At 41.8% G+C, this 132,602-nt stretch overlaps 2 protein-coding genes across 5 annotated transcripts; both read left to right on the top strand.

Moving 5' to 3' along the window:
- The first annotated feature begins 30,668 nt into the window (after positions 1-30,668).
- C9orf72 (C9orf72-SMCR8 complex subunit) lies at positions 30,669-45,995 on the top strand. 2 transcript variants are annotated; one of them, XM_010400124.3, is made up of 11 exons: positions 30,669-30,750; positions 32,170-32,655; positions 35,652-35,711; positions 36,625-36,720; positions 37,355-37,419; positions 38,247-38,319; positions 41,240-41,356; positions 42,091-42,326; positions 42,819-42,876; positions 43,366-43,475; positions 43,558-45,995. In XM_010400124.3, exons 2-11 carry the CDS (start codon positions 32,212-32,214, stop codon positions 43,742-43,744), a joined length of 1,446 nt encoding a protein of 481 aa, XP_010398426.1. In that variant the 5' UTR covers positions 30,669-30,750; positions 32,170-32,211; the 3' UTR covers positions 43,745-45,995. The 2 variants fall into 2 exon arrangements, with proteins under 2 accessions (XP_010398426.1, XP_010398428.1); XM_010400126.4 differs by lacking the exon at positions 30,669-30,750 and adding an exon at positions 30,848-32,024 and having other exon boundaries at positions 43,558-43,744.
- A 23,824-nt stretch (positions 45,996-69,819) lies between these two features.
- Positions 69,820-107,633, top strand: LOC104689824 (MOB kinase activator 3B). 3 transcript variants are annotated; one of them, XM_039567753.1, is made up of 3 exons: positions 69,820-69,969; positions 104,537-105,139; positions 106,243-107,633. In XM_039567753.1, the coding sequence occupies exons 2-3, from the start codon at positions 104,728-104,730 to the stop codon at positions 106,398-106,400; spliced, it is 570 nt and encodes a 189-aa protein (XP_039423687.1). In that variant the 5' UTR covers positions 69,820-69,969; positions 104,537-104,727; the 3' UTR covers positions 106,401-107,633. The 3 variants fall into 3 exon arrangements, with proteins under 3 accessions (XP_039423687.1, XP_039423688.1, XP_039423686.1); XM_039567754.1 differs by lacking the exon at positions 69,820-69,969 and adding an exon at positions 70,066-70,392; XM_039567752.1 differs by lacking the exon at positions 69,820-69,969 and adding an exon at positions 102,162-102,431.
- Positions 107,634-132,602: the final 24,969 nt, after the last annotated feature.

Here is a 132,602-nt window from a genome sequence, read left to right as displayed (position 1 = left end):
CAGCATCCCATTTCCCTACCTCTAGACAACAGAGTTGCTACTGAATGTGTTCCTCCTCCAGCCAGAGCACAACACAGACCTTCCTTGCCATGTACCCATGCAATTGGGACAGGCCCACAGCAGAGGAAACACATTGTCCCAGGCTTCTGATGGCCTTGGACTGCTTGCTGCTAACTCCATAAGACCAAAAACGTCAAAAAACTGTCCACAGTTTCTTATCTCTTCCTAGAGAAATTACCTACTTGACTGTTGGACATTCAATCACTGAAATTTAAATTGTGTATTAGAGATGTTTTTTCCCCTTCCAATATGTTATGTTCAGAGATGAGATAATTCAGGGTTCTGAATATATAATCTCTGGGGAAATTCTTGAAGGCTTTTATAGCATTTTATTCAACCATTGATTTTTAAAGAGCTGGTTATCCTCAACAGATTGTTGCTAAAGTCAAATAAGAGGTCACTTGGTCTGTTCAGCCTGGAGGAGACTGAAGAGAAACCTCACTTCAGTTACAACTTCCTCTTGAGGGGAAGAGGAGGGGCAGGCACTGATCTCTTCTCTGTGGTGAGCAGTGACAGCACCCCAGGGAATGGCCTGAAGCTGTGTCAGGGGCGGTTTAGGTTGGATATTAGGAAATGGTTCTTCACCCAGAGGGTAGCTGGGCACTGGAAACAGGCTCCCCAGGGAAGCGGTCACAGCACTGAGCATGACAGAGCTTGAGAAGCATTTGGACAATGCTCTCAACTACATGCTGTGACTCCTGGGGACATCCTGTGCAGGGCCAGGAGTTGGACTCGGTGATCTGTGTGGGTTCCTTCCAACTCAGAATATTCTATGAGTCTATGTCAAGAAGCTATGGTGACTTAAAGGAAACTAAAATCTGCAAAGCACAGTGTTTCCAAAGAAACTCTATTTAATAAGGTTCTTATTAAGGCTCTTTCTCTTCACTCTGTTCTAAAGTCTTGCAGAAATATATGTTGTGTGCTGTAAAAAGGTGTTTCCCAGAGTGAACATTTCACATTTATTTGGCGCTGATGAATAATCTCCCAAAATTGCCTGACTACTTTGCAGCCAAGGATCATATACGTGTGCATGTACGCATTTGTACATTTGCATGTACTTATGCAAGGCTGCAAGATCGCTGCATGTGTTTGATGTCTTAGCACTCAGCATGTGTGCAGCTTCATAATTTATAAGCTTCGTATAAATTTTCTAACCCCTAAACAATCATTCCAGATCAGTGCAGAGATGGGGTGTTTGGTTCATCTAGATTCTTTAAACACATATTTAGTGCCCTTAATATTGCTAGTGTAAGTTTTAGTTAAGCCTGGACATTTTAGAGCTATTACATGACAGGGCATTATACATCAGGAAAATGGAGAAAAGCAGTTACGTGGATTTTTATTGCTCTGTAGGTGCAGGCTCAGGTATTTGTACTTCGTTGATGCAGTTTTTGGGGAAGACGATTTAGCTTTCAACAGTGACCCCTTCTGGTGCGCGCAGGGAGAGTCTCCATGCGTCACAGACTGCCCCGATACCATCATTTCTAATATAAAATACTTTGCTTGTAAAAATTATTACTTTTCAGTCGTCTTTTTGAGGAGCATAAGTAGAAAAAAAGAATCTGCCATAAAGGCCTCTTTTCCTTTCTGACCCTGTGTTATTAAGACATCTCCGAGCACTCTTGATTTTTTTTTTTTAACATGAAATGTCATTTAACAAAGATCAATGCCTCTTAGCAGAGCTGCATTACTTAGAGAACAGGAATCAATGTTCAGTCCGGTGCTAAACATAGAAAAGACTATAAGTAGGGGTCTCAGGCAATAACACCTGTCAAACAACTAATTTTCTTTCTGAGGGTGAAATACTGGAATTTTCATTCTTGCAAATCCATTCCTCCCTTCCTCTCTTTTGTTTCTTTCTTTCTGAAGAGCCCTAATGCCATTTCAGATTCGCCTTTCAAGACCCTTTGACTGTAATAATTGGTGCTGTAGAGCTTTTAGTCTCTTCTGTGGCTCTGAAACAGTCTTCATCTATTTATCAGGCAGGGGCCTGTACTTTTTATTCAGAAGGGTTATAATCCCAGTACTGCAATGAAGTTTCAAATACATATAATATACAACATAGTCACAAATAAAAATATTGAGCAGATTCATACTTGCTGCAGTCTTCATTTTTGCAGACTGCTAGCTTGTCCACTAGGCATGCCACCATTTCATTTCACTTGATAAGCCTCTAAAATTTATGCCTTTCTATATGAAAAAATTGTTGTTTCTTCTGGACTGGCACAAGAAATTCTGTCACATTCCTCTGTGAAGTGACAATATTTCCTCATCAGTACAGCTTTGCTTCCTCGGTGTTCTTCTAGCATTTTGTTCCATTTTTTTCTAGTTTGAGTGGGGGTTTTTTGGCAAGGGGTGGAGGGGCTGATCTAATTAGATGTGGTTCCACTGAGAACACTTTACAGCTTGTGATATTGTAGAGCTTCTTTTTAGTTCTACACGCTGCAATACACTTGTAAAATCATAAAACCTACCAGGAGCTGCAATCAATTTAGTTATTCCCCTGCCCTGAAGCTGAAGCAGCACCACCACAGTCACTACAGCCAGGTAGACATCCAACTTGCTTCCACAGACCTATAGGGAAGAGCCCCCCACCCCCAAGATGGTTTCTTCTGGGGCTTGGATAACACCATTAACTACTCCTGATTTCCAAGCAGATTCTCCCTTACTGTTATTTAACACTGCTACGCTGTCAGTTTACCCTTCATGGATGAAGAAGAGAGGCATCTACCTTTTAAGTGACTTGGGTTCATGTGTCTCATATGACTGTAGTTCCCTCATAGTCATCACTGCATCTCAAGCTTGATCTCTGGGAATCACAACCAGGGAAACACCCCTGGTTGGGAGACAGAGAGCCAGCCAGCAAAGCACATGTGAGACACATGAGCAATCCAGTAGAGGGATGGGTGGAACTGCTACCTCCTGTCAGCTGAGGTGAGTTGGTTGTTACAGAAAGAGCTGTGACAGTGTTTCCCTAGAAAGAGTCATCCTCCATTTCACATGAAGGATGAATGTTTGTCACCCTCCTTGAACTCTGCTTCTTTCATATTTTGGTCTCTGTTTCTCCGAAGTTGTATGTTTTCCCACTTTCCTGTTGTGGATATCAGAGCCTGTCTCTGAGGTCTACAAGGTTGCTCTTTGCTGACAGCTATGAGCAAAGGCTAGAAGCCCAGACAAGTGATTTCAGTGGAAGCTGAAAGGTATTGCAGCTTTTTGGGAGGCCAGGATGGGCCAGGAAGCAATGAGCAGTGAGGACAAGCTGGATGGGATACACCTTTTAACTGAGGCAGGGGAGAAAGATGCTAATGGGGAACACTGTGTAAGGCCTGTAACAGAAGGTGTTGCCATGGCTGAGACTAAGATGAGACCGGAGAACTGGGAGAGCTATGGCTGGGCCAGAAAAACCTGAAATGATGCTCCATGAGACAAGTGATGGGACTAGATGGGACAGAAGGGAAAGGCAGAGCTGTTGATACTCCTCACTGAAACCCTCAGACTGGCTTGCTGTAAACTGTTGTAAACTGGCTGCTCATGGCTTACTGATTACCTTCACCGTGCAAAAGAGAGTATGAAGATGAGGATTACTTGTTCTCTGTTTCTCAGCTACTGCAGGATTAGCTTTTACCCAGACTCTTTCTTTCAGGATCTAATTCCTCTGCTGGGAAAGAGGAAGAGCAGCATCTCCTGAGGATCCTGTTAAAAACATTCAGTTGCTTCCAAAGACTATTACACGGCTTACTCATGCATGATAGAACCTAACAGCCTCTTTGCCATCCACTGAAGTTTATTTCATGACAAAAAACATGTGGGATGGATGGTCTTTACCATATTTAATACTGGTAAATCCCCTGATGCATATTCTTTTTAATATCAGTAGGCCATGTAACTCTGCCACAATACTCCCAAATTGGAAGTATGCGGAGGTTTGGAAAGGATAGCAATGCTCCTTGTAGCATTATTGATGATGTTTATAGTACCTCCAGAGCACCAAGAGCACTGTTTCAAAGTGTCCTTTCCTGGTTTTAAGGTCCAATGGCTTCTAGGGTTCAGATCTCATTATTTTTCATTGCTTTCTTTCAAAAGGGCAGTCGAACAATTTATTAAAAAAATAAATAAATCAATAAGGCAGAAGAACAGTTTGAATACAATCAAAAAATACAAAATAAAAATTACTTGTAATATTTTTCCTGGGTTTTATTGCTAGCTATGTGAAGATTTCCTTGCTCTGCCTGCTTATCAAAGTCACTGCATTAGACTATGGAGCATAAAAATTTTTAATGGAAAGCCCCTAAAGAACAATCACTGCCAGAGCATTTTTGTACTGAATTATACTCACAAGAAAAAATATAAAAATGGGTGAACCCATACATGAAAATTTGGATCCAGAGTTAGCTTTCCACATCTTTTTCTTCAGGTTGTCTGACAGTGAATAATTTTTAATCAAAGATACACAAAAATTAAAAACCAAACAGCATTAATACCATACAGATTTTTTTTTTCACTCTTACATTTCAGTGCCCCTGATTCTGCAGTACACAGAACACAGAGGACACAGGTACCCAGATGACCACAGCATCTGGAAGGTCAAGGTGATCTACAAATGTGAAAAAAATGCTTCTTAAAAGTACAGACTACAAAATTTCCAGTGCCCAGTTCCAGAAACACTCAACTAAATGAGGGCTGAAACACAGGTGACATGATAAAAATGTATTTCACCAGCACTCTGACACTCTTCCCAGTACAAAGTAAGCACTTATGCAGTGAGTAAGTGCAGAGGTGTTTCCACTTACATGAACCCTTCCAAAGGAGCCTCATGTTTAAGACATTACAAGTTAAGATCTTTTCTCCCCTTTTTCAAGTTTTTGCTCTGTTATCAGATGTATTATAGTTCTTGCTCTTTGATTCCTTTTTCGGCATCACTCTGCATCAGAACACAGTGAACCTGTCAATAATCTTTCTAGTTGGCTGACCAGTCAGTGGCAGCCAGCAATTTCACAAATGAATCTGTTTAATCAAGGTACCTAAGGTGAAGAAGGTACTTACAGAGCTTTGCAGGAGAGGGAGGCTGACTTGTCACAGCTGTATTATTCTTAAATTGATAAGAGCAGAGTAACTTGAGTCAAGGAGGAAAATCATTGAACAATAAGTCACTGAAGTACTTTGCTGAATCAGGTTTTAAGTGTGTACTCAGACACAGTGGAAATTGTCCATCAACTGAAGTTTGGGCGGAATGGAAAACTTTTCAAAGTTTGTTACATTCTTAACTGATCTCATGAAGAGCCATTTGCTGATTCAGTGCTTAAGACCTGGTCTCCAAGCTGCCATGCTCCCTACATTCCCACATAAATATTTTTTATCCATGTTTAAAGCATTCGGGGTCAGTTTTTTTCCCTCAACAAAAGGTATCTGGCAACATTACTAATATTTTTCCAGCCTTAATAGTGTAGTTGTCGGTGTTGTTGCATGTCGTAGCATGTTTCTTTCTTATGACCTGTATGCAGTCTTCTGAACATTCTGAAAAGCCCTCTCTCCCCACACCTGCCTGGCATTAACACTCCAGAGTGCACACAACCATGGGTCCCTGAGGCGTTGCATGTGCACCCTGACACTGCTCCACCAAGCCTCCAGCTCCACTCCCATCACCTTGTGCAGCCTGGCAGGGTACACAGTACAAACTGATAGCATAGCAGCCATTCCATGGAGATGATTTCAGATTTAATTGGATGTGTATGTAAGACTGAACCCACCTGCCTCCCTGTATAAAACCAAGAAGTCTTGGATAGAACTATGCCAGAAGTTGTAAAGAGAAACCATGCTGCTCTTTGAGAAATACTGTGACCCTCTGTCACATGGAGCCCTTCAGAGGAGGGCTGTTCCTTCCAAAAAGTCTGAAAGAGTGTTACTAAATCCATTATTTCAGAAGCCATCGTTTTCTTGCACTATTTGTTCCATGCATTTTTCATCTTCATAGCTCTCCCTTGCACTTTTATAACTTGTACTAACACCTTCTAAGCCTGGTGATGGAGAACTAACTTTATGCCACAGAACTAATAAGCTCAGCTTGTCTCAACTGCCAAAAAAATGGCTTCAAAAAAAGGATGTGGTTTTCTCTGAATATAACATAGAAAACAGTAGGGAAGGATAAGGACTATTTAACTAATGGATGATAATGCAAATTACTGTGACAGTCTGTTTGCAGACTTAGGGAAAATCATCCTGATAGATCCCAGAAATTCCTTCCCTTTTGGAAGGATTTCTTTGTCAGCATGGTGTAACAAATCATCCCCCCTCCTTTTGTTTCTTTTTCTCAAATGGAAGATTACAGTACTCTACACAGTTTTGTAGCAGGTGGGCAATGCAGCAAATGAACAACTGCAGAATTAAGAGAATGATTAAGTCATTTTGCAAATCAGATGTGTAGATCTTTTCAGCCCATGAAATTTTGTAACACACTTATGTCACCAGTGCTTATTATCCCATTGCTGTTGTGCCCCTTGGAAGCCATACTGCCCTTGTGCTTCATACCAAAATCTTAGTATGACAGAGAGCTACAGGCCAGGTAACCCAGAGGGAAATAAATTTCAGAATAACTCACAGATAGAAGACAACAGCTGTTTATGATGGCTGTCATTGCCCCCCTGCAGTATAGGATGGAGCTTGGTTTGCAGAGAGACTGAATCAAGCTGAGTGCTGTCTGCAGTGGCCCTGATGGTCCACCTTTCCCTGGTGAAGCTTGCTCATTTGTCATTCTGCCAGCTCAGTTCCCCTTTTTCATATGGTATTCCAGGATGGGCATCACATTCCTCCCCCAAACTTTACAGTATTTAGAAAATACTGTGTTACTCATATAACTGCCCATTAACCACTATCACTGTCAAACAATCAAAACCTTCTGAGTACTTTTTAAATCACTCAGTTACAGTAGGATTGAAGAGAGAAAGTGCTTCATTTACATCTGAACTGAGCAGCCACCCTCACATAAATGGTGCCATACACCAGGAACTCCAGTTCTAGCTGACATCTGATGCCACCAAGCCCTCCTTTGGGCAACAGGGTGGCTTGGCCAGGACCATGCTGGAACAGAGCCAAGGGCAGTTCCTAGATCTCTGCAGGGCACCATAGCATATTCACTGCTTTCTGTGGTCATGATGAGGGTGGCTCCTGGGCTTACCACCCAGGATGTTACACAGAAACAGCCAACATTAAGAACACAACCATAGATTTACCTACATATCGACAATATGAGTCTCAGAGGAGAGAAAAGGCACCCTCCTGTTAAGCAAGAACAGTAAGTGCTGAAAAATTAAACCACTTCACTGCTAAGTCAGAATAGTCCTTTAAACAAATAAAATCTACCTTCTCCATTAATGTTTAATTGTTGTACAAGAATTTGTCTTCTTTTTGTATTGTTTCTGTGCAAAAGTCCCCTGTCTTTACTTGTTTGCTGATTTTTGCTACAGATGATATACTAATACCGAATTTACATATAGATTAAATACTACCTTGAAGCTTATTTACCCCTTGATGAGGAAAACCAGCAGAACACCATCTGGATACATAGGTTCCATTAAGACTGTTTGGGGGTTCAGTTTTGCTTGGTCGGTATCACAAACTGGACTTTGGAAAAGTGATGTTTTCATATCTGTTCAGGTACAAAGCACTATTTCAGATACCAGCCAACAGTTGTTAGTACTTTAGAGTTTAAAAACTGTGAGCCTTGTTGTGGCTGTTATAAATAAAGTATGTAATTTGTGCTATTATGTATAAAACTGGAATGTAATCAGACCCTACAGAGACCGAGTTTCAAAATCCCTTCACCAGCCTGGCTGAGAGGAAAAATTTCACAACACTAAAAGTATTTCTTTCACAATAAGTGAGGATTCCACCTAGGTGGGGTTGGATCTTATCACCAGGACATTTGTACCATGACGACTTGATCACCACACTCTGATATCTACATCACATCTGATAAGGAATCTGGACATTCTGGAAATAAAAATAACTGTTCCAGGAACCAGAGATGGCCCATCCATCAGCAGAGATGACCCACTCATCACCCAGGATGGACAATTCATCAGACCCAGGAAAGGCTTTGTGCAGCCCAACTCCGGGACAAGAAAACTTCATGAATACGAGAAGAATAGAATTAATTCAGACTCTGCCCAAAAAACTGTATAAGAAGGGACCAGCCAAAGCAGCATTCGCGAACTTGGGAGGTCTGGTGCGATAGAGATCAGATCTATGAGTGTTCACCCAGCTCCGACCCCGGGCTCGGAGCTGCTTTTCTCCATCGTGGCTTTTGAAACCGATATTTCGGTCGCATAATAAATGTCATTTCTTTATAAATTTTGATTGGGCAATTTTGTTTATCATATGGTTATCAAAAATAACTCAGTTTGTTCTTAATTAATGCCTCATTAGCTTCAGCATGTATTATGAAACCTTCCCTCTCCCAATTCCAGACTGAGAAAGGGGTTGATCAATAGTTAACTCATGTAAGCATGAGTTAACTATTAAGAGACAGCAAATGTTAATCACGAAACCTGAGAAGCAGGATTTGCCTTAATCTTGTCAAGATAAGATTTTCTGTTGAAAACCAGCACAGAAACCACTGAATCATCCAATAAAGGACTGCATATGCTCCAGAAAGGTAGAAAGTGCACTGTGAGGAAGACTACTGATCTTCATCAGAAAGACCCCCGAGGAAGAAGAGGAGCCTTCCTCAACCTGACCACCAGGGCACACAGCGCATGTGTGGCACGTATGCTAATGATGTTCATGACTTCTGAGAAGTAATTTGTATAACCACCCCTATCCCAAGGAATGTGATGAATATTCATAAATTTAACCCATAATACTGGGCTGTATGGACAGCTGTGCGTGTGTATTAGGAGGAGTGATATCCCACACACCTGGCACCAAATAAAGCAAATACCCGCTTCTCTGACTCTGTCTCTGAAGTGTCTCTTGGCCTGGTTTGGGGTGATTCAAGCCACTGTTAGCCGAATGTGTGTTCAGATCTGGCAGCATGAAAACAGCCCACCCTGCCTCCCTCTTTCTCTTCCTCAGCTGTGCCTCCCAACACTAAATTAAAAAAAAATCCCTTTTCCATTAGTTTCTTAAGGAAATTATTAAACTTTTATGTATTGATTTACAGACATCTTCACATCTTCTGCCATACTTTAGACTTCATTCTTACAGAAAATTATATATCTTTTATCAACTCTGACTGCTTTTTTCAGCTTAACAAGAATAATAAAGGGAACAATTGCTGAGAATGAAAGCGGAATATATGGTGTTCCTAAGCCTACTAATTTTCTTTATGCTCCATGTATTATTGGAACTTTGTAATCAGCTGAAATGTGTCTTCACTGATGTTTTTTTCTGTCTTTTCTTAGAAAAAGATGATGCGTATTTTCCCTTTCTGAAGAATGTTCCAAGCAGAGCATGGACTGCCCTTGTAAATGCATTTCAGGTTGTCAGTGTGCTGTCATACATGGCTCTGATGGAAAGGTGAGCTTGAGGCCCTGACTGGGGCACGTGGCAGCAACCTACTCCTGACAAGGGCCAGCCCTGCCATCCCCAAGCACCAGCACCCTCATCACTCGCTGGCTGATATTAGTGACATTAAGAGATTGTGCTCAGTTTTGACACACAGATGAAGTGCATGCCAGTGGACCTCTAGCTAGCCATTATCATTCCTCTCTAAGTTTAGGTCTAGACTGCAACAGCTAGTGAAAGGAGGGTACTCGTACCTTCACAAAGAACAAGAACTCAGGCTGAAGACATTTGCATGTCTGATGGCACAGAACTATAGTCATGGCTGAGCACCCACAGTTCAACAATCCAATACTCACTTTTTAAATTAAGGGATACCTCCTTCACAGCTAGATCAGGTACAGCACACTGTGTTAAAAAAATTGGATGAGAAAATACATTCTGTCAACTAAAGTGGTATTTTTTAATTGTGTTGAAGAGGAGATATAACCTAAAACTTTATGAAAAAACAACTTTAATGATTTGTACATGTTCCTTCACAGGAATGTCTTTAAAAAGGGTTGTGTAATTGTGTCTCGGTTTTGGAGACAGAACTTCAGGAGGAAACACTCCAGAGTGTCTCCTCCAAAGGGAAAAGGGCCTCCCCTTTTCCTCTATCAATGAGACAAATGGGTCACAAGAACTGAAAGTGGGAAAAAGAAAGCAAACTGTTTATTAACACACAAACAAAACAGGGTAGAACAGGATAAAAAAAAAACCCCTCAAAATCCAACAAATTCCCAGAGAGGGAACAAACACGCGGGCTCGGACCAGCCGGGGCCACCCTGTGGGCCCGCCGGGGCCACCTGCAGGCTCCCCGGACTGGCGAAGAGGGAAGGGAGGCAGTGAGGCAAGGGGAAGGGAAAGGAAAAAGAACAAGAAAAAAACCAACAGAACCTTTTCCCAGCCAGCTGGAACACAAAGGAAACCCAAAGAGCAGCACAGCGCTCCTGGCACACTCCCTCCGGAGCCCCCAGAGCCCCCGAGCCGCTGGGCCCGGCCGTTCATCGGCCCCGCACTTGGTCCTGTGGCCCCAGCCCCGGGTCCAGCTTAAAGAAACAGCGCCTTGGGCATTGAGCGGATGGGTAAGGAATAAAGCCGCTTCATAACATCACCCCAGGACAAACTGGTCCTCCAGCATACGCAAAATCATAGGTTTAGAGCATCCTTAAACCCCAAGGCATTGACTGAGCCTATAAGCTTGAACTACTCACTTGGAGTAGTTCACCTCCAACAGCATCATTTGAAACATTGGGATAAATCAAACAAGGAGAAAGAGGACATTAAAAGGCACATCAGCATCATAAAATGACTTTGTAGAGGGTTCTTCACCGTCTACAGTGCTCCCAGAATGGCAGCACTTAGAGCTCACTTGGGATGACTGAAGGAGGATCACTTTTCTGGGAAACAGGAGTAAGGAATGTAGCCGCATTCCTTCCTAGCTCTGAAGACACAGGTAGGGGAAGCAGCTCTCACGGATGTTCTCTCCTCCACACCTCAGTCAGCAATAACCTTCTTTCTTGGCTTGTTTTGTGATCCATCACAGCCTACCTAGGCCTCTGAAAGATGCTCCCCTGCTTGCTGCCACGAAACAAAAGGCATTACAGCAGAGAGGACAGGAAACATATTAAACAGCTTTAGTTTTTTAAAAAAATGTGGTTGTTTGTTGTTAAGGTCCACAAACATTGCTGAGAAAAAGGCAAGTATCTAATGCAGAAGACAGAATGCACAAAAGAACACAGTTGGCTATACCATATTTTTCTTTCTTCATTGTAAAATGGAAGGTATAATAAAAAAATTGTACCTTGCCTCTTCAACACAGTGTTGAATCCTCAAGTTGTATCTGGTTTCATTACTAGTTTCATTAAAAAATAACTGGTTTCATTAAAATCTTTCCACCGAATATCTTTTAAAAATATAAATGTAACCCTTTCAGCTATCCTTTCTTTATTCCGTTCAATTTGGCACACATACGTGATGTAATTTTTTAATACCATTCACTGTGGATCCGTTATGAGAGCAGCAAGGGAAAACTTCACTGTAGAAATAACCATTTTTTGCTGCAGAGATTTTTTTCTCAGTTGTCTGATCTCTTTGATTTCAAAAGAAAGGCCATGAGCTTTATTTTGAAATGGTTGCTGCCATTTATGCCGTTTAGACAATATACACACCCAATCCAAGAAAAAGGTCAGTTGAGTCAGCAAGCAAGCTGGTTATCGAGCTACTAACTCATAGCCTGTATGTGCAAGCAGTTAAGGAATAAGGATTTTAAATAATGAAGCTGTGATTTCATTACAACCGCTGCTCACTAGGGATAAAGGAAGCACTCCGATGCTGATCACTTAGAGACAGACAGACTGGCTGACTTGGGTGCCTATAGATGGAGTGAAGTAATCCCCTAGGCAATGACATGTAACTCTCCAGCCACCACCCTCACTCCTTAAAATTCTCTGCTTTCCACATAGTATATTACGCCTGCCTCATCCTGAAGCCTCCAGCTGACTGTGTCATGACAATGTTTCCCTACTGATAGAGCATATTTTATAGATCAGACCATACTGTGATTTTTTGATAGTACTGTCTCTGTAGCCTTTCCTTAAATGGGTATTTTTTTTTCCCCCCTGAGTAAATTAGGTATTAGTTTGTGACACAAAAACTCAGCTTTTTAAAAGTTATGGCCTAGAATTGCTGTTTTATTTCCACCTACTAGTCTCCGCAGCTACTAGGGTACTTTTTCTAAAGACCTTTTTTCCTGTTGAGTGAGGGGACAAGAGTTACGGCAAGAGCTGCAAAAGCCTCTAAAAGGATGACTTTTGGTGCAACTTGGGTACTGAACTACTGCTGTCTTGGAAAATGTCTCCCTTAATGACATGCTTTGGCATCTGTTTTAATTTTAGTTGTGCTGACATAGCAGAGAAGATTTTGTTTTCCTTCATTTTTGTTTTCTCTAGGGAGTTTCCAGAGAATACATACAGCACTCATAACCTTCTCTTACAACACCTGTGAGATGGATAACACTAGCAGCTCCTGTATTCTTTCTATACCTCTAGTCAGATCTATTAAGAAGACTTTTGCTTAGTCTTTGAGAAAGCAAAATATTTCTTTTTTTACTGCCATCCTGAGAAACTGGTTATTTCTCTGCACCATACTGTGACACTGCCTTCAGTCACATCACTCTAGAAAGCATCCATGTGTTTTTCTTCTATTATATTATGGTACAAGAAGATTAAAGTTACATATTTCATTTAAGGTGATGTTTAGTTTCACATGTTGCTAATCCAGAGCATTTATGCCCAACTAGATACTCAGGAGGTCCTATCACTTAAAGTTCTTTCAACTATCTTTAGAAGAGTAATGTTCATTTTTTAGAACTAGCTCAAATTAAAACCTAAGTCATTGCAAGTCGCATGAACTGTGAATCACAATCTCCATGACTGTAAGTTTCCAGTCGTACAGGTGCTGAGTTCTCCTTCAGAGCTTTCTGAAGGGAAAGGATGTGCATTTTCTAGCTATGGAGGGGTCTGCATTAAAAAGAGAGCGCAGTATAGGAATAGTTCTGAATAGCACTGGTACTCAGTGCCATGCCTTTGGTATAAATACCTAGAAATAAATAAGCAATGCATCCAGATCTTGCCTGAATTAGGCACAAAACCAGTGCAACTATATAATGACAGTGTGACCTCAGATGGCATTTTGTCCACATAAAGTAGTATTTTAAAACAATATCCAAGGATGACTGAATTGCATTAAATCTAATACCTTTTGAAAAATACAAAATTTCATCCACATTTTGGGGTTTTTTGTCTTTTCATTCTCTTAACTGTTTGGGGGATTATTGATCTGATCTTGGATGAGACATACCCGGCACTGATTTGCATGCATGTGTAGCTTTTGCATCCTCTTTCAGTCTGTCTTCCTTATGTATTTCAGTCATACCAAGGGTTGAACATATGAGAACTATGCTGTATTTTTAGCTGGCCTCCCCACTTTGCTTCAAGAAATCTCAATATTAACAAAACCAGGATTTGGCCTCAAGGCAGGCAAGGACCACCCCTCGATTCCAGAGTACCTTTTCAAGAGCATTGCTTTTAAAGCCTCTTTTCTCCTGTATGGACTGACAAGCATGAAGTCAAAGCAGCTTTCCTTATGACAAAATCAGTGGGCATGTTGTATTACTCCTGTTGCAGAGAATGATTAAGCTCATTGTAGCCAAAGCAGAGGTTTGTGACACCTAGAAACTGAGAGCACACTATTTAGGGTATAACTAACATTAAATTGCCTTGAATCCAATATAAATGTAATTGAAAGTGTAACCAATAGAAACTCATAAGTATTTTGTGCCATTGTGATAGCCCAGACATACACAAATGTTGGGGTTTTAAGAGGTCTAGTTTTTTTCCTGTTAAAGGAATTTTCCCCCATTCTGTTACTAAGACGATAAATCGCTGGGTGCTTGAGAGCAAACAAAAGACCTGGCTACCCTTTTGTTTCACCTGGGTGTGGGGTCAGTTCGCTCTTGAGTTCGGAGAGAGAAGCTGAGCTGCTGGTTCTTTTCTTCTGCCGTTTTTCTTTTCTGCTGGAAACAACGCCGGGATCCCAAAAGCCGCTTTCCCTGCCCTGCTGGAGACCGGGCTGTGGCCGCCCTGCCCCGCTGCTGCTTCGAACTTTCGCTACGCTGTAGCCCTGCTCGCCCTGCCTGCGTGGACCTCCGGGGGTTCCCCATTTGGATACATCTGGTCTGTCCTCTGGGATCTGTGCTCGTCCCTGCCGCTCCAGCCTGCCGCTTCAGCCTGCTGTTCCCGAGAGTCCGGCCGGACACCGAAGCCAGCCGTGTGGGGTTTGTGAAGCCTTTGTTCCATCCCTTCCCGGGATCCCAGGCCACCGGTGCCGCGTGCTCCCCGAGCTCGCTCCGGAGCGCCCCCTGCAGCCGCGGGGGAACCATCGCACCTGCCCTGCTCACCGGGAGCCGCCAGCGCCCCTGCCGGCTGCGAGCGGAACTGCACCCGAGGGGAAAGGGCCTGAGAGCCGAGAAGGCCGGGACTGGGTTTGTGATTGCTGTTACTGCCATAGTTGTTGTTGTTTTGTTGGACTGGTTATATATATATATATTTATTTATTTATTTATTTATTTAGATAGATAGATAGATAGATAGATAGTAAAGAACTGTTATTCCTATTTCCCACATCTTTGCCTAAAGGCCCTTGATTTCAAAATTATAATAACTCAGAGGGAAAGGGGTTATATCTGCCACTTCAAGGGAGGCTTCTGCCTTCCTTAGCAGACACCTGTCTTTCAAAACCAAGACAACAAAACATAAACATTTTATGTATGTATCTGAGTAATGTGACCACCAGCAGGGGAAACAAGTACACATACAGCAACACACAGGAAGCATCCAATCAAGAAAAAATTGATAAATACAAAGACAGATACAAAAGAGATAGATACAAAAGGTTGCAGGGTGTAGGGCAACATGATGCTTACAAATGAAGAATGACTGACCAGAACCAAGGTAAACAGTAAGCAAAGTAGATGAGATCCCTTTTTCAGGAGGCAGGCAAAGAGCATCTTAACATTAGGCAGCAAGAGAAACAACAGAAAAGGAAGAGGACAGGCCCACATTATGACCAGACTTCCCTTATGGAAGAACTACCTAGCCTTATTGCCTCCACCTCCATACCAAGACTACCAAGGACTTAGCCATCAGACTTCACAGCACCACAATGCACAGCAGTGATTTGAGGTATCTATGCTAAAGACAAATAGTTTGGCATACATAGTAAAGATGATTAATATTGTTTAAGTATTAACCATTAGCACAAAATGACTTGTTAATGAATGTATTTAATAAAGGCTTTTGAGTTTAAAATTGGCCTGCTTTATCAGTCTGCTAAAAACTCCAATCATAATGATCTCTAATTCCCTACATGTAAACTACATATTTAGTTGCAAGATTACACTCTTTTTAGTTTTAATGATCACAAAGTAAGAATATGAACAGTTATCTTTTCTGCATGCTAGGGTAGTCAAATTAAATTTAACTCATCATTGCTGTGAGGGTAGTGTGCCTGAATCCTATTAGGACATGTGCCTCTTACTCAGTGAAAATTGTTAAGTAGAGGCAATTCGTATAGCAGTGCAAGCATTTTAATGACCAGAAAGTGGAAAGCTGACCAAGGCTCATGCTATTACCATTGCAGTAACCACATGTATAAATTTTTGGTGTAATCTGACTGCTGAAATGTTGTTTGCAGGACATGTCCTTCGCTGGTGTAAGTGGCCAAGCTCCATGGCAGTCCGTCAGACCCAGCTGAGGCACTGATCCCATGCATGAAAGTTAATGTTTTTTAGTTTGGTCACCTCTCAAATACTTGCTAGCAAAATGTACTCACTGAAAACCCTAGCAACTAACTTTCTGTCTGCCATTTTTAAGGTGTCACTTCTTACATATCTAGTATGGAACCTCCAGCTGCTGTCAACATACGCTCTATTTTTAATCAGCTCTCATTTTGCAAAATCAAATTCTTTGGCATATTAGGAAATGTGCGCATCTCACTGTCCTTCAGTAACTAGAATTTCACCTCCCCATTCCACTGTGATTTGTCTGAAGACATTTTTCTTTTGACTTCTGTTCATAAACTTCAAACAGAAATAGTAGTGACTGATTACAGGAGTCTTGTGTTTAGTCAGCAGTGCTGTCCATAAGCCCTAAGCATTTGACTTGCATATTCTTTCGTCAGATGCCACATCTTCAACATGACAGCAGAAGAATATAATCCAGCTAGTCTGCATCAGATGCCATTGTTATTACATCTGTGGGCTGGTGCTGTAACTGAAAGCCCTGTCTGCCTGAATGTTAGGCTTACCATTTTTGTGTGTTTACCTGAAAAATTGCTCAAGCATGCCTCTAACACTGCATACAGTTGATGGCTTTTGTCATTTTCATTTTAAAAATCTAAAAATAAAAATCATACTCTACTAGGTATTAGGAGACAATATCTTAAAATACTTAATAATGCACTCAAGGTTCAATTAAAAGTACACCTGTGACTTAGCAAGCTAAAATAGAATGATGTTATAAAATATCCCAAAATAAGGTTTCTGTGGAGATTAGAACCAGTTAAGCAATAGTAGGCAAAAGAGAGATTGTTTGAGTTTATAAACTGATTACTTCTTCCTTGTTTAGACTAAAGGGCTGTGGTTGTCCCATTTCAAACTCCACTGATAATGCAGTGAATTCTCAATTCCTACAATAACATATTAGTATACGTTCCATTAAGAATACACTTAGCATCTCTGATCATGCATTGATCATAATTTCTGTGAGACTTGGTAGGTGTTTGTGGATCTAAAACTTATGATTTTGAGAGACACTTGACATTTTGTCTGGCCCTTGGTCTCAGTGGGAGATAAGGACTGATTAGGATTCCTGCCTACTGGCTTGCTAAAGCCTCTTCTGCTTTTTTGGACAATCCTGTGTAATGTAACATGCAGGAGAAACCCTAGGCAATAACACTACATCATTTAAATCCCTAAGGATTCACATATGTCCTTCATATCTCATCGCATGTCAGGGTAGGCAACTGAGACCCTCCTAGGTACTTCTTTTTCTGATCCCAAGGATACCAGGTCTTGGATACCACACTTGCTCTACTACCTACTATATTTTCTGGGGCTTATATACATTGCTAAGATGGCTCATTTTTTCAGTTTACATATTGACCGCACCACTCCCCCATATATGAAATGCTTCTCTTTGTATATAGCTCATTTAAAAACATCCTTCAAACAAGCCAGCTTTCAGTGAAAGGCAAAGTAGCATCATAAATTCTAATAGCATAATTACAAATTTTCTTAATAAAGTAAGCAAGTGGAGCTTGGGCAGGAGGTTGTTAGCGCAGGTACTGAACACACTTAGATTCCTTATGTTTTGGGCTGCAGGCATTACAGAAAATCTCCTGATGGAAGAGTTTGCTGCCCATAAGCAGCTTTATTAGTTTCTTTGGGCATGGAAATGTCCTGTGATTGGACCACAAGACCTCCACTCCATCTGCCTATGCAACTTACGTCACATACAACTTCTTCCTCCCACCTGTGACTAAGGGTGATGCTTTTGCAGACTGAAGTGTCTTCACCTGTTAAGCAAAATATTTAAAATACTTTAGACACTGACAAAATGCTCAACAGAAATATTTGAATGGGAAAATGAAAGTGGCTCATTACCAGCTCTTGAGTGAAACCAGACATGACCATAATTAGTCACTGCAGGGTGACATTATGCTTCATGTGGCTGATCTCCACAGTCTTTGAGAAAGCTCAACAATTGCCAAATGTAGAAAACAGCATGGTGTGGCTTCTTCATTTGTGCTCTCCATCTTTAGCATTGTATACAATTTTGACTACATATATATATATTCTATCAGCAGAATAGCTTAACTGGCTTTTTGAATAAAGTGTCCTCTTTGTACAAGTTAGTTTTCTCAGATATGCTTATCAAGACTGGATTCATGCTTTACATGAAAACACCTGGAAAACTGCTCATTGGTTAGAACTTATGGAGTAAGGTTTGTCAGAGCAATCTTCAGAACTATAGCACACAAAACTCATTTGATATCAAGCCCTTTGAGATTTGAGACCCTCAAGATTTGAATCAAACCTTGAAATTTAATTTTTTTTTTTTGTTATTTATCAGTAGCTGTAGCTGGATAGTTATGGTTAAGCAATTGCACAGTGTATTTGTATTCTTGGCTAACATTTTATTTCAAGAAAAAGTGAAGACAATTCCAAGATGAATGAAAGCCACCACGATTGAAGTCAGGACTGATCAATAACTGGGGGAAAGGTAATTCCAGCAGTGGGAGATCCTGACCACCAACTCACTGACCACCTACTCAAAATGGACTGCAGACTCAAATGGAGGGAAGAATTGTGCCTGCAGACCAATTAGCATAAGAAGTGAGAGATATAATGAGCAAATAGGGAGTTGAGTATTAATTGATGAAAAAGCTATGGAAACAGTAAACAATGAATGTTGACGCCTTTGTTTCTTAAAATGTATAAGTAGTGTAAAGTTTAGATGATGCAGCTGCCAGCCTTTTGTGTGCTACCACCCATCTCCCTCCTTTGAGCACACTAGGATAAAAAAATAGAGAAACCTCAACTCAGTGTGTGAATTGGCACTGGGTAATGAACCCACATTCAGGACAAAAATTTATGTTTGAAGTTGCAAGTGGCAATCAATGAACTGGTGTGTTCATCCTCAAAGACATTTTGACAGATTTTAGCTGTAACACATGGGAAAACAGGCCAAGAAGGACCTACCTCACTTTATTCAATGATGTTCTAAATGGTATTGTGTCACAGAAATTCTTGGATCTTTTGAACACACTAAAATAACTGTTCTTTTATTCCGTCTCAGACAAGTGGAAGCTAGGTGATATAGTGGGGGGATTCTTGGTCTTTATTTTGGATATACATTCCAAAAGATGCCCTGGAAACTGAACTTTTATCTTCAGAAAAGGTTTAGCAATAAGCATGTCTAAACATTGTTTGAAATATCATCTCAGAGTGAAAGCATGAAACTTGTCATGTATTTTTAGGTTGTCAGCAGGGTTCCTCTAGTGGCCATGGGTGCTGATGTTTGACATCTAGACATTGGAAAATCATGCTTTGTCACATGCTAGGCCATGAAAATGACTCCCCAGACAGGACCAAAGGAGCAGATAAGAGCAAATGGAAGACTGATGGCCTTTTTGCTGAAAACCCTGAAGGTCAGCAGTACTCCACCTACTCCACCAGAAATTGGAAATCTCTGCTCCTCAAATTATGGTGATCCTTCTGTAAAGGGGATATCAAATGAAACCACTGTGTTTCTTCTAAATGACCTTCTTGTCTTAAACATTTCAAGCACATGGGGGCTCCTAATATGCTAGTTCACTTCATATAATGACATCAATGAATGCCAAGTCTTTGGCTCACATATGGACTTCTGTGGCAGAGGTGCTAGTTCTCTGAAGTAATTTCTTCTGCTGTGTATAAGCTCCCATGGCATCTGAACAGTAATTACAAGGACAGATTTAAACAACTGACAGTGGCAATGTTACTGAATATATCTTTGGCCAAGGAGTGTTTTCACTTCTGTGAATTCAAAAAAGCCACTAAAATTAAAATGTGTCTCTTTTTTAGCAGCAAGGAGAGATGGAAGTGCTCTGGGGCTTGTTAGCAAAAAGAAGAATCCAAAAGCATGGTGTTTTTTCCTTCCCTAGGTGAAAAGCACAGTGCAACCTATAGGTCACAACATACTGTTTCCTGTTTCTTCAGCTGCACTGTGGCACAAAACAGAGTGCATTCAAATTGAAAATCTTGAAAAAATAAACTTTGAAACAAGACCTTGAATGTCAGCTATGTGTGGTGGGTTGACCCTGGCTGGACACCAAGTGCCCATCAAAGCTGCTCTATCACTGCCCTCCTCAGCTGGACAGAGGATATAAAATAAACAAAAGGCTTGTTGGTGGAGCTAAGGACAGGGAGAGATTACTCACCAGTTAGTGTTACAGGCAAAACAGACTCAACTTGGGGCAACTAATTGAACCTGTAGGGTAACAGAGTAGGGTAATGAGAAGTAAAAATAAATCCTAAAACCATTTACCCCAGCTCTCCCTTCTTCACCTCACTCCCCTTTTTCTCTATTTCCTGCTCACCAGCAGCACAGAGAGATGGGGAATGGGGTCTGCAGTCAGTTCATCGCATGTTGTCTGCCACTCCTTCTTCCTCAGGGAGAGGTCTCCTCACACTGTACCCCTGCTCCAGCACGGGGTCCCTCCCATGGGAGTGAAAACTGCATGAATGTCCCCAGTATGAGACCTTCCCACAGGCTGCAGTTCTTCGTGAACTGCTCTATCATGGATCCCTTCTATGGGGTGCAGTCCCTCAAGAAGACTGCTCCAGCCTGAATCCCCCACAGGGTCACAAGTCCTGCCAGGAGCCTGCTCCAGCATGGGGTCTCTACTGCCTCACAGTCTTCTTTGGACATCCACCTGCTCCAGGCCTGGAGGTCTCCATGGGCCACAGATGGATCTCTGCTCCACCATGGACCTCCACAGGCTGCAGGCAGCTGCCTCACCATGATCTTCATGATGGGCTACAGAGGAATCTTCCCACAGCCGCCACCCCTGCAGCCCCCGTGGCACCAAATGCTTGCAGTGCAAACCCAACACAAACTGTCCTAAAGAGCTGTTCCTTACTCACCTCCCTCACTTCCTCTTAGAAGCACCACTGCTTTGAATTCTTCAGTGACAGGCATGTTATTTGCAAAGATTGACCTCAGATATCTATTTTAGTAAGAGATGAGCTTGTTCCCTGCCACTTTTGTTATGTTTCCTGATAGAACACAGTAAAACATACAAAAAGATATCTTTCACAAGTATTAGAATAGTGTGAAGATTGCAGATCCAGTGCTGCAGTGTGTTAGGTTTCTTGTAAAGAGCATTATTATAACAGGACAATAAACACAGGGCAATTCTCCTGCTGCAGTAGCCATGATGACTGATAAATTCCTTATAACTGTCTGTGAACAGGGAAACAACTTTCAAGATTTCTAAAATATTTTTTAAGGAAAATTTCTAATCTTACATGCTGATTTTGAATAAAAATTTGAAAATTTAATCCTTGCTTCCAATATTTGAGTTTACTTTCTCTGCCATTAATAAATTCTGAAAGAAAAAAAAAAAACAGTAGTGGGGAAAATGTGTTGCCTTTTGCCTTCAACAAATTCAATGCTTCTTTTGGTATTTTTAGGTTTTAATATTATCAGAATAAAAATGACTGTTTTCCCTCACTACTTCTCTGGAAAGAGCTTATTCTTCAGTACCTGAGTTTTACTTCTAATATTTCATATTTCTCTTACCCATTTCTGCCCAGGACGCCAGCTACTTTGTCCAGCATTTTCGAAAGAAAGCAATTACTAACCTCATCACTGAAAGTGTACAGATCTTACCCTTTGCTTGAAGATTTAAGAGATTTATGGGACAAATTCCTGTGGAGTTAAGTGTTACAGAAACGACAAATTCATGTCACTAAGTGCTCTTAGTGCCATATTTCTAGCCCACCAATTTTTTTGCTCCCTGGATGCATTACTATTTTTAGCTATTAATCCCAGCTACTCTCTCAGGCAAAACTCCCTCTGGAAATTTCACAATTCTGCCAAATAGAGAGAATAGAGACCCTGGTTTTGAGGTGTGTTTCTCTTTGTTTTTGAAGAGGAAGCAGTACTATATATTCTTTGTTGTTTCTATCCGAGTATTTTCTTATATTTCCTAAATATAAACACATCTGTTATACTTGATGTGGTACCTCACTGCTAGAACCAGTCTTTAAAAAAAATAAGAGCTTAGTCTGTTGATTGTTTTCAGCATCATCTAAAAGTACCACTGCTTTTTGTCATGAGGCAATGACAAAAGGCCACATCAGTCTCCTTTCAACAGGACACATAGCAAAGTAGCTTTAAAATGCCTGATAAGAATTTAATAATCCAAGCGGAAAATTAATGGCATGTTACCAGAAAAATGGACAAGAAAGTAAGGATAAGATTCTTCAGTTTAAAACAAAAAAAACTGAAAGCAGACCAAAGAATAATTTGTGTTCTTTAGACCTTTTAAATATTGGTATTTTTAACTGTCATGGACAATAGCGTAGATTGTTAACATCAACAGGCAGGAGATAACCATAGATATAAGGGGTGAATGTCCAAAACTAAGCTTCTGAATTATCAAGCACAGGTCTGCTATTTGCTAGCTAGAACCTGTATGAGCTTGTTGTAAAACACAGAAACACTCTGGATTAAACAGAAGTGGCGTGACTAAATCCTGCAATGAAGAAAGACACGTGCCATACCATAAGACAAACCCCTTAATTAGGAGGCAGATCACATGTGTTTCTACACATATTTAGATGAAGAAAAGCAGGTTTATAAAATAGGAAAAAGGGGAAATTCCTTGAAAATGAACCCAAAAAAGTGCCCAGAGGTGCTTGGGGATTTGGCCACTGGCACTCAAGATCAGTAACTGCAAGCACCAGAAAAGCACAAAATCAACACTTTTCCCCCAGCTCTCCAGGATGAACAGCAATCTTCCCAATGAGAAGAAAGTCAAGATTGGGTGAATGTTATGTTGGGAATGAGTGTGTATGCAAAGTTATTAAGGACAATAGTACTGATACCACCACCAGTTTTTAAAAACCTCAGTATCCCAACACACACTGGTTTTTTCATCATGCTCATGACAGTAATACATGAAAGTAAAGTAGAAATAAAACATCTAATAAAAATGCATAACTAGGTTATGTAGGCAGAAGATTCTGTAAGACACAAACCTACCATAAACCACTCAAAGCTTAACCAGTTGACCAACAATTAAAACAAGTATTTGGTGAATCACAACACATTTTTTCAGTATCACTTAGAAAGACTCTCTAATATTTGAACATACCAAACAAGATAATCAGGCCTGAAAGATAAGGACAGAGAAAACAAATATTGAAGTCAAGATGGAATGCCACAGATGTGGTCTGTTACCAAGCTTGGCTTGCAACACTTCAGAGCAGGATAAATTAAATGAGGTACAGAAAGTTACCAAATCTTTTCTCCAGTGAAAATAATTGTACACATTATGAGATAGAGTTGAATTGTACCCACATTGTTGTTCTAAGATAAAGTTGCCACTGACATCTGCAGTCAACATCCTGCACTGCCTCAAGGCAAGGTTCTCCTCCCCTGCAAATCTAAAGGAAATTTTGCCACTGATCCCAGGGGAAGTAAAAGCAAATGCAGAGAACGAAAAAAGACACAACGAAATTAAAACATCTCCACCACCGATATATTTCTGCAGCCCTCATTGATGTTCACGGTTTGCCTGCATATTGTGTCACTGTTTGTTTTAACTGCACGAGATGAATGAGTATCTGTAATCATTTAAGTATCATGAAATCCTATTTGTATTTCTAAAGTGACAGCACACACTGCTCAGAAGTCTTTATGTGTAGCTCAGAGGGCTTGCTAAATGCATTTGATGTGATTGCTAGCCAGTTCTGTGGATGCTTGAAGAGACTTAGTCACCTTCAATTGTCTTTGAATCTATGCAGCCTCAGACACTTCATCGTGTGTGGATAGAACTTGGCTTGCACCTACCATACAGAAAGAGAGACTCTCCTTCCAGCTGATTACAATAAACTGTTGAGCTGTATTTGGATTTTAACTACTTTCCCATATGAAAAGGCTATGTGACTTGGCAACTATCATGATCCTAAGAAACCATAATGTCTCTTCACTGCTCAGTTCAAGTGTTTGTAGGACTGGATCCTGGGTCACATGCAGATCTGGGAAATTCAAATATAGTATTTGTGCTGGAATTGCACACGATGGCAGCAAGGTGATAGGACAGGATTGCTGGATGATCAACTATGAGAGCAAGTGAGCCACAGGGAATGCCAAAGGTGGCAGTTCTTCACTGCCTTGCTGTCCAGCTGAATATACAACTATCCCTCAGTGAAGAACTGTTGCCATTTTCTGCTTAGAAATAACTGCCAGGGCCTCTGCTTAGGAGTAGGTGCTATGTGTCTTGTGGATCTAGGAAGACTTGGATATGCACCTTTAGTCTGGATAAGTGTAGTGGGATATATTTCTTTGGCCTTAGAGCTGTAGGAGAACAGGTGTAATAACTTTGTTTTGCTCAAGAGAAGGAAGAAAGAAGTTTACATATCTAAGAGTGCATATATATGTTCAGCATGAAATCCAGCTGATGAGTCTTCTGTCATACATGGATGGAAAAGCAGCAGAGAGATAAGCATGCTGCTCTTACAACACATGAATTTTGGTTACCATACTTTTGTCGGAATCAAAAATCAGATTCTTCAATGCCTGTAAAAGTCTCAATAATGACAAAAGAATTGTGGAGATTAAAATGAGCTACCAGTGAGACAATAAAGCTAGATAAATAGCTTGATAGCCTAGCTCAACATTTACAGCTTCATAAACTTGTGATCACCCTTCCGCTGGTGCCATTTCAGGCACAGAACACACCAGCATCACTGAGACTCTTTCAAAGTATTTTAACCAAAGAACTACATGTTCAAAAAACTATCAGAGCAACAAAAAAGACATTATCTAGCTTGTGGAATTGTCCCCTAACATTTTGAACAGGAAATTCTGGTTACGGTTTGTTTTGTTCTAGAAGTAGGACCACTGAAATCAGTGGCAGAGACGGACAACCTGACTTGGCCATAAAGCATGGGTGGCAGTAAAGCTATCTCAAATCAGTTTTTGGGGTTTTAATACAGAATGCTCTGTCACACACACCTGAAAAGGAGGAGTGACCAGAACTCTAAGTACGTGTGGAAGTGTTTTTCATCTGGAAATCAAAGCAACAATGTATTTTATCCAAAGTGTAATCCTGTGCTGGTTTTAAGGTTTCATGCTTTGGTTTTTACTCTTATAATGTCTTCTGCATTATAAATTGAAATACATTTAAGTGTGTGGCAAGTCATAAATATGCAATTAGACAGGACAGAATTTGGCTCTTCCAGATCCTCATCCTTTCAGTTACAAACCCATCTTTCTAATGTTAATTCTGTTATCAGATATCAAAGACATAAAATGTGAGAGTGATTGCTGGGATGCCTGTGAGGCCGCTCTTCTTGCTCCAACAGCCTGATAACAAGAAAGGATCAGATAGGAAGATCAGTGTAATGGTGAATGTGAATGGGACAACCAAAACTGTCTCAGGGGGGTTTTGTCCAAGACTGATAATGCTAAAGATTAACATAACAATCAGATGGATTAAACGGTAATCAGGCAATTAACAGAGGCTTTAGTGGAAAAAAAATCCCCCTGAAAAGCAGTATAAAAGCAGCAGAAACATCTGCAGCAGTGGGGAAGGCAGCTGCTGGTGCTAGGGCAGACAAAGCAGCCGCCCTGCAGGGCATTGCTGGGCCATTTGCACTCCATTTCTGTGAAGAACACGGGGGAGGGAACCCCCATTGGCATGTGCCTATGGGACCTTGCAGGGGGCTTCCTCTGTGGCTTGTGGGTCTGGGCTGCAGGGGTGAAACAGGTGAAGGCACAGCTGGGGCACTCTGTGCCACACAGTGATACTCAGAAGAGGGGACATGAGCTTATGACCTTCATACCACATCATCCATTTAGGTGGGAAAGGAGAGTGGGGCAGCATACATAGATGTCATCATAACGTTTGGGGATTATAAATGGGTCTACAAATTTTTTTAAGTGGCTTTCAGTGTTTTGAAAGCATTTAGTATCAGTTTATCTATTATATTACTGACACTGATCCTGAATGCATAGGATTAATTGCCAATTAATTTTAGGTCACTAAATATGATAGACACTTAGATCCTGTTTTGACAAAAGAGATTTGAACATTTCTACAGTGCCAGAGCAGTGGAGGATGAGAAAAAGAAATCCAGCAGCTTATGTTTGAAACAGTACTTTCAAATAGACCAAAATGTTTCTTGTAGTGAGGTGAGACCCATCCGTGTTAGGAGGCTTTTGCAACTTTTATGTAGACATATGCCTTCTGCCATGGTCCCAAGCCCTCTGAACACCTCTGTAGTTTCTCATTGTAATTCTCCTTTGCAATGTTAAACAAGGAACATATTTTCATGGCTGATCAGACTGGTGAAAAATCCTTCAAGAGCAGTTGTGATATAGCTGATTCCACTGCCTACCTGCAGCATTATTTGCTTTTGAGCATTTTGAGTCAAGCTGCATCCTAGGGCTCATTATCCCATAAGTGTGGTCATCCTGCATGAAGCACGTATCATGCTGCCAAAGATTGTTGTGCCAGCTCTGTACATTGCTTTGATGTGTTGTGATACTACAAATATATAGGTGTAGTCACGATAACAACTGAAAAGCAAATGGCTTCTTGTTGCAAAAAGACTGAAAAGGGGATGTGTAACAGTTGGCGATTTAACCAAGTTGACTGACTAGAGAAAATTGCAATTATGAAAAATTCAGCAGAATTTTCTGCTTTTGGTGACAGTTGCGACCTTGGCTGACATCCAAGCAAATTTTAGCACTGGGTCTCAAATTGGACTACACTAGGAGAAACCTACTAGCTGCTTCCAAGTTTGGTACTGACCTTCAATGACCTGCCTGTCCTTCCTTGACCTCAAGCTTACATGTAGTCTTACAGAAATTGCTTCAGATTATGCAGCAATGTCCTTTGGTAACACCAAGGAGACCTGGTAAGGCTGGACCAGAACAGCAGTGACACCAGAACCCTACTGCTTTCTATCAGCACAGATACTGACTTCAGAAATCACCTACCATTTCCCCTGGAAAAACCTCTGAGTACTGACCAAAGATACTACATTGGAAGACCTTTTACCTCTGTTGGGCTTGTTACTCAGCTACCAAACAGCTTCTGCTGATTATCCAGCAACTGTCTGACCCATTCCACAGACAAAATAGAACCAGGATTTTGACATGCTATTTAAGAGTGTACAGTAATGTATTTTGAAAGAACATGATGGTAATTTTGTAATACATTACATTCTTCCGCCAGAAACAAGAAGTATTCCTTGTATGTAGCATGGTACAGTAACACCTCTGGCAGCAGTAAGGGACATGCCTTTGAAAGCAGTGACCTCCTTTCAACTGGGAATGACACTGGAAATAATGAAGTAGAAAATCAGTGTTTTTAAAAAGTGTGTATTTCAATATTGTGTTGAAAGTGGAAAAAGACCTTCAACTACAGAAATGCTATGTCTCAAAAGTCTTTATATTGGAGCTTATGAAAATGCTGTGTATCCAGGAAAATAGCTGTGCAAGCTATTGCAAAAGTTTCATGTTTTGAATCTAATTTTAGATTCAAAACGTGAATGAACTAAAGTCTCTATTTTCAATTTTAGTATGAAAATCTTTGGGCTTAAAAAAAACCCCGTCTTTTCTGGCTTTCCTGACTTCCCTTCTTCATTGAATAAAAGCACTAGTATATGAACAAACAGTAGAATAGAAAAGTGTCCATCAAACATCACACTTCCTGATGAATCCTCTACAGCCATACCTGATTATGAAGGATATGCAATCCTTTAGCCAGTCTGCTCAGTGATGGCAAGTACTTGGTCTATTTTGCTACCCAGAATTCAAGAGCCTTTTATGGCAGCTGAAAGGTCCATGATAGTACTTTACACTCCCCTACTCAATGGTACAGAAAGGCCAATGCACTCATGCAGAAGATTTTAAAACATTTCCCAAATATGATTATCCTAATGGAGTAGTACTGGGTTATTTTCATAAGCTTTGGAGGAAAGGACAAGATTTCCTCCTTAAAACTCCTTGCTGCTGGCAATCAGCATATCCATGGCAAACTGCAGGGGCCATCTACCACCTTTACCAGCATGCTCCCAAAGATTTTAATCACTACATGTCAGAGTCTTCCCCAATAAGAACCATCAACCAGAAGTACTGCAGAAAGGCCCATCGTTCACCTCTTATAAGAATGAATAGCTGGGGATAGGGGAGTGCAAGCTTTGTTTTCTCTAAACCTTCCTTCATGTTGCTTATGTGGACATAAAGTGTAACCTCAGCACTGATACCTGTTCTACCACTGAGTGCCCCTGCTTCTTGCAACCTCAACCAACCCTTTCCATTTGCTCTCTTTTACCTTGGACATTAATTTTGTGGCAATCTGCTCTGTCTGAAAAAGAATTTCATTACTGTGAAATTAGCTTTCTTCAACGTCAGTTTTATGCAGTGATGCAAGCCTGCGTTGTCTGAATTCATGCATGGTTTCACTGAAGCAGGGCAGCTGGGTAATACCATATGTTTCCCTGGCCTTACTCCACCAAGCTGAGCAACTGAATTCCACTATATTTTACTTCTTTTCCTTTTTCCCTATGGAGTCCCTTACTCTAAAGCATGACATCAGTCATGATGATGATTCAGAAAGCCATGCTAAAAACATAAATAAAATTGTGATATGTTTTCACTTGAGCTCAGTGTCTGAGTTCATTTTCATCATCTCTGTGTTGCATACTCTAATTTCTGTGCAGATGTGCAGCATTAGGTTTCATAGCCAGATATATTCCTTGTCAGGGGAAAGATATCTGCTTTCACTGCAGCTCATCACTTGTCTGATGTGTCCATAAAAGGCACCTGCAGAAATATCGCTAAGTCTCTTCAGATTATATGCAATGAAAATGTTACTCTCTTCTCTGTAAGAAGAAAGTATGCAACAGTGAAGGGAAAGACAACAACCATATTGCTACAACCGGCACAAATTTCACTCTGCCAACACTACCACCACAGCACTTACAGAAACTCATCTATAACTTCAAGAAAAGATAAAGGATTTGTAATTCATGATTATGTTTCTTTGCACAGAACATGATGGTTTCGCTTTAAATGTAGAATTCGCAAGGCAGTTTATAATGGGAAACCCGATACAGCAGTACCAAATGTCTTATGCAAGGCTACATGACAATCCAGTTACACAATGAAGACAAACCTTACATCTTCATTTCTAAAGTCCACTTATTCAATGTTACTACTGACCTAATACCAACTGCATTTTTTTACTGTAGACCTTGGTGTCTACAACTGCATGATAATCAATTTATACTGTATTACTAAAGATACAAACCCTTTTTTAATGAACTGCATAGATTACCATTTAGATAAGAGGTAAGTATGAAATTCCATAGTTTGATGCCTAATCCTTGTATTAAACAAATTAAATACCAATAACTTTTCAAACTAGAGTTTAATTCCATTATTTCTCCAAGCTTTTCTGTAATGGTTACACAAATTTTGTCTCTTTTTTACTTTTATTGGAGCTTTGCTTCTCAGAAATTAAAATTACAATCCAACACACAGACATAAGTAATTTCATGTTCAGTATTTGCTTTTGAAAACATTAATTGAAGTAATCTAAAAGGCAAATTTTAGCTGGCAGAAGACTACATTTTTCAATGTGATGCTATTCAATCGTCTATCATTAAAGGAATTTTTACGGGCTGTCCAGCAAGGTCATGGAGTGTCTCTGGTGACATTCAAGACCCACCTGGACACGTTCCTGTATAACCTGCTCTAGGTGACTGTGCCTTGCCAGGGAGGTTGGATGGGGTCATCTCCAGAGGACCCTTCCAACCACAATGATTCTGTGAATTTTGAGGAGAGTGATTTTTGTGATTAAATTTGGCTCAAAAAAAAAGTCACATTCAGGTCTCTTGTGACTTCCTGTGTGGGCCTGTTCAAGCTGCCAAAGACACAAGTCCTCAGGGTACTTCAGGAGACTCCTCTGGTTTCTTTTCTAGGCTATAAATAAATAAATGCCTCTAACATATAAGTGACTGTGGTGATTTTAATCATAGAATGTTAAGGGGTTGGAAGGGACCTTAGAGACCATCCAGTTCCAACCCTCCCACCATGGGTGGGGACACCTCCCACTACACCAGGCTGCTCAAGGCCTTGTCCAACCTGACTTTGAGCACTGCCAGGGATGGGGCATCCACAGCTTCTCTGGGCAACTTGTTCCTGTGTCTCACCACCCTCACAGTAAAGCATTTGTTCCCAATATCTAATCTAAATTTCCCCTCTTTCAATTTGTACCCATTCCTCCTTGCTCTATCACTACAATTCCTAATGATGAGTTCCCCTCTGGAGTCCCTGAAGGACCCAGATACGACAGCTTAACTAAGAGGACTAAAGGTACTCACGACGTACCTGCAACACTAAACCAACCTCGCTCACGAGCACCTCATCAACCCAATCCAGTCATTACCAACTTCCTCTTTTAGGCCTAAAAGCCCCTACATAAATTGTGCTGGATGCTCCCGAAACAAGATTCGTCTTTTGGTTTCCTCCACAAACTGCACTGGGTTGGCCCTGTTTCTTTCCACAGTGCCCCGCCAGACGCGACCCTCTCCCCCCGACCAGGGACACACCCGCACAGCAGCTCCCGACCGGCGAGGTCACACTGGCACGGCTCTCGCCCGGGGCGGTCACAACCCACACGGCTGCCCCGCCCAGGGAGGTCACACTGGCACGGCTCCCGCCCGGGGCGGTGCCGCGCCTGCGGAGCCCGCCATGTGCGGCAGGGGTGGGGCGGCGCAGGCGCGGGGCGGCGACCGGAGCAGAGGTGAGGCGGGCGCGGGGCTGGGGCGGTGGGGCTGGGTTAGTGACGGGAGCGGTATTGGCGGCCCTTCTGCTCTGCGGGGAAACGGGCGGGGCCCTTCCGCACTGCCCCCCCCGCCGCCTTCCCTGAAGGTTCGGGCCAGACGCGGACAGTGCGACACGGGCCTGATCCGGGCCGGGAGCGCGGAGGTGCCGCAGCCGCCGAGGTGGCAGCGGCCGCGCGTTTGGAAAGGTGGTGGTGAGAGCGAGCCTCAGCCCGTGGGTGCAAGGAGTCAGTAGGGGTGGCTGGCGCCCTGTCTTCCCTGAAAATCCTAAAGTCACGGTGTTAGATGGCCAAGTCAGGTGGCCTTGGCTTCCCCGTTCGGGCGGGGCACCGGCTGCCTCCTGAGAAGGAGCCGGACCGAAAGAGGCTTTATCCTTCTGCTGTGAGGGAATAAATAAAAAAGGAAAAAAGAGGTTCAGATACAGAGCTGTGGTGAGTTAGAGCTGCGGTCCCGGGTGGGATTCCCTGCTGCTGTCACGTGGAGTGCTGCAGGCAGAGAGGAGAGGAAGGTTGCCTTCTGCTCATGTGAGGTTTTCCTCAAGATGAGTGGGTTTTAGCTGTTACAGTTTTCTGTCCTTGGTTGAATTTTTTTGCAAACCTTTTTTATTTCATATCTTCTTGTAACTAGCATAACTTTTTGAGAAGATGGAACTTCCCGTTAGCTTCTTCAGCCTCATCAGAATGGGGAAGCTGTAGAGTTGATGAAAACTGCTGAGGAAAATGTTCAGGGACTGTGTCCACACAAGATAAAAAGTTACCCATCAATACATTCTATAAAGTGCTGAGCACTTGTATCATAGCGCCTTGTGTGTGATGTCAAGGATGTATTTATCATGTCAGTTTTCTTACACAAGCTGTATATTGTGCAGGTTCATCATACTTCTGTAGTGAGTAAAGGGCATTTGAGGTCTGACTAATGATTGTAAAGCATGCCACTTTGTTACGTGGAATGTATATATGTATACATACACACTTCCTGAATAAATGAAGTGTGTGATGAAATCTCAAGTGAAGAAGTCAGGTTGCTTCTTGTCTGGAAACAAAAGAATTGTGGAAAGGCTTTGGTTGGAAGGGACCATAAAGAGGATGTAGTTACAGTGCCTCCCGCTCTGGGCAGGCATGCCCTCCACTAAATCAAGTTGCTCAGTGGTCCATCCAGCCTGGCCTTGAGCATTTTCAGGGACTGGACATTCTCTTCTCTGGGCAGCTTGTTCCAGTGCATCACCACCATCATGGTAAAGAATTTCTTCCTAACATCTAGTCTAAATATTTCCTGTCTTGGTTTAAAACAAGTCCTATCACTACCTGCCCATGTAAAAAGAGGATGAGATAATTATGAGGGCCGTTCTAACTTTCTTTTCCTGCAAAACGTTTTTTTAGGTAATGTAAGCATTTCGGTTACGAAAGAGAGAGGAAACAGTCATGTCAGCTCTTTGTCCACCACCATCTCCTGCAGTTGCTAAGACAGAGATCTCTTTGAGTGGCGAGTCACCATTATTAGCTGCCACTTTTGCTTACTGGGACAATATTCTTGGCCCCCGAGTGCGGCATATCTGGGCTCCAAAGACAGAACAGGTTCTTCTCAGTGACGGTGAAATAACTTTTCTTGCTAACCACACCCTGAATGGAGAAATACTTCGGAATGCAGAAAGTGGTGCAATAGATGTGAAGTTCTTTGTTTTGGCGGAAAAAAAAGTAATCATTGTGTCATTAATCTTTGATGGAAACTGGAATGGAGACAGAAGCACATACGGACTATCAATTATACTTCCGCAAAGTGAACTTGGCTTCTACCTGCCACTTCACAGAGTGTGCGTGGATAGGTTAACACATATTATAAGGAAAGGAAGGATATGGATGCATAAGGTAAGTTTATTGTTTATTACTTAATTGTTAGATTGTCTTTTGCAGAAGCAAATGAGATGCTGTGACATCTGTTCTGTAGCAGTCTGGACACACAAAGTCAGAAAAGGCTGGTCTGTACACAGTTTTGAAGGTTAAAGGTTATCAAATTATTATGTCAGCAAATTAAGGGCTGGGATTTTTAGCCACAGGATTTATTCTGGTGGTATAACTTCTATGAGACTGTGTAGTTGAAAGAGGGTTCCTGTAGCGTTTTTCATCTCTCTGAATTTTATATAAATTGTTACCTTTAATTGTGTTAATCTGTGTATTTAAACTAGGTATAATTGTAAATTTACTGTGTTTCAAATCATGGTTTTCCTTGTTGAGGTCCAGAAAAGGGAACTGATGCAATTAATCTTCTCAGTGCTGGTACTGTTTTACTTTTTTAAAAGAGGGCGTTAACAAAGAGTTTGTCAGGACTTAAACTGTGTGGAACTAAAGGGAGTTACAAAAATACATCTGCTTTAGTCCAAATATTTCTACTTCTGAAACTCAAGAAGAAATACTTGCTGAAGTTTTCTTAAGCACTGGAACTCTTACCTTTGGGAAATCATGGATATTTCCTTATTAAGTGAAAACTTTTATGTATTTTTCTTGAAAATAAGTAAGAGTCTAATGGTAAAAATTAAAATTTTTGTCATCTTCATGGAGTCCAAGCTGTCTTAGAACAGTCGAGTGCACATCAGGTGTAGTATATATGGTGATGCACGTTTGCTTGATAATCTTCTGTTCTGATACCTGTAGTCAACATACTTCAACCTTACTCTTTGGGTGCTCTTATCTGATCTTATTACAGAAATAACAAGCTGATGTTATTTTTGTGGTGGTGTGTCCTTTTTGCTGTATTGCCTGATGATGTCTGCTAGTGCTTTCTGAAACACTGGCTTTTCACACTTTCTGGGGTTTACTTTTCAGAGGAAGGATACTACATAAAGTTCTTTTTCAATATAGTAGAAACACAAATATTTAATTCCTTATCTAGTCTTCTAAAACCCTGCTAGAAGTTAGTGGTTTTGATGTAAATGAATGCTCCCTCATGTTCTTGATTACATTGCTTCTCTCATTTACTGTCATCTGTACTGACTTCTAGTGTGAGTGGTCAAATAAGCATTAGCCATTATTTTTAGCTATGATACATTTTCTCAGTTTTCAGATATTGCTCCATACCAGTATGTTTCCACAGTAGCAGTAATCTTCAAGCAGTGTCGAGAATGACAAAAAAATGTTTTTTACTAATTTTTTCTTTCTCAGAAATTAGTCATTAAGTTCTTCATTCTTTTTCAGATGTTCTTGAAGCAGGTAGGTCAGTTGAATTAGCTGAGACAGTGATGCATTCTGAAATAGACATTTATTATCTTTTCCTTTTTTTTTCTTTTTTTGGTGGGAGATCACAGATCCCTGCATATACCTGCAGTTCTTCAGTCTTATTTAGAAAAGAGAAAACTGCTTGAAAAATGAAGATTAAAATTTAATTGTTGTAGAATAAGCATAACAACAGTAATGAATTTTAAGTGGTTCATTCTGTAGTTTGCATTTTGAGGCAGTTTAGCAGCTGTGGTTACATACAGCAAAACAAAAAGTGTTCAAGTCCTATCTGAAAGGTATTGTGTATCTGTTCTGGGCGTTCTAATAGTTGTGATTATTAGCTCTCATTAGTTCTGTGTAAAGCCAGACAACATTTCCAGCTAGACTTGAGATGAGAAGAAGCCTTCTGAACTCAAGAATAAGGAGAAGCATGGAGCGGTGTTCAGACTGGCAAAGAAAGACAAGCAACTCTGAGCAAGTCATCAATACGGGGTTAGAAACCCCTTTCGCCTACTCCAGTTTATGCTCTGTATGTTTGTCTAATAATTTTGAACAGGTAGGTTTCTGAAAAGAAGTGGCTTACACCATTTGTTCAGCCTTATCTTCAAGAAGACTGAAGTTTTTTAAAATCATTGTCAAGGATGTCTTCCTCCTCTGAATTAAGGGTGGAGGTGTCCTGAATGAATCTGTGTTGTTCCAGTATTATTTTTCACTGATGCATCTTTTAGATGGTTAGAAAAGTTTTATTACTTTTTTAGTTTTAGGGCGAACTACTCTATTATTCCTTATTCATCTGCTCAAAAAAACCTCTTGCAAACTCTTTTCACACTTGAAGTTGATTAACTCTGGCTAGATCAGTCATAGGAAACTAATGAGTAACCAATAAAAGTGCAACAACCTGTCAGCATCTAGCAAAAGATATCATTAGTTCTCCCAGCATCTGCTATTTTTAGTGACTTGTATTGATGCTCCAGTGATGAACGCCAAATTCTCTTTGTGAATAATAACTTTATTCCATTGTAAGTTCATTTTAAATGCAGTTTGCTACTCAGCTGCTGGTGAGTCTGTTTTCAGAGCTTTGTTCAGTCTCTTGTACGTTGTGTTTTGTGTACTTTGAGGTTTCATGTCTCCTGTACTTGGTTATAAGACAATGCTTTGAAGACTTGTGAGTGCCTCAAGAGTGGGGAAAAAAAAAGTCTTTTGTTTCCTATCCTCCCCAGTCAAATAATTTTTCTTGCTCTGAAGATCTTATTTTTCTCGTTGCACCAGGAATCCTCAATCTATACTGTATCCGTTTGAAAATAAAAATCCATACATAAAATGGAATTCTTCACCATAATCTGATCATATGATATTTTCTTGATCTGTAGTGAAGAACGTTTTGACATTTTCATCAAACCCTCCCTTTCCTGCTGTTCCTGCCCAAATCTGGGAGATGTGTGGTGGAGGGCAGAGCAGGGAGCGTTGATCTGTGTTGCATGGCATCACTTCCTCCTAAAGTCAACTCCGTAAAAGAAAAAAGATTTGAACATTAAAATTGGAATCTAAGAAGCATGACTCCACAGGGAAGAAACTGTACTGTGTGACTGTTGTGTGCATACATACATGAACAAATGCCAGAGAGTTTATATTTAACTGCTTCTCTTGCTCAGGAGAGGCAAGAACATTTCCAGAAGATTGTCTTGGAAGGCACGGAAAGAATGGAGGATCAGGTAAGGGCCTTCAGGTGGGTGCATATGGTCCACCATTGCAATACCATTTGACTGCATCAGGTGACTGTAGAAGCTGGTGGTGCTTCTTATTTTTGGGATCCAGGAAGATGCATTGGACTGGCTAATAATGTGACCTGCACAGTAGGCAAAGTTTCTGGAGATAGGATGATGGAAGCTGTGATCAAATCAAAGGAAAATATATTTCATCACTTTAGGGGTAAAGTAGAAATCTGTGAAGAGTATTACCTTTCAGAAAAGGAAATTCATTACCTTGAACTGGAAGCTCTGTAAAGGTGGCAGCTTCCATAGAGTCATCCCAGCCTCCTGTCAAGGTTGTTTTTGCATTAGGTTAGGTCACCTTTTTGAATTGCAGAGACATACAGAGTCTGTCATGTTGGAATGTGCTTGGAGACTTAATGGATAAGACTGTGAAAAGAATTTGATTTCTGAAACTCTAAATGTAAAATTGTGGCTTCATTTTCTTGTGATAGATAAGTCAGGAAAGACTTTTTGTATGTTAATGAGTAATATGCCTGGTTTTGGTTTCCAGTCATTGTTAAAACATCAGACTTAAACGTAAAATGCTTAACAGTGATTGCACATAACATAGTATGATCAAATTATCTCACTTCAAATACTTCTTGTCCAGGCCAATCAAAACTGATGTTGAAAATTAGCATAAGACCCGGAAATACATTTTAGGCATGATATTGAGAAGCCAAATACATGTTTCCAGTTCATAATTACTGATGAACAAATTGCTCATCAAAATGCATCGGTTTCTGCTCATACTACCCTTCCAAGCAATAGGAAGTTAAGGATGTTTTGCATGTAATACTGCAAGTTCATGTTAGCAGTAACTTCTAATACTACCCAATGTGCTTTTACTTCAAGCATTTTATTTATTGTGCAGGGTCAGAGCATCATTCCAATGCTGACAGGAGAAGTCATTCCTGTAATGGAACTCCTTTCATCTATGAAATCACACAGTGTTCCAGAGGAAATAGATGTAAGTTCTTGTTTTATTTGTATTCTGAATTTTTTAAAAGTGGCTTTCGCCCTCTGGGTAAAACATAGTGCTGGCTCTTTAGTTTGGTCACTCACTTTGCCATAGAAAATGCCCATTTTCCTAAATTCTTACATACTTCTGTTTCTTCACATCAAGTTCTCCTAAGTGCTTTAAGGAATGGCAATATTTTTTATGGTGCTCAGTTAGCAAAATTGACTGCATAGGATGATGTCATTTTACGAGTGGAAAGGCAGTTTGAGGCGAACCAAAATGAATGGGCAGATTAATGGATTTGATGTTGATACCTGTTTCAGCACGTTACAGTGTTCTTGTGGAAGGAGAAGTGAGCTGACATGCACTAATTTAAAGTAGTCTGGACATTTTTTACAGAAAAAAACCACACTAGGAGGAACCTGACTTGTGACTGGTGAAGACTTAATAATCAAGTGACTTTCTCTTTTTCAAAATGCTTTGTCTGAAGTCAGGTCTTTTTAAGATTGTGCTTTTTGGGGAAGTCTTACAACTTAACTTAAATAGTTCCCAAACAGTTCCCACCTATCAAAGCAAAAAATCAATTAATTTGAAGGTGATCAGGTCGTTGTCTAACTTTTGTTTATATTTACTTGCATTTCAGATAAGTGACACAGTGCTAAATGATGATGACATTGGGGATAGTTGCCATGAAGGCTTTCTCCTCAAGTATGAAATTCAGTTTTGATTTATGCTGTAGTAAAATGATTTAAACTTTTGTATGCATCTAAATGTATCTATCTGCATGTGCATGTGAACTTGGATTACAATAGGTTTTTTTATAGGAGGGGGAACAATGACAGGTATTTGGCTTTTTGAGATTTTTGTCATTAAAATGTTACAAAAGCTTCTGTCATTTTCAAAGAATGGTTCTGGGCCAATAGCTGCATCTCTGTAGATTGTGTTGTCACAGGATCATTTGTTTGATAATAGAATTCCTATCAAATACAAATTTTTCTTTGATACCTACATTTAATTTTATAAGACTCTTAAGTCAAAATCTTGGGTTGTTTTTTTTTTTAATAGCTAAAAACCTGGGTTGTGCATAAACTCTAAATAAGAGTCATTAATGGTATGCCATGTGTCATGCTTATTGTTGAGTTGCGTATTTTTTTTACCCCCTGTTTTTAATTTTTAAATGGAAATAAGTTGAACTCGAGAGCAACTTGGTCTCCTCCTGGGGGAAAGGATGTATTTCGTAGGTTTTAACTGATGTTCTGTTACCTTTCATAGTATCTCCTGCATAACTGCATTCATATGTGTGTGTAGTGCTTGGTGACATCTATTTATACACCATCATGTGTGCTTTCAGTACTGAGGAAACTGCTGAACTTGTATTTCAGCAGTAACCTACTCTGCTGTTTAAAGTCCTGTGGTTATGGGCATATAGGCTATATTCGTATGTGGAACACTTTTTCCTGCTTGTGAAGGTGGTAATTGTTTCATTTGAAAAATCTGGTTAAAATACATTAATCTATGTCTGTTTTTACTTGCAGTGCAATTAGTTCACACCTGCAGACCTGTGGTTGTTCTGTAGTCGTAGGAAGCAGTGCAGAAAAAGTTAATAAGGTAACATGCTTTGTAATAAACCGAACTTAAATGCTGGTTATTAGGAGTGTTAGTGTGTTACTTGGAACAAGTTAATCTGTAAACATACTTGAGGCTGAAGAGGGAAGGAGTACTGTTGTCTAGCTGTCTTCAGCTGCCTGGTCTAGCAGAAGATAATTCTGCCTGAAAATTGCCTTTCAATTGTATTCTGACAACAATAAGAAAACCAGTGTATTTAATGATACAGTATATAAATGAGTAGTAAATGAGTCTGAGCTTTGAAAATTAGGTTTGTTAGCTAAAATACACAGATTGAAGAGACTGACTGCCCTTGCCCTTTTCAATTATGTCAATCACAGAAGCATCAAAGTTGGAGGAGACTTCTAAGGTCACCCAGTCCAACCATCCACTGGGTACTGCCACTGTAACCCCTTATCCACTCAACCACATCACCCAGTGCCAGATCCAGACATCTCTTAAACCACTTCCAGGAATGGGGACTCCACCACCTCCCTGGGCAACCTGTTCCAGTGTTTGACCACCCTAACAGCAAAAATTTGTTTTATAATAAGTAATCTGAATCTCCCCTGCCTCATTTTAAGGCCATTTCCTCTTGTCCTCTCACTGCAGGCACGGCAGGAGAGACTGACCCACACCTCACTATACCTTCCTTTCAGGAGTTGTAGAGGGTGATGAGGTCACCTCTGAGCCTCCTCTTCTGGAGACTAAACAGCCATTCCTTGTAAGACATGTTTTCAAGTCCTTTCATGAGCCTTGTTGCCCTTCTCTGGACACACTCCAGCACTTCAATGTCCTTTATGAAGCGAGAGGCCCAGAATTGAAGACAGTATTTGAGCTGTGGCCTCACCAGAGCCAAGTACAGGGGGACAGTCACTTCCCTGGTCCTGCTAGCCACACTATTGCTGATACAGGCCAGGATGCCATTGGCCTTCTTGGCTGCCTGGGTGCACTGCTGGCTCATATTAAGCTGTCTGTCAGCCACCACCCCCAGGTTCCTTTCTCCTGAACAGCTCTCAAGCCACTCTGCCCACAGCCTGTAGCGCTGCATGGGGTTGTTGTGACCCAAGGGCAGAACCCAGCATTTGGCCTTTTTGTACCTCTGGCAGTTCGTCCTTGGCCCATTGATCAAGTCTGTCCAGGTCTCTCTGCAGAGCCTTCCACTCTTGAGCAGATAAACACTCCTGCCCAGCTTGGTGTCTTCTGCAAACTGACTGAGGGTGCATTCAATCCCCACATCCAGATCATCAATAAAGATGTTGAACAGGACCAAGCCCAGAACTGAGCTTTGGGGAGTCCTGGTAGCAGTGAGTACACAGACAATACCCATGTCACTGAGTATTGTCCGTATGCTCTTAAGCAATTATTGTGTCCGTAATTTCTCCTGCACTGGGGAGTAAACATACTTCTGTGTCATGAGCTGCTTGTGTTTCATGGAACCTCTGTCTATTTCTTCAATGTAAAATAAAAATGATGTGAACAGTGGGCCTGCTGAATATATTATATATTACTTGTAGACTATGCTTACTATATATTATGTATTTTATAGTATATGGGGCTTCTTGCCGTAATGAAATACAACAGTTTTAAAAAAAAAATTAAAGGCACCTTTAGTAAACCTATGTTTTGAAATAAACAGTTTGTTATGCTTTATAAAAGTTGGGGCAGAGGGAATGCACTGTTTCATGTGTATTACCATCAGTGGTAAAGTACTTCTGATCAAATTAACATGCTGATGCCCACACGCAACAAGCAAACCAGAGAAAAGAAAATTCTCAGATCTTAGCTGAAATCAGCTAACTGCAGTTAATATGTATTGTTTCAGAGATGTAAGATTTAAACACAGTTGAGTTATTGGAAATGTTACATGTTTAAAAGAAGTGTTTTATATGTACACACTATGCTATATGTAATACAAGAGGAAATGTTAGAAGCTTAAGTAGTTATAAAAAGCTTATGGATGATTAAATAGTTAATAAATAAGTTTTAATATCTAAACTCTTATGAATTTGTAAAATAATATATCGATAATCTAGACAGTATAGGAAAAAACAGTGTAAAAGAATGTGACCCTCAAGATCCATCCAGGGTAAATTTTATAAATTAATTCTACTCATGTTCTTATCAGCAGCATTCTTGTGTCACAGTACAACTGTTCGGAGGTAACTGCTTTCTTAATAGCATCCTTCAGCTTGCCTCCAAGTAAAAAAAACACTTGTGGCACATTGTGACAAAAAGCGCTAGTCAGAAATTACGTTGTCATTGCTTTAGGTACTGTGGAAACACATTGTGCAAGGACAGAGCCTTTTCAAATATCTTATAGACACGGGTAGGACACCACACGTTAAGACTGGAAGACGAGCAGAATGGAATACATGTTGTGTTTGGAGTGATGACTGGTAGCTATTTCAGCCCAGAAGTTTGAAGATGGATGATGAAGTACCAGTGTTGATTTTAAGAGAGAGTTTAAGGAAATTACTGAGGAAATAAGCGTGGATGCTTATTTACAAAATTGACTGTGCCTGATTTGAGACAATAACTGCTATTTCAATATGGAGTGAATAAATTAAGAGGCTTGAAAGGCTAGGAAAGTAATCACAGTAGCTCATGTTTATGAAAAGAAAGATGTAGAAGACAAAAATGATTTTTTCTATTAATTGGATAAAAAGCAAACTTGGTTGCAAAAAAGTGTTGGATTTTTTCATTGTTTGACAAGAAGTTGGAATAGTATAGCTTACAGCATTAGTAATTAAAAAATAAGTAAGAGTAAGCATGTCACTGTTCTGTGGCTTTTTATAAAGTTTTGGCTTTTCTAATAAGCATGGTGAACTCTTTTGTTCATCATTTTAAATGCCTAATACGGTCTAGTCAGACTTATTTCCTTACCTTTTCATGTTTTTCAAAACTGTTCTTTTTAATGCAGATTGTGAGAACATTGTGCTTGTTTCTGACACCGTCTGAGCGCAAGTGTTCCAGACTCTGTAGAAGTGAGTCCTCTTTCAGATATGAGTCAGGACTTTTTGTTCAAGGCTTACTCAAAGTAAGTATGCTCAGGAAAGTTCTGTTCTTCTGTAGTTTAAGAACATTATTCAGTGTATGTTTGTGCGTATGATATGCACACACATGCACACATTCATATTCAAAAATATGTGTTATATTCCCTTGATATCATCTTCTCTGGCACGGTAACTTTCCTTTTAATTATCTTCATGTTAAAATTCCAAGCCAGTCTTTTCTATGATACATCTGTTTCTTGAGGATTGTTCAGGATTGCTCGTGTCCTTTGAGGTACAATAATAATACTCTTTTGTCTGCTTGGGGCTAGAATCCCAAAAGGCATTAAAGTTTTTGTGTTTTAACAAAACCAAGGAAGAACAGTCACATCAGGTCTGGAGTTTCCAAGTATTTTAAACAGTCTGTAGCAATGGGTGAAGATGAATAGAAAAAGAATGCTTCTTGCTCTAGTAAGCAGTCTGAACTTACAGGATAGCTATAATACTGTAGTGCTCATGGGCTCATGAACCAGGTAATGCAATACTGTAATACACAGGTCACCTTAGTACCTGTTTTCACTGTTTGGTTAAGGAAATCATCCAGTATTAAGGACTTAGTACTGGACTACACCAGTCCATACTGGACAACCACTAGTTGTCCCAAATAAAATACATCTAAACAAATGGGCTATAAAATTTAGGTATGATGCTTTAATATTGTTTTGTCCCAATACAGCTTTGCATTTTTAACTAAAATGGTATTCTTTTTTCACTGAAACAGGATGCAACGGGAAGCTTTGTGTTGCCCTTTCGTCAAGTAATGTATGCCCCATACCCTACTACACATATAGATGTGGATGTCAATACAGTAAAGCAGATGCCCCCTTGTCATGAACACATCTATAACCAACGACGATACATGAGATCTGAGCTGACAGCATTTTGGAGAGCTAATTCAGATGAAGAAATGTCTCAGGATCGTATTATCCACACAGATGAGAGTTTCACACCTGATCTGTACGTAGTCTTCTCACATCTCACAAAGCTACTTGATTTGGGACAAGAGTGTAGAGTACAGAGCCTACTTGTTAATAAAGTACATGGAGCTTCTTAAAAGCAAAAAAACTTCTTCAGCTCTGGTAGTTACATTTGTTTTGGCAGAGTTTACCAGGTCTTCCGTAGTTTGGTTACATCAAATATTATTGAAATTAATTTTCAGTCACAATTCTGACCATGTTAATTTTATTGCCTGTTTTAATTAGGGGTATAATAGACCTAAGTGTATTTGACAGGGCCCAGTGGCTTTCCTGGATTTAGTTCATTTCATCTGAGTGGTTTAAAATTCTGTGTTACCTTCAAAAATATCAGGATTAAAATTCAGTACAGTTTTAAATTCACTTTTCATTTCAGCCAGACTGTCAACAGTAATGCTACTGCCGTGCTCAACTCCTAGACGGTTAATATCGCATACTGGCATTAACTCATGTTGGTTTGTTTTCTTTTCTATAGAAATGTCTTTCAAGATATCCTGCATAGAGATACATTAGTAAAAGCCTTCCTGGATCAGGTAATTGTTCCTTTTCAGAAAAAAGAAATACAGTTCAGTACTTTGACCCCTAGTAACAGATAATTTAACACAAACAGATCATTTCATGTTTTGGTGGGTTTTTTTCATACTACTGCTATGATTCTTCTCTACATAAGTAGAAAGAAAATACTAATATAAAACTGAAACTCCTGCTTAGGTGTGAAAAACAAGGGATATTTTCTATTGCTGTGCAATAGTGTCTACAATTGAAGTATTGAAAAAACTGCCTGACTGGGAATAATTTCAGATCATTATCCAGACAGAATTGTAATACAGCTTCATTTGTTGTATCTGAGCTGATAGAAAATGTAGAAAACATGCTGATTATATATACAAATCTGCTATTATTTGCCTGCTTTGCGATAATTAAGGATATGTTACATGTGTATGCAATGTTTCTTTATTTTCCACATTCTTGAAATGGTTCTTGAATTTCCATGTCTACCTAATATTCTTAATTTTTAACAGATCTTTCACCTGAAGCCTGGCTTGTCTCTAAGGAGTACTTTCCTTGCACAATTTCTGCTAGTCCTTCACAGAAAAGCCTTAACTTTAATAAAGTACATAGAGGATGACACGTAAGTGAACAGATAATAGAAAGCAGGTTTAGAGAAACTTATTTTGTTCTTTTTTAAAACACATGTTTTTATTTCCTTGCAGGCAAAAAGGAAAAAAACCTTTCAAGTCTCTTCGTAGCTTAAAGATAGATCTTGACTTGACAGCAGAGGGCGATCTTAACATAATAATGGCTTTGGCTGAGAAGATTAAACCGGGTCTACACTCCTTTATCTTTGGGAGGCCGTTCTACACTAGTGTACAAGAACGTGACATGCTCATGACTTTTTAAGGTCTTCTCTGCATCTGATACTGCAGTCCTGCAGAGCAGGAGACTGTGGAGTGACCTCCACACTGGTGACAAGCATCAACGACTGAGAGTGAAGCATCAGGAGCACAGTAACACTGAGGTGTATCCCAAGCAGTAGGGGTCTTGTTAGACGAAATTTCAACTTAGCTAGATAAGCATGATTTTAATTAATTTGTGTCTTCTGTGTGTTTTTTAATTGTAAAAATAAATGTTGTCAGAAGTCCCTTGGCCATATTGGCTTAGTAGATAAATGTGGACATGTTTTGGTGTATGATAAAAGAAGCATTTTAATTTTTATTCCCCAGAGACTTCTTTCAGGTGTGTGTCAAATTTTCCCTGTTCTGCTGTGTCAGTATTTTCAATGTTTCCACAGAAAACAGTACATACGTCCTCTCTAACCATGGAAGTTGCAAAAAAGGCACCTTCCAAGAGTTTCAGTTTTTAAAACTGTTGTTGTTATATATGTGGTGCAAATCTGGAATACTACTTTCCTCATCTGCCTCTTTTAACACTACTTGCTCCTCCCTTTAGAGCATTTAAACATATTTGGAATTTTTAATATATTATGAAATGCTACTCCTGAGTGCAGATTGTTGATTATTAGCAGCTTAAATAGCAGTACGTTGCACATGGCAACTAGGTCATTACTCAAGCAACTTTGTACATGTAAGTGCCAACCAGGATCAGCTAACTGAGGTCTTTCAAAACACAAAACAGAAGACTTGTGTCATTCCAGAGCAGTTGCCAGTCTTTCTATTGTGTAAACTGCTACTGGTAGTTCCACTGTCAGTTTCAATGAGGTTCATAGAATCATTTAGAATGGAAAAGTCCTTCAAGATCATGGAGTCCTACCATTAACCCAGAATTGCCAGTTTCACCAATAAACCATGTTTTTGGACTCTACCAGGACCAGTGATTCTACCACTTCCTGGGCAGATTGTTCCACTGCTTAACAAAATATTCAGATTAAAGTATTAGATTCTTCCAAAGAACATCAAGGTGATAGCCGAACTAAAAGATTAATTTTTTTTTCATTTACATCACCATTAATGTATTTAGTAATCCTTAATTCAGAGATGTGCACAGCTATGAACTAATGTAATTAGCATTTTAGTAAGTTAGGTCTAGTCATTAAGCTTACCTGTCTTCTTAGTTGAGCTTAGCATATCTCCAATTTAGATTGAAAATCAAAACACTTTTTCTATTGGTATCCCTCAACCTTTCTTTCTCTGTAGCATGTAGAGCAGTGTGGTATCAGGTGAATCCAGACTGGTTTTTTTACCCAGTACATCTGTGCTTCATGTTGTTGTATCTGTTCTCCTTTTGGACAAGTACAGGAAATAACTCAATATTCATTGGAAAAGTGAAAGAGCTGCACTGATTGGAGAAGCCATGGCTGCTTTATTGCTTCCCTTGTTTGTAACTCTCCTTTGTAAATACATTTCTGTTTTCAAGATAACTTTTTAGTGTTACTTGTGTGCCGTGAGGCAGAAAAGTTAGACAAAACTTAGATTCACAACTTTTCCTGAAATGTCTAATACTCAGATTTTAAAAGAAATGCTGTCCTTTATTTAGATGCCCAAAATACCCTTACATTTCCTAAAAGACAAAGATTCTCAATCAAGTGTTTAACATTTTTGTGACTTAGCATCATCAGTGTTACCTGGTTGCAAAAGAATTGACATTTCTGGAGCCATCTTTTTGCTGTACATGCATGTAGAACTCTTGCAGTAAGCTTGGTCGTTCACCAAAAGAGCTTCTCAGAATTATGCTGACATCAGTTACTTGTGCTGAGATTCTGTTTGTCATTCTACCAGTGCTGTTCCCTTCTGTGTTTTCAGTCGAGGCATTAGAACCTGAATGTGCTTAAGTTGTTACTCTCATGTCTAAGATAGTGAAAGAAATGTAATAAACACTGGTGAAACTTCTAATGTAGAAGGTGTGTCAAAATATAAGAACTTTAAATCTGCTGCTGAAATTAATCCTTTCAGCTTGATAAGTATTGGAAACTGAACACTGACACTACTAACAGTCAAGCTGTTTGTTTACTGAAGTTTCTCTTTTTGAGGTTACTAAAAACTGGAAATTCAGTTGCTACTTCTGTTGCGCAGCTGTCACAAGTGCAGAATGTATAGTGAAGTATGTTGTTAAATGCATCTGCATGTTGTGTTGTAAATCTAGCTCAGGAAACAAAGTATTCTAATAAAATTCATGCCCAATTTTTGGACTTTAATTGTTGCTGGAGCTTTTTTGCAGAATTTCTGTTCTGTATCTGACAGCATCATTATCTTTCATGCTTTGAATTAAAGAAGAGACTTTTCTTCCTTCTTGTTAAATTAAAAGTTATGCTTGGTTGTTGCTGTCACTGATAAAAGTCACATGTTATTTAGTTCCTTCATTTCTGTTAAGGACTTACTCATTTCAAGCTGAGACCCGTGGGACTTGCTATGCCTCTGATGAACTCAAATATGAATTTTAAAAAGCTTTAATCCTAGAGGTGAGAATTTAGAAATGTTTTATCTAGCAGTCAGTGAATACCTTTCTTCAGGATTTTATTTCCTTACATTTAAAAGAAAATGGCAAATTTATTTCTTCCAGCTGGATTTTAAATGGAAGTCGTGTTTTCAAGCATTTTAGTAGCACATTATTCCTGGTCTTTGCACACCTATAAAGATAGCACAGAAAGATATCCACTGGAATGTCTTACTTGTTAGGACCACAGAGGATATTCCCTGTCTGAATATCAATATGTTGTAGTGTCAGTTTTATTCCAGAGCAAAATAGGCATTTTGGTAATGTTCTTATCTCTAAGCCAGAAGTATGATACACCAGTGCAGAGTTCTGGGACTTCTGCACTCGGTTCTGTACTGGCAAAAAATGTTAGAAAGCTTTCTCTTCCTATTTTCAGACCTGTGAGCACACAGGAATGTGGTCCAGAGCATTTGGGACAAGCAGGCACGTTGCTCACCTCTGTTGTCTAATTGGAGCCTACAAAGCAAGTACTTTATCCTCTTCAGCAGCGAGGAGGCACAAACCATACACATTAGTATGTGGAGTAGGCTTTTGCACAAGAGTAGAACATGATCTTGTTTACCTGTGTCCTGACATAGAGCTCCTGTTACACTTCCTATGTGAGCAAAACACTAAGGGAACTCCAGGGCAGCATGTCGTTATTTACAAGGTTGTAAATAATAATATTTCAGTTTTAGGAAGTAATTATCTCACTTCTCAAAGCCATGCTGTTGTAGGCATGTCCAAAAGTTTCGAACACAGAAGACTTTCAATTGAAGTTCAGAAGTATGAAATAAAGGATACATTCCTGACAATGGCCATCAAGTAAGTCTGACTTCAGTTCTAAATAAAATAATAGAGCTACCCTGCAAGAATTTTTAATGCTTGATTAGCGTTGGGCAGCTTTTAAAAGCAAAAGATCAGAGGAAGGAGAAATTTCTACTTAATACGGAATGGCAAATGGTAATTGTTCCTTTCTCTTAGATATTTCTGTCTTTATTGTCACATAGATGGAGGAGGTCTTTGACAACTGGAAAAGAGCCAAAAGACAATCTGAGGAAATGCAGCTTGACCAGTTTTACTCAGGTATCAAACAAAATCATGCCATGTGTCCTCTTGGACCTTGTGTCTTACCACATGAGGGAGGAGAAGCTGTTTGGGAGTTATCAGCACAGACTGACAAAGTGAATAATGCTTCATCCCCGTCATTATATTTTGTGATAAAATGATTGGATTTGAGGACGTGAGGAATGGGATGTAACAGGCTGACTTCAGCAAGGCTTCCAGCACCCTCCAACAATGTCCCTCTAGCCAAGCTGGTGTTAGGGTGGGGGTGGGTGCACCACAAAAGCAGTACATACCTGGTTGGGTGGTTGGGCTCAGATGTGATGGCCACTGGGTCATATCTGACTGGAGGGTGGTGCCCTGTGGGATCCCAAAAGGTCTCCCCTGGGGTTTGTCTTGTGCAGTGTCTCTATCCATGACCCAAGGAGGTGATCAAGTCCTTCAGGTTTGCAGGTGGTGCCAGGTAAGGGATCACTTCAATATGCACGAGGGCAGGGCAGCTGTCCAGAGGGACCAGGATGAGTGGGATGTAAAGATGGGTTCCCCGTGTCCTTGGGGCAGGAGAAAAGGGCAGCCCTGCCCTGGGCAGGCAGAGCTCTGGAAGCCATGCCTGTGAGACCATGGGCAGCTCTGGGGAGAAGGCCCTAGGGTCTTGATGAGCTGAGCAGAACCAGAGGGGCTGGAGATAAGGAAAGCTTATTGCCCAGCTGGGCAATGGGGATGCACTCAGAGATGTGGTGCTGTTTCTCTATCTGGAGGGTTTCCAGGCTCCACAGGATAACATCCTGAGCCCTGGTCTGACTGCAGGGCTGAGCCTGCTCTGAGAAGGAATAGGAATGGAGACCCTCTGATGTCCTTATCAGCACAAAGTGTCCTGTGGTGCTGTGCTCTGGTGGGCAGGCTGCAGCCGTTGTTCCTTAGGCCAGAGAAAACTGAGGTGAGCAGTGACCTCTGGAGGATGAGGGTCCAACCCCCTGCTTGGACTAGGCCAACTCCTGTTAATGTTGCTCATTGAATTGTCCAGTCTGTTCTGACCAGAACTTCGTTCCAAAAGCTTCGAGGTGGCCCTGGGTTCACCAGTAAAACTGGGGGTATGCTAGTATATGAATCCAAAAAAGGAAAGTATAGGTATCAGGAATACTTTATCTATACGTTATCTGCACATGTTAAAATTAACAGGCAGCATGTCCTATAATTGAAAGATGGGGGCTAATCAGGACTTTCTGTAGAAACATCTCTCTATAGCAAGGAAACAAAGACTTAAGATAGGGAAATGTACACATATAAGCAAGGGTGAGTTAGTAAAATCAATTAAGATATTTTTGGCTGAGTTTCAAAGTAAGAGTTTGATTCTCAAAGGCAAATATCTGAAGCTTCATCCCTAATCTGTATCTAACAAAAAGCCAAAATGTTTGAAGTTGTACAACAGCCAAAAGCTAATGGATGAAACTTTGAGTTCAATGCCAGTTTCTCTTCCATTTATAAAATGGCCTCATTTTAGTACAAGAGAGTGTCTTCCAGCTTCAATTAAATATGACTAATGTCCAGACTTTTTGTTTTCAGTATAAGCAGGAATGTAAGAAATTAGAGGTCAGGGAATACTGAAATTTAGTACTGCAGCCTACACATAAATTCAATATTTTTTGCTGAAGTGTTTAGTAGTGTAGCTGACTGATGAAACTGCAGTTTTGGCCTTCAGCATTCATCCATAGAAATGCAAAGCAGTTTGTCCTTGCTGAGATTTCTGTCTGTCTCAGGCTGCCTCTTCACTGGAGATTAGTCCTGCATCCCTTCATTGCGTTCTCTGCCCTGCCTCTGTAACAGCAGTATTTGAAAATAGTTTCTGATAACCTAGAATCTGGAGGAAGGAGACCTTCTGGCATTTGGGGTTTTTTTAGTAGCCAAAGGCAGCTCCACAGACAAAGCACAGAGAGCACAAGGGACCTGGATAATAAGTAATGACTAATTAACTTCATACCAGGTTTTGGCAGAGAACTGGGTGCTGGCAGGCCGAAGAACATTTTGGGTTCAGTCTGCTTTTAGCATCCTAACTGCCCAAGTCAGACAATTTCGCTTCAGGTTGGAGACTTGAGAGGTAGCTGATGCAAACTTGATTAACATGTTTTTTAATAATGATCGTGCTAGAAGGAAATGTGTAGGACAGCAAAGTTCTCAGTGATCTAGGCAATCGAATACCAGCTTGTAATTAAATAACAATGCAGGGTGTTAGGCTTGACTTTGACACTGTTAATTATAGGTTTGAAGTCCAGTGAAACATACAAGCATGCAATTGCTGTCAAATTACATTTTTGTTAGTGTGGAGGTGCAAAGTGATTTCTTCCCACACCAAATCTAATGGACACCATCCAGATGATGCGTTGTCCAAGGAGGGTCCATTTGGTATCCCGGTAGGCTGGGGCATGCAGGTCAACATCACTGCTATCTGCAGACATTTGTGCTGCTGTTGCTAGGTGATCCACCTTCCTTTTTTCTCTACCTGACTTCATACTTTACTCCTTTTTTTTTTTATATTACACTGACATTTTTGCCATCCTTGCATCTTGCTCCACCAAGCTCCTTTCTGCACCCCACACCTGATTATTTTTTGCCATTGGTCCTAGTTTTGCTACATGCACACACAAATGTGGTATTTCTGATACAGTCACTTAGGCAACACTGGGCATACATGGCTTTTTGGCAATATTGGGCATGTGTTTTTTACCAACAGTAAAGTGAGTGTGAGTGGCTGTTCAGGTTTGGCCAAATTTAGAAATATATCCTCTGAGAGAAGGCACAACCACCCCTCCCCCACCAGGTTCGGGAAAAGATAGATTTTCCTCGAAGGAAAGTGAAGGAGATAAAACTATTTGTTTAACAAACACACGGGAAAGGAAAATAATGCTAAATAATAAAATCTTCTGCTGTGGAGGAAAAACCTGGGAAAGCGTTAGAGTCCTCCCTTTGGTCTCCTCGGAGCTGGGGCTTGGGCCAGGGCCAGGCCCTCTGTGCTCGGTGGAAAGTCCTCCCGATGTGTTCTGATATTGAAGCAGTCCAGCAGAAAAGGGAGAAAATCCGAAATTCCAGGGAAGGAAAAATTCAACTCTCAGTCTCTCTCCAGAGAACAAAGCAGCTGAACCACTGGCCAAAAAAAAAACTGTCCTGGGAGCAGCAAGCCGGGTGCTTCCTCCCTCCCCTGCCAGAGCTGAGAAACCAGTTGCTATCTGTGTGTGACCTTGAACAAGCTGCAAACTGCTTTGAAAAAATTTTGCTCAGTTTTTCCTTCCCCCTCTCAGGCTCAGTTTAGAGGCATAGAAAGGCACAGAAATTAATTTCTGGGCATAGGCAGCGATATGGGATACACATCATAAGGTCACCCCAAGACAGTGGCTTTGCACTCAAAGCTCTCCTGCCATAGTTCACTTCAGTGTGGTTGGACTTACTCCTAGACGTAATTGCTTGACTTTGTCCTCCGTGCCCCTGGCTAGTTCATACTGAGCTTGAGCAAGTTCTCAGTGTACACACCAACAGTTTACATACCAGAGAAGCAGAGTAACTTGTTTTCTCACACATCTGCTGTGGTCTGTCCCAGGTCTCCTGTGGAACCTTGGCTGCTGTGGGGCCACATATCCCACAGGACCTTTGGACCGTTTTGGCCAAGGCCGAAAGGGTTGTGAGCTCCAGAATGTGCCGGCAGCCGAGCTTTCAGTGCCAGGACCTCCAGGATGGGGAAGCATAGTCACTAACAAGGATCCTTATAGGGCACAGGAGCATGAGTTAGTGGCACGGCACTTCACAAAACAAGGTTTTGGTTATGGTTCATGTCTTGACTGCAGTGCACTCATGGATGTTTGACTTCCTGTGACTCCATCAAATAAAGTTACTCTTTGATGCCAGCTAATAGTTGCCATGGTAGCTATATAAATTGTGAATTGTACTTCAGGTCCTTTCACCTTCTCTCAAGTTCTCCACAAAAAAACTATATTTCTGAACATTTTCTAGGATAGCTGTAGCATGACTGAGCATTGAGCTGAACTGTATTTACAGCTATCTGTATTTCAGGCAATATTTTCACATAGATATAAAACATATACAAATAAAGTGTAACCTGTGAAGATGGGACAAAAATAAAATAAAGCATTCCAGTCTTCTTTCTAATAATGCATTTAAGAAAAAAAATTCACATAAAAAAAAGATTCTTAGCTAATAGACTCCATTAACTTTCAGCATGTCTCTTTTCAAACTAGTGACTGAATTTTCATTCACATCTTCACATATATCAGTAGATTTCTTTGTCCATTTATCAGCAAACCTACTACTCTGTCACATGTGAAAATAAATGTCTGTGTGTTTGACTGTTCTCATGGATGTGGTGACAATGTGATGTCTTTAATTAGTTCCAGAGAGGTGTCAGCTTGTAAATGTGCTTATTACCAAAAAAAGGTAGCCAAATCTATGGCATGACACACTAGTGTCAGAATATATCTACTTTTTAATTATGGGGTTTTCTTAATAGAGAGAGTGTACACATAAATTATACAGTGTTTGAGTGAAGAGTTATGTTGGTGGAGGCTGCATTTAATGTTCCAGGTTTTTTTAATGTGGCTTGTTTGTGGCTTTCTCTGTGGGTAATTTTGTCTGGGAGTGCAAATTCACAAACTGAATACCAAACTGTCCCTTGGTTTTGTTAATTTCTGATGCTTAATAATCTGACATACTACAGAAAAAATTCATTGGGATAAATGCCAAAAGGTATGTTTTGGATCAAGCACAACCCTTTCACAAAAGCTAATGTTTAGAAACTGCAGCCATTTTGAGGCAGGACTTGGACAGCTAAGAGCTACCAGAGCGATGCTGAAGCCACAGGCTGCAACCACATAGAAACCTGAGAGGAACAGTTTTGAAACAGAGTTTCACCCCCATTTCTGAAAGCTGGGGTTGCCCTCTGTAGGGGTAGGCAGGTCAGGTGCTCCTGGTGGTCTCAGCTGTTTGATGAGCTTCCCATGCCTGCTCTGATTTTCACACACTATGAAAGACTATGAAATGCTCTTAAAAAAAAAAAAAAAGGAAAAAGAGTGCTAGAGTCTGATAGAGAGGAAGAGATATAAGTTATTTTGGAGGAGACTGAAGAGAGAATCCAAGAAGCAACAGTTTGGTGCTGTGAGTCCCAGACTGACTGTGGCTTACCCCCAAGGAAGAGGAGCAGGATGGGAACTCCAGTCACCTCCCACCAGTCCCTGTTATTCGAATTCTGCCTTTTACAGCTCTGTGAGGTAAAGAGAGTTTTTTATTACAAAGGGAGAAATCTCACCATGGCCTTAAAACAGTTTAAATGTGAAAGAATTAAGAATTTTTCACTTGAGACCATTTGTCTAAACACCAAAGAGCCTGATTGTGCAAAGATTGAAAACATTTTTGCTTTTAAACCCAAACAGGGCTACTACTTTCCTTCAAAACAAGCTAGTGTTACTCTGCTGTGCAATGAAAGATCAATTCTTTGGGTTGTGAAAAGAAGGCTTTTAGATAACTTGGGTAACAGAGGTCACAAAGCCATCCTCTGCACTGCTCTGTGCACGGAGACCTCCTGTGTAGCCGCAGGCAGCTGCTGGAAACAGCTTTGCTGTGGTGAGTGGAGCCTGTGACTGAACCAATCAAGGAGCAGCCAGTGGGATTTCAAATGCTCTCTGTTTGCAAAGAATTCGCAGAATATTTTGAGGAAGAAGCTGAGAATAACAGCCCAATGACACAGCAAAAACAAACTGCATGCTTATGACTGCGCTGAAAGGGTAGAATTTATGCCCGTGCATACTAAGGATTTGGGTGGAAGGAAGAGGTTTTGGAGTGGTTAGGCCCTTGGGAAATTCTTCCCAAGTGGGGAGGAAAGAAATCCATCCATGGAGATCAGGGAAACTGAGTCAAGCCTTCTTGACAGGAAAGAAAGGGGAACAAAAAGATGCTGGCAAGAGCAGAGCATCAAGAGACTATCCATGGTGTGTTGGGGAGCCCAGTGATCAAGAGGTGCAAAGGGAGACTGTCAAAGCTGTGTGTGACAGCCACAGCACTGAGATAAGCGCTCACAGGACACAGCCTCAGTGTGTGTGTGGTTATTCAAATGCATGCATTTTGTTTTGCTACATCATGTTAGCACTTGCTGCAATGCTGTGGGAGTGGATTCATAGAGCAAATTAATTGGTGCTAAGGACCTGAGGTCCATGTGTATGTTTCAGCAGTACAGTGCTTCAGACAAGCTTTAGTTCCATCCTGTACTCCAACTGCCCACTGGCTGGACTATCTCTTCCCATTCAGTTTAATGGGACACAATCCATTTCAGGCAGACCATTAGGTGAGGCAAACCACAGTGAGGAAAGATGATGATCAGGTGAATGATTTTAGGAGAGCATTCCTGGTGTGAATAGAAACACTACCACAGATGTACTCTCTGACCAAGTCACTGATCACAAATACTGGGTAGGAGTGTTTAAATGAAACTAGAGGGAAGAAGAATAACAGAAAGGAAAAAGTGTGAAAAGGAGGTAAAGGAAATGGTTAATTATCCAGAAAGTTCCAAAAGAAGAGGTGGAAGGAACTATCTATGGATATTTATCTTCAAAGGCAGCATGGCATGGGGCAGAAATTAATCTGCTTCAAGATCAGTGTCTCAGAAAAATGGTCTGTTTTTATCACAAATGCATTTGAATGTTCAGCACTAAAAATAAATCTGAATGGTGGAAACCAAATAGATATTAGAATGACCATATGTTATGTAGTGCTTTAATTTTTTCCACCACATTTGGTCTGGATTACTGTATTTTCTTTCTTGTTGTGAAAGACTTTGAAATGCATTTATCCAATTCCTTCCTCTTTTCTCCTCCCTTTCAACTAATCACTAAATGTAGGCAGCTTTTTTATTTTTAGCAGAGAATTCAAGCAGTATGCATCAAAAAAAAGCAAGCAGGAACATGCTTCAGCAAGTATTTCAGTACATGCTTTATTATAAGGTGAATTTTTAAAACTATTATAATACATTGAAATGCTTGTGAAGACGTGTGACCTGTTCAGAGGGAGTTCAAGTGGACTGAAATACATCTATTGATGTCAGCCATGGGATGAGGTTGTGGAAAAACTTAGTATGTTTTAAGTTTTTCACCATTTGTTTCACCATCTGAGTATACAGAAAGAAAATTATTACTACATTCATTGCCATAGGTTTCTGTGTTTCCAATGTAGCCCAATTTAATTCCCTTCTAGTTTTCACAAGGTTCCTCTCCCCAGGGCTTTTTTTGTTGCAGCATCTCCAATTATCAGGAGTTTGGCTTCTCATTAAAAAACTCCTACAGTAGAGAGAAGCAAGGCATCTTGGAGCCATCTCACACTTGTGGGCAGAAATTGTGGAATGCTGACTATTCTGCATGTCAGGTCTTGCCAACTGCTGGAGAAAAATAAAGCCATTGTTTAAAACAGCATTGTTACTTTTTCCAACAAAAGCAAAACCCATCTGGCTCTTATAGTGTTTGAGACTGTGTTAAGCAATGCAGATTTTGCTGACTTCGGACGGACTTTGGAACCAGGATATTTTTAGAGTTTCATGTTTGAAATCTGCTTGACTCCTGGCAGGAGGAGGCTGTAGGTGAGGGCAAAAAGACAACCAAGGGCAGAATCTATGTGTTTCTCTGATTTTTGAGGCAGGAGAAAGCTAAATGTCATCTACCACAAGCTGGAAGGACCTTGTATAACTGCAAGTGGCTTATATTGTGGCAGCATCTCAGGGTTTCAGCTTGGTCTGCTGAACGCACCTGTAAAAAACAGCTCCAGTGATTGTACAGTCATCTGGATAGTGTGAGGTTTAGGCAGCTTTTTGATGTTCTGGGTAGTTAGCTTTACTTCTCTTGTTAATGGACTGCTCTGATGAATACAAATGACTTTACAGATAGGCAGCTGCGGAGATAAAAGGTGATGAAGTTTATACCTCATTAATCAGTGCTAAGTGATTGTGGTGAGCAACTTGAAGCCGGATAAAAATGGTCCAGAACAGGAATTATTCAGGGTCGCTAGGTTTTAGTACTGGTTTGCTTTATTAAGCAATTTGTCTGAAGGAGACATTATATTTGCTGTTAAATTTTTTTGAGACTGTATGAAAACTGTTCTGGGTTAAAGAGTGTCAGAAAAAATCATGAAAGTAGAAAATTTTACTTAACGAAAGAGCTAGGTTTGGCCCCAAGCAGAGACATGTCCCAAAGTCAATTTGCACCTAGTTATGGCTTGTCAGAAAACTAGACTTTGCTCTGTAATGTATGTCTGCAGTATCCCACAGCCTTGGTGATGCAGACATTCATGATCAGCTTCTGACAGGATTGCTCATCCGGATGCCCCAAACACACAATGAACTACAGTGGTGCTTCCATAATGCTGATCTTTACTCAGGGAAGGCAAAAAAGAACCAGCCCCTAGCCTAAGTATTTCCCTGGTTTTTTTCTCTTGCGGTTTAGTCTCTCTGTTAGGCACAGAGCTTTCCTTGCTGGCTGTGTAGCAAAATTTCTCACTCAGTCACTCTTGAGTCTTCCTGGTGGGAGGTGACGTGTATTTCTGATGGCAAGCTTTTCTGCTCCCTTTTCTAGACATAATGGTTTTCAGGAGGAAGGGAAGGGGAAATGGAAGCTGAAGTGGAAGCAGAAAGCAAAGGAGAAAGTAAAGAAGGCTTTTACTAATTACCTTCCCAGAAATCTGCCATATGACTAGTTTTCAATAAGGTACTTAGAAAGAGTGAGAGGAGAACTGTAAATCATTTGTAACAGTTTTTGTAAAACAACTACAAGCAACAAAACAAACTCATCATGAGAGAAAAACAAAAAGAAAAACCCCAAACAATAACTCAAATGCAACAGATTTCTGATTTCTTTTGAGCGATTCAGTTGCTGGCTCATTTGAGATTGTTTTGTTTGCCCATCATTGTCTATACAGTAAGTGCTGAAACATGAAAGGTGTAATGGAATTAACTTCTTGTAGGCTTTTTACTGTTTCATTTCAAGGCTTGCAAGGACAATTTTGACATACTTTATTATTTGTTATGTACAAAGTGTGTTACATCCCATATAAATGGCAGTCTCGCTAGAGAGACAAACTGACAAACTAAAATTTCTCTCTTCTTTAATCTCAGGCACTCTGGATGCTTGCATGTTTTTGTATGCCGTTTAACATAACCTTTCTGAACGCCATTCAGAAACAATGATCACAGAACTAGTTGGAGTGGAGCAGTCCTGATGGAATCATTTCCCACTTCAAGTAATTCATGAAAGTTATTTAGTGACTATATAATCAGAAACAGCCCAGAAGTCCATACAGCTGGAAAAATATACAAGGAAAAATTTCTCTCTGGAGTAATTCATGAGTAATTCCAATATTTTCACACAAGGATTCAGCTCTTCATTTGGTTTCTCCTTCCCTGTAGGAGTTGGAGATGGGGTTTTACAGTCTTGGTCCTGGTTTGTGAATGGACATCACTTTCAGGGGGGTTCAGGTATCTCTTCTGTCTCTTTTATTTGGAGATACCTGTAAAGAATGTTTTGTCATGAGCTAGCCCATGACAAGATCTTCACTGGACCATGAAAACCTCACTGAATGCATGGTTTGATTGGATTAAAAAGACACATCTCTTTGAAGGTAGCATGTTCAGATAGGCTCAGGGGACCATGCCTAAATCTGAAAATTATGATGGAACTTGGAGACCAAAACCAGTGGTCCCATACTGGAATCTAAAACTGTGAGATTCTAGTCCATGATACCAGGAACAGAAACATCTTACATCCGTTTAGTAAAAACCCAAAACATGTATGTGTGATTAAAGATGCATAGGGAATTTAAACACAAGGACAGTTCACGGCAGGCACTGATTTTTTTTCTCTTCAGTTTCAAATCTTTTTTTCTAAAATCTGGCTCAGAGACCCCTGAGAGCTTCCAGTGCCTGAAAGAACTGTCTTTTCATGTCATCTACCTATGGATAGAAGGAATTAAAGCATTATTGCAATCTCTGTCTTACTGTACAGGTATTGCACCATCAGCAAGGACAGAATAGTGTGGACAGAGATTTCTCAGGTGAGGTGCAAAAAGACACTGGAAGCTGAAATTTGAGTTTTATTCTTCATTTTCCTTTTATGTTCAATGTCATTTGAAGTCCTTCCCATTAGACTGCTGTAAAAGGTTTTTCAGCTGTCTGGATATCAAACAGTGATTAGTTTATGTAGTCTGGGAATGCATTTACATAAATATTCAGAACATAGTCACCCTGAAAACAAATGAAAGTGTCTGGACATGACTTCATGCTCAGACTGTAGAATCTCACTGGAGTTACACCAAGATTTGTGCATGTAGGCAGGACCCACTTATGCTCATTTTTTTTCATTTATTTGAAACCTCTGGTTTTTAATAGAGAATTGTTTCCTAGGCAAACTGTACCACTGCAGATAATCCACAGGGATATTTAGACTAGTTCTGTATTTTGAAATGCATTCCCCACTCCCTTACATTAGTCTTTTTGACCAGCTGTAATGCACAGTTTTATCTTATGATTAATTAGTTCACATTTCCACAGCTCAGGGGGTGATGAGATGTGTTGCTACCAGCTCTTTAATGAGTAAGTACATCATATTTTACCAGTGGTCAAGAAATTGGTACTCTAACAGATGGGACTCTTACTAGAGTTAGCATATTAATTTAAAAAAAGGAGTCATGCTTTAAGATGAGATTTTTGACTATGAAGATGCCTCTATTATCAAGTGAGTCTTTAGTGTTATTTGAAGGAGACAGTCACCTTGAAATATGTTAGCCTTGTGGCTTAACTGTGTTTTGAAGTTGTATTTACCTGAATCCTTTAATTTATGAAGAACATATTGTATGCTTTTAAAGGCAGTACTGGGCCCTTGCCTTTCCTTCAATTGCTGTGGTTGGAATAACATTGCAAAACTTCTAGGACCCAGGTGATACTGGTGCATGTGAAGGAAGAGTTACTGTGTTCATCTGGATGTTCCTATAAATCCACTCAGTGAAACAGACGTGAAGAGAAAATAATTACTCTGCCCTGGTAGACAGTGCATGTAAGGTTAGTCAGCACATCCCTGCTGAAAACTGAAGTGCACTGAGGCTGCAGGCTCCGGGGCCAAAGAAAGAACTAGGTGGCAGGTAAAGAAAGATCTTTAACATTTTCTTCTCCCATTGCAGTATGTATGGGTCTGAGCCTTTCTTGGGGACGTGAGCCCATTCATCTTGTGGGCTGTTCAAGCCAGTGCATGTCTTTCACTGAGTCAATACTTTTCCATGCTTTGGCCTGTAACACAACCTTTCCTTGTATGGAAGACTGTTGGGGTCTCCCCCCTGCCATGTAGCCCTGGGAGATGGGCCCTGGGGGGGAGACACGGGGTTTCCCTGCCCCTGGTCAGCCTCGTTCCCATTGGTTGGTTTGTGTTCCCCGGGGTGGCCAAGGACCCTCGGGTCTCCTGAGTGAGGGAGTTCCTGAGGACAGCCCCGGCCATGCCGCTGGAGAAATAAACATCTCTGAAACATCTACCACAAATCTGTCCATATATACTTTGTTTCCACGGGACTCCTGGTTACAGTAATCCCCGCTGTAACAAACTGGTGGAGAATGTGGGCAAGACACCGATCCCTGAGGAAGATTTGTGAGTAAAATAACCACTCTCAACCTCTCTCTTCTCATCTTGGTTTGGATATTCTCTCTGGACTATGGAAGAATCGTGGGAAATGTATCTAGAAGTAAAAGGAATCCTTGAACAACGAAACAAAAAAGTAATGCAACCGGGAAATCTAGAACATTTTTTCACCTGGCTTTTCAAAAGGTTCTCCGATATTTCTCGAGACTTACTTTTTGATATCGAACCTCCTGAATCTTGTGAGGGGTGTTTCTGGGACGAGATCTGGGATAAAGTAAGGGATCAAAGAGAAGCTTTCCGTGCATACCTTATAATCAGGGAAGCTCTTGAGGAGCATTTGTATGGTCCCATTACCCGTAAAGCAGAGGATCATACTTATCCTGTGGCCAAGGCCGCGCGGCCGCCGTCCCGGGAGCACATGACTGCAGCCGTGCCGGTGGAGGTGCCTGCGCTGGGTGCTCCCAGCCCCCTCGGGAGCGCGCGCCTTATCGCGGACCCCATCCCTGTCTCGGGGTCCCCGGCCACGCGACCGCGAGTGAGGGAGCGATGCCGCAGGTGCCATGGGTGCTGTGGGCCATGAGCAGCCAGGAACCAGGCATCGGCGTGGCAGCCCGCTCTGAGCACACGGCTCGGAGAGCCCTGCAGAGGGAGAAGCGGCGGTTTCCACAGCGACACGAGAAGCCGCGCAGCGCAGCGCCGAGCCGGAACGGGGCCGCTCTCAAAGCAGCGTGGAGTTTGCGGAGCGGAACCGCTCACAGGGCACGGGGCTGGCGGCGATGGCAACGCGGGGCCGCACAGAGCCCAGACACGCGCCGGAGCAGCACCGCTCGGAGAGCGCGGAGCAGCCGCAACGCGGGGGCCCGGCCGAGACGTCTGAGTCGGCGAGGTGGCGGCCACGCGGGACCAGCAGCCACGATGAACACGCAAGCACGTGATAGGAGGAGTCGTAGCCACAAAAGTCACAGGAACTGTGAAATGGTACAGTGTAAAAAACAACTATGGATTTATAACATGAGATGATACAGGGGAAGATTTATTCATCCATAGAACTTCCATTAAAAGGAATAACCCTAAAAATTACCTGCAAAGTGTAGGAGATGGGGAAGTTGTACAATTTGATATAGTGCAAGGAAAGAAGGGTTTACAAGCAGCGAATGTTACTGGGCCTGGAGGTATTCCTGTCAAAGGCAGCCGTTATGCACAAAATTATAAACAGTATCCATCCCAGCAGCTTCCCTACCCACAGCCTACTTCCCCTTTTACCCTATACCCAATATGAACCCCTTCCTAAGTTTACCCCATCCCCAGTTTATTCCTAATCCGTTTTTCACCCCACGGCTTCCCTATACAATTCCATTTCCCTACAATTCCTCTCCAATGCCGAGGGGGGGATGAAAAGGGGGAGGGAAGAAATTAAACTCTCTCCTACCTCAGTTTCCCCACAAAGCATGCCCGGAGAGTTCTGTCTCCCTTCTGTCAGCCTTAAGATGTTCCACAGAATCCGTTTGGACATTTAAAGACTCAGGAGGGTGGCTTGTTTTGTCTTGAAACTGTTCTTGTTATGTTTATCCAGTTGTTTTCATTCTCCTTTTATTAAAATAAAACGGGTGAGATGTTGGGGTCCCTCCCCCTGCCATGGACCCCTGGGAGAGGGACCCTGGGGGGAGAGGCACGGGGTTTCCCTGCCCTGGTCAGCCTCATTCCCGATTGGTTTGTTTGTGTTTCCCTGTGCGGGCAAGGACCCTCGGTCCCGTGACTGCGGAGTTCCTGAGGACAGCCCCGGCCATGCGGCTGGAGAAATAAACATCTCTGAAACATCTACCACGAATCTGTCCATATATACTTTGTTTCCATGGGACTCCTGGTTTGAAATATGCTTGTTCCAGTAATCCCCACTGTAACAGAAGACAGTACGGTTATCTTTGGATAAGAGAGTGAACTCTTAAGTAACTCCTTTTTTTTTTTCTTTTTCTTTTTTTTTTTAAGAGAAACACATTACATTGTGCTCCATGGTCTGTCTTGTCATAATATTCTGAATTCAAATTTAATTTAGCATTGTCGGGGTCTCCTCCCCCTGCCATGTAGCCCTGGGAGAGGGGCCCTGAGGGCACAGACACGGGGTTTCCCTGCCCCTGCTCAGCCTCGTTCCCATTGGTTGGTTTGTGTTCCCTGCGTGGGCAAGGACCCTCGGGTCCCGTGACTGGAACAGTTCCTTGGCAGAGCCCCGGCCATGCGGCTGGAGAAATAAACATCTCTCTGAAACACCTACCAGGAATCTGTCCATATATATTTCTTTTCTATGGCCTCCTGGTTTAATACACGCGTGTTGCAGTATCCACACTGTAACATAGCATTCTGGATTTGTGGAGTCTTCAAAGAATAACTTCTGAGAGTATATTTTATTCAGGTATGTTTTACAAGATGTAAACACCAGAAATGTCTTTTCAAGGACTGTATAGTCTTGCTAATTAATAATAATGTTCAAAATTACAAGATTTCATCATCTATATATTCTTCTAGCTGATGCTATTGCACTGAGCTCCTAAACTAATTATATGCTGCAAAAAGCTCCTGCAAGCCTTCCCTCTCCCAGTCGTCAGACTGGAAAATAGGTTTTAATAGCACGTGTGGGAGTTCAATCTGGGGATGAACAGACCTGAATATTCAAGTGCTCTTGCCATCCACTTCTATATCAAGGCTTCTCAATGTTGAGTGCCTCTTCTGATCATAAAATAACCAGATCCAAAACAATTAGGGCCTTGAAAGCTTTGAATTTTCCTTGGGGACTTCCAGGGAGCCAGTGCAGCTGTCTGAGCAGCAGTGTAATGCTCTCCTGTCACACAGCCCCACTTAAGTGAGCTACCAGGTTCCAAATTAGTTTTGATGTCCAAATGGTGTCATTAAATAGAAGGAGAGATTAAGGCTACATAGGGAATAGGCCAGCCAGAATCTGAAACAGCATTAATCCACAGCTTTTCCAGTTGCAGGTACATCTTTCTGTAAAGTTTTAAAATGCTATGTCAACACTCATCAGGTAAGGTTAAGTGCTAAGCAAAAGTATTTATCATTGTGGGGAGGGGTATATTTTAAAGTGTATGTTCATACCCAAACTGTTCTGATGTGTCATTCATAACACGTCATGCAAGAAACACTATGAACTTTCCAGTACCCCCTATTTATTGTCAAGTATTTAGTGACAAAGCATGGCAGACATTGGTTTATGGTGGGTCTCCCTTCAAAATGTGGTTGCAATATTTAAAGAGTAGTGAAATTCTGTACTGTTCTCATATTTTTCTTCCTTTCCTAAGGTATTTGCCCCATAATGGCAGGCCAGGCTAATACAACATGGACTGAATGGATTTTTCATGAAAAATAATTCAGAGTGTGTTCAAAAAGGGATATAGCTTCTCTAATAAATACTGGGATCACTGGGAACTGGGGAAAAGAGGGCAGTTTGCAGGACTCTACATATGATCCTTTGATGATCTGCTGTAAGCACAGATGGAGGAGGGATCATGGTAGCTTTAAGCAGGAGATGAGAAGTTCCATGCGGGGCTTCTAAGAGTGGAGGGAAAATAGGTCAGGGAAGGCAGATCTAGTAGTTGCCCTGCTTAGCAATGTATTTTAAGTAGCTCTTGTACAGCTGGAAGGAACCAGGCTAGATTCTGAGTGATATTCCTCTTGCCTCTCCTTAGGATTGTAGGTGTATCTTTCTTTTACCTATGTGCATCCTATGTTAAGCAGAGCATTTCTCTTATTCATTTCCTACTGTAGTAAATGCTGGTAAGTAGGCTGGGCCTGGGTGAGTATATAAGCTTGTTTGATATTTGATGAAACCTGCTTCCTCTCCTGAGGAGGTCGTTGTGCATTGGTGTCCTCTTGCAAAATGTTGGAGCAATGGCTGAAGGAGAGGGTTCCTCTGCACAGGGCTCAGTTCAGCTGGTCTCCTCAGGCTGACGAAGCATCCAGGCTGTCCTGTCTGGTGCTCTAAAGGATATAATGATTTTCACCTGTTGGAGAGATAACCTTCAACTATACGGAATCATTGGGGAAAGCTGGTTTTGACCGTGCCTTTTCTGTAATGTGCCTTGAGTGGTTGAAAACAAAATCTTTCATCAAACAGCTCTTAGTGGAGCAGAAACTGAACCAGCGTGTGCTTTGTGGACCTGATAGAGTCCCAAGCCCCTTCGTGTTACAATAATAGTTATAGCAATCCCAGGAGGAGATAAAATTCTGGCTTTAGTTCCAGAAAACCATTCTTCCTGCTGTTGATAGGAGAGAGGAAGCAAAGATTAAAAAAAAAACACCAAAAAAACCCCACAAAACCAAATCAACCAAACAAACCCCCAAAAAACCATAAGGAGGGGACTTACATTTTGTCAAAATACACTAAGATTATAGCACTTTCTGATCCACACATTTTTGGAAAAAAAATCCTCAAGAGATGTTGTCATTAGGAAAGCAGAAGTAAGTTCAGAGAGCATCTTGAATATAACCATTGTCCTGAGAGAAACCTTGAGCCATGTTTGAGTCAGAGGAAACAGTGACTGAATTTTGCTGTTTACTTTTTTCAGGTAGGAGTGGCAAACAATTCTCTAATCTCAGAGGGACAAAGGGCACTGAGTTCCACTCTTGGTCACCTTCATATAAAACATAAAATATTTTCATTCTAGAAGCAGAAGATTTTCCTAGTTCATGCTGCTAAAATTGGGTAAAACTTGTTTCCATGCACTTCACAATAAAATCAGGAGGGTGATACCTATTGCCAGCAGACGGGTTATATTTTGCTTTGGAGAGTTCTAGGAAAGTTGTCTTAATGCAAAAGCGAGGTTACTAATTTGGGCACATGTTGACTTTTCCCTCTAGGTACTCCTAGGTGTTTTCTCCTTAATTTTAGCATCACTCACACTGCCTAGCAAACATCAAAGAGATTCCATTAGTGTAGAGATACACAGGTCTCTGCCTCTCTCCTTCAGTTTTCAGCCACAGAACACCGTGAGAATATCTCACAGATGAGCAGAAACAGGCAATTAGCAAGGGAAACAAGATGATTCATGCTAGTCTTTTGACCTCAGCAGGATTTCTCTTTCACTCGTGAAACCACTAGCAAATTTAGTCCACTGCCGTTCACCTGCTTTTCCAAAAAAACATGACTCCTTCCATGAGACACTGCCATGGGTCTTGACAGCAATAACTGCCTCTGACCACCCAACCCACAGGTTAGTGCCAGTGTCCAACCTCGGATAAACGTTCTTCTTCTCTCCTCACCAAATTTTCAGCCCAGACACATAATCAGTTCTCAAGGCAGTTGTGACAGAGCTGGAATAAAGGCAGGCAACCAACAGCACATGTACAGCGGAACATGCTTAGGCCTCTGGCACCACCACAACGAGGCCGCCAAAAGTTGTTGCTGATGCCATTTAGTTGCTGGAAATGAATTTTTCTATGGGCAGCTAGAATTATCAGAACAATCAGTAGAGGGAATAGCTGTCTTTCTGAATAACTGAACCAAAAAATAGCCTTTTGACAGGATTATCATAAGCTCTGGCCAACACCAACAAAAAAAGGATTCCAAACCTAATAAAGCTGTTGTGGGGTCATCAAATGGCTTTATTTGGGATTCTTTACCTTCCCTATTCATTACCTGCCTCTTGGCAGTTCTGAGAATGATGAATTCAGGTTGCAAGGAGAAGCCATTATAAATAAGGAGCCATCTCTGGATGCTCCATAAGTGACGCATAAGTGTGTAATCACAGGAGCACATGTGTGGTAGGGAAGGTAAATTGTCTATCTGTCCGACATGAATTGGAGTTGGACACCACGCTTTTGGGTTTAAGTTGTTCTGGCCATCCCTAGAGGGTGGCTAGGGGCTAGAAATAGAGCTAGTGATGAATGTGTGGAAGAGATACTTTTTTTTTTTTGCAGCAGGTACATGCCATATTGTGGTGGTACCAGCTCCCAAGAGAACAGTTCTTTCATCACTGTACTTCAGGCACTCCCTCAGCAACACCAGCATCCTCTTGCCTTCAGCCCATGTCAGCAGTGCAGCCACAGCTGTTCGCAGCCCAAATGACTGCCTTGCCTGGGCTGGTCAACACTCTGCATGTTTCTAGAACTATTCTGAGTTAAGTCAGAACTCAGCAGCATGTACAGCGTGGTCATGCTGTGAACAGTGAAGAGCTGTTAGAATCTTGAGTCAACTGTGATGGATACTGACATGAAGTACCCTCCAACTGAAAGGAGTGTAGGGAGGTAAAATCCTATAGAAAGTATATTTAGCTTTGCATACATTGTGGCTTGAACCTATTTAGAATTTCATTGATTGGTTGTCTGTATGTGTTGGGGGTTTTTTCTGCTTTCAATTTTTTAGGTTTATCATTTTTCTACAAATAACACAGGGAAGCTACGTCATGCTGGTGTTGAAAAAGGAAAACACTAATCTTAGAGATTAATATAGAAGAAGATCTCTACAGATACAAAGGGTACCTAAAGGGCTGAGGTAGAAAATGCCTTCTAACCATTGTTGTGTGCTTTGTGCTTGTGTATCTGGCCCTGCTTGAGTCCAGGTGGGTATTGCAACAGGCAGAGGCCAATCTGGTGTCACCACCTGGACTGAACAGCTGATTCAGGGCTTTGACATAAAATGAAACCAGTAAGTTTGATGTAGAATGGAGTAAAATTTCTTTAAAGTTTGTAGCAAAAATTATCTTCAAGTTTAAATTGGGTTTAACAAAGCCACAGCAATTTTTTGTAGACTCAAATCAAAACCATAAGCTGGCCATTTGAAAAAGGAAGGAGGATGAGGTAGGCTCTAACTTTATCCTTCTTTCCCAAGAAAACAGAGTTTATGATAGCATCTTGGTAACATATATGTTTGTATTCTTCCCATTGACCTCATTTCAACTTTGATTTTTCTAGCTATTTTTGTAAAATGAGTTAAGGGATAAAGATATAAAAAAATTTTGTTCCAGCAAATCCTATGCGTATTTATGTCAGGGTAGACAAAGAGCTGTACACAAAGTTTGTGATCTCCCAAGGAGACAATGTGAATTTAGTCCTACCAGGCACAAGACCCCAAAACAATACAAAAAACAGGCAGAGAAGAGCCAAGTGAAAATAACCCTTGTAAGCTCCACTTACAAAATTTTGATTCTTTCAGAGCATCCAAACACACCTAGCACCAAACAGCAACATCACAGTGTGTTGTTCCTACTAGTTCAAATTTTAACACCAATGTGATTTGTCCAATCTGTGTAATTCTCCATTCTGTATTCCCAACAGTGGAAGAGACTAAGCAGTCCTCAACCATTTGATGCTGTATTAAATTGCATTTCAGTTTGCTTGTACTGACAACAATTAATCTGAAGACCTACCTTTTTTCTTTTCTTCTTTTTTTGAGCTGTGTATTTTGTGTGGTAGGAAGAGGACAGAGCCTTGACTTTAATGTCTTTGCTGCATGAGCTTAGAATAATAGGGCATAGATGACTGAATTGATTCCTGGTTAAACTCAGCTGAAGTAAATTGACTGATTGGGTTTGCAGTCCTGGTTTCTGGCTTCTCTCCCAGCAGCAAAGGAGCAACTTCCATCAAGCACACTGGTGAATGTAGCGATGGCAATGATCCAGAGTGCAACATGACTACAGAGAAGGGAGAGGCAGGCATCTTTCTGTACAGAAAGTCAGCTGTCCTTGATGTGCTTTTAAGCACTCTAGTCATTTGTGATGGTTAGAAAATAAAGCATTTGTGAATTGAAGTTCAGGAAAAGAATTGTGTCTGAAGTTTGTCCTTTCTGGGCTCTTCTTCTGTCACCAAAAATAGGTTCTTCCTAAGCAAAGCTTGCAGGTTCTTGATATGTTTTAATGATTATAAATCACAGAAAACAGAATGCTGTCCTCAAAGGCACTGTCTGTCCCTGTTTGAGTGTATATGACCAAATGGATCTTGTCAACTATACCTACTGCATTTTTGAAACATCTTTCCATGGAGCATTTAGAGGGATGCAAACTTTTGACTTTTGGGGATAATGGGAAGACAGTAACTTGTTTTGTTTGTCCAGTTGTTTTCCCAGGGAACTTGTCTGAATATTATTTTACTGTGTTACTGTTTTTTGACCTGCAATTGTCCTAGTATTATGTTTAGGTCTTTCCAAATGACTTAGGAAATTTTGGGTTTGGCATTTTCTTTTTTTTAACCTACTCCTTCTTAGGGCTGTGATCTCACAAACTCTCTGTATGCATGTTTTATTGTCTTTAATTTTGTACAGAGGGATATGGAACACAGTAACGTCAGTGTCAAACCTGGCTGTAGGGCAGGAAAAAGAATTGACTCACTGCCTGAAAGCAGGGAATTGGTAATGATATAAAAAAGCAGTTCTACCAGTGGCTTAAACCTGCTTAAACATTAGTGCTATCAGAAAGATTATTTCTACTGCTATTTGTTCAGATATCTTTGTGAGAAACACCTAATGGCTGCCACAAAAAACCTAAAAAATTGTTTCCAAAAGGGTCACTTTTCAGGCTTTTCTTACTGTGTTTGTGAAGGTGCAAGGGTTACTTCCACTCTCTTTATTTGCACGTGTGGAAATAGAAGTTAATCAGTCACAACAGAGTATTTCTTTCCAAGCAACCCAAACTCCCACCCCAGTCACAACATGCTGGCAGCTTCATAGGTACCCATTCAGCTTTTCTTCTCTGGTTTGGCAGCCAGTAGTACCTAATCCAAGCTCTCGCCTTACAGGCCACAGATTCAGTCCTTCCCTCAGGCCACCTTAGGTTCTGCTTTGCCACATGGAAGCTGCTGCCTCACTGTCTCCCATTTGAAGAGAGACAGAAGTTGGGCCCTTCTGTGACAGTACAGCAAGGCAAGAAGCCACCTTCTTTGCCTTTGACAGTGGGAAAGGAGGCCCAATATTCTTCAACAAACCTTGATTTGGTGTTATTTTCTGCAAACCTGTAAAGTGGGCAGTTCTTTGTCAATGTCTGCCACACTGCTTCTGTTCGCAGAACACCTTCAGTTTTGCATCAGGTACATCTTGCATCTTTGTCAGGCTGTATCCTTGTGGCTCTCTGCTGCTTGAAAAGAGGGGAATTTGGGTTTTGTTCACTCAGTGAAAACAGGATTTCCCAAACTCATTCAGCATTGCCGTTGGGTTTGAAATTTTTCCACTTAAGAACAGAGAGTTTGGCATATAACCACCTTATTTTTAGTTGGGTGTCAGTGAAATGGGTCTCTGCTGTTATTCTGTCTCTTTCCTCCCATCTCCTGCCTCTTTTTGTCTGTGGAAAAGATGGGTCAGATGGGAAGGTGTAAGAAATCTTTGTAGGCATGAAAAAGAAAGAACTTTTTGTCCAGGCTGTATATACATAGTGAACTGGGAGAATGTGTGTTATCGTTGGGTTTTTTCCCTACTGTGACAATCAATTCAACATAACTGCGAAGGTGAGTATTGCTATACAGATGGCTGTGTATCAACCTACTCCCACAAATGCCATGGGTTAGAAAAACCAAAAATCTCATTAGCTGATACAACAGTAACATGGATACTGTTATTTATTCTATCTGGCAACCCTGAGATAAGGGACTGTGATCCATGGTCTATGCTGATGACTACCACATCATCTGGGATGGTGCTGTGGAAGGCAAACTCCTCCAGAGTACTGTATCTGCAAGGATCCCTGTGAAGGAGGGTCATGGGGCTGAGGTTTTCCTGTTATTGCTACAGGTTCCACAATAGGTCAAAGTTTCACATTTGTTGCCTAAACTGAGCTTAAGTTTTCTCCCAACTCTGCGCAGTATGGGATGGGATTAGGCCTCTTCCCAGAAGCTGTGGGAAGTAATTGTCCTGCTCTCCTCTGCACTGGGCCAGCCTCATCTTGAGTCCTTGTGTGCAGTTCTGGGTGCCATGATGGAAGATATAGATCCATTAGAGAGGGTGTAAAGCAGGGTCACGAAGATGGTGAAGGGCCTTGAGGGGAAGCTGTGTGAGGAGTGGCTGAGGTCACTTGGTCAGTTCAGCCTGGAGGAGAGGAGACAGAGGGGAGACCTCACTGCAGTTACAACTTCCTTGTGAGGGGAAGAGGAGGGGCAGGCACTGATCTCTTCTCTGTGGCGACAGTGACAGGACCCGAGGGAATGGCTTGAAATTGTGTCAGGGAAGGTTTAAGTTGGATATCAGGAAAAGGTTCTTCACCCAGAGAAGGTGGTTGGGCCCTGGAAACAGGCTCCCCAGGGAAGTGGTCGCAGCACTGAGCCTGACAGAAGCATTTGGACAAAGCTCTCAGGTACATGCTATGACTCTTGGGGACATGTTTTGCAGGACCGGGAGCTGGACTTTATGATTCTGATGGGTCCCTCCCAACTGAGAATCCTCTGTGATTCCATGGGGCACGAGCTTATCCTCGGGCAGGACCGTGTGTGCTGGGACAGTGTGTGCTGGGGCCGGACAATGTGTGCTGGGACGGTGTGTGCTGGGGCAGAGTGTGCTGGGGCCGGACGGTGTGTGCTGGGGCAGTGTGTGCTGGGGCCGGACGGTGTGTGCTGGGGCCGGACGGTGTGTGCTGGGGCAGTGTGTGCTGGGGCAGTGTGTGCTGGGGCCGGACGGTGTGTGCTGGGGCCGGACGGTGTGTGCTGGGGCCGGACGGTGTGTGCTGGGGCAGTGTGTGCTGGGGCCGCGGGGCGCGCTGGACCCGGGATCCCCGAGTACGGGCAGGGGCACAACGCCCGCGAGGGGGCGTCCTACGCCGCGGGAGGGCCGCGCGGAGCGCGGGGACCCGGGGCTGACGGGGGTGGCGCCCGGGGAGGCGGGCCGAGCCGAGCCGAGCCGAGCCGAGCCGAGCCGAGCCGAGCCGAGCCGAGCCGAGCCGAGCCGAGCCGACGGTACGCGGGAAAGCCAAGCCAGGCTGTCGCGTTCTTTTCCCGGCCCTCAGTCGAGGAAGGCACCTGGAAGGGCGGTGGCAGCGCCCAGAGGGGTGCGAGGTAAGGCGGGGGCGGTTGCGATGGGTCAGGGCGGGGCACGCGAGGGTAGGGTCGGTGCCACCGCCTACAAACTTCCCGCCGTGAGTGGGACGCGTTTGCGGCGCGGCAGCTGGCCACACGCTCTCCGCTGCGCTCGGTCCGAGCGGAGGTGACAGCCCTGCCCAGTTCCTCCCTATCCCGCGGGGACTGCCGTGCGCGGGGGCTCGGCCGGTGCCCGCCCCGCCGGGAGGAGCTCCTGCTCCCGCAGCCGCACTGCCGTGGCGGCCCCGAGCCTCGTCCTTAGGCAGGCGCGGGCGGGGGGCGGAACCTGCCCCTGGTCCCGGCCGGAATGACAGGTGCTGGATGCTGCCTGAGAGGACGGGACGGTGCTAGTGAGCGCGCTTCGCTCCGAGCAGCAGCCGCTGGGCTACAGCCCGCGCGAAGGTGCGCTTTCCCAAGTGCTCCTCTTTCCTTTTATTTTTTGTGGGTTTTTTGTTTGTTTATTTGTTCGTTTCCCTTTCCCTCTCCCCGTCCCGTCTCAGAGGTAGGTCGCTGCGTGCTTCCTCCAGAGCTTCAGGAGCCGGCTCGGTGCTGCGCGGGAACCGCGGGCTGTCTTGGACCTGTTGCCCCACAGCGGGTGCCCGACAGCGGGAGGGACGAGCTGGGCCCGGCTGGGCGCAGAGCTCTCGCCGCCTCGCTGCACTGTGCTCTGGCGCAGGGAGGCGAGGTCCGGAGCCCTGCGTGCTGCTCCTGTTGTAACCGTATTGAGCAAAGGGATGGGAGATTCAGCCGGGAGCTTGTCTTCTCAGCAAACGCTGAGACACAGCCTCTTGAAAATGGCAATTTTGCTGCACTTTCTTTAATGCTGTGGGCGAAGTTAGTGTTTCAAGAAACCTGCCGTGCAGCTGATCTGCCAGGTCTTTTAGTTGTGGAAACAGAGGTTCAGGGTGCTGGATTTTACTTTTAGTTTGCAAGGTTACTCAAGGAAAAATGGTTTGTGTTAAACTCCTTGTTCCCTAGTGGAACACAGTGTTTGAAATCCCTGCAAGTCTTTGCAATCACAGTGTGACAGCCTGACAGCTGGCTTCTCAGAGACTGACCCAGGGTTTGTCATGGAGAAATGAGTACTTGCCAGTGCAAGGACTCGCAAGCCCTAGAGGTACCTCCCTGTTGAGTTAAAAGAGAAGAACTGTGGTGCAAGTACAGAGCGGCCCTGGTTAGCAGAGGCTCCTGCAGAGTCCTGCTTGAAGCTGATTGACCCTGCAGATCATCTGTCTTCTGGCAAGACTGCTGCCAGGTGGCATTTGAAGATGTAGAGGCCTTCTTGCTCCCATTTGATGGTCAAATCAGCCTGTTCTGGGGCTGGTTGTGGACAGCTTTCATAAATAAAATACTCTGATTGAATATTTTATTCATGTATGATTATCAAAAGGACAGAGGTGTTTGAGGACCCTTCCCACCCCTGATTAGATTTCAGTAATTTCTTGAATAGGCAGCGGGATTACTTCTATTCTCCAAGCCATCTGTATTTTACACACAGATATAATATGTATTTAATGGGCGATACTTGTGAGACAATCTTCTGGACATACCTAACTTGAAATTTTATGGACTGGTTGCACTGCAGTAGAAAGAGAAGAGCCTGTTTCCCTCTTTTCCACTGCAAAGCATGTTATTCAAGATTTGCAAACTTCTCTGAGTGGACCAATAGTTGTGACAGTTGTGCTTCCCTGCTCCGTGGGACACAGAAAAGAGCATTCCTGGAACACAAAAAAAACCCCACATAACAAAAAAACAAACCACACCAAAAAAAAAAACCAAAAACATCAGAAGGAGGAAACTGTTTTGTTGTGGTTTTTTGTTTGTGGTTTTTTTTGACAGAGAATATGCACATCTGAAAGAGGGGTGTAGGGTAGAAAGAAAGAAAGAAAAGGAGTACAAGGTAGAGTACAGTCAAGCAATACTGAGTTCCAGAAAGTGCTAAAGAGAAAAGGAGGTGGGTGCAGAATAGCATGATGTTGCTTGGCATCCAGCCTCTTGGAATGATGATTTTATACAGTTTGCTGGTGTGTTGGTGTAGTAGCTGGTGCTGCTTAGAACGCCTTAGTGAGTGATGTGAGACTTGGGACTGGACCAGATCACTTCAGGTTCTTTGCTGGTGTTTCTCTCCTGAAAAATATTCTTTATTAACTGCCAGCAAAATACTTGGCATTTTTAGGTCCCTGGGGAAAGTACTTGCGCTCTGTAATAGAAACAGAGAGAAGCAGAGAGGTCCAAGTGCCCTGGGAACAAGGATCACAGAGTCATTTGGAATAGCAGTTGTTTAAAAATGTTACAGGAAAAACCAGTACATGGTACTGGTCTTTGTTTTATATTTAGTCTTTATCAGTCGTTAGGTAAACTGAGATTTCAGATGGAATATTTTTTAGTCAAAACACAATGTTATTTTCATTCTTCTGTTTTAGGGTATTATCTCAGGATTAGATGCTTCAGTAGTACCTTTGACAGATAGATGAGTGTCTTGTGAGCCTCTTCTGAGCCAGGGACTTAGGCAAGGACTGTCCAGATAAGATAGACAGAGAAACCTAAAATGAGTAAAATATAACTGGAATTTTAAACTATGTACTCTAGAAGTAGATTTATTTCCAGAGAAATTTACACCATACTATTCCACTAAAGTGTTCTGGTGATGGGTAATTAGTATATTAGTATATTAAAGGAGAAATACTTACAATGAACTACAGGTATGGCTGAAGATCAGTTAATCAGTTATGCACAGAGTAACTGAGAGGTTCTTTTAAAGGCATTTGGACCAGAAAAGGAAAGCAGAGGAGGTTTTGGTCACTGTTCTTGTTACCCAGTCTTGCTGCTACTGATGTCATGAAGATTTTTGCCTTTTCTTTTATACCCCTGTTATACCTTTTTACAACTTCTGTATTCCTAGTGCTTTTTGCCTACATTCTTGGACTTGTTTGTCAAGCTGAGAGACTAAGCATTTTAGAAGCTTCGTAGCCAGGGATCAGTGTGCCCCAGACCCCAAGGTCCTCTCCAGAACACATTCTGTAAACCAAGATAGAACCATCCAGGGGAAGGTTCCTTAGAGAAGGGGGCTCACTTGAGCCTCTCATTGGGGAATCTTTGATAGATATGCTAATTAGTAAAACCCATAATGTTATACCTGATCTTTTGGGGTGGGCATTTCGGTAGGGTGCATTTTGATGCACATGACCTGGACGTGTGCACCTGAGGATCCTTAAAATAAATACCAAGGTAAAATCCCTTTTCCCCATCTAACCGTGTATGACTCTTGATTTTAAGACCAGGAAAAGGCATCACCACACTCCCCTTTCTCTTTTGTGCTGGTTCTCAAATGCAATGGGTGTTCTTCCCTGATTTTAAATCTTTACCTTTGAACAAAAGTATGGATTTAACTTGTTTAGGTATTTTGGATAATTTTCTGTTGGTCTGATGGGCTCAGGAAAAGATTCAAAAAGTATTAAAGCAGGACAAGGATGTGAGATTGGAAAGAGGGAAAGGGAGGAAGAAAGGATGTAAAACTGGATCATCCTGTCTTGTGTACCATCAGTGTTGTTTGATTTACCCTGGAAAGATAAAAGGGGACTTAGGCTAATCAAGTAGCTTAATGGGAACACACTTTTTAAGAGCAGGGGGCTCTTTGGCCAAGAGTTTGTAAGATCTGTTTGATCTAGGAAATCTGTTGACAGTTTTAATTTAAGACATGTGCCGCTTCTGCTGTTGAGGGCATTTGCTTACCACACCAATACAATCAAAAAAATATTTTTGATTTTTGATTTTTTATTCTGAAGATTCCACATATCCTTATGCTGACAGAAATGCAGGTTTTTAATCCAGAAAGACTTTAGTAAATTCTGTGGATAGTATCATGCAGTATATCCAGGTGCTTGGTAGTAGATGACCACTTCCATCTTAAAAATAACTCTCTTTCCACTGTAGTGAACAATAGTCTTGGATTTTTGTTTTTGTGATTTAGTACTTACTACCATTGGGGCATACAAAAACCAAAAAAAATATGCAGCTCTAAAGTTTTAAAGCAAATTCTAGCAGATAGATGAGTGCAGTCTCTGAACCAGTGACTGGAGAGGGTGATGAACAGGTGTTTAAAGCAGCTTCATGAGCCCTGATACCAGGCCTTGACTGGGTGGTACTTCCAGTGTGCTGAAACTGGAAAAGTGTGACTGGGTGCTGATTTCCTGCCCTTTGGTAATTCATTCCTTACTTCAGCTCTTCATCTTGGGAGAATTGCAATTTATCTTTTCCAGCTCACAACTATCTGTATTTCAAAGTAGTACAGCCTTTCACTGATCAGTACAATATGGTACAAATGTTAGCAGTGATCGTTTCAGGTGGTGCTTCCCTGCAGAATATGAACTTTCACTTTTTCTGCTTTTAGCCAGGAGAAAAATCAAGAGGATCTTGAAATGTAGTCAATTGGTTTTTTCTTAAAAGAAATTAAGTGGCTGTGAAATTGTTACTAATTCTAAGAATGATAGAATACTATTTTCACTTTCCCATTTTAGTGTCTTTCTCCCAGCCCACCCCCTTGTGTTCTTATACCCACTGGCATGGTATTAGAGTGCTTGATTAAGGTAGACATTGAAGTGATGTCTATTCACAGGGATATCAAAGCCAATACACTAAAAAAACCTGAACAAACAGATGTGGTTTTGTTTCTTTTGGTCTCCAGTTACAGCAGTCATAAAAAGTTACAAAAAAGTTTAATCGTAAGAGTTATGTGTAAAACAGTAGTCTAGAATTTTTCATAGAAACATTCAGTACTTAATTTTTAAGTACTCATGTAAGGAAAAAAAGTCAAGACTTAGTTATTTGACTTCAAATAGTAGAAGACCATATTCAGTTTCAGAAAATGCAACTCTTTCCACAGGAGTAGAAAGTTGTGTATTGGTTTGTCATGGAGGGTTAAGACTGAATTCCAGGTAAGAAATGTGAAAAAAGTATTGGTTACAGTTATTCTTTTTTCTTCCATAAGACACAGTTAACTTTAACTTGTAAAAGCACAGGTTTTTTACAGAGAGCTAGCATAGGCAGTTCTTAAACAACTGTGTTCCCTATAAATGCTTAGCTGACATCAGTTAGGTAAGCTTCCCTGGATACCCCAAATTTGCATCTAATGAGGTCTCTATTTCCCCCTTTCAAAAAAACCCAACTAGCCTGCATTTTGGGAGTGTGAGTCACAACTGACAATAGGGAATTCATGAGTTAATAGGCATTATCTATTTTATATTGATGGAAGTACCTTCCCAGAAGAACAGATGAAGGAAGTGAATGTTTCCACACTGTCCAAGGATGGGCTTTTTTTAGGTCATGGTGCTGTCATTACCTAACCAAAACGTGCTGTGATCCCATGAAGAACTGATAGAATCCAGTTGGAATCCAGTAGACTCTGCAAGGTTGTTACCAGTGGTATCTGCTGAAGCTTCTGCTGACTCCTGACATTTTAGAGACTGGAATCCAAGTGCAGAACAGAGCACAGAAAGCACAATATAAATATAGGTACACTGATACAACCTTACATCATCTTGCCTGATACATTATGCATAGGGAAACCTCAAGGTCATGGGCTTCAGTTCGTCACCTTCCTTGAGTTTAGTATCCGAAGTTGGTTTATGTTAATTCCTCACAGTAACCACACATTAAAAGCAGCAATTAAAAAAAAAAAAATCAGAATTAAATGTACTTGAACGTATTTTGCAGACATCAAACCTCACTTAAGTGTCAACATAGTTGCCAAGTGTTTAAATTAATAAAAGAGACTGATTATTGAAGTTGGGAACATTATCTATGTGCCAAACTGATCTTATGTTCCCTATACGACCAGTTAAGAACTAAGCTCTTCTGTTGGTGATTGAAAGCAGAATTATATTCAGGAGTCTGAAACCCATTCTTTCCTCCCTGACTCTGTAAAGCAGGAGCATGTGAGAGGAAAGTGGGTGGGCCTGATCTCCCTAGCCCAGTGTCTAATTTGGGTGCCTAAAATTAGGCAGTTGTAAATACCCTGTTGTTGCATTCCTGGAATAAGGAATGATACCATTCCATTACAATAGCTGCATGCAGAATAAGTTTCCCTTTCTTTTTTTCCACCCAAAGTCGGGAGGCATTTTAAGATACATATTTGATTTGAATAAAGGAAAGGAAGGCAACCCGAGTTACAGTCCAGCCCTCAAACTTCTTAGCAAAATGTTGGCATTCTGTCCTCAGGTAACGGTAACAGTACATTGGAATTTTTTGTCAAAATAGTCCCTTTTTCTTCCCCAGTTCCAGAAGGCACAGAAATATATTAACTCTTTTCTTCTTAGATTCCAATTGGACACATTCCATTTATGATAAAAATATATAAGGAATGAGATATGCTTGAAGATGAGGTGGAAAAAATCCATGTCAGAAGTCATCCAGTTTTCTAATATATATAGGGAGTGGTACAGAGATCATAGGGTATTCAAGGTGTCTTGAGTAACAGTTAAACTGATGAAGATGGTAACTTGTACTGCTTGGTTCTGCCTGAATGAAGGAAAGAAAGATGGGAGAGGAATGGAAGAAATTTGTTAATATCTGTGTTCATACAGTAGTTCTTTTAAAATTAATTTTGTCTGCTTATGAACTTGAAGCACATTGAATGTGTACATATTTTACATAGTGTTGTGAATCATGTCCTGAAAATCTATGCTGTAGTTATTCAATATGCTGTATAGAAAGCTGTATATAAATCTATCTATATATCTCATATATATAAAAATATATATTTCTTATTATATATAAATATAATAATATCTCCATATAAATATATTTGGAGAAATAGAAATATATCTCCATAGGCTATGAAGACAATTATACTTGTAAAATAAGAATCAAAGCTGGTAATTGACTTTTCTTGTTTGGGAGGACTACCTATCATTATTTTTTTAGTTTAAAGATGTCTTGGTCATCTTAAATTCTCATCTATTTTGCAATTTAGGATCTTCATGGTGTACAAGACTACAGGAAGGTCTGTCTGCTTTATGCATGTCTGCATCGTGTACTTTTTTCCTGAATTAGTGAAATAATGCAAAAATAAAATCTATGCAGTGTCCACATGTAGATTTTTCAGGTTGTAAAACAACTGTTATATTATGTGTAAAGACCACAAAACCTTTTTTTGTAGTGCAAAGAGACAATACAGGAGCAATATCCACTTGTATTCTTAAAGAGCTTGTCTACCACAGAAGCAGTGATACCAAGTACCCTTTCATTTGAGTACTCTGCAGGTTTAACTTAGAGCACAAGTTTGAAAACAAGCCCCAGCTATCAATTTGAAAATTATTAAAATGTGGAAATGAAAAACCTATCAAGAAGGGGGAAATTATTGTATTATTAAAAAGAAACAAAACAGAAGATTTTACCTCTTTATGTAGTTTTTTTTTTCAAAAGACTGTCAAAAATTATAATACATGTTCTCAATTCCATTTGAACTGCTTCCCAGGAACAATGGCTGTATTGCTTATCTTTTAGGAAATTGGTGATTCTTTGAAAGTACTTTTTTATGCTGTATGTAGAGCTTTTTAGGATCCATGTTTGAAAAGTGTTTCTTGCCTTTGATTGCTCTTCTGACATACATGTTTCCAGTTCTTCAATTTGATGATGAATTCCATTCTGGAATTTCTCAATCTTGCTTGTATTCCAAGCATCAACATGAGGATTTTTGCTAAATAGTTGGAAGATCTGTTGAAGGAACTCATAGATGATCCTTATAATGTTCTTCTGTGTGACCCTGGTAATCTCCATGGAGAATCTGAAATCAGTTGTTTCGCTGAGGCATTGCTGAGGAAAATAACCACCCATTTTCCACAGAAAGTTCATTATATGGTAGTTCACTTTGGTTCCTTGGAAAAGACAAACTGAACATGAGATTTTGATGTACAATGCCAGTATAATGCAAATTTGCACTAAACTTCTCTGAGCCATGATGGTCATCCTGATGAAGCAGTCAGCACTATTGTCCTTTCCTTTTTGCAGATCTGTCAGCTTGCAGTTTCTTGGTTGTCTTGTCTTGCTCACATGCTTCTCTTTCACATCTCTGAATTTATTTTATCTGTATGACATGCTGGGTATTACTCACTGTGTAGGAATTGCTCTTTCTATCAACTATGGTCCTGCCAAGGTTTTCAGTTTCACACAGTTGCAAAGGTTTTGCTCATTTCTGCTTTGACTCTGTTTAATTGAAAAATGAGTAAATCAGTCAATCTAGTGATTCAGAGGGTATTGGCAGATTAACAGGCTAGAATCTGGTAAGAGCATTACATCTGCTCACATTCTTACTAGAAGAGGCAGTCCTGCTTGAGAAATTTTACTTTTATTCTTAAATTGGAAATGACAGTGGAAAAGAATCACATCCCTAGCTAACATATATGCAATCAAAGCAAGATGTAATTTTGTTGATTTAACAACAAATATCTTTTTAGTAGGATAAATTGTTTTGTTTGGGGAATGGCTTAAATTTTATTAGCAGAATAACCTTGTTGTTGACACAACATTGACTCACTAGGAGCATATGTTGCTATGACTATGTTGGCAAAAAAAATCAGTACATACAACTCTTAAGACAGATGCCTTTTTCTCCAAAATCTTTGATAGTTCACTGTTTAGAGTAGCTTTGTTCTGCTTCATCACTTGATGAATCAGTCTCAATTTTTAGATGCATTAAGTAAAAAAAAGAGGAATTCCTTACATTTCAGAGTAAGAAAACTGTGGTTCCGAAGCTTCCTCCTGTTGTCTGAAGTTCTTCACCTGGTGTGTGAGAGAGAGTCTGGCTCTTCTTATCCACTGAAATGCAAAAGAAAGCATCTTTTAAATCCAAACCAGTCAAATAAGTATTTGTCCACAGTTATTTGGTTTATTGCTTTTAAATCCTGTTCCTTCTGACTCTCTTGTTCCTCTGAGGTCTGGGTCATTAGTAAACAGATTTGAGCCTTCTGTGCCTTTTCTTATGAGATATATAGAGCTTTCTAACTCAAGCATTTAACTTGCATAATAAATCTCATCCTACAAAGGACGGGGACGTTCTGGCATATAGAAACTCATGAGTCAGTTTAGTGTCTCCAGTTGTCCACTCTGTGAGTTGTAGAAATGGCCATAGAACTGCCCCAAAAATCAGTGCTGTAACTTTACTGAGCCCTTACAGATAGTTTTTACTGAATATGTGGCTCTGCTATTTATCAAAAGTTCATTGTTTCTCTGGTTTTACTGGAACTAGAGGGTCTATTGGGGATTCCTTGATATTTTCCCTGGTCTCCTCATTCATTGTAAAAAATTCTCCAGTATCATAATGTTTGCATCTTTTCAATGACCCTTACTGCCTACAAATATCACATTTATTCAGACCAAAAGTGTGTGTGTGTTTGTGCAGGGAAAGTAGGGGCCTTTCAGGCCCCAAGCCCCCTGCTTGTTCTGCTTATTTCACCTTTGTAATGCCAGTCTCTTTTCTTTCCACAGCAACATGGTAATCAATCTAGCCTGAGTATGCCCCCATTTGGGGTTATCGGTTAACACTTTCCAAAGGCTGATACATTCCTTCAGGATTCTCTCAGTACAAACCAACAGATCACTTCCAATTCAACAAACACAAAATATAAAAAAGGACGTGTATAAAACCTGGCAGACCCTTGTTGCTTGTTTTAAAGATGCCTGTATCACTGGTTGATTATTTCCCTGAGTCTGGCCAGCAACAGGACTAAAATCCTTACTTCCCATATGCTCTTTATTTTGATCCATATTCTCTTTATCCATCCCGACTCTAATGTTATATGGTGTGAAAAGGAGGGAACTAACATTCACACATCTTCTGCCTCATTCCCTCTGGAACATACAATCTTTGCCTTTTTCTATTTCTCCTTAGTACTTGGTATCAGCGTGTCTCATTCCAGCATACACCTTTTCTGAATACCTGGGTCTCTACACAATGTCATAAACCATCAACATAAATCAAAACTGATCCCATTTACCAAGTCAGCAGTAAAACATCAACTCCAAGATAAAACTGCAACAAACCATTTTCCCCATTCTCTGACTTATGAGGCATCCACCACTGATTACAGTATTTATTCATTTTATCTTTAGTTATTGGATCTTCCCCAGCTTACTCCAGTTTTTCAAAATAAAACCCCAAGGGCTACAGGGTGGCATTGCTGTCTGGTTTGCCAATACCCAGTTGCCCAATTTCTTTATCCTTAGGTCCAGACCTCCAACACAAATAATTTTTTACTCTCTGCTCCGACTCCTTGTCGTCAGAGAAAGGACAAGCACTGTCTCCTATCATGCAGTTTTGTGTGTAACAATTTTAAAGCCTAGGCATTTATTTATTTATTTCTCAGTTCTGATCCCCTGTTGTTAGTTACACGCTGCTCTGACCTCATGGCAGCAAAGATAGGAGGACCCCTCCCCTCTTTCACACATTGTTTTTGTTGTGTAGTGACAGTTACTGTTCCAAACCTTCCTTATCCAATTTACACAGAGCTTGAAGTTTTCAAGTACCAACCCTGCTGGTCAATTACAACAAAATAAAATTTGATACTCACCAGTCCAGAAATTCACACCACTTTCCCTTGCTCAAATACCTCTGGAGTGTTACACCTTTGAGCTGCTCACTGCCTCAATACTGGAGAGGATTTGATGGAGTCTCCAGTCAAACTGGTCCAAATCCTTTCTGATCTGTTTCTCTTTAGCTGGGGACAAGAAGATGATCCAGGAAAGGCTTTTTAGCTCTCCCATTTGGTTCACCAAGACTGTCGTCCCAAAATGGATTCTTTCACCTGTTAATGCAAGAGGCTGATCCATGTACAGAGCTGAGGTATTTGATTTATTTACAGTTCTGCACAGGAAGGGGTGCTGGGTGGCAAACCCACAAACCCAGCACATAGGCTATCAAACTTTTTACTATTCCTACATTTTAGCAAACAAAGGCATTAATGTTCATTCATTACAAGTTACATAGTTCTCTTATTAAAATTAATATTAATTAGTATTCTATCTTCTCTTGGTTAAATGATTCCCTTGCTTCTTTTGCTAATTAGTCTGCATGCTCAGTCTTTCTCTTCTGTCAGTCAGTGGGTTTCTTGAGTCTTTTTCCCTTGCCAGAATTACCTTTTACCCAGTTGGAGTGTTGGCTTTTTTACTTCTTTATCTTGGGAGTTCTGCCAAATGACCTTGTGGCCTATAAATTCTGCATTGTGTCCACTCTCAGTGGTGCATCCTTCTCCCTCAGATCTGCTAACCTCCTGCTAGGTCTGTGTTCGCCGAAGCATGACTATTAACACGACTTATTATTAACTTTAACAAGACTTTTTTACAGACAAGTAATTCATCTTTCTAGTACGTAGATATCACTTCCATTAAAACAAGCTCTCAAGGAGACTGAATTCACTTGTGTTGGTAGCAAAATGTCCCATCTTCAGGACTACTCCAGCTGGGGTAATGCTGGAATTTGTCTTCCAGTGTCTGGCTGATGTACTTCTCTGACTATCAAGTCTTTGGGTCAGGTTATAGTAGGACCACAGATAGCCACCACTGGATGAATTGTAAGCATCTGAATCAGTCTGAGCCTTTGATAATGACAGTTCTAAGAAAGTGCCACATAAGCACTGTGGCTTGAAATGGAAGTGCTTGGTTGGCACCTGAATGTGCATTAGCAAAGTGCCATGTTTCTATATATCACTCATCTCCTCTAGTGCAGTACCAGCACTGGTTCCTGTAATCACAATGTAGGAAGTCACTGGTGGTTGAAAAGGGAGACTGAGTTGAACATTAAGATAAGCAAAAATTACAAAGTATTTAGGCGGCCGATTTGCTTTTCTTCTTGTGGGAATCGTTATGGATTGCTAATTCTAAAAGTGAACCAAAGTGATTCATCTTTATGTTATTCAGCCTGCATCATTACAGGAATATTTGAAAAAGAATATGGAAAATGTATAAGCTCAGAAATATTTGATGTTGTCCTGATTTTGTGTGGGATGGGGTTAGTTTTTTTCCTAATTGCAGGTACAGTGCTGTATTTTAGATTCAACAGGACAATAATGTTGATAAAACACTAACGATTTGGCTGTTGCTGTCAGTACTGTTGTTTCCTGTGCTCTGCCAGTGAGCAGGTTCACAAGAAACTGGAAGGGAGCCCAGCCCAGCTGGAAGGTCAGCCAGGACAGCTGACCTGAACTAGTCAAAGGGGTATTCCACACCACAGAACATCATGCCCAGTGTATAAACTGGGGGGAGTTGTACAGGAGCTGCAGATCTGTCACTGCCAGTGGGTGATGAGCAATTTTATTGTGCATCACTTACCTTTCTTGGATTTTATTCCTCTTTATCACTATTTTTGTGGTTGTTGTTGTTTATCATTATGATGATGATGATGCTGTATTTTGTGTCACTTATTAAACTGTTCTTATTTGAACCTACACGTTTCACTTTTCTTTCAGATTTTCCTTCCCACTGGGGAAGGGGGAGAAGTGAGTGAGTGGCTGTGTGGTTCTTGATTGCCAGCTGGGGTTAAACCATGACCGATGCAAGCAGTGAAGGAATTCCATGATGATCTTGAGATTAGAAAGTGTTTTGTTAAAAGAAAAATAAATCCTGTTGATGGTTGGGAGGACCCGTTATACTCTGACAGAGTGCAAGATTGCTGTGGATAAGCAGTTTCTTTAGCAAACCAGCGGGTGACTTCAGCAGTTACACAGTAGTATCCTAGTAATATAGTAACTCTCCCACAGTTATTCTTGTTCTACTTCTGCTGATGCTAACGTTGTGTTTATACTGTGGTGTTGGCACAAATTGTCTACCCAGGGGTCTTCAGAGAAGTTAATTTATGAATGAAATTTGTGGAAGGGATGTGTTTGAAAGACTGGACAGAGAATCAGGAGGGCTATGGTAGATTTAGTGCATTGATTTGCCACAGATGTCTTTTTGGTTTTAATTTGGTGTACATGTGTATGGATCTTTTGCATTAAATGGAACATTGATTTAAATCAAGTAAGGACCAGTAGTTTGATGTACTATAGCAACATGAGAAACAGCTTAGTGCTTCATGACAAAGGTGGATCTGATTCACTGTTCAGTGTTTGTATTCTGTTTATACACTGTCACCCCTCTTTTCTTTCCATTGTCATTTCATAGGAGACCCATGAAATATTTGATTGTTGTGGAAAAAAATTAAAATTTCAAGGGGAGATTAGGCAGTATGAAGTGGTTGTAAGTGATGAAGGACAGAGTATACTGTGTAAAAACCTTCAGTTCAGGGTTGGGGATCAGACACCTGTTGGCTTTGTGCAGCTTATCTAAGGACAGGTCAGGACGATTGCTTCTCAGAGTAGCTGTGTTGTCTCTACCTAATATTATATATAACCCCCCTAATTTGGGAACATCTGAGAACCCACATGGAGATTACCACCTTGTAAATCAGAACTCTTCTTCCCTGAAAGCAGAGAAAGGACATACACATTCTACCTTGTAGTGCAAACCATCCACCCTGTGACCAAGCACCTCACACTGGTTCTCTCCTTGCCTCTTTCTGTAAATAAACAAATGCTTTTCCTGTGAGAATGACATGAGTGGCTTGAATGAATAAATCAGAAACTATGCATCTGTGCTTTGGTTTCTGCGCTTCAGGGTTTTGCATTTTATTGTGTTCTTGCCTCCTAAACACTTCTCTGAGGTCTGGTCGATGGACCAAGAGTTGCTGAAAGAACCATTTTTTTGTCTAGTGAGATAGAATATGGGGTTTGGGTTTCAGTTTTTTGGTTGCTTGCTTTTGTCAACAACAACAACAATAATAGTAATTTTTAAATCTCTCTGTCACAGGTTTTGTAGGTCTGTAACAAATGTGAGCATTAAAATGTCCTGCTGTTGTGCTCACATTGGCTGTCATGCTTCAGTGAAGGCTAAAGAACTTTTGGTCTGAGGATCCCACTTTGTGCTAAAGCAGATGAGGATATGAAAATTTTGTGGCTCAGGCGGGAGCTGAAAACAAAATCCAGAGGATAAATCTGAAGGTCTAGTACAAAGGACTAGGAGTCAACTGAATGGAACTGAGATCCCAGATCTGTATTCACCTAAATGATACCTAGCTTCAAAGTTTCTTAGTTTTCCTCTGTTCTAACTACATCTTTACAAAGTAGATATATCTAGTTAGTACATGTCTTGTGAGTGTTATACAGTTTTACCCAAGCTGTTTGTCAAGATTGTCTAGTGAAAGCATTGTGAGAAATGATGAAAAAAGCAGAAAAAAAAAAAAAAAGGCTGAGGCCTGAAAATCTGTTTTGATTTTGGGCAACCCTAAATTCTGAGAGAGATGCTACTTTAGCTTCTATATTGTCTTTGTTTCCCTCAGCATTGCCCTCTTTTCTTGCTTAACAAGTAAAAGTGATAAACTGTTAGTTTATGTGATAAAAACTTGCCTGTGCTCCACAAGGTAGGACAGAGAAACACTGGCAGGTGGAGAAGCTTTAGTAACCCTTTCTCCAGCTGCTCCTAGCCCCATCACCAGAGCCTATCTCCTCAAGCCCAGAGGAGCACAAGGGACAGTGACAGGCAGAGACCCAATGTAAGGATTCTGAGGAAAGGCCCCTTCCACCATTGTCCTGGGGCAGCCTCACCCTCAGGATGTGGGAGAGAAATGCATCAAGATGAGTCAATGCTGGAGCACCTCACAGACTTCCTGGTTTTGCTGCCTGAAGATAGAGGACACATTGCAGCATACAGAGGAAGACTGTTTCAGGATTACACAGGACTTATTATGGGATGTTTAGGTGAGAAACCAAAGGCAGGGAAAGGGATAGAACTAGATTGTTTGGGAAGGAAAAAGCATGTGAAAAGAGAGGGATGAAAAGGACTGGTCATGTTTAAAAAGCAGCTGGTCAAAACACTGCTCTATTGTGACCTGAAGAGCTTTATGCCCTCCCAATAAACTCAATTTCTAAATATTTTCTCGGATGAGGGACTGTTTGACTTTCCAAAGGAATTTCCATCTGGCTGCATTGTCAGACTCTTTGAGTTAGACTTCTGTGACTAGTGTTCTCATCTGCTTGTAATCAATTGTAATAAACAGACTAATGTTATTGTTCATCCTTCTGTAAGAAGGTCATCTTGGCAGCTAGTGAAAGAGCGGTTATAAAACACTACCCCAGTAATAGGAGATGCAAAGTTCCTAATGCTTGTACAATTTACTGCTGGTCTAGTTAAAGTTGAGGTTTCGTGTGGTTAAATAAGAAATCAAAATGCCATACTTCATTTGCTTGGTTTTCCTGTTGAATAGTGTTTTTGTTTCTGGGAAGAGTGCATGCATCACTTTATTTTGCCTCTGGAAAACCCTTAGTCCTGAATCACAGAATCCAATAAACATGATAGGGAAAGCCCCAGTGACTTGTTTACCCCCAGCTGCAGGGGAAATGTTTCACACTGAATGTATTTTTAGAGATCTTCATCAGCCAAATTACTCCTGGGAGCAGGCCTCTAACAGGACATGAACAATACCAAGCTTAAGGTGAAGTTTTACTGCACACAGCCAAATTGATCTAGTGGTTAACTCCCACCCAGAGAGCTGGTCCTTTTTCTCTCCTGCTTGCCCTTAAGACTGATTCATCTTGGAAAAATAGTGTTCCTGGAAAGCCAATCACCTTTCCTTTCTCTGAGCAGGAATGATGGTGATGACAACAATTTTTTGCCTGTTTTTCTACCTTGAACTGGCTAATCAGAGTAAAGCTCATGGTGGCACATGGGAATGACCAGAAGAACATGTCTGTTAGTATGGGAGCAGGATCTGTTTTTAAAAGGAGACCTAACAGTAAGAGGCTGGAAACCTGGAATTCTGAGTTTAGGAGCCTGTGCTCTGTAGAAGGCAACCTGAAGTAATCATGTGATCTTCTCTCATCGTGACGTCCACAGAGGGAAGTGTTAGCTATATTGCAAAGTGTCTCAGCGCTTCATCTCTAGTACTTGGATGTGAGACTGGCTACAGAATGTAGAACAGATCAAAAACTTCTAAAATCAAACTAAAGAACAGCTAAAAAGTGTAACAGTTTCACCTGAGATTGCTGGCTACTGTATGAGTACTACAGATCTCTTTCTTGGGGTTGATGGCAGATACAAGTCAGTTTGTGTTGTATGTTCGCCTGTATAACTCTTAGAGGCTACAAGTGTGCATCAATATTATTCAGTTATATATTATTCCATATTAACATCATTAAAATAATTTTATTCCACTATATATATATGCACTGATTCTGTAGGCTATCTTGTATCATCCTCATAATAACAAATAACAGAGTATTTCTCATCACTCAGGTTGGGTGGAGGACAAGTACTATTCTGATATGAGAACATCTTTGTATTGCTGACAAATCCTTTTTATGTCAGCATGGCAGTTTGCTTGTGAGAAATGTCTTAACAATGCAGCATGGCTGTAAGGAGACCGTTAACTAAATAGTGATGCAGAATTGCCCTGCCATAGTGAGGTAGAGACTTAATTATATGTGCCAGTTGTGTTTATAAATTTTAAAATTTTATTTTATGAACCAATGAAGTCTTATTCCGGACCTCTTTTACTTGATTCTCCCAACACCTTTTCCTTGTGTCTTCTCAAAGAAGGTAAGGCAGAGGATATAGTGTAACTAATTTCCAACTCAGCATCCTTCTGTGGTGTTACAGCAGTGATGGACGAGGGAAGAGCAACAGACATCACCTCCCTGGACTTGTGCAGAGCATTTGATACAACCGTGCTTGTCTGTAAACTGGAGAGACATGGATTTGACCCTGACATCAGCTCAGTTGAGTAGAGCATGATGCTAGTAACTCCAAGGTCACGGTTCAATCCCTGTGGGTCATTCACTTAAGAGTTGGATTTGATAATCCTTGTGGGTCCCTTCCATTTCAAAATATCCTGAGATTCTGTGATTTCATGGATGGACCACTCAGTGGATAAAAAATTGGCTGTGTGGTTTCTCTCAAAGAGTTGTGGTCAACAACTCATGGTCCAAGTGGAAAGCAGTGATGAGTAGCATTCCTCAGAGGCTGGTATTGGGATAACCACTTTTTAGTATTTTTGTTGGTTACTTAAGACAGTGGGATCAAGGCTACCCTCAGCATCTTTTCTGATGACACCAAGCTGGGTCGTGCAGTTGGCACACTGGAGGGAAGGAATGTCATCCAGAGGGACCTTGACAGGCTTCAGAGGGAGGGCCTGTTTGAACCTTGTGAGATTCAACAAGGCCAAATGCAAGGTCCTGCACCTGGATCAGGGCAGTCCCAAGCACAAATACAAGTTGGGTGGAGAATGGATTGAGGCTCCCTACAGAGAAGGACTAAAGGGTGTTTGTGTGTGAAAAGCTCGACATGACCTGGCACTGTGCGCTCACATCCCTAAAGCTAAATGTGTCCTGTGCCGCATCCAGAGCAGCATAGCCAGTAGGGTCAGGGAGTGGGTTCTGCCCCTCTGCTCTGTTCTGCTCTGCTCTGGTGAGACCCCACTTGGAACACTGTATCCAGCTCTGGGGCCCTCAATGCAAGAAAGATGTGGACCTGTTGGAGCAAGTGAGGAGAAGAGCCACTAAGTTGATCAGAGGGCTTGAGCACCTCTCCTATGAAGACAGGCTGAGAGAGTTGGGGCTGTTCAGCCTGGAGTGGAGAAGGTTCCAGGGAGACTTTACAATGCTTTCCAGTACCTAGAGGGCCTTATAAGAAGGCTGGAAAGGGGCTTTACACAAAAGTATGTGGTGATAGGACAAGGGGGAATGGAATTAAGCTAAATGATGACCGGTTTACGCTAGATGTTAGGAAAAAATTCTTCACTGTGAAGGTAGAACAGGTTGCCCAGTGAGGCTGTGGACTTTCCATCCTTAGAGATGTTCAAGACCAGGCTGGATGGGGCTATGATGGTCTAGTGGAAGGTTTCCTGCCCACAACAGGAGCATTGGAACTGAATGGTCTGTAAGGTCCCTTCCAACCCAAACTATTCTACTATTCTGTGTGCTGAGTGGTTAGGTTTTTCCTTTGTGTGGTTAGTAGGCTTGTTTTCATCCTCATTCAGCTGCTAATTTTGTGTAGTCTGGAGGACTGAGTTTATTTTGAGGTTTTATTTTGAGGTTTGAATGGCTCTTTCAAACATCATTGAAGAAGATGATGGTTTGTAAAATTATTGTTAGCAAGACAGACACTGTGGACTGTGTAGAGTCTTGTTTCTAAGAAATCAGTTGAGAAATGTAATAGAGAGAGAATTAAATACTTTCCCTTAAAAAGTTCTTAAAAGTTAATAACGCACATAGAGAACTAAACAAGTCTAAGCAATTACTGTCAAGTGTCATGGTGATGGACTTTTTGTGAACAACTGTAAAATAAGATGAGAACCAAGAATATTTACATTGGCTTGGTTTGACAACAGGCATAATAACTGTGCCAAATAATGCTTATTTATTAGGGTTTTTTAGTTGTTCTTTTGTTTATTTGGGACTTTTGTGTTTGGTTGTTTTTCTTTCTTGTGTACCCTTCTCATTGTGTCATTTGCGTCTGTGTCCTGCCCCTCCCTCAAATGTTAGTGTTTCAGATTACCTTTGTTTCCCCTGGGGAGCTGCTCACATATGAAAATGGACATTACCAGCAATTCTAAAAGTCTGCCTTGCTAATGATCTTGGCTAAAGGATTAAATGCCAAATGGTTGCAGAAACACTTCTCTCTGTGGTTGATGTATTACTAAGTACGAAGTCGTTCCCAAGGCTGTCATAAACCTTGCCAGGAATTTGTGATCAGACAGGTTCCTGTAACAAGATGGATTCCAGGTCAGGAATAGCTTGAGTCACCCCATGAAAATACGACTGTGTCGGTTCTCCCATATTCAGAGAAGTGCCTGCAGTAGCATCCATTCTCACAGAATCACAGAATGGGTAAGGCTGGAAGGGACCACGGTGGGTCCCACATCCGGTCCAACTTCCCCTTCACACTATATCAGAAACAGTTTGGATTTCCTGCTTGAAGACCCCCAGTGAATCCAGTGATATTCAGTTCATTTGCTGGATAGATTGTGACTAGAGTGAAAACTACTTGTTTGCTACTTAGAATTTTGCAGAAGTCTGTCTGTGAAAGAACTAGCACAGAACCTACAACTTAGGTGGGTTCCTAAGCCCTTTCTTAGTCTTTGATAAGTAAACAGTTGGACTATATGGGAGAAGATCACTTCTGGAATTGGTGAATTGGCACAAGGCTTTTAATTCTGTGCCATTGGTAACTGGTCATTGGCACCCATGCTTATTTTGAAATTGCTTAGCACACGTGATAGGCAACTGAAGAGGATTGCATATGACAGATCAGTGTTTTGGGCAGCTTTTGAGCACAGGAACTTTTGATGTGCTGAAGCCAGTTCACTGTAATCCTTATTTCGAAGTCTATTGGAAGGATAGCTTCAAAATCCTTGATGAATAAAGAATGTATGTGTAGAAGATGTCAAGTTTGTGCTATGCATTTTTCTGACATCCTAAAGTTCAGATATTTCATTTTCACTGTGAATTTATTAGATCCAAAGGACTCCATTATCCAGTGGAAATTGGGATATATGTAGTTTTGTTGAGCAGGTTCAAGCTGAGTTAAACAGAGGGGCCAGATTTGTTTAAAGAATGTGTTTGGAGTCTAGCTTTATGAACAGATGGCAGCTCCAAATGAGGCAATAGCAGAGCCTTGGTCTGCTATTGGCCTGGTGTGTGACCTTGGACAAATGACTTGCTCTCATATTTCTTGCTTTCATCTGCTGTTCTCAAAGCACTTGAGGAGACATATTTTTTACTCAAGACAGTGGTTTTGATAAGAATTTTGTGGTTATATCTTACAGCAAAGAGAGCAGTCATTTGAAAACCAGATCTTTCACTACTAAAATAAAGTAGGTTTCATAATCTGATTTATTTTGTTTATTGTACTGATAAAACTACCAAACACAACTTAGTTACGTTAATGACCTTTATAGAATTATAAAGAAGGAAAATTTCTCTTAGACTGTATATCTCATTATGCTTTCAGGTGTATATTCTTAACTGCTACATTTTTCTAGTGCTTTGCATTAGTAATATACTGATTTCTACAGGGTGGCGGATTGCAGGGGCAGTGTGCTGCCATTGGGATGCAGAGATCGAGAGAATCCAGAAGTGTAACATACAGTATGTAAGCTATTGCTGGCATTCTACTGTAATCCCTGAACAAAATCTTGATTTCACACTACCTGTAAGAGATCTTGTCTTGCAATGAAAGTGCTTAGGTTGAAAAGCCATCTGCTGAAGCATTTTGTCCCCTGGAATGGAGGAAAAAGAATAGGATAAGCTGCTAAAAAACATAACCACAGAGTATCCTGAGTTGGAAGAGACCCACAAGGATTGTCAAAGTTCAACTCCTGGCTGATATCTGTAGGGTACAGCACAGGGACTATATGATTTAACTCCTTCAATGTTCTTCTTTAGTGTTTTTTACTTGCAAAATCCTTTGCAAGTAAAGGGATTTTCTACTGCTTCCTGACTACATATCTAAGCAGCTTCTCTCTCTTTTATGAGGAGTCTGGAGGGTGCAGGATTTTCTTTTTTTTGCTTCAGACAATCTTGAATTCTGGTGTGTGCTGCTTTACAAAGTACAGCCACCCAAATGCAATCCCCAGGTCACTTTTCTAGCCAAAATTGCAAATTATTAATAATCAATCTCCTAGCAGTACAAGTGGACCACAAGCTGGGAGATGCCTGTGTAACCCAACTCTCCCACTCAACCAGATAGGTCTCCAGAGTCTCCAAAATTCTCAAGGCTTTTCCATTGAGACCCACTGCAGAATCCACATGGTATGAGGTAACTGATAACCTCTTTCCCAGGTACTATATTCTGCATCATACTGTAAACTAACATGTTAACAAAACAGAACTTTCCAAATAAATAAGGGCCTGAGAGAGAACTGTGCATCACTAATAGGGCTTCTGTTTTTCGAAGTCTGTCCTACTCCTGTTCTTATCTAGGAACTAGTTAGGATTATAAGACAGTGTCACGGGTTGGCCGGGGCCAGATGCCAGGCACCCACGAAAACTACTCACTCCACTCCCTTCTGCAGATGGACATAGCAGAGAAAATTTAACAAAGGGTTCATGAGTAAAGGACCAGGAGAGACATCACTCACCAAATACTGTCACATGCAAAACAGGCTCAGCTTAGAGATATGCATTGAATTTATTACTAATGAAATTGGAGCAGGATAATGAGAAGTAAAATGAGCCCTTAGCAACACCTTCCCCCCACCCCTCCCTCTTTCCAGCTCTACCTCCTACCTGGTGGCACAAGGAGACAGGGAATGGGGGTTATGGTCAGTTCATCACCCAAGGCTTCCCCTGCTGCTCAGGGAGAGGAGTTGTTCCCTTGCTGCACCATGGCGTGCCTCCCACAGGAGACAGTTCTCTATGAACTTCTTCAACATGGCTCTATCTCACGAGCAGCAGTTTCCTGTGACCTGCTGCACGTGAATCCTTCCCACGGGCACCAGTCGCCCTCTAACTGCTGCAGCGTGGGTCACTTCCATGGGGTGCAGTCTGCCAAGGACAGGCTGCTCCAGCCTGGGAGCAGGGCCCTTCTCTCCTCAGGTCTCCCATGGGATCACAGCTTCCTCTCAGGCATACACCTGTAACGCAGCGTTTGGTGCTTGAGGCACCAACTCTGGCGTGCCCCAGGTCAGAGGGAGTCCAGCTGCGTTACTTCCACGTGTCACTGAAGCGACTTCAGCATCAGGAAAAGAGCTGCTGGCTGAGTTAGCTAGCTGGCTTCTTGGCAGAGGAAACATGGCAGGAGCGGATGGGATCGGCTCACGTTAGCTCGGAGACAAAGGAAGAGAGAGGCTGTTCTGGTCTGGCTCCTAACAGGTTTATTGTTAGAAGTTTTGCAACCCGAACGAGCTCGGAAGGCTAGAATCCGATGGGATGTGATTGATGGGCTTGTGATGGGATGGCTCCTTGGAGCCTTGTCCTCAGTTTTATAGGGAATTTGAAAACCGCAGTGAAAGGGGAAAACAACCAATGAGTTACAAGCCAGGGGGAGGATACAATGTAACAGGAACCACTGGGGGAAACTGAGAGGCGGGAATTATAACAGAGAACAATGAACAACCGAGGAACCGAGAATTTTCCCGAACCTGGGGAGGCAGCTTGGACCCGGGCACAGCTTAGGCTTCTGAGCCGCCCCTCGACCCACCCTCTGAGTCTGCCTCTTCGGGAAACTTGATCCAGGGGAGGGGCTGGGATTGATTGGCATCACGCTGCCCCAGCCCCGCAGTGGGCTGGGTCACACCAACACACCTGCTCCATACTTGGGGCTCCTCCACGGGGTGTAGGTGTATCTTTGTATCCCCGTGGTTCTCCATGGGCTGCAGGGGCACAGCTGCCTCACCACGGGCTGCACCGCAGGCTGCAAGGGAATCTCAGCTCCAGTGCCTGGAGTACCTCCTTCCCCTCCTTCTTCACTGGCCTTGGTGTCTGCAACACTGTTTCTCTCACACGTTCTCACTCTGCTCTTCTCTGATCACAATTACAACTGCACAACCCCTTTCTGTTTTTCCTTTTTCTTAAATATGTTAACATAGAGGCATTACCACCATTCTAATTGGTCCAGCCTTGGCCAGAGACATGTCTGTCTTTGGAGCCACCAGGAACTGGCTCTACAAGACATGGAAGAAGTGTCCAGCATCTTCTCACAGAAGCCATGCCAGAATCCCTCCCTCCCCTTTGCCCCTCCCCCCACCCCCATTTCCAAAACCAGGCCATGCAAATCCAATACAGATGGTCATAACTCAATGGCTTCTAAAAGAAAGTAAGGTAGGTATAAGAAGTTAATTTACACCCTAGTAGAAAGCTTCACACCATAATAGGGATTCAATATGATTTATTAGATAAAGATTTAGCCTTGAGAGTCTGAATTCAACTGGTTAGAACCTTTTCATACCTAGTGCCTCATGGCACATATTCAATACAGTGAAAATAAAATAAGGTAGCCTGTAATGGCATGAGTGGAGGCCACATAAGATCATTTCAAGCTGCTAAGTGCCTTGATTCTAGCTGTAATCACCTGTATCTTACCACTATCGAATGCCTCATCCAAGAGAAATAAATACTCCAGGTTTATGTACTTTGCTATGAAAATAACCCACATAGCTTACATGAAAGCTTTAGCTTTTGCCATGTTAGTCATGGCAGTGGCAGCTGCACTTTGTCCTCCTGGACTACTGTATTTCTTTGTGCCAGAGCCACCAGTGTTGTACATTATTGAAGCATTGATTAGCCTGAACATGCTGCTGGACCAGTGTGCTCCAAAGGGCCAGAAGCCTTTCCTGGTTTTCAGGCTTTGAGGAGCATAATGTAGTGACACTTGAAGGACTGGGCTGGGCTGGTAACCAGAAAGCCAGTACATTTTTATGTCCTGGGGGTGCGGTGATGAAGCGTCAGTGCTGGATAGGTCACTTGGCTTAGGTGATCAGGCTGTGCTCCCTGGAATTGTCTACCTGGCTGGTAATGCCCCTTTAAATCATACAGTCAAAATTTGTTCAGTCCTATGCCTTTTCAGAATTTAGTCTGTTTTAGACCATGTCAGTCCAGAGGCATGGTTGTCTTACTTTCTGTTCTTCATGAATGGATTCCTACTGAATTAAGAGACTGACAGATAATTGAGAGTTTCTGGGGTTGCTTGTTAGGAACTTTGTTCATGCATTTATTTGTTGTAGTATGTAGATTGTTTATTATGCCATGCAGTTTGACATATAGTCCAGAAGAGTGCAGTTGCTGAGTTATTCTTTGTAATCATTGTATTTCTAAGGCAGGGCCATTAGCTGCTCATAATATGGACTTGAGCTCAGCAATGCAGTAAATTAAGCTGATGGATTCTACATTGTTGTGTTGTTCATATTGCCCTGTCATTTGTAAATTGTGGGATTTAATTATGTCCTAATGATTGTTTTTATATAGCTGCAGTAATACTATCAGGCAGTCATCCTACATTCACCAAACTCACTGTTTTTTCATGATCAAAGCTAATTTTCTCTTTAGACAGGTCAGACTTGTTTTATTAGTTAAACTAGAGGAAGGGACGTGCAGGGGTTCGGTATGTTTCATCTATGAGAAGAATGTTTTTTAAACATGTCTCAGACTCTTGAATTCCAAGATATATTTCAAAAGCACTTCATGGGAAGCACACACAAAAAATCAGGCCCCGTAAAGTACGTTTTTGCCATGATTTTTCATATTGGAAGGCCAAATCTTTGTTTACCCTGCAGACTACTCTCTTACCTCTTATGTTCAGTAGAAAGAAGATGGTAGAATATCTTGGCTTGAAAAACAAGTGTCTGCTGAGAAAGGCAGGAGCCTCCCTTGGAATGGAAAATGCAACCCCCTTCCCTCCAAATTATTATAATTTTGAAATTAAGGTGCTTTCAGGCAAAGATACGAGGAACAGGGATAACTGTTCTTTACCTATATATATATATGTATATATAACAAGGCAAACAAACGATAGCTGTGCCAGTAACAGCAAGCAGAACCAGGAACTCGGTGACAGCCTCTCTCGGCCACGGGCCCTTTCCCCTCGGGTGCAGTTCCGCTCGCAGCCGGCAGGGGCGCTGGCGGCTCCCGGTGGGCGGGGCAGGTGCGATGGTTCCCCCGCGGCTGCAGGGGGCGCTCCGGAGCGAGCTCGGGGAGCACGCAGCAATGGCGGCCTGGCCAAGCCAGGAAGGGATGGAAGAAAAGGTTCACAAACCCCCTGGGCAGCCGATCCCAGTGCCCCAGCAGGGCCTGCGGGAGCAACAGGCTGGAATGGCAGGAATGAGCACCAAATCCCGGGTGGTAGATGAGATGTATTGAACTCTGGAGCTGCAGCGGGAACCCCGGGATGTCTCAGCAGGCAGGGAGTGAGGAGCTGCAGTGTAGCGAAGGCTCGGGGCAGTGGCAAAGAAGCAGCAGGGGTGGGGCAGCGGCAGCCCAGCTCCCAGCAGGGTAGGGAAAAGCTGGCTCCATATCCTGGGGTTTTTCCCCTGAGGCACTGGAGCAGACGGTAAAACATCCCTCTTTTAGTGAGGTAGGGTGTTAAATAGGGTCCCAGTGCAATGACTGCTCCAGCAAGCAGAGCTCCACTCACGGTAGAAGGAAGGCAGCAGAAGGCAGAACCCCGCAGTGGTGATGAATCCTCCCCACAGCGACGCAGCCTCTCTCCCCTCCGAACGCCGAGAGCACAAGAGAGCTAGGGGCTCCACCCAGCCCCTTTTTCCCAGCACGAACCTCATGGCATCTCTGCCCTACACAAGAAAACCCCAGGTAAGAGAGAGTAGCCAGCTGGACCCTTCCCCTGAACTGTGGCCAGGTCTTTTGTCTCTCTTAAGTATCCAGCTGTTATTGTCTCCTAGCAACACGTATTGGGAAAATTCCTTAAGAGGAAAAAAGCAAAAGGGGAACTCTTAAAACCACAACATAGAATTACCATGAATGTTTAGAATGTTATTATAAAAAGAAGCAATTGTGAGCAATTCTGAAATGCTGAATCCTCTTTGAGAACTGTTTCTTAAGGTGTCATGATGCCCAAAAGATAGGCTGGAAATAAATCCCCATAGATCAATGTCTATAGAGCAGGTATTTGTTTATTGCAGCACTGTTAGTGAGGGGGATTTTTCCTCCTAACTCACCCGCCTTTGTCAAGTGCTGTGGTATATTTATACAGTGAATTTTGCTTAATGTTGCTATGTCATTACAGCATCATCACATACGCGCCAGAACTAATTTATATAGCATGATCTCATGGTTATTAGATAATTCTTTGCACTGCGCATGCACTTCCCCAATTCGGGGGTCTTCGGGGGTCTTTGATGAAGGCTTCTAAAGTCTTCTTCACTTTTGAACTTTCCAACTTTGTCTTCGGGGCATGCATAGTTATGGTGCTCATTGGTCCATCTTGTCTTGACTGGCCTAAATTATTTGTTTTGTGACTAATTGGCTTTGGCTTGCCAATTTCTCATTAGTACTACACTCTAAAACTATACACCTGGTACATTTTGGGGTTTTTGTTTGGTTTTTTTTTCTCTTTTTTTCTATTCTGCGTATAAGCAACTAGTTAACTATATACTAGCCATTATGTTGTATAAAAAGTTATTCATATTGGATTATATGGGTATCAAAAGTTATGATTCAGGTTATATAAGCATCAGGTTATATAGGTATAAAAGTTATGATTCAGGCTACATAAGTAAAAGCTATAATTCAGGCTATATAAGTATAGAAGACTATGCTTCAGGTTATATTGATATTCTTCAGGTTATATTGACAAAAAGTAATGGTTTAGGTTATACTGATATTAGGTTACATAGATAGCTTAGAACCCAAGCTATATAAACACTTTGTTACTTTGACCTAAATTATATAGACATTAGTCATAGTTAGGAGGTCCTTAACATCCTATTGCATCTCATGGTTGACAGGTAAAGCATTTCCAGAGTTGTTTTTTTCCTTAAACAGAAGTAGGTAAGGGACTGTTACTGCTTACATTCTACAGGGTCATCAGGTTTTCCTCTGGAACTAATGTTCCACTGCTAGCAAATATTTTTTGCAGATCTGTAAACATGACAGAATGTGTATGGGTATGATAGCAGAGAAGACTGATACACAGTCTGCAAAAACAGACACAGAAAATGGATTTGAAATTTTACCTAATGTGGGAACATGTTTACCAATAAAAAGACATCTGCTTTACTTTAAGAAGGTGTTAACTGGGTCATAAATTTAAGTCTTCACCAGACAGTTTTGTGCTATTCTGTGCTTCTCTTTACCTCTGTCTTGGGGAAAAAAAGCTTGTCTCAGTTCTTACTCTCTTAGAGCACTTACAACTTAAAGAGAAGTTGTCCTTAATACTCCAAGTTTATTTCTGAAGATCTTTCTAGTGTGCATGCTAGTGTTTCGACTCAAAGTAGAGAGAAGGATAATAGTAGGGATCATTTTCATTTTCTGGGACACTGGGGCCTGGATTAGTATGATGATTCCTTGTATTCCTCATAGATGTCACCTTTCCTCGGTCCATTTCATTATACCCTCACACAAAAAAAGAAGTGCAATTGAACCAATTCACTTGTTTGGCTTGCTGCCTGCACTTTGGAATATGTTCCATCAAAGTCTCATCTTTTAATGCTCCTGTGAACAGTAGTACAGCAGTGCACCATCTGCACCCAAGACTAATTCATCTGCTAATGTCTTAGAAACCAAAACATTACAAAGTCTTAAGCAGACAAGAAGCATAAAGCTTGACATAATGTTTCCTGCATTTTTTCAGTGGAGCTGTTCTGTGACATCGGCTTGATGCTGGAATAAACCATGCAATTAATCTAACAGTTCTAATGACAAAGGGATATGAGAGATCAGAAGCGAGCATATGAGGTTACCTCTTACCCTTTAGTAGCCGTATGTTGAAATCTCTTTTGTGCAAGGCACAATTCAGGCATGGAGTACGCAGGTTCACAGTCTAGGTACAGTATCTCTGCCACAGAGCTGAAATATGAGTCAGTTTATCCAAAGACTGCTGTCAACAGATACGTTTTATGTCTCCAACCTACCATAGATGACATCTGTTCTATGGAGTTTTGCAGGTATTGTGTCACTTGGCTTTAGGGGTGTTGGCTGGGTACCTGTGTTAAGGTTTATATTCTACCTACATGGGTGCGTCTTCTGAAAAACTGGAGATTACACCAAATGTACAAGCTCTGAATGAAATCTACAGAATTGAAGGGCACCTGCCATATCTCTGTGGGGCAGAACAGCTACATGCTACACTTGCATGACTCTGTAGACAGAATCTGATTCACTAAATTACATTGGAATGATTTGGTTTGCATTGGGCCTACATGTTTTCAGAAGCACCGTTACTTTGCATTTTTATTGTATTCACAAGACTTATCAGTGTGTTTATAATAAAGTAAATCTCAGTCAACCCGTTAGGCAGATATGGATGCACTTCTAAAAATTATTTATGTTGAAATATAGACATGACCATTTTACTACTGCAAGCCTTGTCTGCTTCTGTTCAATACAGTGATTGAAATATAGTTGAATCTGAATATATGGTTGCATTGCAAGTGAGGTCTTTATTATTCCATATTTAGGACAAGTTTTGTCTGTTATTTTGCCTGCTTTTTTTTGTTTGTTTCAGTAAGTAGTGGAAAATACAGTGCCAGTGTCCATATTTGTTTTATAATAAAGAAGTTGGAGCTTGAAGAAACAGAAGAATGATCCTGTTCTTCTGGCAGTAGTAGATTTTCCGTTGCAATTATAACAGGTATATTCAGTATTTGAAGTTTCTCCTGTATTTTATCATGTTCCTTTATAGTTACCATGTTCTCTAAGTTAATATATCACTTACACCACACTTTTCATGCCAGTTTAAGCAGATGTATTAAAGAACGAATAACAGAATGAGTGGTGGTTTTTATCTTGAATTCCCACGTGTGCCACATCAGTATGGCTCTGACCTAAATGGAGCTAATGTCCTTTTATTTTAGAGCAGGCAGGTAAAAAATTGCCTGATAGGTTCTGGTCTTACACGCTATCTAACTTGTAGTATGTTGTCCTGTTGTTAAAACAGGAAGTCCACAAGAAGAATAATCTTCTAATTGCATGTACTCCCACACACATGCAATAATTTAATAATTGAACCTGTCTGAATTATGTAAAGGGCAGCAAATGTAGGTGGTTTACACTATCTCTGTATATTGCCTGATTGTTTTCCATAGTTGAACCTAGGGTTAGAAACTCAGTAGAGACAAAATGGGGTGTGGCCAGCAGCCTTTGCTTTAGTGTCTGCCTGTCATCCTTCTGAATTGCCATTTGGCTGACACTTAAACCAAAGCCTGATGCAGTTCCTGGATGAGTGAAGAAGAGAAGAAAAACAAAAAGTGTAAGGCGTTGAAGAGCGTGTTTTGAAATGAAGAAAAGAGTAGAAGGTATAGAAATTCTTCACAAAGAACAATAGAGGAAAACATTTCAAAATTTGTCCTGATCTTACAGCATCAGTGAGATGTGTGTTTTCTGTGTGTAGAGCAGTGTGTTTATTCATTACCATCCAATTGGCATGTAATCATGTAATCCCGTGTTTTGCAGCTTGGTACTCAGATGTTATTGGTGGCTCCTAAAGAAATACCCGTAGTTTAAGTTTCCAGTCTTGCTGACACCAGAGTGATGGTCTTCAAGACAGTGACAGTGACTCAAAAAACTGGTTGCTCAGAAACTTGGTTTTGTGGCTTGTTATTCTGGATTCTCACTCATTTTTCTAAAGAAAATTTGGACGTCGTTCCCTGCTATGCTAGGATGGGGATTCAGTCTTCTCAGTCACCTGGGTGGCATTCTTCTCAGAGCACAGATGTATTATTATTTGGGAGTACTCTTGGGATCTGTGGTGACTGCTGCCTCAAAAATTCTGATGGCATCTGCCTCTCTAATAGCAGATATTGTGTGTGATACAGCTGGGTATACTCAAATAATTTGGGACTGGATCAAAACCGTAAACATATGGAATGCATGAGTGGCAAAAGACGTAATTGAAATGGGATAAAGAATAACAAGGTAGCAATGCAATTTCCTAACCACTTGCTATGTAGCAATTAGAATGATGAAAGCATCCTAGAGGGAAATAGGTCTAAGGTTGTTTTGGGTTTGTCCCAGTTCAGGAATAAATTAAAAGTGCTAAAATCTGTGTGAATTTAATCAGTATCCTCAGTGTTGTTAAAGATTGCACCAAATTCTAATGGATAAAATAAAATGTTTGAATAAATATAATACAGGTATGTAACAGATGTGCTAAATATATAGTGAAAAAAAGATCTAGCACCATTATTTTTATGTGTTGAAGAATGTGTGTTTCTGCCAGGAAGCGGGAGAGGAAAGGAGATAAAAGAACCTGGGCATGGGGACATTAAAAAATACAACAAATACTGTTGTTTCTGCTATGATGTGAGAGAGGGCATGGCATCTAGGTCATAGTCTGGATGAATGGGTGAAAAACCTGTTGCCAATCCAAGTGCTACCCATTTGGAATAAGGCACAGAAGTGAGGAGAGGATTTCAGTAGGATAGAAACCTCAGGCACTAATCAAGCAGTAAGTGATGTTTTGGGAGGATATTCTTTGTTGTTGTTTTTCTACAGTTAAATACAATTAAATTGAATGTATGAATTATTATTTGTGTAAGGTTCTCCAAATTATCTGCAAAGGTTGTATTTTGAAGCCTTCCTGGCTTTTCTTTTAAATCAATGTTTCACCAATGGAATATTAACTCCTAATAAAGCGCCGTATATTCAGATCCTCAAATTGAGGCTGACCTGTTAAAAGAATAAGATAGAAGACTCAGATGCAGTGCAGGTAGTGCAGATAGTACAGGGCTGTTTACCCCGATGACTTCTCCATAATTTTGGTGGCTTTTCCTGATGATCTCACATGTTTTCTCTCTTCAGTGATCTTCTGGCTTTTGGGCTTTTTCTGGGTTGGGGTTTTTTGTTTGGGGTTTTTTTGGGGTGGAAGGGATGTGGGGAGACAATGTCTTGGGTGGGTGGCTTTGTTTATCAGTTAGGTTTTGGTGCTTTTTGTTGGTTTTAGTGGTGTTGGTTTGGGGTTTTGAGGTTTTTTTGCTATAATTACTTTGAGCCAACCTCTGCTCCTGATGTCTTTAACAGTCATGTGAGTGTGCCAGTCTTATGAAATCTTACTTTGAGGGAATAGGAATCTTACTGGTGAATCAGTTATATGCATGGTTTAGTGATACACTGAAGATGTTGTGAATTCCTCCACTGCTGTAATCACAGTAACCACCTTTTGGTTTGGATGTGCCTTTGATAAGACAGCCTGTTGTGCAATATATTTTCCCAGCATCTACACTGTCTTAGAAAGTGCCAAGATTTCGATGCTTTTGACAGTTCCCACTAAAATTCTTCTCTGAAGCCATGGGATGAGCTGTGGTGGAAAGTGCCCGTAAAAGTTTCAAGCGTTCCTGAAGAAACATCACCACAGAACCCCCCTAACAACCTTTTAATTAGAGCAGCAAATAAAAATTTGTAGCGGTGTGCTCTGATTGGGATCTGAGTCAAAGACCTTCCTGTTGAGTCACAGGATGTGCTACACACAAATATACAAGTAGAAACAAGAAATGACCAGGCTTTCCTTTTTCTTGGTCAGAAATTGTTGGGGACATAGTATGGGATACATGCTGCATGAATGAGTTCTGTAGGAGGAAGCTTAGCTACCTGACAACTCCTGCATTCAAACTGTGCCACCTTTGCAGTCAATTTTTGATAAAAATCAGCAATTGGTTTTTGTTTAGAGCTAAACTGAGCAGTGCCAGGCTGTGGGGAACCGCTCTAGTGCAGTGCACATGGCACCCCCCAGAGCTTGTCAGCTGTGCTTTCCCTGTGTGCTGTGGCCACACAGATGACAAGGAGCACTCATTTATTTTGCTTCAGAGTAAACTGCTTGCTATGGTCGTAGGGGAAAGAACTCAACCCTTCTTGCTGGTTATGTTCGTATGCTGTATGGAAAATGAGTTTTGTTCCTTTTTTTTGTAGTATTGGGTATTTATTAGCCACAGCTGTGGGCAGCTTGGTTTGAAAAGCAAGATCCTCAACTTGCAGTGAAGGTAGTTTTTCTCTATTTATACCTTTTAAGAGCTTGGTCCTACAGCTCTGTTACAGTAAATTTTTTGTGTGCATGGTTAGGAGAACTAGTGCTGTGTGAGAGTTGCTCTGACCACAAACTGTAAAGAGTAATCAAATACTGTACTTCTGCCTATAAAGCGCTTTACCACAGGGATAAATTTATGTTAAAAACTACCCAAACCCTTCTTCCAGATCAGTTTGTTTGCTTTGTTAAATTCCCTCTGAAGCACACCATGGGTTAAGCAGTATGCAGAAAAGGCTTTCAAAGTAGTTTAGTTCACTAGAAAGGTAAAGCAGAGTCATAAACTGGGAAGTTACTTTTCAGTGTGTAGGGGGAGCAAGGCAGTTCCACAGCTGTTCCCTGGAGCATACTGCTAGGTCACTGCTTCTCCAGTGCTGGTACTTAATGTTCTGTGTGGAGCTATGCAGTCAGTACAGTCCTGGCTAGTTACTATCTGCTAAACTTTATTAAAGGACAGCACATTTTTGCTATTCTAAACTCTCCCCATGTGAAAAATCCTTGTTACAACAGTTAGTTGTATTGTCAACTGGAGAGGAGGCTGGCATTCCTCAGAGGAGGTAGTTACAATGCTTAAGTGTTCTTTCTAATATTGTTTGATATATAATGTCTCTGACTTCCTTTACTTGCTTTCATGTTTCAGTTATCACAGTCAAGGAAAACAGGTTTTTTCCTCCAAGAGTCCTTCAAGACTGCTGATTTAGAGCTCTGGAGTGTGGATGGTTACCCCACCCCAGGTATTCTGTTTCTATCTAGCAGATTCTCTTTTTTTTCCTCTGTGCATGGTAGTAGGTCTTTTTGGCCAAATGGTAAGTTTGAACATGCTAAAGTTACATGGTGGGGATCAAAATTATTCTCCAGAGACAAATCTCCTCAGCCATCAAGTCAGTTTAGTCCTGCAAGTTCAGATCGATGTAGAAATCAACCCTATGGATGATTTATTTCTTTGAATTTTGAAATCACAGATCCCGCAACTAGGCACTTATGACCCCACCACCACTTGCAGAGGCTACGCCATGTGACTGCATGCTGCTGAAGCATTTTATCACTTGCAAGTTGCAGGCTATGATTACACCACGCCCTTGACATATAAAATTGTGAAATCATCAATCTGTGAAATCTTCTGCATTCTTCAAAAGATGTCTGTACAAATACCTTGCCTTCGTCTCCTTGGTATGAGTTTGGAAATGTCCATCCTGGGGTGCATCAGGCAGAGCATTGCCAACAGGGTGAGGGAGGGGATTGTCACACTCTGCTCTGCACTGGGGTGGCCTCACCTCGAGTGCTGGGCGCAGGTCTGGGTGCCACAACACAGATAAGACATTAAGCTGTTAGAGAGTGTCCAAAGGAGGGCACAAGGATGGTGAAGGGCCTTGAGGGGAAGCCTCGTGAGGAGTGGCTGAGGTCACTTGGTCAGTTGAGCCTGGAGAAGAGGGGACTGAGGGAAGACCTCACTGCAGTTACAACTTCCTTGCGAGGAGAAATAGAGGGGCAGGCACTAATCTTTTCTCTGTAGTGAGCAGTGACAGCACCCAAGGGAATGGCCTGAAGTTGTGCCAGAGAAGATTTAGGTTGGATGTCAGGAAAAGGTTCTTCACCCAGAGAGTGGCTGGGTACTGGGGCAGGCTCTCCAGGGAAGTGGTCACAGCACCAAGCCTGACAGAGGTCAAGAAGTGTTTGGACAATGCTCTCAGGGTCATGCTGTGACTCCTGGGGATGTCCTGTGCAGAGCCAGGAGCTGGGCTTGATGATCATGATGGGTCCCTTCCAACTCAGGTGATTCTGTGATAACTGTAGTTGCTGCCACTGTTCATATTGCTGTATTGAGTGCTCTCATCCAAATCATGGGAAGTAGACTTCTGCTGTTATTTCATGCATGTAGCTTTTCTGATAACCATGCGTAATGCCTGAAGTGGCCCCCTAAAAAACAGAGACTAGACAAGAATAAGGGAATAAAGGTAGGTATTTATTTGGAGGGCCTTCAAAGGTACACCCTGGGGAGTCCAGACGGTACTGCCAAGATGGACCCGAAGATGGACAGCGGGTCACGAGTTCTTCACACTTTTATAGGTTTGGTTTATTTGCATACCAGGGTTAATTCTCCAATTAAAGCTTCAGTTAATGATGAAATTTCACCAAGCTTGCCCCCCTTTTGAGGCTTTTGGTTTATACTTTTTGGGCATAGGACAGTCTGAGTGTCCTTGGAGAGCAGGCTTGGAGAGGCTTTGTTATGTCTACCTAGCACAAGTGAACAGAAGTTAACAGGCTACAAGAAACTTCAGAGTTACACACTAGGCAGTACAGGATTTGAAAAATACGAAAGTAAAAACCTCAGGCATCATACAGAACTGTATTTTAAAGTTAATGGATTGGGTCCTACAGCTGCTGGAGGTCCATTTCAAGACAAGATTTCAGATTTATGGTATAAATAATTGGAAGATATTCACAATTAAATTATCACTTTTGAGTTATTTGCAGTTAATTTGAGGGGCTGCACTGACTCCCACATGGTTTTAGGTGAGTTTTGTTTCTTAGCAACATGGAGTTGAGGGTAATTTTTTTGTAACTGAAGGTCATCATGTTCATGTTCAGATTTATCAGCGTTTGTTAGAAAGGGTGCAGTGCACTAACTAAGAATGTCATAGCCTCCTTGCAGATCTTTGCTTTGGAAAATGCCTCTGATACCATTAACTTCTTAGGACAGTTGCTGAGGGCACTGTGTCACCAACAGTGTGTCTCTGCTGTCCATCCTGCCACATTAACCTGAGCTTTGGTAGGAGTAGCAAACTGATAGGACCAGACCTGAGCTTACCATTGATGTGTATTGTTTCTATATCCTTAGGGATATGAAGCCATTCAGGGAGGCTTTAAAGAGGAAGAGCTAATAAATTGCTCTGAAGTTGATACAATCTTCTCTGGGAAAAAGAGCAGGGCCTGGAAAGCCTGTGATAGAGAGCAGCTGTTTTCAGATACCTGCATGAAATCTCAGACGTGCTTTCCTGCCAGCTGGTGCAGTGCAGAAGATTAGCAGATATGTCCATAGCACTGAAGCAAGACTTTAATAAAGATAAGACTTTCCGGCCAAAACGCAAGTTTGAACCTGGAACCCAGAGGTTTGAACTTCACAAACGAGTGCAAGCATCTCTCAACTCAGGCATGGACTTGAAAGCAGCTGTGCAGTTGCCCAGTGGAGAAGACCAGAATGACTGGGTGGCTGTTCATGTTGTTGACTTCTTCAATAGGATTAACCTCATTTACGGAACTATCTGTGAATTCTGCACAGAGAGGACCTGCCCAGTGATGTCTGGAGGCCCTGAGTACTGGTGGCAGGATGACTTGAAGTACAAGAAGCCCACAGCTTTGCCAGCACCCCAATATATGAATCTTCTCATGGACTGGATTGAGGTGCAAATCAACAATGAGGATATATTTCCTACAAGTGTAGGTAAGTGTAAGGAAGAAGTCCTAAAGCGTAAACTGCCTTTCATTAGTGTACTAAGCATGTTCTCTTCCACCTTCATTTTTACGGACATTAAAGCTGTTGAACAGCAGGTGGGAGGAGGGGGGATCAGAAATAGTGTGCAGTGTATGAAATGTTAGCTGTGGTTGGTAGGTATGGTAGTGTTTGTTAGCCTTAAATGTTTTTCCCTGATGAGCCTCTCAGGTTAATCACTGAGGGTGATCAGCATTGCATTAATACCTTCTTGAAAGCCAATCAAATTTGTATGGCTTTGCCTTTTGTCTGGCTACTTAGACAGATACAGAATGGATGGAAAGCAAAACTATAAGAGTGCTCTCCTAGTGTGTACATCTATGTACAAGACAGTGGAGAGTCAGGAATGCAGTGAACTTTGCCCTCGACCCTCTCTTGATTTCTCATCCAAAACTCACAAGTTGGGAAATGAATTATTCTCCAAAGTATTGTTTCAGTACTATATATAACTAATAAGCATTGCTATTATTTAAACAGACAGCCCAGATGAGAGAGCTGTTAAGAGCTTCACAAATTTCCTTTTATAATATTCTCTCTGAAGAGTGGCACAAGTCAGTTGAAGTATTTTTGCTGAAATAGTTCTCTCTGGATAAGGCCAACTTAGCAGAAGAGTGTATTGTGTAATATAGACAGCATAAATATTTAGCTGTGGCTGCATGCAACAACAAAAAAAATGTTATACCTTAGAAATGTCAGTGTACTTGCATGATTTTTAGCAGTTTTAGTTAATGGGTCCTGATTTACTTCTTTCGAATGGAAAAGCAGGGAGCTTGCTGTAAGAGATGTAAACTGTTGTATATTAGTTGGCCCAGATGAGTAACAAACAAGAAGAATGCTGTATGTTCATATTAGTTCAACCCAATATTTTGGAGTTTATAGGCAGCTAGGGCCTGCAACTAATTAATTATAGGGTAGGTAGGATGCATCAAGAGGCTGTGTCTATCAGTGTTTCCAGACCTTTGAAATACCTTATTCTTGGATTTGATGGCTATTTATCTGGACAAACCTGTGGTTTGTTTCTTAGTTTCTGCCACTTTTCTGTTCTACTCTAATAGGTAGAAAGGATGCATTAACTACATTTTTAATCTGGACTTTGACAACATGGCATGAAGAAGGAGGATATCAGAGGAAGCAGTATCATATACTTTGCATAATGAAAAATGGGTTTGATTTCTCAAGCATTTGTTGGTTTTTGTTTCTTCAGGATAAATGATTTTTGGAGTTGAAGGTTGGTTAAAGGTGCAGAGAAATAGGTGATTTTGCTTCCACTGGCATTTCTGCAGGCTTTTGTTATACCGAGTTTCTACCTTGGAGTACTCCAATATTGTTCTGTTTTCTTGTGGTTTGCATATGTAGAAACTGTTGTCTGTCAGCACGTATGGGGAGCAGGTAGCACACTGGTGTGCTAATGGGTTTTACTGAACCGACTAATGATGTCTAGCACACAAGTATTCAGCCCTAGATGCTCCCCTATTATATTTGTAGTAAGATACTTCTGAAGGAACTTTTATCCTGATGGCTTACCTGTTGTGAGCTGAGAATGAAATCAGTAAATACTCTCAGTCTACAGGTTTTCTCCTTCCAGCAGCTTCTGCTGTTGTCAATTTAATCAAACATGAAGGAACTGAAGAAGGGGAAAGGCATCTGGTCTCTAAAATGGGGCTGGACTCTGATAAAAGTCAAAACAGGAAAGCTTAATGTTCATGAAAATCTTTATCTCACTCTGAATTGACCCAAAGGAAAGGGACAAGTCAGCTTGTATTGGACTGTGTCGTATTCTTATTACAGACTGAGATGATTGGACAGTCCCATAAAGAGATTCTCTAGATACCTTTAGAGCACTACTGGAGCAGCACATGTGCTCCTATTCCTTTCTTGCCTCCTCCTCAGCCTTTTTTGCAGGTACCGTACTGGCCCCCTGCATACTTCTCATTATCTTTTTTATTTACCACTTTTCATATGAAACTGTTGATAAAATTGTTTGGCAGGCCTTAGATCTTTCAACTCAGCAACAGATATATGCTGTGTTGAATTCGGTGTTCTGACTATCTCTTATGTCAGCAAGTCCCTACTTAAGCACTCAAAACAGTCAAAGGGAAGTTTGGATCTGTTGCTGGGGTAAGTTGCCTTTCAAAAGAATCTTTCTGATTGATTTTCACATCTGTCCCATATTTGGATGTGATACTACCTGCCAACCTGAGTACTGCTTGTAAAGCTGTTGAAAGAAGTGCAGTCACTGAGCATGCGTATTCTGTTCTGCACTTCACAAGTGATCAGAGAGGGAACCTTTGTTGCTGTGTTGGGCACTGTTTGTTCCTACCTGTTCTGCAGTAGCCTTTGGTTGGATGCTGTCATAGCTTAGCAAGCACAGTCCCGGAAGGGATGTCCTTGCTAAGGGGTGGTTACAGCTTCCTCTGGGACCTGATAGAACCTATCAGCTGGCCAGTTTGAATATGGACAATTCTCTAAGCCACTTAAAGTTGTGACCGCCTCTGTGATCCACATTTAAGAATAGACAAACTCCCCCTCCAAGCTCTCTCTCGTTTCCGGCGCTGGGACAGGTGGCTGCGGGCCCCAAGTGGGGGCCAGCGAGCCTGGCCAGGCCCTGCTCGGGCCAGGCCGGGCCAGGCCACGGCCATCCTGAAGCCATGGACCTGTTCCAGCCGTGGAACCCCCCCCACTGCCTTGCCGTGGGCAGCCGGAGCGGCTCGGCTCTCCCCCCTCTCCACTGCGATAAGAAAAATTCAACATTCCAGCTGCAAAGCTGCAAGGCCGAGGTGAGATTAACCCTTTTATTGCTTTGAAGAGCTGAAAACATGAGGGAAGAGAGAGAGGAGATGCTTAAAGCTGAAATTCTGTTGTGAAGCTATGATATATCAGAGTATCCCGTTGTAATTTCATGAAGATATGGGGGGTGGAGTGTTCAACTCGTAAGCAAAAGCACCTGCACTGAGATAGGCAGATGCTGACGCAGCTGTAATTTCATGAGAAGTTTGGACAGGGAGAGATGGAAGTGATGAGGACTTTTGCTCCAAACGGGAAAGGAGAAACCTCAGTTCCTAGAGATGCTCCCAGAGATAGTCCTAACAATGAAGATGAGGAAGACCCTTTGCTCCCAGGGAAGGAGAAGGGCCTCTGTTTTTGTTTCTGAACGGCTCAACCTTAAAACTGTACCCCAAAAACCTTCAAGAGTGGACCCTCGAACACGGGAAAACCAATTGCTATCTGTGTGTGACCTTGAACAAGCTGCAAGTCGGCGGAAGGAACTCACACGCAGGCAGAGAGACTCCTCTTCCTAAATGGACTGAACAATATTTGGAAGTGGGCGGCTGTCTCGTTGTGATAATGTTTTCATAGCACGAGCAAGAAGAGACTCCTCTTCCTAAATGGACTGAACAAGGTTATTATGGAAGTGGTAGACAGACTGAACATCTTAAGGGTTGTCTTTGAACATTGTCAGTGGGAGAAGGGAGGAAGGTGGGGGGAGGAGGAGAGTTCTGAAGGTATGGTATAATTTTTTTTTTTTTTCCCCTTCTTCTAGGTCTGTTAATAAACTTTTTTATATTCTTTCGAGTTTGGTGCCTGCTTTGCATTTCTCCTAATTCTTATCTCACAGAAGATAAACAGTAATGAGTATTTTAGACCAAACCACTACACTAAATTGGTGTTTCCGCCCGGTTACAAACTGAACCCGCGACAGATGCACCATAGGCATAGTACTAATTAAAATCTCTGTTTTCATTAATATAAATTAATGGTGATGAATATGACAATTGCTCATTCTTCAAAGCAGCTGCAACAGATCTTGAAAGATGATATACTCAGAAAACAAAACAAGCTTTTGTATGCCCTCACTAATAGAACAGCAGTTTTGAAGTGTTGAGTGGCTGTAACTTAGAGATTACTTTATTGCTTTGAGTCTTTCTAGTCTGCAGATAATTGTTCTGGAAAAAAAAAGTGTATGGATGGTATTTGGGTTGACTTTTCCATTAGCAAATAAGTTTGGTAAAGAGATCCAGAGTTGGATTAATAAGAGCTGTTCACAGAAACCCTGAACACACTTTTCTCAGCATAATCCTATTAAACTTCTCCTCTTACATTTGGCATATCTCATGCAAACTATCTAAAAAGGGGTTTCAAGAACTGTAATTAAGTGCAGCTTTCACTGAGGAGCTAGTTTCAAGGAAAATAATTTCGGAGTAGGGATAGCCAGGTTTGGTGGGATCTTTCATTTTGTGGTGGTGGTGTTCCTCTGTGGTTTAAAAAAAAAATACAGTTGAGTTATAAATTGTTATAAATGTTATATTTAACCTTGTCAGTGTTTATACTGACACAATGGCCTCTGGCCTCTTACCAGTCAACCTGTGTTCTGATGTTTCCTCTCTGCTTTCCCCAGTCCTGGTTTATTCATTTTCTGGTAAAGAGTCACTTCCCTCAACCACTCTCCTGCTTACAGAGGGCTGGTTGCACGGAAACAGAAGAACTGTCAACATAAAAGCAGGTGCTGAGTATCAGGACCACTTGTTCGTACAGCAAAACTTTAAGGACTATTTTTTAAGGTAGCCTCACAGTCTGTAGAGGATTGCAGACATCATTATGTTCTTGTTATCATTTCCATTATTATTTCCATTATTATCAATTTCTTTATCCATTTAAGTGGATTTAAGGCATGTAAGAGGCTGACAGCTCTGGAAACAAGCTCTGTAGATACTCATATACAGATCTCTCTCAGTCCTCAGTGAGTGAAAATGCGGTAATAGAACAGAGGAGAGTCTGCTCAGTGCTCAGCCACTCCAATGAAGCTATCCATCCCCAATATTAATTTTTGTGCTTGTGGTTTATTTATCTTTAGGGTAAATTCTTTTTCTCTGGTAAATACTGGTTGCTCTTTAGGGCACCTAGTAGTCTCACTGTTTAATGCTTTTCAAGGAACATATTTCCCAGCTTTTGGTAAACAGTCTGAAGAAATAATTTGGAGTGGAAAGCAGTAGATCCTTGGAACAGACGCAGTTCTTGTTGAACTGTAGTCGTCAGCTTTCACCATGATTTTTGGCAGTGTCAAAAAAGGAGCTAAGAAAGAAAGCAGCTCTATTCTTCTGTGCTCCCTTTAAATCCTGATTCTCAAACATGATAAATTCCGTTTCCTGTACTCACTGTAGCCTTAAATTGGGAGTAATTATGTCTCATTTGGATTTTCAGTGAATGGAATGCTGAGTTTTTTCTGTTGTAAGAATCACTGGAAAAGATATACAGAAGTTTAAGGCCACAGGGGATTATGTCACTTCTTCTAATCTGACCTCCAGCATAACACAGGCCAAAGAACATCACTGTGTGATTTCTTCATCAGGTCCACAGATTGAAATGTTGTCAAACAACAGAAAATTTTGCTGAAATTAACAGAAAATTAATTTCTTTTCTGTCTTGACATAATGAAAATTTTTTCCCAGTGAAGAAAATAAAGCAGTTGAGAGAGAATCCAGAGACACTGTGCCATCTTCATCCTTCAGGGTTTTCAAGACCAGGCAGAATAAAGCCCTGAGCAATCTGATCTGACAGGATGTTGACTTCCCAAAATCAGTGCTAGCCTTAATTATCCTGTGATTCTTAATTCTAATTTCAGCACTGCCAGGCTGCCTAACAAACTAGAAGAGCTAAATTGATTAAAACCTGATTAAGCAGTTTAAGAAACCACAGTTTGGCATTTGAAGGAAGTACAAAATCACTGTTAAGCTTTGAGAGCTTTTATATAGGAGGATTAAAAAAGTTATTTATGTAGTCAAATGACCTAGTTATGGCTGATCAAAATTTAAAAAATACTTTAAAATATTTAAAGCCTAGGACTTCAGCTGAAAAATTGATATATCTTTATAAATACACTGGCTATTCCATATTTGATTAGTAAATTTGGGTAGCTAGCAGCTTCAGTTTTTGCACAAAGCATGTGTGTGATGCTACTTCCAAAAGAGGAGCCCACTATGTCACCACAAGGCACCTACAAAAGCAGACCAAGATTCTGGAGGGCCCTTGTGGATATGATTCAAGTTTTTCTGTGGTTTCCTAATACTACTGTGGTATGGTTTTTCTGTATTTCTATCCAGTAATACTGGTTACTGCTTGGGGCACTTTTCTGCAGCAGCAGGAGAGCAGATGAGACTGGTGGATGTGAATAGACTCTGCTCAACTACTTTTACTGAGCAAAGCTTTCTTCACAATACAGCCTGTAGAAATGTGGGGAGAGTGTTTGACATCACTGACCTTTTCTTACAGTTATCTCTGTCTTATTCCTGTCCCAAAGTATGAGGAGGTATCCATGGTGTGGGCACAGTCGAGTTTGCAGGCATTGCCTGCGTATAGTTTTTCTTCATTTTTCTGCAGGTGTTGCAATTGCATTATCTAGGAACTGCCATTGTTTCATGCACACCCATCCCACAATAAAAAATATACAATCTTTATAGCTGGTATGTTTCCTTCTTTTTAAGACAAAGCTTTGCCAAGGACCAAAGGGAGGGGTCGGATTGCTGGCTGTTAACTGGTAGTTCAGTCACCCAGTGCTGGATGCATATAGCTGTAGGCTCCCACCTGAAGACTAATGTAAACTCCAAACAATCCTTTCTGCTTGATGCTTACACCTGTCACACTATTGATGAATTTGGTCTGTAGAAGAGGTTTGTTTCGTAAAGCTTATCTGCTTGCCCCTGTTGCTGCCCTTTCTTGATGTATGTCAGGGGGTCATCAGCTGCCCCAGATATATGGTAAAAATCATCAGAATGAAGTGTGGTCTTAAAGGCATGAAAATAAAATAATTTAGTCCTAATTTGTTTAAAGTATAATCTCAATTTGACTTTACTGTTGAGTGGCTGGAGTGCCACTTAGTGTGGTGCTATGGATGTGCTTGCCAATAGCTTTGAATTAATCTTCGTGTCAATGAATTAAAGAAAATTGTGCAAGACACACACTGTTCTATGGCTATAGCTTTTTTCCAGTCATTAAACTTTATGAATTCTGTGCATATATGTATGTTACAGCAGCAGCACAGTTATCCTCTTAGAGAGTTTGGTGTCTTAAAATATAAGTCCTTGGAAAATATCAGGTAGATATTTTACTACTAGATTACACATCTGAGCTTCCTCCTTCTCACACCTTTTTCCTGCCCCTGTGGCTCAGGATCTAACAGGTGATTCTAAGTAAACTATACTGGCAGAAAACCTAGCATACTTCGAGAGTATCATCACAGAAGATTGATGAAAATTGCATTAAGTCCATCTGGATGGTGAGTGATGCAGTTTACTAGAAGCTAGCTCTCTGGTCTTCTTAGCATTGCATTACTTTCTTGCTGACTGATTATATCTTGGTGAAATTTGATTCCCCATTTGTATCTGATATCTAAAATGCCTTGATTAGTTTAGGTATTCTACTTATACGAGAATAGGGACTGAAGCTTGGGAATAGTCTAGACAGTCCTCAAGCCGTATCACTGTTATCCTTTCCACATGCCTTCCTCGGTGTACCCCCTTGGTCTGTTGCTAGATGTACCATTTGAGGTACGTAAAGGTCCACTGCCAGCTCAGACATGTGAGTTAACCCATTCTTGGGTCTAGTTCTGATGATGAAAGAAAATATGTGCAGTAGAAAGTGCAAATATATTAATATATTCTCTGCTTTTCCATGAGAAGGGTTTGGCACTGCTGGTATGAAGGAATGCTGTCTCACCTGGAGAATGTGACTAGGAGTCTTATGCCTTGTGTAATGTGTTTTCAGTATTATGACAGTCATTAAGGGCTAAAAAGCACTTTTGCTAACAGACTAAAAAGCAGGTCTCAGTGGTTTTCTGCCTCCATTCCTCATTTCTCCAACTCGGGGGGACAAAGAAAAGAAATCAACTTAAGAGGCTGAATGAATGGTGGTAGAGGGAGAACTTGTGAGGAGAGGGATGTGTTAGCTGGCTGTGCAAAGGTTTCAGGATCTCGACTCACTCTAATGCTGGTTTTGGAGGAAGAAAGAAGTACAGAACACCTGCTAGAAGTGGTGTCGCATGTGGAAACTGGGGTGGTCTGTCCAGTAGCTACCATCTCCCTTGTTCTTGAGGAATTCAGCTTTCCAGCACATTATCATTACATACATTGTGGGACACTACTTAAATCAGTCTTTCAGAGAATCAGCAACGAGATTCTCAGAGAAACACAATTTCTACCCTAACTGAACTTGTGACCTCTTCTCTTTACCCACCTTCACAGCACAGCTGATGTCTACAGTGTTTAAGTCTATGGCATGCCGGGGTTGAGCTTCTGACCAACTGAAAAAGTGTGGGAAATGTGATAACCTTGAACATGCTTTGCCTTGGAAAGTGGGTTTTTGTGAACTGAGTACTCTGCATTCTGCAGTGGTGTGTGAATTCCTTGCCCTGATGAACGAGGAGAATAGCATCTTCCGTGAAACCTTATAAAAGAGACTTTGTGTCACAGGCTGCAAGGCAGAATGTGTGTAGGAGAAGAATTTACATACCGTAATGACTTTGCTGGTTCATTGTTTGGAACACAAAATAAAATTCACAGGAATCAGTTTTCTTAGTGACTACTTTTTTCATATGTTTTTTTGTTATGTTGAACTTGTTTCAGCTCAGAGATGTTGTAGAAAATTCATGGTAGTCCCTACTTTGAGAAATGTGTTTTCATCCTTAAGCTCAGTCTTCTGAGGACAATACTGGTACTTTGGGGCATGTTTTATGCAGAATCTGGCCAAGGGAAGAGATGTATGTCAGGGGGTTATCAGATATATGGTAACAATCATCAGAATGAAGCGTGGTCTTAGAGGCATGAAAATAAAATAATTTAGTCCTAATTTGTTTAAAGTATAATCTCAATTTGACTTCACTGTTGAGTGGCTGGAGTGCCACTTAGTGTGGTCCTAAGGGAGCTTCTGGAAGGCCTAAATCCAGGAGATCTTTGCTTCAGCCAGAAACATCAATACTATCTTTAAGTTTGTCCATCCTCTTTCAAATAGAACTTGGGCCTTCTAAATTCATGTAGAGTATGTAAATAGTGCAAAATCAGAAACTTTAGGAGGGGGGAAACTTAGCAGTTGTTTTTAAATGAGGTTCTCATGTCTTTTATAGGTATTTTTTTGAGGAAAGTCAAATATATATGTAGAAAATACATGGTTAAATAAAAATGTTGTGTGGATAAAAGCCATATGTGAGCCTTTGTGTCAAAAATGGTGTGGCCAGTAGGACCAGGGCAGTGATCTTCTCCCCATGCTTAGCACTGGTGAGGCCCACCTTGAATCCTGTGCCCAGTTCTGGGCCCCTCACTACAAGGACATTGAAGGGTTGGAGTGACTCCAGAGAAGGGCAACAAGGCTAGTGAAGGGTCTGGAGTATAGGTCTTATATAGAGTGGCTGAGGGAGCTGGGCGTGTTTAGTCTGGAGAAAAAGAGGCTGAGAGGGGCATTGCTGTCTGCAGCCACCTGACAGGAGATTGTAGCCAGGTGGGGGTCAGCCTCTCCTCCCAGGTGATCAGCAACTGGACAAGAGGAAATAGCCTCCTGTTTTGCCAGGAGGAGTTTTGATTGAATATTGGGAAAAATTTCTCCATGAAAAGCATTGTTAAGCATTGGAACAGGCTGCCTAGAGAAGTGGTTGAGTCATCTGGAGATATTTAAAAGATATGTAGATGTCATGTAGGCACATGTCTTAATGATGGACTTGTGGACTTGGCAGTGTTATGTTTACGGTACAACTCAAGGGTCTTTTCAAACCTAAAGAATTCCATGATTCTGTTATCTTTAAACACAAAATCAAGAATTATATACTCAGATAACCTGAAACATTTGTCAGCACAGTGTTCATTCTGATAATTCCACAGAGAAAGCTATCAATTTTTTTTAACATGATTATTTATAAGTGTGATTAAGTCACTTGTGTGTTTACCATTAAAAGATAACTGTATTAGTAAATTTCTGTGCCTAGTTCTGCAGAAGTTCTCTGCCTTGAGGAGCTTTATGTGCTCATAGAAAAAAAAGTCAGCAAGAGATTAGTGGAAGAAAAACTATCTCCAGAGAAAAGCTGTTTAGTATGGCTCCTGCTAGAATAGATTTTTCTCCATCGTATTAGTTTGGCCAATGTTTCCAGCTGAACACTCACTGGTAGTGCTGCACATGACATGACTAATCCTTGTCCACATGACTGCATCTTACATATTTCTTTTCTTCATGAGAGTGTTTGCATGTGTTAAGGCCATACCAAAAAAGATAAAGGTAGGGATGGTGGTGGTCATTCTGAAGGGAGTTTATTTCAAAGACTCTGAGTGTCTTCCCTATAGCTCTGTGGTTGTTGAATTCACTATTTTTGTCGTACGTGGGCCACTGTAGTCCCTCATGCAGAGGATTTTCAATACTCTGTTCCTTAGATACTCAGTACTTTGGGGTAAACAACTTGAAGTCTTGACTATGATGTGGTCTTGAAAATGATAGCTGTATTTCTTCTAGTGTATTGATTATTAAGGGTTGTGAGAGGCCTGGAACCTTAACAGATAACTTTAAGTAGGAAGGACAACAGTGTCCTTTTTTTAGAAAAATGTAAGTGGATGCAACACTGAATACATATAAGGTTCCTTGGGAGGTAGAGGAGAAGGAAAAAGCAGAAGTCAGTCTTGCACCATTGCCAGTCTTTGGACTGTTACGGACAATATTCATTTTGTTAGAACAACTTTTTTACAGTACTCACAACCCTCCTGCTTATTCACTGTCCCTTTGTCCTCAGCAAAGGGACTCAAGGCTTGCCGTATATGTTCTGAAAGACAGTGATAGAGTAATTCAGCCATTCATTAAAATAGAACAGATTTAAGCTTATGTGCTACATTCAGGAAAAGTTGAATAACTCTTGAAAGCAGGTTCACGTCATCACTGGCTTGCTACAGGAGAAGAGCTTGTTCATGCCTTTGTCATAGCTGCCAAACTATTAGCACCACACAGGATTCACAGCTGGTGCTGTGTATGCAAATTCTAGTGACACCTCTGTAAAACATGTTTCTTCATTTAATGTTCCGGTAATGAACAAGGCATGTTTAAATGAATAATTGTTTTCCTGTCAAAAACGGGGTTTGAGCATAGAATTGTTCATATTAGCTGGTTGTACTGTAATACTCCCAAGGCATGTTTTCTATAATATGTTTGCTAATGGAAACTTCAGAAAGTAAACAGCACAAAAGTTTTTGAAGTATGCATAGGTCCACACTGAATGGTAGAAAATAAAGTAACTGAAACCGCAAGAACAACTCAACAAAAATGGAAACTCACCAACTTAAGCTCCATACTTCAATAGAGCAAATGTGTACTCTGATTCTAGCATGGAAATTTGTTATGTGCTGGGGGACTGCCTGACTTCAGAAAACCTAAACAAAACTTAGAAGCTTTGGTAGGTTATTCCTCCGGTTTTTCTGTGGGTCTATTCAAGAAAGTGTAAAATGTTCTCTTACACCTTTTTAATGCCCTGGAAAAATCGAAGCAGAAACCTTGGATTTTCAGAGCTGCAATGCAAACACTTCTATAAATATGACCAATATAAGGCATGTCTGTAGGTGGTGAGTGTTAGTTAGTGGTGAGTCCTTGATAATTGTGAGTTGTGTTTCTCAGTCCACTGCTGCAGCCCTTTCTATGTGACTTGCTTGCTTGCTCCTTAAACAACCATCCTGTGGCTGTTCATGGGAGGTGTACAATTTTACAGATTCGTGGGGTTTAAGCCGTGTAGAACTTCATCTGCAGTCTCCAATCTGCCCATAAGTTACCTCTATGCAGAGCTGTTACCCCCATGGAAATCTACTTTCTATTTGACTGTTGGAATTGCATAGATATACAACAGAATCTGGAATTTAATCGTTCTCTTTCATTCTCTTTTTAACACTGTAACTGTGGCTGTAAGCTGAGCAGTTTTGACTGAAACCCATCAGCAAACACATTCCAGAAACTGCTTGCAGTGAAATAGGAAACAAAATGTGCATCCTGCATATGCCTTTTGGCATTCAAAGCCAGAAGATGAAGGCCAATCTTATAAATGTATCTGTGACAGGGCAAGTGCTTGAACTGCAAACAGATCTGCTGAGTAAAAGAAATAATGTGAATTGTTACCTTCTCTGTTACTTCTGCAAGCCACGTAGATAGGTCTGCATAAGCTGTCTTGAAGCAACAAACTTGCCTTCTCCTACACTGATGTTCAGTGTAGGCTCTTTGTGCCTGCCTCAGCAGTGACTGAGAGATGCCAGGCAACTGTTGTTATGCTGTAACTCACAACAGTGACAGGCTCCCCAGAGAAAGGCTCTGCAGCCTGACAGTCATTCTTGGGCTGAGTCGTAAGCTCTGTGTCACAGGGATAAACAACCCTTATAGTACAAATTCTTCAGTTATACTGCCACAAAACTTGCATGTGTATCTTATGGACTGTGGAAATATAAAATAATTTTCAGTACCTGACACCGTTTATATGAAACCCTGAGTCATTACACGATTTTGGGTTACACATTAAACCTAAAAGAATTGTTTACAAGTAGAGAAAAACCACAAAATCAAAGGCCTAAATTGTTCCCTTTTCCCTGAAGACTAGCACAAGATGCTGTCCAGCAGATGATTTACCACAGCAATTTGTTCCTCCATGTGCAAATGGATATAGGAATTTCCTAGGAACACAGATGTCTGTAGTATTTCATGTGTCTCCCTTTCCAGAAGTTTGCTTCACTTGGAAAGTCCTCTGAGTCATGCTTATAATCCTTGGAATAGGGGGTATATATGATACCTGTTCAGTGACTGTTTCGTATGACTAAGCAGAAAAAAACACTTGCAGGAAATGCAAAGATTAGAAAAGACCTGACAAATGCTCAGAGCATCTCAGCAACAGTATGGAGTGAAACAGGCTTTACCAACAGTGCTGACACAGGGGATTTTTTATTTCTTTCCATCTCACATTGAATCGTGTCTAGGGATTTCAGGCAGGCAGTGCCATTTCATATGCTTGAAAATATACAGTGGAAACTTGTATTTCCTTCTCATAATGTGAATCAGTGGCACTTTGACTCATTTAGAAACAAAAGCATGGTTGCTGAGAAATCAGCAAGAATCAGAGATAATCAAAAAGGGAATAATCAAAGTTAACTAATAGTTGGAAGGGAAAAGGGAGGAAATGAACAGCATGTCTTTGAAAGACTATCCTCTCATCTGGATATGGAAGGAAGTATCTTTTCTTTTAAAAAGCTGATGTTCAGGTGAACTGAGAAATATTATAGTTTAGCAATAAATATATACTGTCAACATTAGCATGGTGAAATAATGGTGATTGTTGTTTGTACAGCATTGACTCTAACCAGCCTTAACAGAAAAAACTCAGTCCCCTAATAGGCAAATCCCTAAAGCTGGCTATAGCACTCAGCAGCAGAAACATGTCCAAACCACATGCTGGATGACATAATATCTTTTAGAAAAGTGCCAATGAATATTTACTCAGTATTATAACAATACATCTGTTTAGAATTTATATACTTTAAAATTAGTTGCATACCATGACTGCCTTTCTTTTGAGTTTTTAGGGCTTGGGTTTTTTTAATGAGATGTAGTTGTTCAAGAGCCTTATAAGGCATGGTAAATGTTTCACTTGTCAAATTGAAGACCAAATCTCAGGTACTCAAAGTAGTCTACGTATGTTACAAGTAGCTGTTCAGGTAGGAAATTCTGAGTAAAAATTGTTTTTCTTGAATTGCACAGTGGTTCGTTTATGGATCCAGAAATAAATCACAAACACATGGTAATGTCAGTGATTCCAAGTGTACTCTTGATCTGTTCCTAAACTCCTAGGTCTCTATATGCATTTAGAATAAAGAGAATGAAAACAGAAAGGTTTTAGAAAGACTCACAATCCCTTGCATTCCTAGCCATCCAAGAGAATGGTTGATGAAGTTTCTGGGGGAATTAAAGTTGTAGATCAAGCAGAAAGTTTTTGCCTAGCTGTTTGTTTACTCAGTACCTACAAGATTACACTGCCTTGAATGTTTGGTTCCAGATCCCTGGCTTTTAAACACACAGTCTGCAGGATTAAGGCTGTAAAGGTCAAAGCAAGGGTCCATTCAGCCAAACAGGGGACGTTCATTGGAGAAGAATGTAAGAAAAGGGAAAGATGCTATTTCCCAGTTTCCAGCAATCCAAATGACAGAGATTGTCTAAGAGGAGTCAGAATATTCTCTGACCTGGGAGATTCTGGTAAGAATGAAAATCTCACAAATGACAATCTTACTGTTTTATCTCCATGGTGACTCCCTGTTCTATGCATTTCAATTTTCTACTGGTTTGGGCTGCATTGAGAATTTCTGCCCATGAATTTTCCTGGCAAAGAAAAGAGCAGTTGAAAGTTTGGACTGAAGATGAATCTTTCTCTTCTTCTTTAAAGTGAAAGCAAGAGATCTAAGATTTTTTTTTTTTAAATTGACACTTGCAATTTCTTTAAATACTTTATAAATTGTCTTTGGACAGGCATATGTCACAGTAGCAGTCACACCCAGACCCAAAATTTTTGAGTAAAAAACAATGCAACATTTCAGGTTGTGTTGTAACTGGAGCTGGTTGGGTATCAGTTAACTAACAAGAAACATTTTTGCCACAAAGATCGCAGACATTTGTTAATGTCCCAAGGCATGGCAAAAGGTGTCAAGAAACTGGAAAAAAAAAAAAAAGAGGTACAATCATATAATTGTGTTCTGAGAAACCAACAGCAGAAAAAGAGAAAAAAAAGGAAAAAAACCCAAACACAACTGAAGCTTGTTGACTCAAAGAAACTAGGGTTATTCACTTGTGGACATTTGCCACCAGCGTTGTGACAAAGTTTTAGTTTTGCATAGTTTGTGCCTCCTGCAGATAATTGGGTTGCAGGACACTGAGGATGTCTTTCTAAAGATTCAGCTGCTTGCATGTGAACTGAGAAGTTTTACAGTAAGGCAAGCAATGATGTATATATTCAAGATGAAAAAATCATTACGTGGAATGTAGCTTTAGTTAAAATGAAGGTTTTCTTTGTTAATCTCTCCTGTCATCTGCCCAAGCTTACCCTAGCATGTCTCCCATTATAAGGCCTCAGCTGCTAAAGCACACAAAACTTCTTTTCATTCCATTTACAGTATGTCTTAACAGTTCCTCTTTAAATAAACTTTAAAAATATTTTAATTCTCAAAGTGCATGCTGGTGACAACAGGACCTTCCTTGATTTTTTTGAGCAGGGTTTTCTGTATGTGTGGTTTTATAGGGCTAATTAACAAAAGTTATATTTGTTGTATCAGCATCCTGTTTTGTTGGTAGTGCAATATCCCCTGACATTTTTTATTATCATGATGCCTTTTCCTGGTCTTAAAATCAAGAGTCATACACGGTTAGATGGGGAAAAAGGGATTTTACCTTGGTATTTATTTTAAGGATCCTTAGGTGTACACGTCCAGGTCATATGCATCGAGATGCACCCCGCAAAAAATGCCCACCCCAAAAGATCAGGTATAACATTATAGGTTTTACTAATTAACATATCTATCAAAGATTCCCCAATGAGAGGCTCAAGTGAGCCCCCCTCCCCAAGGAACCTTCCCCTGGATGGTTCTATCTTGGTTTACAGGAGGTGTTCTGGAGAGGACCTTGGGGTTTGGGGCACACTGATCCCTGGCTACGAAGCTTCTAAAATGTTTAGTCTCTCAGCTTGACAAACAAGTCCAAGAATGTAGGCAAAAAGCACTAAGAATACAGAAGTTGTAAAAAGGTATAACAGGGGTATAAAAGAAAAGGCAAAAAATCTTTATGGCATCAATCAGGCTAGGTTTCATAAACGTAGGGAAAACAGAGTCAGGCTCTAAATGTCATTGACTTTCGGTGAGATTTTGGAATCTAGAATCTGAATCTTTTATAAAACTTTTCTGAGACAGGCTGATTCTATATGGTGTAACTGGGAGAATTAAACTAATGATTTCTGTCATTGGAAGTATTTCAGAGTGAATAGGCCAAAACAAAGAAATAGATGAAAAAACCCAAACAGTTCTTTTCACAGCTGCAGTTTGTAATCACTGCTTAGACAAAACTGTCCTAAAGGTCACAGAAAATTTCTTGAACCAGTGGGATCCTCAGACATACACCAGTACTATTGTAGTGCACCAAACCCTGTTTATGGCATGTGTAGCATGGGACAACAAAACTGGATTTCTGCTTTGACAAAAAGTATTGTGTCAGGCAGCTGCAGAAGTCATGGAAAAAAAAAATTACAGCCACCTCTGAAAGCTGTTTCGACTCTTGCTTTATCCTGCAGTTAAACTCATAAAAGCTCACTGGAAATAGCAACATTTGAACTATACCTCCTTTCAGCATCATGGGTATATATAGCTATGGAGGCCACAAAAGGATTTAAATGTCTTATTAAAATACTGTTCCTTTAGAGAATTCAGAGTCCCCATTTCTTTTAATAGTTTGACTTTTGGAATATTACAGTTTTGAACTGAACAAGATCTTTTCAGTCTTACTGCATGTTACATATTGTGATAATGTAAACTGTCACCTGTTAAATTTCTGGCCCCAGACTACAAGATGGATATTTACAAATGTTTCCTCTGATAACTAGCTTTCAGTCTTCCAGCAATGAGGAAACAAACTGTCCAGTGTCAAAGTCATATTCTGCCTTCACCAAGGTACCTGGCTGAGCATGTACTGAATCTGTTTCCAGTCTCTAGGCTGTGCTGTTGGATGGAAGTGCAAGTGTGTGTGCATTTCTCTCTCTGTGTTGGGGAAGGAATTGCTCTGTGAACCTGTCAAGGTACCTGTAATCTGTAGTGTTTGGTCTAGGTCTGGTACCTAAGTTACTCTGTCAAAGTACTCCTGTAGCTGTACAACTCCAGATGGGAGTTGCACAGTACAACTCCAGGATGGTTGATGGGAGCAGGCCTCCTCACCTCCTAAAGTGATCGCATTTAAATCACACCCTAGCAGCTCTGGTGTAAACATGCTCCTTAAAGGCTGTGAGTGCAGCATGGTAAGACAGTGAGCTCTCTGGCACTGATCCTCGCATTTGGAGCTGTACTGGACAAAATTAGAGAGTCACAGAATAATTTATGCTGGAAAAGTCCTCTTGAGATCATCTGGTCCAACTTCCCTGCTCAAAGCAGGGCCATGTAGAGCAGATTGTCCAGTCCATGGATGGAGACTCCACAACCTTTCTGGGCAACCTGTTGCAGTCCTCAACCATCTTCAGAGCAGAAAATTGTTTTGTTGTGGTCAGGTAGTATTTCATGTCTTAATCTGTGCCGGTTGTCTCTTGTCCTGCGAGCTGGTCTATGGAGAAGAATCTGCCCCCTCATCTTCATTCCCTCTCATCAGGTATTCATACACATAGATAAGATCCCCAGAGTTGTCTGTTTCCAAAGTGAAGAGTCCTGCCTCTGAGCCTCTCTACGTATGAGAGGTGTTCTAATCCCTTCATCCATTATCTTTGGGGCCCTGCACTTGGCACAGTTCAGTTCTTCTTTCTTCTACTGAGGAGCCCAGAACTGGACCGAGCACTCAGGTACAGCCTCACCAGGGCTGAGTAGAAGGACAGATCACCTCCTTTGACCTGCTGCTAGTGTTCTTCTTAATGCAGCCAAGGATGCTGTTGGCATTTTTCATCCTGAGAGCATACTGTTCACCGGTGGTCATCTTGTCTGCCAGAACCCAAATGTCTTCCTCAGCAAAGCTGCTTTCCAGCCACTCAGCTGCCAGAATGTACTCGTGCCTTAGTTGTTCCTCCCCAGGAGCAATACTGTGCACTTACCTGTGCTGAACTTGATAAGATTTCTCTGCCTATTTTTCCAACCTATTTAGGTCCCTCTGAACAGCACTGCACCCATATGATTTATCAGTCACTCCTCCCAGCTTTGTGTCATCTGCAAACTTCCTGAGAGTGTACTCTGACCCAGGTCAGAGTCACCAGGTCATCAGTGGAAAGGTTAAACTGTACTGTCCCCACTATTGAGCTTTGACTTACACAGGTACTGACTTGCCTCCAACTGGATTTCAAGCCACTGGTAGTAACTCTTTGGTCCCAGTAACTCAGCCTGTTTTCAGTCCATGTCACTGTCCACTTTTCTAACCCGCACTTTGTCAGCTTGTCTGTGATGGCAGAGATACAATGACTTCACTGGAATCAAATTTAAGAACATCAGCTGCTCTCCCCATTTTATCTGCCTAGCTAGTGACCACATTGTAAAAGCCTCCAGGTTGGGCAAGTGTGTTTTCCCCTCATAAATACATGCTGACTACTCTCAATAAACTTCTTGTCCTTCATGTATTTGAAGATGTGTTTCAGGAAGATTTTTTCCCAACAGCTTCCCAGAGACTGAGGTGAGGCTGTGTGTCCTGGAGTTCTCCACATTTCCAATTCACCCGTCTTGAAGATAGAAGTGATCTTTGCTTTCTCCCTGTTTCTAGGAATGTCCCTCAATCACTGTGACCTTTCAAAGGTAATCAAGAGTGGCCTTGAAGTAACAGTTCCCTCAGCCCTTTTGGGCACATCCCTTCAGGCCCCATGGATTTATGCATGTCAGATATGCTTAACCTTCCCCTCAGTCAGTTCTCCTCCACTGAGGGTAATTATTCTTTTTTCCATGCTTTCCCTCTGGTCTTAGAGGCCTTGAATTTCTAAAGGCTAATCTTATTAGTAAAGACTGAGCCTAGGAGGTCTCTGACTTTTCTGTATCATTTGTCACCAGTTCCCATGCTCCATTCACCAGCAGACCCATATTTTCCTTTGTTTTTCTTTTGCTGTTTGTATACTTGTAAAATCCTTTATTGTTGCTGTTCACATACCTTCCAAGTTCAGCTTCTGTTAGGAGCAATATGCTCATTGCACATCCATGCAGGCCTCCTGGAAGATTTTCCTGCTTGATTTCATACTTAGCTGGACAGACCTTCCTTGAGCTCTGGGAGGTGATCCTTGCGTATCAGCTAGCCCTACTGGAACCTTCTTCTCCCCAGGATTTTATCCCAGGGCATTCTTCCAAGCACAGCCCCAAAGAGATGGAAATGGCTTTTTGTGTAATCCAAGGCTGTGGTCTTGATTTTTGCCTTCCTATCTCCTTTTAGGATCTGCCCTCCACCACTTTATAGTCACTGCAGCCAAGGCAGCCTCTAACTTTCATGTTTCCCAACAGTTCTTCCACCTTCTTTAAGTATCAGACTTGGCTGAGCACCTTTCCTTCTTGGCTTCTCCACTGTGTGTTCCAGGAGGTTGCAATGCACTCAAGAAGTATCCTAGATTACTTTGAGTCCTGCTGGACTGTCCTTCCAGGAGATCTGAAGGGAGTTAAGGCTCCCCTTGAGGACCAGAGGTTGTGACTTCTAAACTTCTGCTTGTTTGCTGAAGACATTATCTACTTTTTCCTGAGCGGGCAAGCTGTAGTACATTCCCACCGTAACAGTGCCCAAGTTGGTCTGCCCACTAATCTCAGTGAGAAGCTCCTTGCTGACTCCTGTCCTGTCCCAAGGCAGAGCAGTGTGCATTTCAAATGCACTCATGCAGCAGGTCACTCTCCATATCACCGTGCCTGCCTCTCCTTCCTTAAAAGCCTGCATCCCTTCGTTGCAGTCTGATAACCATTCCATCAATGTTTATAATGTGGTCACTTAGAACAAGTGTTACAATTTCTGATGTACATGTAACTGCATTTTCAATGGCATTTTGTGGTGTAACCCTGAAAATGACCCTGCCAAAATGTTCTCTGCTGTATCTGGTGGATGTCAGCCCCCTTTTTCCAAAACCCCTTGAGGCAGTAAAACTGACAGTTGCTGGGAGACTAAGGCGGGTGGCTCTGGGAAGGGATAACAGAAGGTGTGGCAAGCAAAATACATTTCTGTAAAACCTCTGAGTGTAGCTACTTATACACACTTACTTGTTCAGAAAATACATTTGGATGATATGTCTTGTAAGCAAAGAAAAAAAGATAGGGTGGAAATACAGATTATGAATCAAATCACAGATAAATTTTAAATTATTTAAAACTGAAAATTACCTTCACTGTAGTGTGGCTGACTACAAAAACTAGAATATTGACAATCAGACTTACTAGTTTCAGATTATTTTTGCTTTTCTTTTTCTTTATAGTATTTTCTTCTTGAATAAAACAAATAGTATCTTGTTTATATTTTCTTTCTTCTTGGCTGCTATATGTTCCCAGCATTCTCCTTTATAATGTATATATTCATCTGGTGAACATTTATTCAGTCAGATAGGTATTTAAAGCTGTTATCTTCCACCACCAATTCTGTTACCCAATGACTAAAGTTTTGATTAACAACCTGTTTGTCAGAATATGATCCCAAAAAGGCAAGTAGTTGGTCTTCCTGGGGGAACTTCCAATACTCTTTTAAGAGCAAATGTACACTGCTTTCTTTTTTAAACTTCTATTGTTAATTCCTGTTGACTGAGATAGACAAAGAAATGAGTGTGAGGCCGCTCACCTGCAGACCCCAGCCACTAATTCAACCAACCAGCCTCTGCAGGCTTTGGCAGATGGATCTTTGTTAATACTGCACCTTTAATGGCCCCTTTCCCCTTGTTGGCCAGGGACAAGCTGTAAAATTACCTAATGGTACTTAAAGATACTTACTAAACTTATCATCTGCATACCACATTTGAACTGCACACAGTACTTTTTTTCTAATGTGATTATTACAAGAGAGATAGCCACAAAGCTTCCAATTTGTATTTCACTTGCTTTTTAACATGTAGCGGGTTCAGTTTGTAATTGGGCAGAAGCACCAATTAAAGTGTAGTGGTTTGGTCCAAAATACTCACCACTCAACCATTTACCCTCTGTGAGACAAGAACTAGGAGAAAGCACAGCAGGCACAAAACTTAAAAGAATAAAAAGAAGTTAATAATTAACAGACCTAAAAGAAAGGAAAAAAAAATCAGACCACACCTTCAGAACACTTCTCCTCCCCCCACCTTTCTCCCTTCTCCCACTGACAATGTAAAAAGACAGCCTTTGAGATTTTCAGTCAGTTTACCTCTTCCATAATAACTTTGTTCAGTTCACTTAGGGAGAGGAGTCTCTCTTGCTCATGCTATGGAGACATCTCCACAAGAAGTTCTCTTCATGGCTTCAATGTCACAGCCAGACAGCCGCCCGGGTTGGTTCTCTGCTGGCATGTGAGAGTCCCTTCCCCCAACTTGCAGCTTTTCCCAGAACTGCTTTCAAGGGTTCAATCTTGAGCTACTGGGGTACCATTTTAAGGTTGAGCTGTTCAAAAACAAAGGTTCTCTTCACCCATCTCTGGGAGCATCTTCATCTCTAGAAATAGAGGCCCTCCCCCTTTCCTAGGAGCAAAAAGGGTCCCCATCATCTTCATCTCTAGGACTATCTCTGGGAGCATCTCTAAGAACAGAGGTCTTCTCCTTCCAATTGGAGCAAGAGTCCTCATCACTTCCATCTCTCCCTGTTCAAATTTCTCATCAAATTACAGCTGCTCCAGCATTTGCTTATTCCAGCACAGGTGCTTTTGCTCACAAGTAGAGTTTGAACGCTCCACCCCCCCCATGCTTTCATGAAATTACAACAGGTACTCTGATATATCATAGTCTATCACCACCATAGCTTTAAACAGAATTTCAGCTTCTAATCATCTCTTCTTTCTCCTCCCTCAGGTTTTCAGCTCTTCTTTCTTTGCTTAATGTCTGCAGGCTTCATCCATTCTGAAGGAAACTTACAGCACTAAAAGAGTTAATCTCACCCAGGCCTTGCAGCTGGAATTTCGCTTACTGCTGTTGGTCACAGGATCTTTGCTGGACAGTGGGGCACCTTCAGCTGAATCTTGGCTGCACTGGAGGGGGGGGGGAAGCAGGCCACGCCGTCTGCACGTAACAGGGCAGTGGGGGGGCCACGGGTGGAACAGGGCCACACGGCTCCAGGATGGCTGTGTCCTGGCCTGGCCCGGGCCGAGCAGGGCCCAGCCTGGCCCCGCTGGGCTGCATGGGTTGAGCCCAGCTACCTGTCCCAAGGGCGAAAGCAAGAGAGCTTCCCGGGGTTTGTCCATTCTTAAATGTGGACCACAGAGGCAGTCAAAATTTTTAAGTGGCTTAAAAAATTCTCAATGTTCAAACTAACCAGTTGATAGGTTCTGTTAGGTCACAGAGGAAGCTGTAAGCACCTCTGTAGGTACAAAAATGCTGTTAGTGAGGATCTTCTTGTTATTTTTCTGTGAGAGACTTTTCTCTCTCACAGAAGAGGTAGCAGGGAATGTAAACAACCAAGCCACCTGCAACCTTGGAAAGTCTTGTTTATGGTATAGTAGAAAATATTTTGATAATGGATGTTTTAGGATTTTGGCCAATCACCCCCAAGGGGTGGCTGGTCCTTTGTCCAATTAGACTATGAAGAAAAAAGTCTATAAAAGAGTTTGTAAAATAATTAAATAAATCAATCTTGCTGCACAATTCCTGCCTGCTGGATCTTCTTCTCCTCCTCCTCCCTATAGCTGCGGGACACGGTGATATACCGTAGGAACCAGGCCTGCGGTAATATTTGGTGCTGCCCGACGTGATTTGCACTCTCTGACGTGTCCTGCTGCTGCGAGCCAAGCCGAATTCCTGTAGAGGTACGCTGTTCCTTTTCCCCCCTGGGACCGGGAGGTCCGACAGAACTGAGAAATGGCGAACAGCAGCTCACAGAACGACGCTGTCGTACTGGTCTGGAAAGGTGTGTTTAGCATATTGCGCACCTCCATTCCTGAAAACTCAGTTCGGGAATTATTAGACTGGGCTACTTTAAAAGGGATTTCCATGGACAGAGATACTGCCCTGGACTTTGCCTTATGGCAGGAACTCGGCTCTGCTGTCCGACACGAGCTCCCGACTGGGGAGCCGGCAGCGTTAGGATTATACAAAACCTGGCGTTCATTATTTTTTCTGCTGACAGCCCTTGACTGTGATAGCAGGGCTGGATCGCCTGTCTCGGTGATAAGTGACGGAGGAATGTCCGAGGGGGGCCCCGCTGACTGGACTTCTGGGGCAAGTGATGGTGGATTCGGAAAAACCCCCCCGGCTCCACAGGCAGAGCCTGCGCCGGCTCACCCTGCACAGTCTCAGGACTCCGCAGCCCCCAGGGACCCCGCGCCGCCAGAGGCGGGGGGGTCAGGGCAGAGGCAGGGCGCACAGCCTGCCTTGCCGTTCGGCTGGACGGCAGCCACGGCTTATCCAGGGCCGCAGATCAGCGGCTTAGCCAACTGGACGCCCAGAGAGCGTCCTAGTTCGGTTCCGTATGCACCTGGATCTAACTTAGCGGGCGTAGCGCCGGGCGTGCCCCCGCCGGGACTGCCTGGCTGTGCTCCGCTGCCCTCCCTGGCGCTGGACTGTTCTGCGCAGTCGCAGAACCGAAGTATGGACCCTTTTATGCAGCATTTGCCCTTTCTGGCAGAGCTGCGAAACCTATCCCAAAGGATGGGGGACTTGCTCAGCCTGTTAGAGCGGCGAATGCCCGAGCCCGCGCCGCAAGCGGCGCCAGCGCCGGCCGTGCCGCCCGCCGCCCGCGCCCCCCGCCAGAAGCGGGAGCCGCAGCTCCGAGCCGAGAAACGGCGCAGGCGGCGGCGCCGGGAGAGCCCGCAGAGAACGGACCGGCAGCGGTGCCGGGCGCGTCCGCAGAGCGCCGGTCAGAGACGGCGGCGCCGAGCGCGCCCGGGGAGCGCGAAACAGCAGCGGAAGCGGCAACTGCGCCGAACGTGGCTGCTGTGCGGGAGACGAGCGTGGTGCCGACCGCGGCGCCGGGCGCAGTCGTAGCTCCAGAGTCGGCTGCAGCTTCAGTACCGGCTCGGTCGGATCTGGCCGAGACGGCCTCCCGTAAAGAGACTGCTGTAAAAACTGCCGCGCAGCCAGCTGCAGTCTGTCCTGCCTGTTCTGGCTCTGGCGAACTTAGCCAAAGTGCCTCCCCTCCCGTACATTTCTGTTCCCTCCCAGCACCCCAAAGTTGCCTTTGCCTGATGATTCCTCGTCAGGCAGTGAGGCAGATGAGGTTCTGGCCCCAGGTCGTCAGGCGGCTGTAGCCGCGCGGCGAAGAAAAAGGCTGCGCCGGTCTCGCCCCTGGACTTTTCCGGACTGCACGGTAACAGTGCGTCCGACGCATCGTAATCGCTTCCTAGAGTCTCTTAAGGTGCAAGCATTGGGGGAGGGTGACTGGAGGTTATTAGAAATCCTTGGACTGCCAAATAGATCTGAGGATTCTGGGGGTAACCGGGGAGCTGTTACACTCCATCCGCAGGCTGTGCCCGACGTTCAGGATGGTACTGGTTCCCCAAAAGAGATCCGAGCTTTCCCAGTGTATAAGGCTCTCCCAGATTCAGGAGAGCATGACAAGCATGAGGTAATTGCTTGGAAAGTTGCCCAGGACCTCCAATCCAAGGTGGCACAATATGGGCTGGGTTCTGCTGAGGTTATGCAAATAATAAGGGTGATAAATACAGATTTGCTTTCTCCATTTGATATCAGACACTTAGGTCAAATTCTATTTCAACCTGTACAATTTACAGTTTTTGAGACAACCTGGAGAAAGCTGGCCAAGAAGACTGCATTAGCAAATTTGCAGCTCCCTGCTGCTGATCCTAGACAGACAGCAGGAGTGGATGCTTTGATGGGGACTGGTCCCTTCTCTGATCCCAGCCTACAGGGTAACTTGCCCTCTAGCATCCTGCAGCAAGCACAACAGGTCGGCATGGCTGCCCTGGTGAAAACCATAGAGTTGTCAGCACCCAGAAAGCGATATACTGAAATAGTTCAAGGGAAATCAGAGTCATTCCTTTCTTTTGTAGAGAAAGTTGCTGCTTCTCTCGAGAAGCAGGTTGAAGATGACGGGTTAAGACAGTTGTTGTTAAGGCAGTTAGTGAGAGATAACGCAAACGAGGAGTGCAGAAAAATCATAGATGCCTTACCAGGGGATCCTGAGGTAACAGACATGGTCGAAGCCTGCGCTAAGGTGGGATCTGGGAACCAGAGAAGGTCTGCTTTGGCTGCGTTCCTGCAGCCTGTTCACGCATCTTCTGGTCGTGAACCAAAGCAACCAAAACAGGTGAAGAAACGGAAGCGGCCTAAGCCTAGCCAAAAAGAGAACACACCGATCCCCCAGTGCAAGAGGTGTGGCAGGCCAGGGCATTGCACGGGCTACTGTAGATCCCGGACTCATGCCAATGGTCAGCCTTTGTCGGGAAACTTCCGCCGGGGTGCAAGGAGGGGGAATTGCTCTCCGATGCAGTCGCTCCCCCAGAGAGTGGCACAGGTACAGGCACAGGCCTACCCAGCCACCCTAGAGACGGCACCCAGGGGTCAGACGGCACCCACGGATCAGACGGGTTTGACGTCCACACCGCAGCCGCAGTCGTCTTAGACTCTAGCGGTATTTATAAGGTTCCTTTGGATGCATATGGACCCTTAGCCCAGGGATCCAGTGCGATGCTGGTGGGAAAACCTGATGTTGCCCATCAAGGAATCTTAGTGCACTCAGGAGTTATTGATGCTGACTTTAAAGGTCAGATTTGCGCTATGGTCTCCACGCAAAAACCCCCTGTAACTATTCCTGAAAAGACCTGCCTTGCTAAATTGGTGCCTTTTAAGTCTTGTGTCCCCAGGATAGAGCAACAAACTCACGAAGATAACGGCAGTGGATCTACGGGACTTCCGCAGGCCTTCTGGACTGCAGACATCTCTGACCAAAGGCCACAGATGACATGTACCCTGATCCTGCCGAACGCCCGTCTGCCCTGGACTCAGCTTCGAGGTTTGATTGATACTGGTGCTGATGTAACTATCATCTCCTTCTCTGCATGGCCTCCCTCATGGCCTTTAGCCCCGGTGGGATCGGCCATCGCAGGATTAGGAGGATCCACACAGAGCTATCTAAGCGAACGGCCTGTGGTGGTGAAGGACTCAGAGGGGCACACAGCTACAATCAGGCCTTATGTTGCTACCACTTCCCTTAACCTTTGGGGGCGGGATGTGTTGGCAGCTTGGGGTGTACGGATTGGGAAAATTTTTAGCAGGGGTCACTGTGCGTAAGGGCGCACAGCATCCTACACTGCCCTTAAGGTGGTTGATTAACACACCAATCCGAGTCAGGCTCTGCTCAGTTAGTTGAATTAAGGGCTGTTACCATGGCTTTTCAGCGATTCTCACAGGAACCTTTGAATTTGGTTACTGACTCTGCTTATGTAGCAGATATAACTCAACGCTTAGATTGTTCACTTCTGAAGGAGGTGAACAATGCGGCTCTGTTTTCACTGTTGCAAACCTTGTGGTCTGCGATTCAGGCTCGAGTGCATCCGTATTACATTCTGCACATTCGAAGCCACACCAATTTACCAGGGTTTCTAACAGAAGGCAATGCCAGGGCTGACATGCTGGCCAACCCTGCGTGGGTAGGGCCTCAGCCTGACAAAATTGCACAAGCCAAGGCATCGCACGGTTTCTTCCATCAAAGTGCACATACCCTGCAGAAGCAGTTCCATTTAACGCCAACCGAGGCGCGCGACATTGTCAGCGCTTGTGCTGACTGTCACGGACTCGCTGCGCCTTTGCCAGCAGGGGTGAACCCCAGAGGGCTGAAAGCCTTGCAGATTTGGCAAACGGATGTAACTCACATCCCAGAATTTGGTCGGCTGAAATATGTGCACGTGTCTATTGACACTTTCTCCTCGGCTATGTGGGCTACTGCTCACACTGGAGAGAAGGGCCGTGATGTCATTGCCCATTGGAAATTGGCTTTCTCAGTCCTGGGTGTGCCAGCTTCTGTGAAAACCGATAATGGTCCTGCCTACGCCTCGGAGAAGACGCGGCAGTTTTTACACCTATGGGGTGTAGACCATACCTTTGGTATCCCACATTCTCCTACTGGCCAAGTCATTGTCGAACGCGCTCATGGTACCTTGAAGCGTGTTTTGGACAAACAGAAAAGGGGAATGCATGGAGAAACCCCACAGAGCCGACTAGCAAAAGCTTTGTATACAATTAATCACCTTACAGTACCACAAAATTCAAATAATCCTGTTATTCTGAATCATTTTCTCTCATTGCAGTCTGCAGGCGACAGACAGCTGCCCCGGGCAAAAGTCTGGGTACGGAATTTACTCACTAACCAATGGGAAGGCCCACATGAGCTTATCGTTTGGGGTCGTGGGTATGCTTGCGTTTCCACAGATACTGGGATATGGTGGCTACCTTCAAAATGCGTTCGCCCTGACCTGCGGCACCAGAGGCAGAACAGGCAACCTCCAAATGATGACCAGAACGCCAACCATCCAAATGGCCACCAGAATGTAGGTCATCAGCCTAATGACTCTTCTGATGATGACCAGGATGTCAACCATCAGGCAGATGGTCCTTCTACAAGCAGAGACTGGGATG

The sequence above is a fragment of the Corvus cornix genome, chromosome Z, assembly GCF_000738735.6.
Source record: "Corvus cornix cornix isolate S_Up_H32 chromosome Z, ASM73873v5, whole genome shotgun sequence".
Classification (NCBI taxonomy): Eukaryota; Metazoa; Chordata; class Aves; order Passeriformes; family Corvidae; genus Corvus; species Corvus cornix.
The sequence above is the reverse complement of the archived record's forward strand: the minus strand, read 5'-3'. Positions and strand labels throughout refer to the sequence as shown.

Bases quoted from the DNA above. Each gene is read 5' to 3' on its own strand.
- C9orf72 (XM_010400124.3), top strand. From the start codon at position 32,212: ATGTCAGCTCTTTGTCCACCACCATCTCCTGCAGTTGCTAAGACAGAG. The intron at 36,721-37,354 runs GTAAGTTCTTGT...CTTGCATTTCAG, and splicing joins GTGTTCCAGAGGAAATAGAT to ATAAGTGACACAGTGCTAAA. The intron at 38,320-41,239 runs GTAACATGCTTT...TTTTTAATGCAG, and splicing joins GTGCAGAAAAAGTTAATAAG to ATTGTGAGAACATTGTGCTT.
- LOC104689824 (XM_039567753.1), top strand. From the start codon at position 104,728: ATGTCCATAGCACTGAAGCAAGACTTTAATAAAGATAAGACTTTCCGG. The intron at 105,140-106,242 runs GTAAGTGTAAGG...CTACTCTAATAG, and splicing joins TATATTTCCTACAAGTGTAG to GTAGAAAGGATGCATTAACT.